The 101,859-nt window shown below is 36.9% G+C and overlaps 1 protein-coding gene across 2 annotated transcripts; it reads right to left on the bottom strand.

The window, feature by feature from the left end:
- Positions 1-1,315: 1,315 nt before the first annotated feature.
- On the bottom strand, positions 1,316-101,476 carry LOC128988383 (zinc finger protein jing-like). 2 transcript variants are annotated; one of them, XM_054409627.1, is made up of 8 exons: positions 101,077-101,476; positions 30,007-30,241; positions 28,454-28,894; positions 25,853-26,032; positions 22,535-22,688; positions 22,001-22,131; positions 17,185-17,252; positions 1,316-4,501 (listed from the first exon to the last, which is right to left on the bottom strand). In XM_054409627.1, the coding sequence occupies exons 1-8, from the start codon at positions 101,409-101,411 to the stop codon at positions 4,342-4,344; spliced, it is 1,704 nt and encodes a 567-aa protein (XP_054265602.1). In that variant the 5' UTR covers positions 101,412-101,476; the 3' UTR covers positions 1,316-4,341. The 2 variants fall into 2 exon arrangements, with proteins under 2 accessions (XP_054265602.1, XP_054265603.1); XM_054409628.1 differs by lacking the exon at positions 101,077-101,476 and adding an exon at positions 39,502-39,660.
- Between the last annotated feature and the right edge of the window lie 383 nt (positions 101,477-101,859).

Below are 101,859 nucleotides of genomic sequence, written 5' to 3'. Positions count from 1 at the left end.
CGGCAATGTCATGGCTATATTTAGCTTATACAACATAACGTTTAAATTGATCAATTTTATTTTACAACTAACCAAGCATAAAAATGTCTTGACAATTTTTCACAAATTTTGAATATTCCTCCTAAATCACATTCAAATTTAAGATTCAGCAATTAAAAATGTATTCGTTTTTAATTGAGAATTAATGGTGCTGTTTATTACTTTTAAATGTATAATTTTGAAGTAAAATAAATCAAAATAAGAGCACTTGGGAATAATTTATTCAAAAAGAATTCAAAGATTTGATACACAACGAGCAATAGGCAATAGATTGGTCTAAAAGAGTGACCTACAACTCTGGTAATATTTTATTGGAGTGGGAATATCTTACTGTTATGAAACAAATTAAAACCTAGGTTTGTCAAGACCCACATATTTAGGCTCTCCCTTTTCTTTGAAGAATTATGTTTCCAAACTAAAACTCCAATTTGAATTAGTTTAGTGATTAACAAAACTTTGGGATTTGAATTTGTACTACTGGATTATTATTATTTCAATAATATATAAATATTACATAAAAAATATGGTGCACAATTTTAATATAGGTAATTAGAAAGGTGGATCTGATAATTGTAAAAATATGATGAGTTCTTTGGTGGGTACAAAACCATATTATTTTCAACAAGGAACGCAATTTACTTTTATAATCTTTTTTGAAGTAACCTACATCTGATTTTTGAAATTCTGACAATAACTTGCAGACCCAAAATCTTAACTGAAAAATAAAATAAAAAACCCAGCATGATTAATAGATTTACTACAGCATTGATTTGGAAATCAAACAGTGGATTAAAACCCCTTTTTTAATTTGAAACACAGTAAAATAAAAATTAAATGGTATGATTATTTTTTCCCCTTTACAGTAGCTGATACAAACAATATTTGTCAGTATCATAAGGTATGAAATATCATGGATTGTATTTAAAACTCGGAACAATAAGCCTAATATAAGTTTAAGAATAAATTTCCCAAATGTGACAAAAGACAATAGGTGAAACTCGCACTTTGAAATTTTGCATAAGATTTAAGACACTGAACACATGTACATTTATTGGTAAAAATGTATATTTGTTAACTAACCCCATTTTTAATTACAGGGGTAAGGCCAAAATATGTATTTGCTTGTAAATTGAACAGCTTTTAAACTAAAACATACTACTCTCAAAGGCTTTTACCAAATATCCCTGACATTTAAAGCACTAAACCCATGGAGTATTTCACCTTTGTAAGACTTAAGCTACAACAGAGCCGGGCGAATAAAAAAGGTAGAGGACAGTTCAATGTCAATCATTTATATTTAACATAGTTATATAAAAGGTTTAAATCATGTATACTATATAATTAACATCATTAAAATAAAAGGATTGAAATCAATCGCACACAATAAATTATACAATAGGGATCGGAAACAGGTGCTGACCGTTATGGAGATTACATAAATTACAAACTAAATTAGAATACAAGTCGTCAGGTGCGGAAACATCCGCAGAGATCAATAGGTAATGACAATGACCAAGAGTGTACAATATTGCATATCGGCTGACATCTGCCCATGGCACTAGAATCACTGAGAACTGGGCAAGCTTCAAGTTTTCCAACAACTGCAAAAGGTGACAGTAAACTAAACTGTTTAGATGTTTTTTTTTTTTTTTTTTTAATATGAAAAATATTATTTAAAGTTTAAAGTTAAACATTTGATTGTTACAAGTTACAAGTAAAAATGATAATGAATGTGAAAGTGAAAACTTGATAGTTGGCCAGTTCTAGAGAGGAGGTACAACACAAACATTGGCAGTGAACGTAAAGTTAGGCAGTACAGTATAATGGCAGTGACAATCTGATCCGGTCTTTCAGTAGCAGCAAGTTCCATAAACAAGTTTCTCCGCAGTAAAATGCTCAGCACGGCAAACATTATCTACACTACAACCTCAATGTTTTATTTAACATTTACTAATATATATTCACAACAGTCAGTTATGTTAGGACTCTCAGTAACAGATTGTAATTTTTATATAAATATATAATCAACAATACCGCACTTATTTGGTATGAGTACAATAACGGACATGCAATTAGAGTGCGCAAACTGTGAACGGTCAAGCATTTTACAATAGACGAAACTTGTTGTGGAACCTCGACGATTTCACAGATTTCACCGATTACAATCTATTATCCGGCGCAAACGAACATACAATCCTTACCTCTAAACATCCTAAGCCTACCAGGAAATGGCTTACTGTAATTCAACCACACGTACATAATTAACCGTATTTTGCTACTATACAGATAAAATAGATACAATTTATCAAATCAGTCCTAAAACAAAACTTACGAATAAATATAATACTAACGTCTCCGTACCGTATTACTTCCTATATGTACATAAGCCTCTTCGATCCGAAAAGTAGAGAATTACTTAGCGAATAGAATCCGATTGAACGATAATTACAACACTAATACGATACGATACAGTCCCATCGTAGATACATACATTACAATACATTGGCAGTGTGAACACCTCAGCTGGTTGTGCTCTCCCGATCTTTCTACTTAGATTACATTACAATACAATACAGTTACTTACGATATTTACAGTCGATGCTTCTCATATCTAAACCGTGTACACCGATTAAATCTACGAGTATTCTGACGAATCCAATTTGAGTAGTCAGTCTTGTCGTCAATTTGATGTTTGGACTTAAACTAAGTTGGCACGGGACAGTCTAACTCTCATGTTTCAAGAGAGGGTTTAATAATTTCACCATCACCGCAAGAAAGAGAAAAATGTTTCCATATGTGAGAACATTGACAACTGACTTTTTAAATGATTTTTAAACTTGTCCACTCGAGTCATAATTTATTCAATAGACTTTTCTGTTTGATTTTTTTAGTCTAAAACGACAATCTTCAACACCCAAGCAAAATACCTGTACAGATTTTATTTTTATTTTAAATCCCTGATGTTGCTAAACACAAATTACTGTGAAAACCCAGACAAATGACAAGACCTAAATGTGCGTATTCATACAAAATTATTCCAGTGAGAAACAAAAACTTTATGTCCAAAATGATGCAGAGTAATGACAACACTAACTGTTTCAATAATTTGTACTATTCTACGACCCTATATGTTCTAATCTAAATTTAAGAAAGTACAATTTACACAGAGCCTATTCGGCATTCATAGTATGGAAGAGTTGACACACTTTAGGATTTATGCTTACAATTTGAGCCTAAGACACTGTAAATATCTAACATGAGATAACTTGACTACTTTGCACTTTACTGGTTCACATGTTTAGTTACGCAATTCACACAATAATGTACCACCGTGCACGATCCATTGTGGCAGTGATGAATATTCAAGGAACAAGGACAATGAAATAAGTATTTAAAGTCAAATACACAGAAAGTTCTAAAATATTCTTATCCCGAAGAGAATTTGAAGTACTGTAATCATAAAAGTACAAAATAAGACGAAAATCAGTTCTTGAATAAATCAACTATATATAATATATAATTTTAAAAACCGACGCTAAATTTCTAACATTAATACTAATACATAAAATGTAAAAATAACAAATTTAAAAATATTAAAAGACACAAATGAACACAACGCGGCACCATTGGATAGACCGACGAGGGATACCAGACAAGTAGTGTTACCTGTCTATCAGCTCTAAAACCTTAAAACTAAATCAAATAAATACAAGTATTTTAGGAAGAGCCTCCAAACTGAAAACGAGTTTGGAAATAAATTAACGTACGATATAAATTCAATTACAATGTGTACAATTAACAAGAGCGACGCTTTTGAAAATGCTCAGCTTACAGTAGGTTCTTCATTAAACACAGCCTAATAAAGGAAATAACTATCACAAGATTAGAAGTACACCAAAGTGCAACACCAGTGTCAAGTTAAAAACATCCCTGTTGTAAATAATTGTTTGTTTAAACATTTTTTTTATGATCCAGCCAACGATTAAACATCTATATTCATATAATTTAGTTAGAGGATGGAAAACCTCATTAAGAAAGACTTCAGAAATAAATTTAACTACTTTATTCTCATACAAAATAAAGAAAAAATGATTTATTTTAATTGGACAGTTTAATCTCCACCAACCCAGCAGGAAAATAAGATTACTTTGTCTACCGTACACTTCGAGCCCCGAATGTAAAGCCCCTAAACAAATTTCCCAATCATCCCAACTTGAAACTGAGCATTTTCAAGAGTTGGTTTAACAACAGATCAGACAAAACTAGATAAGACAATTAGGTAACTAGGAATTACACAGTGTATCATCGCTTAGCAGGGCCGGATGTGTGTTTCCTCTTGTTGTGGCCTGGGCGGGGGTGGAACAGCGGGGGCTGCATCCATGCCTGGGGCTCCTCACACTTGCTCCAACTGACCTGCTGGGTCTGACGAACCTTGGACTCGGGCACCCACTCGTCCCTTACACTGCAACAAACCATTATCCGTTACTGGAGAAACACATGCTCGCACCCTTCCAAACTTTGACTTACAACTTGTGAGTATTCAAGAAACGGCTGAAAGCAATATATCAGTGCAACCTCAATATATAGCAGACCAATATTACCAACTTATTCTCCTTCTGCGATCACTGACATATCCTGGATATCTCCAGCAGTCACAGAAACATTTTCATCGTTTTCTATGATCGTGGCAGGATGCTGAATGTTTCTCGGGGTCACAGAAACATCATCATGGTCTTTTGTTATCATGCAAACGTTATTGTCTTCATCCAAAATCCCCGCGAAAGCGAGAATTTCGCAATTGCACAAGATGCGTTCTGCAATCGTGATAGTAAAAGCTTGGCTCGGCCTCGATTTTCTAACTTGGTGCTCGAAATCTTGAGCTTGTAGGCTAGGCACCACTAAAAAATCAAGCCACTTGCATAACTTGAGCATAGCATTTACTTATGAATCATTTCTAAAACGGTTAGTTTATTTTCAAACCAATTAAGGCCAGGATTTTAGTAATTACTTAACATGAAAATACTGACCCAAATGCTTTTCTGACGATTTGGCTTTTACACATAAATACAATCATTAACTACTATATCTATATCTATAAAGGAGGAAGTATGTATGTACACCCTATGGACTCCGGAACCGCTCGACAGATTGTAATGAAACTTTCAGGCATTATTAAGTGTTATTCAAGGATGATTTGTGTGAAGTTTGATACAGATCAGTCAAAAGGGCTCCGCCCCAGAGGATTTAAAGGGGTCAAATGTCAGACTTTTTGAACTAAAATGTTTACAAAAAAATATAATTTAAAAGCAGAAGTTTACTTTCACCAACTGTTTTGTAGGTTTGAATAGTTTGCTACACACCATAAAGCTTTCTATAGGCTATTCATTAACTTAGGCCTACAAAATTCCTCGGCTACTAAGTTAGCCCACATTGAACTCAAAGCCCTTTCTTTCTAATAAAGATAATTCCTAATTTGTGTTTTGTTTCTATCTAATAAGGTAAGTCTTTGTCTTAATCTTATAATTATGAATTATTTTAAGAATAAATAGATTTGGTTAGTTACAATATAAAATTTATTAATGAAATACAAATATAAGTTGTTGGTCGAATTAGCTACAGGGTAAGTTAACAATGGTGGTAAATTTTCAAAATGGTGGGGTTCCAAAGTGGATGAAAAGATTCTCTAGGCTTAGGCCTATATTGGGTTGGTTTCTTCTTAAGTACTAATTAATATTCAAATAGATGACCTCTTAATCTCAGGGAGGGGTGGTCGTGCCGGTTCGAATGATATATTAGGCTTCTTTAAAATGCAAATAATTTAATTTAGTTATTGTTCTGAAATAAGTTAAGCTAGGTTCATGATGCTATTAGTATAATAATGTTAATGTCCAAAGAAAGATTCCAAATGGTTTCACTGAATTTAATGAAATAAAATAGAATTTGAAGATTAAATTTTGAATAAAAGTTCAATTTAAAGTATGTATATCTTGATGAGTTGAGTTTTGGGCCTAGTAGGCTATACTGATTAAATGTCCAATGAAGATTAAATTTGTCCTTAGTTTAAATAAGATGGATGATGGTTACCAAATTTGGAGTGTCTGTCTTCTTATAAATTGGTACTCTTCAATGCACTTGTCCAATACTTTTGGATGATGAGAGATTTAAATTTTAGGTTTTACTTTGGGATTATGAATTTAAGTTTAAATTAAACACAATTTCCAATAGAATGATGTTCACACTGTGAAGAGTTGACAGGATCTGGGCAGAGGCAATGGTAGAAGCTCAGGAAGTCCATGTCCATTGTTGAAGTGATGTACAGCTGGTTAATTTACATGAATGACACTTGCCACAGTAATTTTGATTTTCTTTGGATAATTTTGAAAAGTGATACTATATTTAAGATGTTATTAATATATTGCAATTTTCTTACAATTATATATTACTCTAAATAAATGATTATTGTTGGTTTTTGATGAGTACTTAATAGGTATGGAGAGAATTTGCATAAATATTATATTGTAACATAAAATAGGATGATGTTTCTGTGGGGTGATGGGATACTATATAACATTGAACAAAATTGGATAAAATAACACATTAACAAGGGGAACAAATTAAATAACTGATAACACATTATCAGGGGCATTAACAGACATGAGAGAAAATATACAAAATAAAAGAGAAATTTATGTTAATGATGAATGAATGACATGTAATATTACAAGTTACATCACCACTGTACATATTTTGTATTGTTCATGATTTGAAATACAGATTTCGACAAAATATGAAATGGAATCATGAATCATCAATATGAATGATACTTAAAGATAGGTATGAATAACATTAAATGATTGATTTTCTGGGTGATAGAACATTGGGTGATAATACAACAAAATTATAATCTAAGTTAACAAATGTGTAGGACAATAACATTAAAATGGGGAAAATAGAATAGAGTGTTCATGGCCTGGCATGGGAAGAAAGGGATATTATGGCTGTTGTTCCATGTTGTTCAATATCAAATAACTTTATTGTTTCTTTGTTATTAAGGAGATTACAGTTTATTAGTAAGTGAGTATTGTTTATAAACTTTATCACCTGGGTATTAGTTTATGGAAAACACAATTTATGGGGTCACGCACTCGCGATTAAGGTCCATGGCACAATTTGGTTGAAGATGATGATGCACAAAAGTCTATTGATGGATGAAACACATGATGAATTTTATTGATATACAATGTCTTCGAAGGTAGGGTCATCATTATCTATCTCGTCGATCACAGCTTCTATTGCTCGGGTTGGTTCCAAATATTTCTTGAGGGCTGATATATGGTAGGGGCCGTATAAAACATCTTCATCTTCTTTAGTCACATGGAATGTGGATTTTCCTAAGATTTTCTTTATAATAAAAGGTCCTTCGTATATTTCGAATAATTTTGCTGTCTCGCCGTATATAGCTCTAGAGAGGTGGTGAGATCGGATTAATACTTTATCATTGATCTTGAGGGTTTGAGGTTTTCGATTTTCATTTAATTTGGATGATCGTTTCAAGCGTTTTTCTTCAAGTCTTCGTCTTGCTAGGAGTAACTTTTGTTCAATGGGAGTATCACTATTGAATGTGTTTTCAGCTAAATAGTTGTCCCAAAACCGCTGGTCTTTGATTCCTAACTGAAGTTCATTAGGTGTATATCCTGTTGATTCGTGATAGAGCTCGTTTAAGCAAGCATTTATTTCTGGTATGAATTTTGCCCATTTTGTATGTTGGCGAGAACAATAGGTTCGCAAACACCTTTTGATTTCCCTTATTGGTCTTTCAGCGAGATTGTAGCAAGGGTGATAGACAGGGCTGAAAATTAGCTCAATATTATGTTCTTCCATTCGTCTGATCCATTCTTCACTTTTGAATTGAGTTCCATTGTCTGATTGTATCCTTTTTGGGTATCCATATGTAGGAAAATGCAAAGTGAAAAGTTTATTTAAAATTATCTTTGTTGTCGCTCGTTGAATGGGGTACAGCTTTATAAATTTTGTGAAAATATCTATGACAATTAGGATATATTTTACATTTGATACACTGGTTGGTAGAGGTCCAATAATGTCTACGGCAACTTGATCATTTTTGCCAGTACAACGCACACCTTTTGCTGTGGCCATCAGCGGAAGGTTGTTAATCTTACACCTTTGACATGTATCGCATGTAGAAAGAAGTTTCCTAATTATTCTGTTCATGTTTCGGAAAATAAAGGTTTCTTGAAGTAGTTGAAAACATTTCTTGGCTCCACAATGTAAGTAGAATAGGTGACATCCCCACACAAGTTTTTCAATCATATAACTTGGTAATGCGATGAGCCATTTATTCTTCAGTCGTTGGTAGAGGGTATCTTGATGTAATCGAAAATTGGCTGATAGTTTTGTTCCGATTTCGGATTCTGGTTGAATCTCTAAAGTGTTAATAATGTGTTGGAGTTTAGGATCTCTTCTTTGGAGTAGGGGAAGGTCTCGTAAAGCGTCTTTTAGATTTTGATCTGGTATTTTGTCTATATAATGGATGGTTAATTCAATGGGGTTGTTGTATGAGATTGCTGGTTTATCGATGGAAATTCGACTAAGAGTATCAGCAGTTATGTTGTCAGTGCCTTTGCAATGTATGATTTTGAAGTTATATTCTTGGAGAATTAATATCCAGCGAGCTAGTCGATTATTTAGTAAGCGACAACTCTTAAGGAAAGTTAAGGCATGGTTATCAGTGATTATTGTTAGATTTGTTCCAAGGACGATATATCTAGCTTTTTGGAGACAGTAGATTATAGCAAGCAATTCTTTCTCAGTGGTGGTGTATCTTTGTTCTGCCGGTTGTAGTGTTCGCGACATGAACATAATTGCAGCCTTATCGCCATTTTCTCTTAACTGATATAGGTGACCACCGATTGCGTAGTCGGATGCATCTGTTTGGAGGTAGAATTCTCTAGTGGGGTCTGGATGGATTAAAGTGTTGGTTTGTAGGAAAAGTTGTTTGATTTTTGAAAATGTTTTATCATCATCTTCTGTCCAAATGAATTTATTTTTCTTAGATGTTAATCTCATTAAAGGTTGTGTTGTAGCAGAAAATTTGTCAATGAATTTGTTATAGTAGTTGATGCTACCGAGGAAAGCTTTTAGTTGTGATCGATTCTTAGGGGTTGGAAAGTTTAATATAGGATCCACTTTACTCTGATCCATTTGTAGCCCTTCATTGGTTAGAGTATATCCTAAAAATGGTACTGAGTTCTGGCAGAATTTAGATTTGCTGAATTTAACTGTCATGTTAGCTTCTTCAAGTTTTTGGAAAATATATTCAAGGTGTTTCATATGGGTTGAGAAATCTGGTGAAATAATACAGATGTCATCGATGTAGATAGCGGTGAAATCTTCAACTTCTGAGTCAAACACTTTATCCAATGCACGGACTAATGCAGCTTGTGACGTAGAAATACCAAAAGGTGTCACGGTGTACTGATAAACTCGACCTCTAAATTGAAATGCTGTGTACTGCCGGGATTCTTCGGTTAAGGGAATCTGCCAGTATGAAGCTGTTAAGTCAATGCTACTTATAAATTTAGCGCTTTTACACTTGCCCAAAATTTCGTTAACACTTCGATTGCATTCAAAATCGGGAGTTATTATTTCATTTGCCCTGCGTGCATCGAGGCACAATCTAATCTCACCAGTCTTTTTGACAACAGGTATTATTGGATTAATAAAGGTACTTTTGCTTCTCTCTATCACATTTAATGCTTCCATTCGATCAATTTCCTTTTGAACTTGGTCTTGATATTGCTGCGGGACAGGGTACGAAGTAGTTTTAAAAATCTTAGGGTTTTCTACACGTAACTCATGTGTATACTTGTTGCATACTCCTGGCTGATCAGAAAAGATATGCTGATATTTATTTAATAAACTGCTTAATGTTTCACGTTCTTCTGCGGTTATGTGCTTATTTGTTGCTAGGGAATTATCTATTTCTTCTTGGGTTAATGTTTCATCTTCGATTGGATCTGTTTTTCTATTTTTGAAGTTATTTATTGTGCTATTAAATTTATTATATATTGGATCATCGTGATATACATCAAACGTTTCATCATTAAAATATTCATTATTTGGCCTATGGCTATCATTAATTATTAAGTGACATATTTGTCCCTCTTGGTTGCACATACAAAACTTCAAAGTAACATTGTGATTATTTATCTGCATATCTATTTCATTTGTGTTGAAATTCAGATCCATTTTAAGATTAGACAAAACATCTACTCCTAATATTATAGGTTTTATTAGATTTGGTACAATAAGATATTCCAATGGCAAGGTGTGTTCTGCAATTGTGGTGGGAACGTAAATAATTCGAGAGACTCGTTTAGATCGCTCATTTGTAGCAGTTTTTATTACTGTGTTATTAACTGGAAATTCTTCAAATGGTGAAATTTTGGATTTGTTTTCATTGAACCAGGATTCTGATATACAAGTTATTGATGAACCAGTATCGACTAATGCGTTTGCTCTAATATTATTAAGTTTGATGCTAATTTCTGGGCAACTTATTTGAGTGAAATTTGGAGATTGATTATTTTCTGAATCATTTTCTAATAAAAAGTTCTTATCGCACATTATACTTTGAGATTGAAGATGATTTATTTCATTACCGAGACTTTCATAAATAGGCGCTGTAATTTTAGAGTTAACTAATGATAATTGACCCCCTCGGTTGTCGCTTACAGCGCCGAACCGTTTTCCTGTATATTTGGTGCAGGATGAGTCTGTGGCTCGTAACTGTGTGATGATTGGTTGTTTGGAGGAGCACTTGGCACGTAGTTATTTTGTCTTATTACTGCGCAGAGCTGAGCTTGTTCTTGGGTTGGGTGGTTTCTGTAGGTCTGTTGGTTGTTGTCACCGTTACGAGGAGGATATTTGTCTCGTTGATATGGTTTGTTTTCATGGTTTCGGTCGTAAGTAGGATGATTGTAGTTAGGACGGTAATTTTGATGATTTGGATAACTTCTGTGTCGGTGATTGTTGTTGTATGAATTGTTGTGATATGAAGGTATCTTGGGTTGGTATGCTCTCTGATTCTCGTAGCGGCCGTTTTGATGATAGATGTTTGGTTGTTGATTTGGAGTTGTCGGTCGGTTGTTGGATGAGCTGTTGTGATTCTGGTTGTTGGTGCGTGTCTTCTTTGGTCCGTCTTTGAGATCTTCACGTTGTAGAAGTCTTTCTAAGGCACGTACGGTGGTGATGTTCTGTACATTGATGCAGTCTTGTACGATGGAGTCAAATCTCTCTGCCATCAGTGTCACGATTTCTTCTTCGGTCAGGCAAGGGCTCATAGATTGGAGTGAAATTACACGTTCTGTAAGGTATTCGCTGCGGCTGAGGGTACCATTTGACCGGTATTTTTCTGATTCAATTTTGGCTCTTAAGCTGCGTTGTACTTCTCTTGACCAGTATTTAGCTTCGAATTCGTTGGAAAATTGTTCCCAGGAACTTAAGTCAGTCTTTACAAGTTGTAGCCATCTTGAGGCGGGCCCTTCGAATGAAGTTTCTAACAGATCTTTGAGATATTCAATCGGGTCATAATTGCTGTTTCGCTCAAGTCCTCTGTCGTAATATCTTTTCAATTTATTAAGATATTCTTTTGGGTTGCCACTTCGGCCGTTGAATTTTGGTATTTGTCGGTCTTTCTCGTCATTTCCGTTGCATATAATTTTGATTGGGCCTTGGAAGTTTTCAAATGTTTTGCTCTGTTTGAGGGTTTCCACTTCTTGTTCACATTTTATTAGATTGTGATTTAAATTTTCTATTTCAGCTTGCTGAGATTCTAAAGTTTTGTTTTGGATGGTGAGTTTTGGGAGAATTTCGTTTTGTATAATAGCCAAATTAGCTTTAGAATTCTTTTCGGATTCTTGCCTGGTTCGTTGAGAAAGTTCTTCAATTTTTTGGTCAAAATTCTGTTCATGCATTACCAATTGTGTTTTGACAGCAGATAGGATGTCATTTTGTCTCTGTTGATTTTTATTATCAGATATTGATTGTTGTTGTGTAAGATTATCTATCACGAATTGACGCATTTGATCTTGTGATTCATCAATTTTTTTTGTGAGTTTCTCGTTGAGTTTAATAATTTCTTCAGCTTGTGTTGTCTGAGTGATCTTAATTGAGTTTATTTCGATCTGGAATTTATTTTGACTTTCACGATTTTCTGAAATTTGAGTTTCTAGCGCGTTTCTGCAAGCTTGAATTTCTAGGCTATTAGCATCAATTTTATCATTGAAGCTTTGAGTGAGTTCAACTTTTAATTCATTGAGTTTGCTGTTAATTTTGCTGTCAATTTTAGCATGAGATTCGTCAATTTTGTTGCTCAATTTAGTGTCTAGTTTAGTCATAAGGGCAATTAAAGTATTAATATCTGATGGTGCAATTAGTGTTGACGTGACAGTTGCTGTTGCACCGACAGTTGCACTAGGGTTGTTCCGTTGCCGTGTTGTTAGGTCTAGGTGACGTTCGTCGGCGTCGGCTATATTCGGTAACGATCGGCTGTGTTCGGGTGCGGGTGTCTGAGTTATTGATCCGCTAATGTGACCTTGGCTATCACCTGGCATTTGGGAAACATTCAGACTTTGTTTACTGGACAGTTCAGTGGCAACATTTGCAAACAGACTTGTAGGAATGGGAATACTAGTGTCTGATTGGTCCATGGACTCGTTGCTTTCTTCCTCTGTGTGTTCTGATGTATGCTGTGGATGTGTTTTTTGTTCTGTGTCCATGCGTGTGATGTCATCAAGATGGCGACCTTCTTCTTCAATCTCGCTCTCGCTGTCAGTCTTGTAGTCGTAATTTGGGTTTAGGTTAGAATTTTTACGGTTGGGTCTTAAATTATAACCTTTCTCGGCCATGATTAATTATTGTACTAGCCTAATTATGTGAATTGTGCGTGATTAGTTAGTGTTTTGTATAACGGCTTTGTGTTGTTATTGTGGTTGGGAATATTAATTACGGGACGTACAATAGGCTATGGGTTCTTACAATCTAGTACAACTTAAGGAGCTTAGATCGAAAATTGCAATATTTTATGACTACCGTAATATATCATTCGAAAGCCGACACGTTGGGCGCCAAATTTGCTACACACCATAAAGCTTTCTATAGGCTATTCATTAACTTAGGCCTACAAAATTCCTCGGCTACTAAGTTAGCCCACATTGAACTCAAAGCCCTTTCTTTCTAATAAAGATAATTCCTAATTTGTGTTTTGTTTCTATCTAATAAGGTAAGTCTTTGTCTTAATCTTATAATTATGAATTATTTTAAGAATAAATAGATTTGGTTAGTTACAATATAAAATTTATTAATGAAATACAAATATAAGTTGTTGGTCGAATTAGCTACAGGGTAAGTTAACAATGGTGGTAAATTTTCAAAATGGTGGGGTTCCAAAGTGGATGAAAAGATTCTCTAGGCTTAGGCCTATATTGGGTTGGTTTCTTCTTAAGTACTAATTAATATTCAAATAGATGACCTCTTAATCTCAGGGAGGGTGGTCGTGCCGGTTCGAATGATATATTAGGCTTCTTTAAAATGCAAATAATTTAATTTAGTTATTGTTCTGAAATAAGTTAAGCTAGGTTCATGATGCTATTAGTATAATAATGTTAATGTCCAAAGAAAGATTCCAAATGGTTTCACTGAATTTAATGAAATAAAATAGAATTTGAAGATTAAATTTTGAATAAAAGTTCAATTTAAAGTATGTATATCTTGATGAGTTGAGTTTTGGGCCTAGTAGGCTATACTGATTAAATGTCCAATGAAGATTAAATTTGTCCTTAGTTTAAATAAGATGGATGATGGTTACCAAATTTGGAGTGTCTGTCTTCTTATAAATTGGTACTCTTCAATGCACTTGTCCAATACTTTTGGATGATGAGAGATTTAAATTTTAGGTTTTACTTTGGGATTATGAATTTAAGTTTAAATTAAACACAATTTCCAATAGAATGATGTTCACACTGTGAAGAGTTGACAGGATCTGGGCAGAGGCAATGGTAGAAGCTCAGGAAGTCCATGTCCATTGTTGAAGTGATGTACAGCTGGTTAATTTACATGAATGACACTTGCCACAGTAATTTTGATTTTCTTTGGATAATTTTGAAAAGTGATACTATATTTAAGATGTTATTAATATATTGCAATTTTCTTACAATTATATATTACTCTAAATAAATGATTATTGTTGGTTTTTGATGAGTACTTAATAGGTATGGAGAGAATTTGCATAAATATTATATTGTAACATAAAATAGGATGATGTTTCTGTGGGGTGATGGGATACTATATAACATTGAACAAAATTGGATAAAATAACACATTAACAAGGGGAACAAATTAAATAACTGATAACACATTATCAGGGGCATTAACAGACATGAGAGAAAATATACAAAATAAAAGAGAAATTTATGTTAATGATGAATGAATGACATGTAATATTACAAGTTACATCACCACTGTACATATTTTGTATTGTTCATGATTTGAAATAGTGCTACACTGTCACGGAAACGTCATCGTCATCTCCCGCGGTCACGGAAACGTCATCGTCGTCTCCCGTGGTTACGGAAACGTCATCGTCATCGAAAATCATGAACATTTCCCGAGGCCGTGAGGACAATCATCATTGGCTTTCGCGGTTACGTAAACGGAAGACGACGATCGCGGCAAAATCATAAAAATTCCCGACTTTGAAATCAAATTTAAGACTAAATCCCGACTTTTCAAGACAATTTTGAAATTCAATACTAATTCCCGACTTTCCCGATTTTCCCGACTACTAGACACCCTGTATTAGGCCTAATCATAAAGAACAAATTACCTTGCAACCCGTTGTCAGTGTCACCACGGAGTTTTTCTCCGGGCGGATTCCTTTTCATGGAAAAATATGATTGTGATATCGCCAGCCGGCAGCTTTTGGAGTAAAAGTACCTCACGACGTGCATCTTTCTAGGAACCGATTGAACATTATTTTGAACAAGCCCGAAGAGTCACGTAGCACGAATTTCGGCTCATTGAGTCCCCGGTGGTGTTGTTTTTGTTTGCTATAAGGATGGACAAGATTGGATTTTTATTTCGAGACGAGACGGGATTTTTTATTTCTCATAAAATTTTGAGAAGATCAAGACTGGATTTCCCTCCTCATACATAACAAGAAATACAAGTTCCACATTTTAACCAGATTTTTTTATATTTTTAAATATCTACTGATTTATGGCAGACTGGTTAAATACAAAAATAATAATAATAGACAAAAATATCTAAATTCTTTTATTAAACAACATTAATAAATACATCAGTACTAAAAAATTATTAATAAGGCCTAACTTATTAAAAATAAATCGTCGGCATAGAAAACATGAAGAAATCAGTTAGTATATAGTTCAACTTTTAAAAATATTAAAATGTATAACTCTAAAACAACATATTACTAGTTACGTATCAAGTAACAATTTTTAGGTCTTGTGTTATTTTTACAATGATTTTGGAGTGACTTATTTTGGCTATGTTTATAGTACTAAAACAAGTCTCATACTGCTTACACTAACAAAACTTCTCATCATTTGCTATGTCAAAAAAAAAAGTTATAAAACAATTGAAGCAATATTTCCATGTAAAGAATTAATAATTAGGCTAAATAAAAACACATTCGCAAAGTTTTTTTTTCAATTTAAATTTGTTTATTTTAAATTTTGCAGTGTTTTTTTATTTAATTTTTTATTTTAAATAAAAAAAAAAATTATTTAAAAAATCTTGTCTTGAAAAAATCTTGAACAAAATAGAATCTCGGCTTGTAGAACAATATTTAAAATTTCTCGAAAATTTCCAGAAATTTCGAGACCCGTCCATCCCTAGTTTGCTATATATTTTTTAAATATGTAAAGTAAGAGTTTTGTTGTTTTTTGTTTGTTACGATTATACATGGTTTTAATACGTTTTTGTATTGATGTTGCAACCTCAGGGTTTAGGGTTAGTGTTTGGAACTCTCTTTAATTACCAATTTCCTTGCTAATCTTTTAATTTGAAACTTTTTTTTATGATAATAAAGTTAGCCTTTGATTTTTTTTACTAAATAATTTTATATTGAATTTGGATAAGATTGTTTTAAAACAAAAGTCTTTACTTGAATCAAGAATATAAATTTTAACAGCTATGAGGCTACTCGATCCACCTCAGAATTAGGCTAATGTTCTCAAATTGTCCAACACCTAAATAGAATTGTTTGTAATAATAAGATGGAGATTACCAAGTTTCTTCCAAGTTTCCACATTTCTTCTTGTTTAAACTATTTGAAATAATTAGACTATTGGTTTAGCTTTTCACTTTTTAATAGAAAATATTATAATATAAAAATCATACGAACTAGTTTTTAAACTTTTACCAGGCTAGTTTATGGTAGAAGAAGGAACTCCAGTTGTTACCTAACACATGTTTTTCAGCAACAATGTATTCAGGTCTTCTAGATCTTGATGTTCACTGTTACTTTTTAGTCACTCAGGCCAATTTATAGTATATGAAATTTAATTTGGGTAAATTACTTTTTGAGATTTTGTTTGGATATATACATAATTATTTTTACTTTAGCTTGTGTTTGAAATAGATTGTAAACATAGTATATTTTAAATAGGCTTTTAGGCTTAATTGACTGGTAGTAGGCTATTTATATATTATTTTAATATACAAAAATTTATGAACTGTTGCAATGTATGTATAAAAAATGTTTGGCCAATGTTTTAACACCCGAAAAAAAACTCTGTGCGTCACCGATCGTGTTGTTTTTGTTTGCTATATATTTTTAAAATACGTAAAGTAAAGCTAAATTTAATTGTATGTACAATTTTATTGATTATATATGGTTTCAATAGGTGTTTATAATGATGTATGTATAAAAACACACTGATTGCCCAAAGTTTTAACACCCGAAAAAAACTCTTGTGTGTCACTGATCGTGTTTTAAAATCAAAGACACTGACGAAGGGTTAAAATAATAGTTGTTAGCGCAGCAACGCGCGCCGGGTAACTGTCAGTTCTATATATAAAAAGGGAGGAAAAAACACTTACAAATTAAGGGGAAACCACCTCAGAAGAACACTGGGTGTTCCATCCATGCTCGTCCTTTTGGCGATTATCTAAAACAAACAATAATCTGTTAAATAATTGAAACATTGGTTGGTCAACAATTAGATACCTCTGCTTCTTTTGATCAGCCCTAAAATAGTCATGTATAATAGTTAATATGGTAAATTCTTATTAACTGATGCAATAAATTAAGTAGGCTACATTTAATTTCTTTATACTGTGACAGTGGTAAATATTCTTAAGTTCTTGGAGTAGGTTTATCCACTCATTAGAAAAATGTTTACTGTGGAATCAATTTTTGAACCTGGTGCTACTGCAGGGACAATTTTCTTTTTACCACCAATACTGATATTTTTATAATTCATACGTTACCAATTTTTATTAATAAAATCAAGTTGCTTCAACCAATATACAGTTTTTCTGTTTGATAACTTCCATATTAATGTAAAAATGTTGAATGGATCTGGAAGTATGAGAATATGTCAAGACTTTGATCTAAACCTAACTGAAAAAATAACACAAATTCATTTGAAAATGTAAAAATGTTCCCTTTTATAAAAAAAAAATACTGCTTTAAACGAAGAGAAATGATTACTAAATGAATGACGTAACAACTTCATGCAACAGCTACCTACTTAGACTATATGGAAGTTTGACAGATTTGATCTGATCCTACTTTTTGTTGGACAAGTATTTTGATTCTGTTAAAACATAACTGATAAGTAAATAGTTTTCTTCTTGTTCATCTGTGTTGTTTCTACACCCATTCTATTCCTTTAAATATTATCTTCTTCATACTGAGCAGATAGATGGTCAAAGCAAATTTCTGGTGGAATTTAATTATTTAAGAAAAAATAAGAGCTGATGCTGGTAATGTATTTAGCCCAAGCTAGATACTTTACCAACATTTTACCCATAAGTAGGTGAAGTCCATACTGGAGACATCCGGGTTGTAGTTAATTTGACGTAATTACATGACTAAGTAACTGATTTAAAATTAACTGGTTGTAAAGGAAGAACTTTGGATTAGCTTCCAATGAAAAAATCAGCAATATGATATTGCAGCAACAAAATGGACAAAGCCTAAACAAAATACTAAATAAGAGAAATTTATCTGAAGGATTGCGTCAGATGACTAAGTAAGATGTAAAAGATCAAACTATTGTAAAAAATGTATCCCTAATATCCAATTAAAATTATTAAGTCACAAAAGTTGATGGAGAATAAAAAAAACATATTTCAATACCATCAAGAGATGTTCTGAATCATCAGATGAGATGGACCAAAATGTACCAATTAGTTTGATGAAATTTGGACAAAATCAAATCTCATGGTATACTCACCAGAGAATATTATCTGCCAAAGACTGTTCCAAAACTACAATATTTATTTTTGTGCTTAAATATCACTTCAAGATAACAACCGCTTCTGCGGTCACTTACTGTTTCACAAAACAGCCTGAAAATCCAAAAAGAATATCTCAAGACATTAAAGACTCCGGACTTATAAAATATTAGGAACTGACGCTTCATAAAGGTAGGAAATTTTGAAAATAAATTAAGAAAAGCCTAGTATACATGGAGTGAATGATGGAATAAATAATAAGAATTAACTCAAGAACGTTCTACAGGCAGTAGAAGAAACCCGTGGTTTCAATAGCTGGTACACTTGAAGGTCTGAAGAATTTGTAACCAAACATAATTACCTAGACATTCACACCAAAACAATTAGTTACAGTCTTCCAACAAAACGCAAACCTTCTTAGGACATCACAAGGTTAATAATTATGAGATAAATCAATATAACAGCTGTGATAAATCTGTGTTTGGTTTTAAATCTTTAGGTTTAAATATTGAAAGAATCAATAAGAAGAAAAATAATTATATACAAAACAAATTCTACATAGCATTCAATCGGTTAAACTTAAATTCACAAACTTGTTATCAAGATAGATAAAAAATTTGAAACAGTTCAAAATATATCTTAGGATTGCCCAAGTATTTTTTGTACATGTTACTTAAGCTATTGATTTTCAAATTCAATTAAATAATTTGTTTTACGATATATTTGTTGTCCTAAGAAAGTTTACAGCACATTCCAAAATGTCTAATCAAATCAACATTTCAATGATGAAAGAAAGAGAAGGGGACTTCGTGCAAGCATCCATTCAATCCATCCGTACAAATCTTCAGGAAGAAACACGGGAGCAAAACCATCACTTCAAATTTAATTTTCTATACATATTGTATCCATAATTAATAAAATATCAGTCAAAAGATCTGCAAAAATGGGTGCACTTCCAATTTAACTTCTAGAAAACAAAAATGAGGAAAAAATACAGGGGTTGCCTACTTTGAATTTAATAAAAAAAAGAGATCATTACCGTATATTAATTAGTATTATTATTTTATTTATTACTGCTCACATAACGTTTTCATTTTCTAAATCAACTGGGAACATTACAAAAATAATTTTAACTTGAAATCTTATAAAAATAATATGTTCTTAACAATGTAATTTAATTAATTCTTATTTCATAATATTTTAAATGTATAACAAAATAAGAAAACTACCTTTCAATCTTTACACTTACCTTAAAATCTTAACACTAACACTTCAATATTTACATCTAACAGTCATGCTTAAGTAAAATTATCCTCAACACACAACCATGTCAAAAAATCATTAAGTTTATCTAAAAATATTTTACTTTCTTCAAATTCTTAGACAATTTTTTTAAACTGTATTATATATCAAATTATTGTATTATATAACTTTGTGACGAACATGCTTTTAATACACCTTAATTATTAATGTTCCCAATAATGAAGATTACAGATTGAAATAGTTTACTTAAATATTTGAGTAGGTAGTAAATTATTATTAGTAAGTTTACCCAGCTAATTGGACACTGAATTGGGTTTGATTGTGAATTCTTTCCAGAAAATCCATAATAATATTGTGCTATATTGTTGCCTATTGAAAGAGACAGGAGCAGTGGAATTTTAATATTTATCTTCCCATTAACAATTAGTTAACCACTATATATCACTAGTAAAATGGCTCAGTTACAATTTATTTATACAAATATTTCTGGCTATCAAAAGATATAAATATTTAAATGGACCTCTGCAGTAGAGGTCCCCTGCTCTTCCTTTACACAAAAACTAATCTTGTACTTTCATTCTATTTAAATAAAGTTAGATCAAGATAATTTCAACAATTCATTTCAATTAGCCAATAATCACAATAAATTAAATATTTGATTATTTAAATTTCTAAAATTTTTATGTAAAAGTGATAATGTTCATTGCCATTCATTGTTCATTTTGAACCCAATAAGAAATTTTCACTTTATGATAAAACTACAAAAATATTACCAACAATCTCTCGGAATACAGTAGAACCCCCCCCCCCTCCTGACTAACCTCGGAATAACAGACTTCTCAGGATATACCATAGGTCCCATTAAAAGCTATACATATCATTAGAGGTGTGCAAGGGAGTCAGAAAATAGTTTTTTGTGACTTTCTTTCTTATGGAAAGAGGGTTTTTTGCTCCTACCGATATCCAACATTTTGGCTGATTCGACCATGACCTCTTGACCAGGTCCCGTTGTGGTCTGATATGGGGGGGGGGTTCTACTGTAATTAAAAGACCAGCTCAACAATTTTAAATTTCTACCTGCTCTTCTTTAAAACCAGCATTTACAAATTTTTATATCCATTGACGGACAATAAACTGTAAAATAAATAATTAATTAATAGTCAATTTAAGTAGTCAGAATTAATAAAAGTACCATTTCAGCAATGCTAACAGCAAAGCATTCTAGCAAAAAATTATTTAACATCATCCAGTTAAACTTATACAAGTGTGTTTAAGTTTCTAAAGTCGGCTATATTGATAATGAGTGGTAATCAAGTCTCAAATATTAAAATATAATCTAGTAAATCTAAACACATCTGAAATATATACATTCATTTTTATATTATTTTAACACTCAACTACAAGAATTTTGGAACAGCAGATTCATTTAACCTTACACTTATCTGACTAAGGAATTAACATGGAACACAAGGGCCTAGGTTTTGAAATTTGTTAGGATACAGTAGAGTCCCGTTAGTCCGAAATGGTTGGGACCGGGCCCATTTCGGATTACCGAATATTTCGGATTAAACGTTTTTTTTTAATTTTTTTGAATTTTTTTTTTGTCTTAGGACGCAGGCACGAGCCCGGGATTGTTTTTCAAATTACTTAAGGCTAGACCTAGTGGCTGCAGCATTATCACTTACAGTAATAAAATCCATGTGTGATTTGGCGGACGAAAATGAAAAATGTTACAGTAATAACAAAAATGGTCAAATATTTAATAATATACTCTACAAAAGAGTCTATCTCGCCCAGCCGCTACAGAATACGTTGACAAGGTACAGGTAACTGTGTTAAAAGTTTAATACAGTAAAAAAAAACTTTAAAAAAATTCAAAAAATTTCAAAAAGTTTCGAAAACTTAAAAAAAAACTTTAAAAAATTTCAAAAAAATTTCAAAATTTTAATTTTTTTATTAACATTTTTTTTAAATATATTTTTTTGGTTTCGGATTAAGCTTTACATGTTTGTTAAGGACAAATAAACTGTCTCAAATGAAAGATCTTAAAAATCAACCGATTATAAAGTATTTTGGTAAAGTTTATACTGGATTTGTAGAAAGCAGGTAGAAATGCCCTATGTTCGAGACACACCACCACACACCACACCACACAGTATAAATATACATAGTAACAGTTGGCCCTACTAACCTTGCTGTGCAGGGTGACACTGTTGGCAGCAGTGTCCTCTACATTGCCAAAGGACAGGTACTTGGAGATGTTGAGAAGAGAGTGCTGCACACCCTCCATCATTCCTGTGTCTATGTAGTCGAACATCCGCGCTGCAAACAAGCCACACAACCATCACCAAACTTGACAAGTTATTAACACTCCAGGTCATACAGAGGAGTGTGAAAGCTGGTAGTCAACATGTTAAGCCACAAAACATGACCGTAGAATATTCTTACATTCTTTAACATTACATATAAAAATCAAACAAGGCGTTATTGTGGTTTCTACAAAAACATCCTGTTGATTTGATACAAAATTTCACAAATCGGCCAACGTTTACCACACTTTTATTTGCAAGAAGTCAGGGGATAAAACAGATGAGTCAAGAGGCAGTAATCAGGGACCTGTCGCACTATAAACAGCTCTAACCCTTGGGTCCATGTTAGCATGTCCCACAAACCAGAGTACATGCAAGGTAAAGGGGAATAATATGGTACGTAGCCAAATCCTCACCAGAGTAAGGTTGTCTCCTGTACCGCAGCTTCTTGCCGTTGCGACGGAACAGTTTGTTGGGTGTTGACTCTAGACTGCGCTTGCTGCTGGACCCGCTACTGCTGCTCTGCTCCGACTGGTTGAAGTGTTGGTTCACATGTCTCTCTAGCATGATCTAAACAACACAAGTGTCTATGTTAGCTGGAGAGTGACGGGGCTTACAGCGGTGGGGAAACGGACTAGCGATTAAACCACTTCTGGATAAACTCAAAAGAAATATCTGGATAATCCACACTCTTATTAATGATTTTAAAGTGAAAAGATCAGAAAACAAATGCACAACATATTCTGGTCATTAACCAAAAAATTATCATGTAAAATTTGTATTTAGTGGTTCGAAAATGCCCATAACTTTAAGGTTTACTGAAACCAACAACTTTTTTTCCAGGTGAAATTGAATTTTAGTACTATAAATGAAACAACAAATTATGGGCGCATTTGAAATATTCAAATTAGTTGTCACTTTTACATTTAAGTTAATATTGGTCACTTAACAAACATTGGTGACATTAAACAGTAGACATAACTGCCTCTCTTGTTTTTACACCTACCAAAATAACAAGAGTTTTCAATATTGTGACTAATTTTACATCCTCAGCACAATATATGCTGATTGAAGTATCAAATTACACTTCCAAGCAATAATGACTGGTAATAAACTATTTACTAAGATAATTTAAAAATTACAATGTAGTTAGTTTAATGTGGCTCATCAATTTCCCCACCACAATTCATATAAATATTGAGGCTGGAAGAAGCCTTTGTAAGAAATATGACTAATGTTAAGCTTAGTATTCCTCACTTACCTTACAAGATCCAAATAGGGAATAGGGAAATATTTGAATCAATGATGCCTTTGGAACCATTTTTGCCATTTTGTTTGTGAGTTGTAATTTTTTCTTAGTTTTTCCATAAAGTAGTGTGTGAAATATTACTTAGAGAAATGAAACTTTCACAGGAAACAACAAGATTTATTTTAAATTATATTCAATGAAACACAGGCACCTTTCATTCAAACACAGAGAAATTAACATACTTACTATCAAGTTGGACAGCATTTGTAATCACCTGAACACTACATGTACAATTAGATATACCCAAACTATTTATGCACTCCAAAAAACCTCAAAGTCAACAGGTGGCCACTGATATCACGCTACCAAATCTTAAGAAACCTTCTACAACAGCTACCATCTAATGGAAAACTCGTGACTGAAAACTATGTTAAACCAAACATCTGAAATAGCTTTTAAAGCGAAATTTTTAAAAGTTATGTAATCATAGGTCTTTTGAAGCAAATTCACATCTTCCTTAAACATACCTACTATTAGATTTAAATTGTAAAAAAGTTCTCATAATAAAACGGTTGTGTGGACAATGAACAGACGTTTTTAATTTAACAAACCTGAATTCTAAAAAAATAACAAAAACCCATGGTTGAGCTTTCTTTTTGTTTTAGTTTTTTTTAGTTACCGTAATACACTGGTATCTGTATAATTGACAAGTGTTTAAATTTATTAAATCACCCCGAGTTTAAAAACTTATGTACTTGTTTTGATACACTTAATCACTATAGAGAGGAAACACAATTAAATGACATTAGGTTTAGACGCCACAATCAACAATGCAGTTATAAAACAAATTGTATTGGGTACAAACACGCTTTAATATTGTGCAACATGTACCCCTTTATAAGTAGTTCTGTACCAGATTGAGCGCACAGTAACAAACAAGTTTTATTTTCAATCTGGTAAGTGCTTTTGTGCAATTGCAAGGTTATTATTATTCTAGGAAATAAAATTGTAACTTAAAATTTTTACAGAAGGTTTTAAAGAAATACAGGGATATTTTGCAAATGAATACAAATAATTTTGAATGCCAAATTGGTTTATGACTTCTTTATGCCCTTTTTCATAGTATCAGTAGCCATCCTGATGGGTGGATCTGAAAATGAATGACTCTTAATGGTAGAGCTTAACTTTCTAGATCCACCCATTGAAACAAAATCTCCCTAATTGAATAAATTCCACTGAGACAAAAATATTGTTTAACAAATATTTAGATGGTACTACTTTATTGATGTATGGGAAAAAACATGAAAGGCTTGTCAAAATGTATTTACTTATTGATTATCTAATGTTTGCAAGGACAGCTAAATAGCATTGCCATTAAAAGTGAAATCGGTCATTAATTAAGTAAAAATAAAAAAATTTCAAAAGCGAAATGAGTTTCAACATAGAACATTCTACACCAGGTCTGTCCATTACTTTAGAATACAAAATATGCTCTACTTCAATTTTGGAATACTAGATAGCATATTAATAAAAGAAGCAATACCTTTCACCTCCGAATACAGTCAAGAGAAAAAGTGACCAATTAGAAGGATCAGAGAGGAAAATGTCTCTGAGAAAAACAACTTCTTAGCTAAATTTTAACCAAGATACAGAAAACAACAAACTCGCTAATTAAAGTAATTATTTTTTTTTTAAATTCAGATTTCTACCATCCTAGAACACTCAACAACATATACAAACAACTTCCAGTTCCGGTAATGATGAAAAGCACACACATACATACCTCCATATTACGTTGTCATCATTTGGGCTATTGGTAATTGGGAATATACTAATACTGTAATATATATTGTTTAAATGGCTTAACTATAATTTATGTTTAAAATTATGCTTTAATAAGATTTTTTGAAGTCTTCGAAACAAAGGTTTTGCTTCTTATCATTAACATTGCATGATAGTATACAATAGTACGTTTTAAACGTGATAAGTAAATAACATAACAAATTAAAACGTTTAATTATGTTTTAAACAGATTTCGCTTTCGAAACACTCTTGAAAGAATTTTGAAGATATGGAATAAATTAATAGACAAAACCTGTAAAAACTGCACAGGTAATACATTTGTGAATAAATTTTACTGCAACTGTGTGTATAAAAAAGAAAATCAAAACTTCAAAAATTTTTTTACTATGATTTTTTGAAAGTTGTTTAAGACTTTCTAAGTTAATTAAAGTACAATAAAGTTTGGTTGACTCCTATTGGGCATGGATTATATTTTTATAATAAAGTGAATGGAGAAAAAAATCATTATTTGATTGAATACCCATCCAAGTCCAACGTACGCTTCGACACAATTAAATTTATAACCCAATACTCAATTTAGACCCAGGAGCTATACTCAAACTTGACTGTACTTTAACAAACTTTCCCTACACTCACTATCCTGGTCTTGTAGCAAATGCTTGGCTCAGAGCTGGGATCGTACCTGTGAGCTGAACCTCTGTCCGCAGCCAGTGACGATGCAGGGGAACGGCTTGTTGCCTCCATGGCTGAGCACATGCCTGCCTAGCCAGCTGGCTGAACATGATGCCTTGTCGTACACCTTGCACCCGCTCCACAGACACTTGAACGACACACAGAGGGTTTGTGTCAACACGTGCTTGGCCTGAACAGAAAATTATAATATGTTAATGTTTACACGAGATTTATTGTTAGGTCTCCCTGGTTTTACAAGACAAAATTCACCAGGTTTTACTAAAAATGCCTAAAAAAGCTTTAAGGACAGTAAATCGGCTCATACTCGTATGCAAATCAGCTCAGGTGGGTCAGGAGGGTTTATATATACACTATAAGTGAGATGCATAACTGGGATTAAAAGTGGAATATATATTTTGGAAATTAACACCAAAAGTAATCCTAACCTAACCTGATCCAACATGCTTCTATTCCAGCTAACTAACACTTTAGTACAGTAGACTTTATCTTATCCGGACTCCTCGGGACCGAGGCCAGGCCGGATGACAGGTTTTCCGGTTAAACCGTCGTCCCCAAAAACTCCTTACAACGGACCATTTAAATGCATACTGTATACACCAATAATGATTATTACGTATTTAGACACGTGATCACTGGTCTCAAATCTTTCCTACGAGAACAATTTTTTCAGTACCGCCCACTTCCTGCCGAAATAGTCCGGTTAAACCAATGTGCTGATAAAAATTGTCCGGTTAAAGAAATGTCATTTCTGCCGAGTGTAGTCCGGTTAAACCGATGTCTGGATAAAAGGTGTCTGGATAAGAGGGAGACTACTGTACTTCAAAATTTCAAGAAAATTACGACCAACTAAATAGATTTATCTGTACTCCAACGCTTATCGCTCTGGTGTAAATAGAAAAAAGTAGAGAAAAAAATATAAGGTTTGGTCAACATTTAGAGAATTATTCTCCTATAACTTAACATGCCCCAGATTGACTTGGTATAAGCCTACTGTCCATAACCCTTGATAGGAAAAGTATAAAAAAGATTTAAGAGGTAAATGATTTTTCCAGCAAATGGAAGTTCTAGACATTACATCACCTCCACTATTATTATAGGTGGTGCAAGTTTTCATGATGGGATCAAGGACAAATTGTTTACCAACAAAGAAAACACAGGCTAAGCCTGAAGCTGCTGGGAATGGTCGGGCAGGCCAAATAGGGGAAATGCCTAACCTGGCAGCCGGCTAAGGGGCATTCAACTGAACTGGTTTTCCAGTGAGAAATGGCAAACCACTTACTTCTCAATGCAATTAACCTTACAAGCAGAAGACCCATGGGTATGTATTCACGAATTCATAAATAATAGAAAGAGAGACTACTTTTTTAAACTTGATTTGTTGAGCCAAGATCTTAAATTGGTAGCAAGGCCTAAAGTAAAATGCAGGTACTGAAAATTTAGTTATTCTTTAGTTTTATAAATCTTAAATTAAGATTTAACATATTCAAAACGTTATGGAAGATTTAGATTATCTTAATGAAAAGAACAAAAGCTTTAAAAGTAGTGAGTGGGAACTGAAAATTGTTGCAATAATTAAAAGTATTTTAGAAAATTACGTTTTCTATTTAGTGATTTACTGAACAACGATGGACCATCATTAAAGCTATTGATCATTAAAATTGGACGAGTTAGAGACGAGCTAAACACCCCAAAATAATATTAAATTTAATTTTTAGAAACCAGCTTTTATTAAAAGATTTATATCTCGGGTTGTTAATACGTCACCAAGATCTTTCTGGTCTCAAATTACTATTAAATCACTACATAAAATCCGACAAATTTAATTTAAGTCATGGACCTTCATTTAACATTAACATCAACTCGTGCAATTTTAATGATTAGAGAATTGTAATGCTCTAATGAAAGTCCTCACTCACATCACTGAATATGTTAAGGCAAGAACGAACTGCAGGCGTTATTAATAACTGGAGATAAAATAAAAATAAACTTTAAAACATTTCTAAGTACGAAACGCCCATAAGAAATGTATGGGGGAGAGTATTCGTTTGAACACATCTTGAAAACAAAAAGATATTTAAAAACGGATTTTGGCATTGGAATCAGCGTGGAAATCTAGTTCATAATGATGTGTCACAACAGTATCATTTCAATAATATATATATCCAAGATGGCAGCCAAAAACACGTTCCCTACGAAATGAAGTACTGACCACCCAATACATATTGGCAGTGGTCCTAAGTCAATTCAATTTCACAACAAATGTTCATAAAAAATGCATATGTGGTATTTTTAAAATACAGTTTCCAATGTTGGGAAAAGCCGCCATTTTTGATCGTGATTTTAGGGGTTTTCCCGTGGACCAATTTTTGGCAACTTTTAGTAAGTCACTCTGCACACCCAACACTACAAAATAAAACCATAAAACGTTTTATTGAAATTTTTTTAATGATCCATGCATCAATTTTTTTAGTTTGCCTGGACTCCTAGGACTTTTAAGTAGAATTTGTCAACATTAACATTTGAACAGCAAAAAAATTAAAAGCTTACATCATTTTAATTGACTAAAAATAAACCTGCAGCATAGGCCTACCTGAAGGTGCTCCAAGAGTGCGGAGGTGGTGCTGAAAGATTCTGTACAATCCGTCCACCTACAGATGACGTCAGAACACATATGTCCTTTCCACCCGTTCCTGGCTGGGAACCGAATGATACTCGGAGTCCTTAGTATAGGAGAAGGCAACGAGGGTTTGTCCGAACACGTCTCACCCGTGCTGATGGACAAAGGCGAGTCGGCGGGAGAGGAGGCGGGTGTAGAACAAGTGTTTGGTTTAGGTAAAACACTATCACTGACACTGACACTGTCTTGGACTTGTGGAGAGCTGGGTTTGCGAAACAACGAGGTAACTGGTGAGGAGGGTTCCGCCGGTTTGTCGGACTGGAAGACGAAGGGTAACCGGGCGACAGGCACGACGGTCCCTGAGAGGTGCACAGCCAGTTTATTAGCATCACAGCTGCTTTTCTTGTGCTGAGCCTGTGAATAGCAACAACTTCGGTAAAACATTGAATATTAACACCATCTATAGTAGAGAGAGTTAATGTTCTAAATTTTCAAATTTTAACAGCTGCAACCTTACTATCATCTATACAGCTGGGTAGCCAAGTGGTTTTAAGTACCCTAACTAACCTAGTAATGAAAAGGTCACCAGTTTGATCCTCAGAAAATTTAGTTTGTTTCTGATAATTGTAAGGTTTCTAATGCATGGTTCTGTATAATAAACGGTTGGTCTTAATCAGTAACAAAGCTAAAATACATGTAGCAGAAATACAATTATTCTATACCTTGTTAATGCCACAGTTCTAAGTGTTCTCAACAAAAGTCAAATTAGGATATGATCTCTTAAACAGGACTTGAAAGAAGGGTGAAAACACAATCTGATGTGACTGTACAAGTTTTTTTTAGGATTGTTGTGAATTTAACTTTGTGAACTCCAAAGAAAACAAGACTTCAGACTTAATTTTTTTTTACTTTCTCCCCCAATACAAAGTTACCTATAACTTATGGAGGAAGAATTGTTGTTGTCAAAATGTCCAAGTTTTGGTTAAGGGTGGATTAGGGGAACCATTTTGGGTCCCCCTAAACCCACAAATGTGGTTTTCGAGGTGATGTCTGTATGTGAGTGGATGTGTAGCCTACAAACCACACCTGTAGTCCGACGTTGATGATATTTAGTATGTGGGTACAGTGGAACCTTGATAACAAGTCACCTTTGATAACAAGTGTCATTTTCAAAACACCTTGGATTTATTTGACCTCTAATCACATGTTATTGCAAACCTCGATATGAAGTCAACCTTGATAACAAGTGTTATTTTATAATCTCTTGAGTCTTGTTATCAAGATTGTTATCTAGAGTCTACTGATCCTGGTCATCGATGTATAATAACTCCCTGGATTGATTGATAAGCTAATTGGAGAAAGTATGCGTCAGATTCCTGATACTACATTTCTAATAATGGTTTATTTGAATCTGAAAAATACCCAAGCATGCAGACATTATAATAATGTTTATTCCTCCAGGCTAGTTAAATTATTCTGTGTACTGTTACGTAATCATAATACAATGCACTGGAAAATTGACTCACCGGAAAGTACTCAGTGATCTTGCCCTGGAAGTATCTAGGCGAGTGAGGGTCGACCCAGGCGCAGGGCCAGTGGGCTGTAGCAGTCTCGGTGGACTGTGTAGGAGGCATCTTGCCAGGGGACTCAGGATCACTCTCGGCAGAGGAAACTGTGCTGTAGGGAGACCCAGGCTCTGTGATGTCACTGGTCCCACTGGAGCTGCCACTGCAGTCTGTGCAACTGAGGGTTGCTACTCCACTGAAACAAAACACAGTACCTCAGACTCTCAACTGTCAACAAACTAATAATAGATCCATGTACTCCACCACTTAATAATCAACACAATTATACCTACATAGGTACTAAAGAGAGCATAACCTTTAAAATCATCTCAGTCATAAGTAAAGGCTGGTATACACGCTACGAAAAATTGTGACTATCTGATTTGACTAATTTAATGCTGAGATAAATCGAGAGATTGCAGTCAGGTCTATAAGCTGCAATCAATTGTAACAATTTCTTGTGAAAATTTCAGTATTCTGCTGTTGACCGCTATCAAACTCAGAAACGAATTTGCCATAACACACTGATTACAATTGGTGCCATACATGTGCGACTCGTTTACACTTTCCAACTTGACATTCCAATTTGTAGAAATTGATGCTGGCCGGTATCAATCATCCAAATCAATTCCAATTTGAGAAATCCCTCCAATATGCTCGCTGTCTACTCTACTTGCTATGATAAATTGGTACAATTTGCTATTTTTAATAAATCGATATGATATATCGTAAGCGTGTATACCGACGGCCTTAAAGTTATCTCAGAGTCAATAGCCAAACAGGTTTGTAGTCAATGGTTACATATTGATGGAAGTTTATTTTATTAAAAAAAAACATAAAAAAACAGGATAATATTTAACAAGAAGAGCTTAAAAATCAATAAAATTAATCTAGCTTGGTATAATGATAACTAGAGGTCGTCCAGTGGTCAAAAACTCGACCAAAAATATGATATGTACAGACTAAGTTGATTATTGAATGTTTTATTGCTGGGGGCCACAGACTAGGATACCTAGCACTTTCAATCAAGCAGGAAATCAATCAAAATTTTGTGGGGATAGTCAATGTGTTTGGTTCTAGTTCGAGCTTAGTTGCACTTAAGCATGTGTGTACCTAAGTGACCTCACCCCACCCGCCGACGAAGAAGAATATAGCTGCCGAAGTTATGATTATGATTATATTTACTTGTTGGAACCAGAGAAGAAGAAAGAAATTGTTTAGAAGATTTTGAGCTAAAGGGTGGCTTCAACGAAGAAATAGTTACAGCCACATGGCACTTCTACGAGATTTGTGACTTGAAAATCCTCAGGAGTTTCCGTCATACTTAGCAACCAGTGACGGACGCACATAAAATAGAAAAAAGGAGCCAATATTGATGTTTTAGCATGGTTTTGTTTTGTCAGTTCATTTTTAGTTGTATTACGCATGCCCAAGCCGTCTTTAGTTGATCAGTTGCTGAACCCTAGTGGCAACCTACAAATTGCCGTCAAGGTTTTGGGCTAAAGAATGGCTTCAACGTAGAAATAGTTACAGCCACATGGCACTCATACGAGCTTTGTGACTTGAAAATTCTCAGGATATTAAGAACTATTTACAGATGTCAAATGGTAGTTTCCGTCATACTTAGCAACCAGAGACGCCTGTGATACCTCACATTGAAAACAGGGCGCCAGAGATTGACATTTCAGCATGGTTTTGTTTTGTCAGTTGATTTTTAGTGGTATTGCGCATACCCGTATTTAGTTGATTAACTTAGTCGCTGAACCCTACATACTCAAGTATTTTTTGAGAAATCTCATTGCCCGGCGATAAAATGGTTGATCGAAAACCAAAATTTCGCCTCGCAACCTACAAATCACCCCCACACACACGGCGATATTTGTGCAATTTGGTCGCTCGTCAACCAGATCGCCGGTTGATAAGCGACCGGGTGTCCTAGTGTGTAGCGGCCTTAACAGTTGAACTTGATAATCAATGACCCAAAAGCCTTTCAGCCTTCCCAGAAGCGAAACTAGTGAAATGGGACGGCAACAGCAGACGACAGGGAATGTCAACAAAGTGCGTGCGCGTGTGTGAGTGAGCGACGCTAGCGCTGCGGCGGACACAAACTGTACTAGACGAGGTTATCGAGCTGACCCGCTGTCTCTGTCAGTGGTGGGGATGGAGGGGAGGTAGCACGTGCAGCACGGCACTACCACACTGAACAGCTTCCGTCCACCGCTCCTCGCTCAGACTCACTATATTTACACTAATTGATCATCCGAGGCAGACACTTCCTGCACTGCCCTTTAACTCGCACACCTCCGCCTTTACGTACATCGTACACCGACGTTTCTTCCTAAATTTAATCATTCACATCGTCATAATTCTTATCATTACAACAGATATTGTAATGTGAACAAATTAAGTTAATTTTTAATTCTTATCTAAAATCACTCTTCTTTGGCCGTTATTCCTGCTTCCCTGTTTTTTCCCATAGACGTTTGTTTAGCACAAATACGCAGCATCGTTATTTGTTTAGAAATGCATTAAAATAGATGACAATTTCATATCATAATTAATTATAAAGCAAATGTCACGAAACACCTTTTCGCTATGTCCTACTAAAATCAAGCTTTATATATTTCAAAGTTAATGAATGTACTAACAAAATCGGCAAGCTTAACGAAACCCCGGGACGTATGGAACCTCGAATCACGCGAAAAGTCCCGATTCCAACAGCGTTATCATAACGTTGCCGGCATTTGTTTGAAATTTGGAACATTAAAGTTATTATGTAAACCAATTAATTTACAGCCACTAAATTAATTAATCGTTCTTTCTCGTCAATAAACGTGTTATTTTCATCCAAACATAGGCCTAAATAACTCTATTATTAGAAGAGGTTGTAAAGCAGTCAAATATTTAATTTTGTCCAGATGTTTATTGCCCATAAAACAGCCAGGCTGAACGAAGACGCAACTAAGGACACATGCCAAGGTCATCCATGGTCGTATGCTATTTTATGTGATGGACTTATATAGGCTATAAAGAGTCAGTTGAAAAGTAATTAAAAAAAACTGTTAAAAATGAGTTATAACTGTTATGCTCGAATGAGATAGAAAGTAAGAACTGTATTTTGTTATAACATTTATCTATTGCAGGCAGTAGCTGATATTCAACAATAACAGAAACCCACAATACAAGAAAGGCTTTCAGCTAGAGGACAGAAGATATTTTGTACTAGGAGACAATACTACCGTCTATTTTCGTCATCCTCTCTATACATAAGTTTTGACGTGTTTACTTCAGAAACTGTTGTACACTCGTGTAAACTATGTGTGTATGGACGAAATCGAAATCTTCGGTGGTGCATCCTTGTTCAAGTTCTTGTCTGCGTGCCCGTGTGTTGACTGTACACTCGTACAGTACACTGGTTGCCTGCTTGGCCATGTTGAGTGTATATACATTAGTACAAACTCTTGTTAGGTGGTAACTCCAATAACAGTCGTACAAACTCTTGTTAGGTGGTAACTCCAATAACATTCGTACAAATTCTTGTTAGGTGGTAACTCCAATAACACTCGTACAAACTCTTGTTAGGTGGTAACTCCAATAACATTCGTACAAATTCTTGTTAGGTGGTAACTCCAATAACATTCGTACAAACTCTTGTTAGGTGGTAACTCCAATAACACTCGTACAAACTCTTGTTAGGTGGTAACTCCAATAACATTCGTACAAACTCTTGTTAGGTGGTAACTCCAATAACATTCGTACAAACTCTTGTTAGGTGGTAACTCCAATAACACTCGTACAAACTCTTGTTAGGTGGTAACTCCAATAACATTCGTACAAACTCTTGTTAGGTGGTAACTCCAATAACATTCGTACAAACTCTTGTTAGGTGGTAACTCCAATAACATTCGTACAAACTCTTGTTAGGTGGTAACTCCAATAACAGTCGTACAAACTCTTGTTAGGTGGTAACTCCAATAACATTCGTACAAACTCTTGTTAGGTGGTAACTCCAATAACATTCGTACAAACTCTTGTTAGGTGGTAACTCCAATAACATTCGTACAAACTCTTGTTAGGTGGTAACTCCAATAACAGTCGTACAAACTCTTGTTAGGTGGTAACTCCAATAACATTCGTATAAACTCTTGTTAGGTGGTAACTCCAATAACAGTCGTACAAACTCTTGTTAGGTGGTAACTCCAATAACATTCGTACAAACTCTTGTTAGGTGGTAACTCCAATAACAGTCGTACAAACTCTTGTTAGGTGGTAACTCCAATAACAGTCGTACAAACTCTTGTTAGGTGGTAACTCCAATAACATTCGTACAAACTCTTGTTAGGTGGTAACTCCAATAACATTCGTACAAACTCTTGTTAGGTGGTAACTCCAATAACAGTCGTACAAACTCTTGTTAGGTGGTAACTCCAATAACATTCGTACAAACTCTTGTTAGGTGGTAACTCCAATAACAGTCGTACAAACTCTTTTTAGGTGGTAACTCCAATAACATTCGTACAAACTCTTATTGGGTGGTAACTCCAATAACATTCGTACAAACTCTGCTTGGAGGAAACTGTACACTCGTACAAACTATGTCTGCCTGGTCGTGCTGATAGGTCTTGTTTGACGGCGCTATTAAACTTTATGGAAGGGCCCGGCTTATCAGATACTTGTTTAAAGCCTGCTGTTCTTATCTAAAGAAAATTAAATCACCGACTCGCCTAACTCCAAGTGGCCGTTCGTTGGTTTGTTGATCTGTTGCTTCTCATTTTTGTGACGAGAGCTCCTAGTGAATGTTTCATGTGATTGACGAAACTGAATACCTCAATATCGTATCCAATGAGACGTTCTGAGACGGGACAGTGTACAAGACGCAGTACTTGTTACTATTAAACTCATCTAGCAAATGGTTCTGTTCGTAAAACTGTAGAACTTGGGTAGCTGTATATGAGCAATAATCGACTGGTAATCAAAAGGTGGCCAATTCGATAATGAGAAAAGACATTAGCTGTTTAAATTATTGGAATTGGACGCAGCTGTCCTTGATCATGGGGCTTTATGGTCATGGCTTAGAAAACAACTGATCAGAGTTAGTCACAGGCTACACCGGTTTTCACACAGGTCACCTCATATTACTGTATAGTATCATTGAGTATACATAGTATATTACACTCATATTCAAGTTAAAATACACCACGTTGTGTTTCTGTTTCATATAACGATGACAACACGTGGAATCATAATCATTTCGATTGTTCAATTTTGCGTATTGCAGTAATATTCTTCTTTTTGCATTAGCATTCGATTAGTAAACAACCGTGAACTGTAATTACTGTATTTGTATGTCCGACAGAACATAGCTAGTTATACTCACCATTTATACTATAGCAACATTTTGTCAGTTTTTTTCATGTCTGTGCAACTTGGACGCTTTATTTCAATAAATCAACTTATGGTGTACCACTCTATTGTTGTGTTTACAGTGAAAGGTTACATTTTAAGATTGTCAAGATGTGTTGTATGAGATCGCCTCTTGTGCTCTCTGCAGGAATAGAATAGATCAAATCTGCTGAATCGTCATTCTTACGAAAACTAAACCCATTGAAAGAGTAGGCCTATGCCATACAAAAAAAAACATTAGAACTCTACTGTACTGCAGGAAAAATAAATGAAATGAGGTCACTTGGTACAACACATGGCCTTATCAATCCCTTTGAATGTTATTTGAACTGTTCCCCGGCCTGTGTGAGGTTGGGTGTCCGGAAAGATGGGGACGAGGAAACTTAGGGACACGGAAACTTGGGGACAAATCGGGTTTTGAGCCGAGGGGGAGGCAATCGGAGGCTGACTAAGCTCTGAGAACGACTCTTTAAATCGACTCGTTCTTTATTTTTATTGTACCTAGGTCTAGTCGTAACTACGACTTGTATTTATATCTAGTTCTATCTCCCCTTACATTTTTCACCTTGTTTAAATGGTTACTTTTGTAGAGCTTAGGGACAACAGATTTAGTACATTGAAGTGTTTTTGTAGGGTTATTTTATTAATCACGGAGTAAACTCGAATTGTAAATGATTATTCAAGCATACATTTTTAAATAAAAAATACACTTGAATATTTCTAAAACAGTAGCTTCAACTTCGTGAGGATGTTATAGCCTCCAATTTATGTTATACGACCGTGAACATAGACGAATTTCTCTCGTTTGTATTACAACAATAATACAATATAATTCAGGAACAACCCGTGACTAACTATTACTGAGAAAGATTAAAGAAATACCTGTTGTAAAATGTAGTCGTAGGCATCTGGTACAAAGTATTCCACCTTTTGTTTAATCTAAGCAAACCCATTAACATTCAGTACTTGGAAAGGTAATGGAAATATGAGTGAACAGAATACAGCGATGTCCCGTTAATCCCCTCGCACGTTTCTCCGAATCGACTACATTTGCAATTTCTTAAATTTTCCTTTCAAACAGGCCAATTATTGGGGTGTCAGGTCACTCGGGTCAGTTAACTTTTGTGTAGTTGCGAGAGTGTGATTGGCCTCCAATTCCCAACCTAAATATTGTTTTGGTTTTACGTGGCAATCGCAAAAGAGGAACTCTAAGGATCAGCTGTTGATAAAACTATTTTTTTTTGTGAACTCTTAAAAGTGGTAGTAATTTAGGCCTAATTTATTCCTTCTTCGTCAGTATATACTGATTGAAATATTTATATAAAAAAATATCCAAACACTGATTTGTATGATATTGGACACGTTTTCTTTAATTCTTTACTGCAAACGTCACTTACCAAATACCAATAATGTGACGATATAATATTTCGTCTGAAAACAAATGCCGATCTGTTTAGAAACGTGTTCTTCCTACAAACTTGCACTTGTATCTTTAAGTTATAAGTTATTCACAATCAGTGACGTGTTTTGGAATCGCTTCCAGGACAATTAATTTAGTGACAAATTTTACACGTTCGTTATCGGTACAGGTTTTTGAAAAAAAAAAGTATTTATGGTTCAAAGTACCAGTACAATCGGTACATAACTAACTCATGTCATAGACTCGCGGGCAAGAATAACTCTTAGTAGGGTCAAAGGAATCCGAATCAGTGTGAATCAATAGTACTAAGTCTTAACAAAGTAATACATTTTGATAAATTTTTGGTCAATTGACAATAACTTGTTAATCTAAATAAGGTGAACTAATGATCTCAGGATGAAACTATCAAATTAATTTAACCAGCAACAATTATATTTTAAGATAAAAAAACATCGAACAGTAGGCCTACATTTAAAACATTGTTTATGCCAAAACCATGAGTAACAACGAATTCTGTTAGTTGGCAGCCTAACATGCAAGGTATGATGTTGGATAAGGCAAAAGGATGTAGGCATATAGTTATAACGCCAAGAATAGGAATAATCTTCTTACCGTATGTCTTTCGCTGTGCGATCCGGTAGTGCCGCGAGGCGCGAAACTAAATTAAAATACCCCCGCCGCAGCTAACCTGCAAACTAAGCTAATTTCCATTTACCCGGCTTGAGTTCTACTAAAATATTCCATGAAAATTGTCAGATTTATTTCCTATTTAATTAACATTAATTTTAGTAAGTACTTAGGTTTGCTGCTACGGAGTATTTGCTACACTTTTATGTATAACGTCGTCGCCGTATGACTTATAACAACACCATCAACGTTACAGCTTCTTTGGCATAGTTATATTTATTTTACAATTTACTGTTTGTGAATATGACCGTAGACAGTTTTGTATGTGTACGCAAGAGTTACGAGACATCCGTTAATATATTAAGGTGATTATTAAAATAACTACAAACTGACAAATCAGTTGTAGTCTAGGTATTCCGTATTTCATTTACTATGTGATTTACTGTCTATCAGTGATATAGTCAGTAGATAGATTTCGTGGGAACTAGATAATGACAGGATTATGCCAGGTTGCTTCATCCTCAAAATTGAAAAAAAAATCAAACTAATTATCGCTATTCCAACGCATTATGTGCTTAAACAAATAACATTTGAAACGATTATTTTGTTGTTTAAGAGTTCCTTCCTAATAAACAGTATCATCGCATTTTAGGCTACTTAAAATACTTCTTATTTTTTTTAGGTTTACTGTTTGGAAATATTCAAATTATGATTTTGAAGTCAATCCCGTTACTGTAGCTCTCTGTGAATTGAAACAGGAGAACGATTCGTTCTAAAAGAGTCGTTTCAGAGCCTAGTTCAGCTAATCTCTCCCTCCCCCCGGTCGAACCCCTATTTGGCCCTAACTTTCCGTGTCCCTAACTTTCCTTGTCCCCATCTTTCCTAAACTCGTGAGGTTGTTGTAGCGGCCCGGACCCAGAGGGGTAGATTGTAGCCGAGGGTAGCGAATATCACGGGAGGGTAGATGTAAGGGCGCCATCGCGGCCATATGTCGACCCACGTGAGCCAAGCAAAAAATACAACAACAAAACAGAAAAACGCTTTGTTTCTGTTCCTATGTGCATAAATTACAATCAATGTTTTCAAAGAAACATGCTTCGCGAGTCAATGCCAAAGACGAATCAATTGTCACGGAACTGAGGGGAAACGAACATTCTTGGTACGTTGTGCACTGTTATTGTGTGCTTTTGGCACACTGGAAACAACATTGACATGTTGATGTAGATAGCACAACGCGTGGCTTATAGGCCCATTGGAAACGGATACCGTACTGATTTAATGATCTATTTACTCCCTCTATGGATAAATCCTTTGAGGATTCGTGAGTGGGTGTTTGCAATTTGAAATGTATGATTTTGCGGCATAATTAAGTGAAATATGTTTCTACTTTTTTAGTCCATTCATTTGGCATAGTTACAAAGTTAGTGGCCAAGCTGTGCAGTATCAAGTACAGTGACATATTCATGGAAGTCCTATAGTGTATTGTTTAAACCCTCTTCACAAATTGGAGGAATTTATTTGAAAACAAAACCTACAAACATAAAATACCCCAAAACATGTTGATGTTAAAATTGTCAAACCCACGGACGAATGCACTTAAAAACAATAACAGTGGCAAGTATCATTGTCAACAATTTCAAGTTGACCAGGGTCCGGCCAAGCACGCGATCATAAATACTGATGCATGCAAATCATAGGGTTCACAGCCTAGCTTATAGCGGCCAGCCAACATTTTCTGCCCGGGTAGTAGTATGGGTTGGATACGCTGGGTGAGAGTAGGTACGCTTCTATAGGCCTACGCTTCTTCTAAAGGGTCATCTATGTTTAGACCTTTTACCTCGTTGGGGTTGGAGGTCTAATCAACAACCTCGACTTCTCCTTATGAACTTTCCAAAAACACGATTCGATTAAAACTATGAAAAATCCGTCCGAGTAATATCATGGGTTAGATTCGCTAAGCAAGAGTAGATAAGCTAGGGCCATCTGGGATGGTTAAGTTCGTCTACCTGGTTAATGGTTTGATCACATGACTCCCGACTTCTCCAGAAATTCCAAAAGTTCGACTCGACTCCAACTACTAAATGGCAACTGTAGTACAACACAGTTCGAATTTCCCACTCGAAGAACACAAACACGCCAAACAAAGACACGACGATGTTGGACTGACAACTGAGTACTGTACTGACTGACGACGACGACACTCACTGAATGTGAATTGTGAACATTGAACAGCGGGTGTGAGCGGGGAGATATACCCCTCTGTCCCCTCCACTCCACTTACCACTTCCCCTCCGCCGCCGCCGCGCCGCTGACATAACAAACATTCTCACCTCCACCTACCTAGAGCAGACGACACTCACGACAGTACACCAGTCACCAGTCTGAAGACTGAGCAAACTTGTATCGAAAAAGTATTATTAGATCTGAGATCTAGGAGAACTAGGATATGTTTGAGAAACAATGAATTGTCTCCATTTGGTAGATTAAATTAGCCTACACAAGCACGAAAACTCGTAGTAGGCATATGTAAGAGATGGATTTGGTGCGAATACTGTAAATGTCTATTGCACTATTGGCCATCCATAAATAATACAGTCGAAAAGATGTGATACTGTAGATCTGGGATGTAAAGTAACATGTCATTTTATATCCAGATATATATTGAGTGAACACGAAATCTTAGCACCATCTTGAAGCAAAAAGATTATGTTATGGACTAGGAAAACCCCATCAGTCAATCTGATTGCTTGTGAAGTCAACTAAGTAATAAATAAGTATATTTGTGATAAGAAATCAAAAACGTTCGTTGTCTTTTACAAAGGTAATTCATAAATAAAACTTTATACACATGACAAATGAAACTGCATTTTTGTAGCCTAGGGCCTACGAATAAAACTTCCAAGAATAAGTAAAATGACATCCACCCAGCAAGATATAAATAAGACAATATATTAGCTTACAACTCTTTGGAGCAATATTGAACGCCAACGCGAAACGCGATGGCCTGAATGTCAACAATCAACAAAAACTTCACCATTCGCAACTCACGAATTTGTTCATAACTTACGCCTATGTCACTGGGTCTTTTGGAATGTGCTATGAAAATTAGATTTCATATTATTGGTGAATAAGTGTAAAATAATTAAATACTACAAGTTTAAATGCAACTTAAAGGGCAACTACTATCCGGATGTTCCAAGAATCTACATTTATTTATTTCTACAATGTTTAATATATAGGTCGAATAGGACACAATTAGTTCAATCCTCTAGATATCATTGCAGTGTTTCTTACACTCATCAAACGTAGTAATTCGTATCCCTCCTTTTATTTCAGATTACGAAACACTTACAATCAGACCACTTAACACACTCACTTGAGTCCGCAAGTGTTCCGAAACCCCAAATTTGCCAAAAACAAAAAGCCAATCAAGGTTTGAGTGTGGGGAGGAAGGGAAGACATTCAAGATGGCGGCTCACGCGAGCTACGAGCTACGCGCCCCGGCAGCAAAATGCGTTCCCTGTGCTAATGCTAAACACCTACAGGAACAGAGTACCAGAGTGCGCAGCTGAATAAAACATAAATAAACGTAACAATCCACTCGGCACCAAGGGTATTGTATCGATAAACTCATAACTACCACTTATTCGATAGTGATAAGTAATCGTAGGACTAGTTTGATGAAACACCCTACTATGTTAAACAAAATGTGGATTAGTCGTAGCCTTAACGATAGACAGGCGTAGATGAACGATATACTGAACGCACCTCTACAGTAATTGCTGAGACTCAACACAAAACTTGAGAAACCACTTCACAACCAAATGTGATTTTTAATGATTGTAGCCATGTGATGTTCATACATCGACCCTATCGACAGTGACTAGTGGTTGTAACGTCACGATAGGTAACTATATACTGAACGTATACGTAGATAGTTGTAGCTATTCAATACTGTACAAATCTTGAGATACCACTTCATAATCAAAAGTGATTATATTATGTTCATACATGTATGGTGAGGCAGCCTTTCTATAGATAAGAGTAGATAAACGATATACAGGACTTATACGTCGGCAGTGATGGCTGTTCAATACTGACTATTATAGAGACTATTCAACTATTATAGAGACGCATATTGACTATTCAATACTGTACAAATCTTGAGATACCACTTCATAACCAAAAGTGATAATTAATTACTAAAATGTTGCTCGAATTCGAGCAATTGCAAAGTATTACAGGCGTTATATATATTTTAAAACAAATAACAGTCACAATTTCCGATGACTTTAAAGTGTCAACTCAAAGATGTAATCAAATAACTCCAGTTATCAAAACTGGAAACGAACTCACTGGGAAAACGAACGCTCACTCCACTCCTGTTATCGAAACTGAAAACGAATTCACTCTGAAATTGAATGCTCTTGTGTATATCATGTGTGTTTACTACGAACGGCTGTAATTAATACAAATTATTCATCTGTTTAAGTAAACAGAATCTTTTCCTTATAAGAATAACATTGGGATTTTGATGGCCTGTGGGGCAAATCCCGAGGACTTTTATTACAGGAATTGGTGAAAGGGGGCATCTACAAAAAAAAAACTTCATTTTGACACATCACTTGTAAAAATCCGTCCATTGTCAACAGAGGAGTAGTGTTTCGTAGAAATCGCCTTCACGTATTATATATAAGGATGGTAGCCATATGATGTTCATACATCCATGATGACCCCAATACCATATGGTCACAGCCATATGGTGTAGTGATGTAGTGGTCGTAGACTTTCGATAAATATTAAAGAGTATATAAAATATATATGAAGATATACCAGTATACGACGGCAGTGATGACTATTCAACACAATTCTTGAGATACCACTAATAACCGATAGTTTTGGTGATTGCAGGCAGGCTTACAAAGTTATAACTACAACAATAGTAAATCATGACTGATAACCATCAAACATGCGGATACGAATGTCACATTTGAACGGAAAGAATCAGACCCGACAAAATTTGATCAATATATATCAAGAACAAGTTTACTTTCCCTTCTTTGCAGATCTTTTCCATTCAAGACCAGCAACCACAACTTTTAACTCTGCATCTACTTCTATCATCTACTTGGCGATAGTCACATCCTGCACCCTGCAGATTGAAGGTACGCTCGATCACTCTATGACTGTGTTTAATTGAAGAAGAGTGCTGCAGCGGTGGGAGGAGGGAGAGAGTAATCTCTATTATCATATTCTCCATGTCATTGAACCTAGCGCGGCCTCGGCATGTAAACGCTACGCTAAACGCACTGTTGTAGCCACTACACTACACGTGTCTGTACAGTGTACAGCATTGACTGCGTGACCTACTAATCTGGTACACACTGTGCTGCTGAGAAACAACCGACATTTGACAAAAATCTACATTCAATTACGATTCATTAGGCTTATGCGAAAGGAATGTTGACGTTGAGTGAAACACGTTGTACTCGTCTCATAATTACCTAATGACGCAAACAAAATCTTTCAACATTCTCGGAATGTGAAGAGATGCTGAGCGAATCTCCATTTGCCTCAATTGATTTCCACCCAAATGTTTCCTTAAAAATGTTACATCAATTCAATTTTTTAATAAAATTTATGTTTTGTTTTTAAAGTATAATGTTTTGAGGGTCTTGCCGAAACATTTAACCAGATGGTACATCAATCTTATTTAAAGCGCCTACATGCCATTGACGATGTTGTTTCCATTGATCAGCTCCAGAGGGGATGACGACCCCTATGACTCATCGCTCACCCCAGTGGCCGAGTTACAACCCTTCCCCCAGCACGCAGCACGCGCGTCAGTGTTTCATGTCACCGACTTGTTTGTTTCAATCAACGTCACGAGCGTGTGCTACGAGAAAAGAGCATCGGAGATAGTGATCTGCATGCTTAAATACTGACTGTTGGGGAGGATAAGACGAAATTGATTGGTTTTGAAAACTCGTATCTGCCATCGGCTCAACATACAGAGGTTTTAACCGTACTTAGTAGTAATCAGGTATCTCGGTTAGTTTCAAAGTAAAACCCAAGAACAGTTCAAATACAGTGCATTTAACTTGATTTGTACATTCTGCAAACTTCAAAGCCGCTTTTAGATTTGGGTTTTTTTATTAGAATACAACTATCGAAGACTACTACAATATAATTATCATCACTTGGTGCCTAGGTACAGGTACAAGTAGGAACAACGCGACTGTATGCAGGGTGATCACTCGGCACGACGATGGATGACTACTACAGTATAATTGTCATCACTTGGTGCCCAGGTACATAGTGGTTTGTATTCATTGGTACAGGTACAGGTAGGAACAACGCGGCTGTAGGCAGGGTGATCACTCGGCACGACGATGGACGAGGACGACGCTCTGTCACGCTTTCTCTATAACACGCGACACAAAGAGACACGGCTGGATATGGCTGTTGGTGAAGACAGAAGAGTTACTTGTTGTGACGATGTTGAAAGACGCCAATTGATGGTTAAAGAAACAAAGCTTTAAATCTAAAGATAAGTTTACGTTTTTGATAAATACTTGCATAGGGCCTATACGGTTTTATGGGCACCATTGCTATTTAAAATCATATAAAAGTACTGCATATAATTACAAGGTAAATCTGACAAAACCCCACAAATTTATAGACTTTAAGTTACCTAGAATCAAATCTGTCACTTTACCATTGAAATAAAAAAAATACCAGCAAGGTTATTTACACACACAGAAAAAACATGCCAAGGAGGGTGTGGAAGATCGTAAAATTGTTTGGTTTTCTTACGCAATTAAAAATTACAAGACTCGCAAAGCACACTTAGTTATCTACCATTCAACCCAATTTAAACATTTTCCTGATAACACAATTCTCTCACTTATCTCAAAGTGGAGTGTTTAAAAAATATTTCAGCAATCACTTATCCTAAATTCGGCGAACCCCCAAACTGTCACGTCAAAATCAAACACTCTAAACGAGCCACAATCTACAATATCTACATGTCATTTCCGCTATGGAAAGGAATCAGTCAATTAGAACCATCAACATTGCTCAAACGGGACGAGCGATAAATATATCTCGGCCTTGACCGGCAAAACTAACTGGAATAGGGACTAGCGAGATTGGAGGCGGACGAGGAAAATACATAACACGTGATAAAGGATGACACAGGCAGTGGGTGGGGGAAGGGGTTGATCACGTGAAACGCGACGGAGCAGTGTTGCCACATGTAGGGATTTCATCCGGGTTTCGGGGATTTAAACGTTTTCAAGGACCTTTTCGTGTAGTTAGATTTTATGGTATTTCAGAGATTTTACCTTGAGGTTACACATGTTTTTGGGAAATATGGTGAGCTGATGTTGCAAAAGTGGGTATTTTACAAGAATAATAATATGGGGTTTCGGTACTTGCAGGGATTTATTCGGGTAGTTTGATAGGTTTTACAGGGTTGTCCGACTTGGACAGGTGTGCTATTTTGTAGTCACCTACCTAACACTACCTTCAAGTCAAATTATTGAAAAAATCAAGGAATACGAACATAAATTGCACGCTATGAATCAACCCCTTTATGTAAAAAGTTATATGTATCCTTTATTTCCTGTAATACAATGAAGTTAAGTAATACGGCCCAATTTAGTTTCTAAATTAAATTATAGGTGTGAAATAATTTTTAAGCCATTTTCAAAGAACCAACCAGTATGCTCTTTTGCATAATGACCCCGTTGCAAGGCACAGGTATAGTTTCTAGTCTAATATATCATCGACTGACTTCGATTATCTACCATGAAAACATTAATGTACCTCGTTGATATTTACTAAAAATCGCCTTGCATGAAGTTATAGGTTATTTACCTAACTATTATCACGAATTGGGCTGTATTTTTCGTATCCCCAAGACTACTTAAAACAGAAAAGGTTGATAGTAGTGTCTGAACGTGAATATACTCAATATTTAATTTCGCTTTAATAAACCATTAACAAATATGTAAAATGTACTTCCTAAACTGTCTGTGTTAGGAAAAAAAGTATTGGACTATAAACCGATGTTTAAGTATAGGAATGGTATATTTATTACACAGCTATAGGTAGAATAGGGATATTAAGCAATCTCATCATGGATACGGGGTTGGCAGCACTGGGCGGGGGAGAGAAATGATACTGTGGCAGGGCAGATGAAATTAAAACACAATACAATGTGGGTTTTAAACTGAAATTATTATATTTTAATTTGAATGTTTTATAGAAATTGATAGGGTCTATAAATGTGTTACTATGAAAAATAAAATTAAGTTAATCCAGCGCAGATGTTACTTTCACGGCGGCAAAATCGATAAAAGGGCGTGAGAGGGAAACGGCGCGGCGCGGCGGCTAGGCGTAAAACACAATACAATGTGGGTTTTAAACTGAAATTATTATATTTTAATTTGAATGTTTTATAGAAATTGATAGGGTCTATAAATGTGTTACTATGAAAAATAAAATTAAGTTAATCCAGCGCAGATGTTACTTTCACGGCGGCAAAATCGATAAAAGGGCGTGAGAGGGAAACGGCGCGGCGCGGCGGCTAGGCGTACCCTCGTACTAGCAAATAATTAATTCACACAGTCAAGACTGGAATATCCTCACGGAAGCAGCAAAATAGTTGCAAAGTGGTTTCAACTACTGTATAACTGTGTCAATTAAACAGTATGTCTAATTCTATATAATGTATTTTGTAACCCCAAACATTTGATATGGTTACCGGGGATAATTAACAGCTACGCCCCTTATATATTACAGAGTCGGATAAGGGCGGTCGTCAAAAACCCCAGTTTTCTTAGAGGATGCGAAAGGCTGTTTTATAGACCGTTTCTAACTCTTGTTTACAAAAAAACAATGAGTTACTATAATATTGGGTCCTTTAACCCGCAACCAAACTTACAATACTTACTGCTTTTATAAATCATTAGAAATGAAAATTGAAAACTCTGAATTTATTTGGACAGGTAAATCAGCACTTTCATACACGGATGCAGGATAAAAGCATACCATTGAAACACTTTGTACCGATTTCGCAAACTTGTTGGCTCATACCATCCTGGGTAGCCTGAGAAAAAGTCCTGAGAAAAAGATCCTGAGAAAAGTCAGTAGCTTTTTGATGGTTCGAAACTGGACCCAGCTGTTCCTGATCATTGGGCTTTAAATAAATGATCCTGGCTAATGAAACAGCTGATCTTAGTCAGTAACAAAGTTACACAGATCATCTCACACCATTCTACACTCATCCTTCACTCATATTTGGGTTAAAATACACACCTAAGTGGCGTCCCCATCTTAATGATTGATAATTGATACGAGCGATATTGTCGTCGCGCAGTTGCCGTCGAGATAGCGTCCGAAAAAGTCAATGCCATACGTGACGACAAATGCGTCGTGTTGATGCCGTCCCGCAAACGCCGGGTGCATGTCATAAGTAGCGTTTTCCGGATGTATTTGCCGTTGCGGCACTTTAATTTCAAGATGGACACCATCCTCATCCAGAAGGTTGTAAGCTGTATTATCGGATAAAGAGAGTATTGTCATTGACTATTTAATTGCCTGTTACTATAATCACTCGACTTAACGTCGTACAGAAAATTCTATTTTTCAACTGTATAGATACATTTTTCTGTGTCAAACGATGAACGCTCCAAAAAGGTCTTCCAGTTGTTCTGCCAGTAGTCTAGCGGCAATGGCAAATGCGTACGGCTTGACGCTAGAGCTCCATATGACAGGGTCCTCCCGTCACTAGCACCGTCTGAGCGTATCCATGCTCTTCGATCGGGGAGGGGTGGATTAAAAAATAATCTTGGATTCAAACTCAGGAATGTCCGCATGCAACTGTTTATCACAACTTCTGGGGTCCCTTTTCCCTACAAATCAAATTCTGACGACGATGTAAAATTCAAACAAAACAAAATAATTATAAACCGACTTAAACGGTTAATTGGTGTCCCAAATGTCCAGGTAACACCATAGAGTCGCAGCATGGCGGATCAAAGATATGGAACGTGGTAACGAGAGGAAAGTGACATCATTAACATTCCTGTAACTACTGTAGATAGACATTACCTGGGGGGTCAGTGGGTTGTTGACCGTCGTCTCCCGGGCCAGACTGCTTCTGACTATTTCTGAACCCCGACATTTGGTCCGTCTATAGTCTTTCTCTCCTGCGGTGTAACATTGTCTCATAACTGTTGCATTATCTGCAATTGGCTATTATCTGGTGTATATTTGGTACAGGAAATGTATACAGTTCTGTAAATATATCTACAAGGAAGATCAGTTAAGTAATCAAATCCATCAAACCAAATCAGGTAGTGAGTGATAGAATGCCAGCCAAATTCAGTGAAGTCTATCCTCAGGCTTAAGTAATGTAAGTGGAAGTGTTAGTCAAACGAAGTGGGGATCATCGATACAGCCAAAGTTAATGTTAGGATTAGTCATACTGCATTACAGTGAGAGTAAGTGGAGATATGTTTTAATTCGGGGGGGATAAAGGGGGCATTCGTATTTCAGGTACTGTAAGTATGTGGAGTTATCACGATTTTAAATTAGTTTTTAGGTTATTATAATACGTATCAAAATTGAGTAGTTTAGATTGATAGGCTATTGGTCAGAATTTATTATGTATCTGATGTTTGCAGGTATAGTAATGGCGTAATATATTGTTGGAATATAGGTTATGATGTATAGTTTAATATTGGGTGGGTTTGGGGAGTTATGTTATGATTTAGTTTAACATTGAGTTACATTTTGGTTACATAATGTACCCGTGTTATGTAAAAACTAATTATACGCAGATTCATACCAAAACTCCCACACGAATACAACTATTGAACAAAAAATTGTATTTTCTATAAATATGTGTAAACAACATCTAAACACCCTCAATCCTCTATAAGGCTTTAACTGCATATTATGTCACATTATATAAAATTGTGACCCAATTTGTTCTTCCCAAACCCATCAACGTCATAAACGAAGCCATTACTCGCACGTCAAAACGTAGAGGGCAATAAATGTGGTAATTATTCACATAACACCTTCCGATCGCCCCGAGCTCTGACCCACACACCTGCATACCACCACACACCTGCAACACACACAAACACATCGCATGCAAAACAATGCGACCCGCATGGCTGTGGATCACAAGACTGTGTGGAGTGGAGTGTAAATTAGCGATAATGAGTGTGGGGACCGGTTTCTTGTCGGACATTGGAACTTTAACCTCGACAACGGTGCCCGCCGCGCCGCTCTACACATTATACTGTATACACTGTTCAAGGTCGTGCGACACAGTATACATTCAGTGTATAGTCAATGGCAGTACACGTCTCCAGTCGCCGCACCAACTGCACTACAACTTTGATATTATCATTTGAGAATGCATGTTCAGCTGTTTCATTCATTGGCCAGGATTATTTGTTTAAAGCCCAATGATCAGGAGGACACTTGGGTCCAGTTTCGAACCATCAAAAAGCTACCGACTTTTCTCATGATACGGCAACCCTGTTGATTGGCGAGCACTATACTATAGCTAAGTAAATAATGTGTACTCAGCTGTCCAGCCACGTTGACCAATCGTCTACAACCTACGTGTGTCATTCTGTTTAGTACATTTGGTTAACAATTCATTTATTTTCCTTGAATTAGAATTGCGAATGAATATTTCAATTAGTAAAACGTATGAAACACGTTTCACCTTGTGCTGTACAGTGTATGGTGTTGACTCACGTGTGTATGTGTTGTATTGTGTGTACTTTATATAGATTCATCTTAAAAATAGAAGGCCTCGAGTAGTATGCCTACTGCTTTAGTCTATGGCATAACAGAAACTGTTCGTTTTTAGATTTTTAGATTATTCATACGGATATATCTGCTGCAAAGTAATTTAAATCCAAATCTTTAAAAATGGTAATGACTTAATTCAAGTCAATGAAGAAGACAGCGTCCGTATCATTCACATTGACGAAAGCCGACAAAGGTAAGATAACTACAAGACCATGACGAGGCTCGCTTTCCTTCCTTGCCTTGAACCTCGTCGCCCACGGGTCCCCGGTATTGGGTGTTCTGGGGTCGACCGGTCGCCGGAAGTGGGCGCGGGGGCCGCGACGCAGACAAGAATTTCGCATTGGGCTACAACGATCAATCGATTCGCCGATACTTCTGACAAAAACTACAATCACTCTTCCTGGCAAACCATTGCCACGACCACGAGCACGAGCTGATAGGATAACAGAATACTACACAATCTAATAACTTCCTAGGACTCTAGCGAATGGCTTTCAATGGACGAGTTGCTCATACTGAGAAGCACCTTTTTGCCTGCGAGGTTTTTCATTTGTGTTATCTATATGTGTGTATTCTAGCCGACGATGTAAAGAACTACTAGCTTATTAGGCATCTGAACCACAGGATCACACCATGATCATAGCCGTTGGTAGCTGATGGGAGTTTAGCCCATACCTCCAGCAAAGAAGTCCCGCCATCTAACAATGTTCATAACATTTCTAAATAAAACTCTTGTAATTTTTAATCAAAACGTGAATTTTTAAATTGTATAATGTGTTGAAAAAATTGCAATGCTGTCGAGCCAAGGACGAGGAATAAGTAATTCGAAAGCAAAACAAAATCTATATAGGCTAAGCCAGTGAATATGGCACAAAACAAAATCATGTAATACACTTCTTTCGGTAAAATTTAAAACTTTTACTTTGGCATAAATCCCAAATTTTTTCTACCAACATTCCTTATGACTATAGTTTGTTTTGTTCCCAATTGAGGTATATCAATTCGTATTTTTTGTTCCCTAATTTCAGGCCTAACTTAACCCAACATTACTGGTGGTAACCTAAGTTGTAAGTTACCTAATAAAACCTATAGTTTGTTTATAATAAGTTGAAAACAAATATAACACTACTATTTCAAATATGATAAAAAGATTTATTTCTTATGTAATTTTTTTTAAACTAAATGTGAATAATTAAATGAAAGGATAAAAAAAAATATTTTTGTGTTGTTTTAGTATTGAAATTAACCATTCATATTTCTTGTTCACTAGTCAAAATCAAGGTTATTATTATTCCATGATGAAGATATACAACATAATCACACGAATTCATCACTCAACTGCGGGTTTCCAGTGCGTTTTGCCGCTCCTAGACTTCAACCGGTGCGAAATAAGCTAGTATTTACCGCGTGAAAAATCGCCCGTGTGGCCATAGCCTAGAGGTATATTTTTTAAAACAACCAAACCGATATCTCAAATAAATAATAAAGAGAAAATATTCAGGGTCGACAGAATGTTTTCCGCTTCGGTCACACTGTGGTCCACCACCTGTGAGGTGTGTTATCTCCAGAGTTTGAGCGAGATATCAGTGTTGTGTTAACATTGTAATAGTCCTCTTATCACCAACTTCACAACCGCAGCCATAGCCCCTAGGCCGCACTATGCAAAACAAGACATCATTCCTCCAGGTGACCACAAGACGTAAGATACGGTTTCGTAAACATCTGTCACCTTGACAACAATGAGTAATTGACATCGCACGACAGAAATATAATTAAATTCCATGTACGTTACGTATACTGTGGAAGTTACATGATTATAAATAATAATGGACATTTATGTCTTAATTAATTCTTGTGCCTCGGTTTTCATCTGACAATGTCACCACAGATTCTTCTAAAACTTATTTGTCCATAATTTTTCCCAAAACCAAAGTGTGTGTTGGATATTGGGAATACAGATTTTACACAGATAACTGTTTCACGAAGTTAAAATACACTAAGACAAAAGCAGTGTCCTCTACACTAGCAAACATTGTTGAAATTTGCAAACACAGAGCGATGCCTCAACAGAACGCTGAACTGTTATTAATTTCGTAAATGCAAAAGGTGTGTTATTTTTTTCAATTTTTTACTAGTGAGTGTTGTCTTTACAGAAGATAAATTACTTATAATTCCACTTCGTTGTGAATATAGTACAGTGTGTAGGCTTGTAAAATAGATAGGCTTCGAAGGAAAAGAAAGATAATATATTTTACGACATCTCCTGAGTAGTCCATTGAGCCACCAGAGTATACCGGATTTCCCCCGTACATTCTGTGGCCGGAGGTGGAGGTATGCGGCGCCGGAAGGAGGCGGACCTCCCATTAGTGGCCGAGCTGTCAAATTGCAGCTCAGGCTTATGATACAGGCTATGATACACGCGCGACGCCACAACGCCGTGCCGCCGCGCCGCTACAGACTTGCAAAGCTCAAGTGTTGATGACGTCAAACGATATATAGTGATACTGTAGAACAAACCATAAGGCTCTTCATACTGCCCCCAGTACACTCTCGACGAGTAATTCTCGCGAGAGCTTATGCGAGGCAACCGTGAACACTCTCGCTTTGTCTCGCAGTCGAAATGGAGGTAAACTTCGATGTGGAAGTAGAACTCGCCACACTCGTGCAGTCTCGGGCCCTTTTACTCATGTCAAAAAACCTACACCAGACAGAGCACCGGCGACGCGAGGCGAGGCGACCAGAGTCAAGGCGAGAGAAGACGAGCGCACCGAGTACACTCTTGTGCCCCCAGTACACTCTCGCCAAGACGTTCGCCAAGGCACCTCGCCGAGGCGCTCGCCGAGTAATTCGGGCGAGAGCTTATGCGAGGTAACCGTGTACACTCTCGCTTTGTCTCGCAGTCGAAATGGAGGCAAACTTCGATGTGGAAGTAGCAACATTAACCTTGTTTTGTGCATATGCTTATTTTAATTATGTTTACGCGTATCACAAGAAAAGTCAGCAAGCCATGGACCAGAAGGAGATGGTAAATGAAGGCATACCCCTAAAAGTACCCATTAATGATTCTTTCTTTTTCTTCCATTCGGTTACTGGACGGTTAAGTTTTACGCCCAAACGGAACCAAGCATCTATTAGTTTACGTTTGTCCTTGTGGTGTACGTGTTATGGGTCCCACAATAACGACTCACCATGTTAGGCTTCTAAAAAGTCAAGAGCTGTGACATTTGACCAATACATGTTTACTTTTAACGCAAAATGCAAGCACAAACTAACCTCGCATAGCTGAACTAACCACGAGACAAGGCGAGAGTGAACTGGGGCGCCTTGCGCTCGCCACTCGCTCAGTCTCGGGTCCTTTGACTCGTGTCAAAAAACCGACTCCAGATGGAGCGCCGGCGAGCACGAGGCGAGGCGAGGCGAGGCGACCCGAGTCAAGGCGAGAGAAGACGAGCGCATCGAGTACACTCTCGCACTCGCCAACGCTCGCCTTACCTCGGCGAGAGTGTACTGGGGGCATTGCACTCGCCAACGCTCGCCTTGACTCGGCGAGGTGTACTGGGGGCATACAAATCGAGCCTGCCAAGTGCAAGGGGTGAAAATGTCGGACCATCTCAGTGGCAAGGAACAACCCAACTACGTACAACGGCTGTGGAATACATATAATCTTCTAAGTGCAAAGAGACAACCAGTTGTATGGATAAGAGGTACAGGTTATAGTTTATGGAACATGCCAAGTGCACAGCTACAATGGACAAGGCATATGGTTCAGGGTGTGTCCAAGCTGCGACCATCGATGTGGAGTGGATAGACTATATTACTACATCGATGGCTGCGGCAGCCGTAGAACGGTATATTATATAGCATCTACCAAGTGCAAATCTAACATGACCTTAGAAAGGATAGCACCAACAAAGTGCAAAACTACCAAGAACTTAGGAAGGATAGCACCAACCAAGTGCAAAGCTACCAAGAACTTAGGAAGGATAAGATCAACCAAGTGCAAAGCTACCAAGAACTTAGAAAGGATAAGATCAACCAAGTGCAAAGCTACCAAGAACTTAGGAAGGATAAGATCAACCAAGTGCAAAGCTACCAAGAACTTAGAAAGGATACGACCAACCAAGTGCAAAGCTACGAAAGAACATGGTCTAGCCATCTGGTGCTATACTGTCCCCCCCCGCGGCTTCACAGCTGTCAGCTTGTAAACAATGTACAATTACAGTGTAATACGTAATTCACTGACACTGGACCCCCAACTTGGACAGCTCACAGCTCGCCTACTGATGCTAATGTACGCTAATGTGATCCGTGTGCAAATCATCGCGTTAGGAACATTATTACCATGTAGAAAATGCGTACCTAAATAAAACACAGACACGTTCGAGTGTTGGATAGCACGGGAGGGCAATCGGGAGATAAGCATCGAGGAAATATCGTGCACCACAACTTCATCAAATATAACATTTGGCTTCTGTAAACTCTATAGTCCCCAGTATGCAGAGGATTAGTAACTCAAGCTAATTGCCATCGGCTAACCATGGAACATTGGTAAGTTTTGCTCAAAGTCTTCATCCATCTTAGAGTAAGTAAGGTTTGAATAAGTAATAAAGAAAGACAAATTACAACAAAACCTCAAAGAACGACGTTCATTTTCCACAAAAAGGAACACCCATACCAATATCTTCTCGATGTGGATTCAAAATGGCTTTTTTAATTCACCCTTTACTTGATTTTGAAATGAATATTGAGTGCAAACAGGAGAATCCACTATAAACGACTAACAAATTTGTGTTCATTGCGTCAACTCTTAACGAAAAGGTGGTTTGGGATCTTTGACTCAGGGTAACAAAATCTTTGCAAATTATTTATTCGCTTCAAAGTACTTGCGGTTCCATGCCAGTAAAGAAGAGAGCTTAGGCCTATAACAAATTGAAGTATCCACATTTGATGACGTAATTTCTAAACTACCGAAAAGAATGAGGATGAGGTTCGGTGTTAACACTTTCGGTTCCCTAATCCCTACAATCAGACAGTTTATCCAAAGTGATCACAGTCGACTGACAATGACAGAGAAGATCTGTTATCGTTATCAGCCCCACTAGGTCGGTGTACGGCCTTCAACCACACCGTTGCCACTGCGTCGTGCTATTGAACTAATGGCACTGGCCGCCGCCGCCACAACCTTGGCAATGCGAATTTGGCAACGGCTCTGTGCCGACCTACCTCAACAGCACGTTCACCTCTCTATCGCTCTCATGCAGCCCGCCACTGCCATCTCTCGCTCTCTCTCACTCTCGTTTATACCTCTGTTGTGATTGCACAACCGTGACCCGCTGTCCGCTGTTGTGTTGTTGTGATGATAACAGCACTCTGACTGTGACAAGTGCAGCAAGATAACACTCCTTCACACATTGATAATCCTTTGCTGAGGCTGAGGACAATTTCTTATAGATTAGCTAAGGACTTAGGGCGAGTTTCCATCCGATATGAAAGTTGGACGTATTCTTGTTGTTCTTTATTACTGCTATTTCATCAACTTGAAACTACAGTACATATTTTAACCTAAGTCCCCGATATATTTATACAAAGCCACTACATAACAAAAGCAGCTTGTAACATCAAGATTTTTAAATCGATATTGCCCTATTGCCCAAATCGTCAGAAAAGTAAACATGTTTAGTTCAACTTGCACAGCTATTGCGAAATGTGATCTATGACAAGGTATGTTAGATACAACTATAGTAAACAACTAAAATTTCACGAAACGAAAGTTTGATACAAGCTCTGCACATGTAAAGAAATGTGGTAAAATGGTTGGCGTTAGTTAACGTGGGCCGAACATAGATTGTTTGCCAGCTCTTCGACAATGCATTCGGGTTATTTACAGATATTGTATCTTCTTAAATAAACTACAGATGTCACTGTCTTCTCTGGCCAAAATGAATAACGTTTTTGAGTTCTCATTTTATCCATCCGCTTCACACTCCAATTTTGTAATTGCGATAAAACACTTTACCTATTTTATGTCCATTTAAACTTCACTACTTTAATTGCAATGTAATCATTAATAATTTTCAACCATTTTACTACACTCATAATTCTTAAGGTTTATTGCCCATAAATGTAATCGCCCCGGTCTTTTAACAAGGAGTGTAGTTTTACGGGCACTTCGCCATACTTTACAGGCCTACGATCGCTAGAAACGTATTCAGTTTCACACTTACTTTTATGGCAGAAATCTACATTACACTATGGCATTTAAACGTTAGAATTTAGAACAAAGGTGTTGGATATAAAATGAGTAGACGAAAAGGAATTCCAAACCTGGATTTTGAAGTGGTGCAAACGTTTCACTGAGTATACATTGTTTTTGTTCAACATTAGGCTATAGCGATTTGCACTTAAATTAATCAATCAATCTCTTTTGAACAACCACTAAGTTTTTTCATGTTTAAAATACGTTATAATTATCTAAAGATTATCTACGTTATAATATGTTATAATTATCTAATTATCTACGTTTAGGGTTACGTTAGGCTAGGTTTGGTTAAGTCATTAACACTTCAGTTGTGTATAGTTAAAATTACTCGTATGATGGCAGTCTCTTTACTTCAGCCTCCTTATCTTCCCAAAACCCTCACTGAGTTACTGTTTCTGCCGTTCTACCGTCTGACTCCCACCACTAGACGAAAGAACAAATTTAATTATAAAATTAAAAGTGTGCACACTGTTCATTATTTGATTGCCATGTTGCTGGTATAGATGCGTATCTCTAGAGAACAATGAAGGCGTAAACACGCACGGGAGTGGCTGAGCGGTGTCACTGACCAGCGCAACACGGACGCGGGCCGGATGTGAGCGGCAGCCGCCGGAACTGCACTTCTGCGGTAATTGCCAACCAACACATGACTTGAGCCGACGATGCGTGTTCAGCCGATGAGTTCTTGGCAAGAATCGAGTATTTGGATATTCGTTTGGTTGGGTCGTTTCGTTTAGGTTTCCACAGAACGATTAGGGTTATGTTTTGTCGGCTTGAGTTACTAGGGCGATTGAGATCGGTTCAGTTTCAGTTGGTTCAAGTTTGATAAGGTTAGCTAACATTGATAAAACATTTAAAGTGATAAAGTTATGATCCCTGCCTGTGTTGGTTGAGGTGAGGTAAGTTCTGCACTTTGCGATTACACCTAAGTACCGTTTGGTTGGTTTGGGTTGGGTAAGATTTGGGAAAAGTTCAGAGGGCAATCCCACAAATAATAAACACGGGTTAAAGTTGTGTACATAATAGATCAAGTGAATGTTTTTGTTTAGCTAGGTCGCATTTTAGGTTATTTTTTACTTGGTTTGGGTTTGTTATTAATCAATCAATTATCAATGACAAGGTTCTGTAGTCGACAACAGCAAAATACAACACGACAAGCGCCATACGTAATCAATCTTCACATTTGTATGTTACTGTAACATCCAAGTCAATGGGTATATCCACTACACCAGCTAGTGTAACAATCTTGTAGTAAAACTTAACACGTTAGTACAGTTTACACAGTAGTGCTGGTGTTAGTATTCACGACATTCAGCGTTGTCGATGGTAGGTGAGATATCGCGAAAGTGACTCCTCGGACCAGATTTATTTGTTTACGCGGAGGCTGAGGACGCGGCGTTGGTCGTGGTCAATGACCAAATAACAAGCCTTCCCTCGACCAGACAAAGACTACGCCATCTGCCCAGTGTGAGGGAGACGAGCAATTCTGTTATACCGTCTCATACTGCAACAATGGTTGGATGATGCTCGCCTTCAATCCGCAGGTTGATGGTTCGATTCCAAGCTGAGACAAGTCTGGGGATGAAATTTGGCCTATCCAACAAAGGGTCGGTGATAGTAAAGAATTAGACCCAAAAACTGCCAATGGCGTAAACAGTCACGAAACATGTAATAGAATAAATAAATTTAAAGAAGAAATGCAGAGTAGGAAAAGTTATGTGTAGTTCCAACAACATTTCCTAAAATAATAGTTCTATCACCAGGACATTATTTCCTACAAGTACAAGGAGCCTACAACAGGCAAGCTTACAAGGCAAGGCTGTATAGGGGGACATTTATACGGCTCAAAAGTAAAGGCACTGTAATAACATCGCATTTGTACCAGCGTCGTGCATTCCTTTGACAGATAATCTTCGATAACATAAAAACTATTTGTTAAATCTTCATTTTAAACAAAATATTGTATTATTTTTCCATACACCTACAAATATTACGAAACACTAAAATATATGTCCTTACATAAATCAAGAGATGTAAATTTCAAGTAAACTCATGTCATTGTCCGCATTAACCCTCTCCCCTTCCAAAACTCAATTTCTAACCAATCAAGATATAAATAAGTGAATCTGTGCGATACACGGCCACAGCGACGGTGATTGCTGTGTATGTATGTGGTGGTAAGGGGGGGGGGGGGGTTACACACACACATGCAAGACTCCCGCTAATTGTTTGGCGAGGGGAGGTTTTTGGCGCGACGCGAGTCCTGTAATAACCAGAGGACAAATACCTAAATGGAACTGTCATTTTGTCATGGCTTGCCACGAACACCGCAACTGACAGTTTATCTGTAGACTATAGGTAATCGAGTTGAATCAATGTGTTTATCGGTTAATCTCACTTCATTTTACCATAGATGACTCCCTTATAGGCGACGACTGTTTCGGAAATGCTAGAGTTAGTCGCATTGTCAACTTAACGCTAAATATAGATACACTTACTAGATATTGAGTTAAAGAAAATCAAACATGAAACACGAATCGTGCCAGGCTTCCGATTATACCACATTATGGTTGAGTAACGAGAGTGAAATTAAAATGTCGTACAAAGAAATAATCGCAAGTCCTGTAGTATCAAGAGCTGTTGTTTTTAGTTGAAAATGTTTTCTAACCAATATTTTTTTTCGTTTGAACACAACCAACTACCAATGTTATACTGTATTTAGAGATGTTTAATTTCTAACCCACTTTGCCTTGTCCTTCGAATTAAACAAGACGGCAAACTGACTGTTTAAATTTTGAGGGTCATTGAGTTTCGTCAATCACATCGTAAACTCTAGTCTGTGAACAAATATTTGGACCCTTTCGGGCCCGTTGTAGAAGAATATCGCACATAGTAGTTTTATCCTACAATACAATGTGATAGTTCACCTACTATCAAGAGCACAATCGTAGATGAGCCGATTCTTGATTGACAGATGTGAGCTGCCGCGCTCCCAGATCTATTGTCAATACCATCACAGCACACAACAGCTGTACAATAATTACGTAACATCATTGTCTGTTTACTGAAGTCAATATCACATATAAGTTATATAGACCTGGTGTAGCCATTGGTAACATAGTTTGTTGATGCTATGCGAGGCTAGGATGGGGACGAAAACCTGATCTTTCGTTGGGCTTATCCCAACTCCGCGCAGTGGTCCCCTCCGATCCTTCGCGGCACATGTCCAACTCCGCGCAGTGGTCACCTCGGATCCTTCGCGGCACATGTCTAACTCCGCGCGGTGGTCAATTTTGGCTCTCACAGCCCTGACGACTGAGAGTTTGAATTTTTTATAAATGTTCATAATTTAGAACTGTATGAAACCCCAGTAACTAATAAAAAAAGTTAACCAGTACATACGAGAACACTTTTGTTTAATTTAAATTTACCTATCCTTAAAACCTAACCTGTCACATGAATAAAGTAGCTATGAACAAATAAATGCGTATAATTGTGTAATATTACTTTTGTGACACCCGGTATAAATGACACTATTATATAGAAGTTGATTGTGCGATAAATAAATTTAAATTTTACGGCTTATCTGCAGACTACTATAAACCATACTAAAATTATACTCAGATATACAGAAAGTGTTAGAGGCGTTAGGGAAATAACACAATGTCATGAATAGATCTGGTCTGAGCGAGAATTAACTTCTGTAACCATATAGCGACAGAGGGTGGGTGTGGGGGAATGCTAGAAGAAAAGTGTCAAACATATTAGAGGAAAAAAATGTATTAACAAAATTAATATCGTAGTCCAATATACAGTAACTTACTTGATGTATTCACCGTTTACAGTATAATGCTGCATTCAGTGCTAATCGAGAGAAGTCGTTTCGATACCAGAGTTTACATATTATTTAATCGGTTCGCAAACAGCCAAAAGTAGCTTAAAGCCCTAATAAGAGACGGAAACAACAGTCAAAAGAAAAAAACTTAAAAATCAGAATGTACGAGACAGTTGTGATTGTAATGGTTATAGGATCACAGTGTTTGCACAGTAGGGTTTGTATGTCACATTCGTATAATCCAGCGGCTCAACAGCTGATTAATGACCGGCCAGTCGGAAGGGTGGACCCGGGCAGTACCGGCCTGTCCGGCCTGTATTACCTGTTATCCCTACTGGACACTGGACAGTTCCGACCCGTAACGGAATGTTTTAAACGTCTTTAAATCCCTTCACCATTTGTTAGGGCTTAGATGAATATGATGGTTGACGTGTTTTACTTGAATGGATAAATCTAACAAAAAACCACTAAGTGGTAACACTTCCCCCGCCAAGTCAGCAACCCAAAAAAGACAATAAATCACCACTTTTCCGCCAAGTAAAACAATGTAATGTATGTAAGTTTGGCAACTTGGCGGCAGACTTTTGCTTGTTTTTTTTTTTTCATTAAAGTTACGTTGGTGGATAATTTCACAAATCAACTTCTCTAATTAATTAGTCCAACTAAGTATAATAATTTCGAGGTAATCAGTAAATATAAAACCATCACTATTATGATTTTATGAAATGTGACACAAATAAGGTCAAATTTTGTAAAATAAGCTCTCATCTAGCAATGTACTATTGGGAGAGATACTTGCTCAATGAAACTAATTTTATGGTATTTTTTAAAGTGATCAAGCAAAAGTCTGCCGCCAAGTGGCCAAACTTACATACATTACATTGTTTTACTTGGCGGAAAAGTGGTGATTTATTGTCTTTTTTGGGTTGCTGACTTGGCGGGGGAAGTGTTACCACTTAGTGGTTTTTTGTTAGATTGTATTTATTTTTGTAGAAAATTAACAGTTAAAATAAAAATCCTCTTTTCTCTTATATAGACCAGGGCACAACTACACATAAAATGCATTGGTGTTACATAAGTGTTCCGATAATTAAACCCGTATATCTAAAGACTAGTGTAAATTGAGCCCTTATTAGAGAAGTAAAAATGTAATCAAACAGATTAGGTTTGTTAGAAATAGCATAAGGCAAAACAAATATTGAAAAACTCATTTTTATCCTAAATTTACATATCACTTTTTACATTCACTTTTTTGCTTGTTTAACATACGTAGACGAATTTTCCCGATTGTTTTATTTGTTTTAGTGTATCAAAACATAAAACTAACCTTATTTAGTTAAATAAATTTTGGCAATATTATGAAGAAACAATGTTAAAACTAACCTTAGTACTAGTACTAAGTTTCAAGTTCCTAGGTTTCATATGTTTTGATAAGTAGTATTAAACTGTTAAAAATGACGAGCTGCTGTACCAGTGTACCATCGGTACACTGCATTTTTCAATGGAAAGTATCGGGGAATATCACTGCTCTAAGTAATTTTATATAGTAAGTAGCTCAAATCATTCGGTATACCTGAAAAAAATACTTTATAAAAGTTTTAAAATAATTTTTCAGCTGATCCTATGAATTTCTCTAACATTTTAAATTAATTGAGATTTAATCGCAGCTGATCCTTCTTTTGTTTTGATTTTAATCCCATGTTATTTAAATGGGCCAAAATCGTACTTTGAGGGCTTGCCAAGGGTTTATGGGTCAACGCACCGACTTGTGACCCTCAAAAGGCACATCTACACGCTAAGGGCTTTCAAACAACATAAAAAACATTAAAATTGAGCCAGTGGTTTGGGCTGTAGGTCCGTCAACATTTAAGGAGAAGAAGGAGAACACGGAAAATTTGTGAATTTTCAAACTAGTTTTTCTTGGCTCAAACACAACCTTTTTTTAAATTCTTTTTTTTATTTTGCCAAGAATGATTGCCCCTATCCAGTGGATGAACAATTATTTTAATAGCTTTTGTTTCTTCAGAGCTATAGACGAGTAAAAAAGCCACTTTGTCACGTCATGTATATATACACTGCAGCAGCTGTGTACCGCTGGGGGACTTGGCGGGGCGGAACGCTGCCGCGTTCCTTAATGTGTTTAGATGGCGGGAGGGGGCAAATACAGTTGATCTAGTCGCTAATAACCTTACTAAACAAATCTATACAATCTACAATCTGGTACTGTTTTATGCTATGCCAATGTCTTAAACAATGGACAATAAACGAATATGGGTCTCAATAAAATCATCATTCTTCTTTATTTACCGTGGACGAAATCCGGTGAAATGTGTAGGGTTTCAACGCCAGTTATTTTCAGAATAAATTAGGTAAACGAAACTTGAATTTACAATGGGAAAACCACAAAATGTAATTAGAGGATTGGAATAACAAGTACAGTGCACCCAATATCAAAATATCGGATTTAGTATACACCACCAAATACATCAATTTGACCAAGATGTTTAACCAGTAGTGTTATTCAACTGTCAACCGTCCCAAATTACAAGTAGCCTAGTAACAAAAAAAAACTATGAAATAAAAAACAATTCCACGTGGAATGATCAGCAAAGAGTGTAATTCAATAATCAGTTGTAAAATCTACGTGGAATGATCAGCAAAGAGTGTAATTCAATAATCAGTTGTAAAATCTACGTGGAATGATCAGCAAAGAGTGTAAATCAATAATCAGTTGTAAAATCTACGTGGAATGATCAGCAAAGAGTGTAATTCAATAATCAGTTGTAATAATCCACGTGGAATGATCAGCAAAAAGGTAATTCAATATTCAGTTGTAAAATCTACGTGGAATGATCAGCAAAGAGGTAATTCAATAATCAGTTGTAACAATCCACGTGGAAGTGGCGTGTAAATAATATGTACAGCAATTTGCACAAAACGTTGTATAATCACCTGATCTACAGTTGTATTTAACCACGTGTGTTAGCTCACGTTTGACGCGTTAGTGAGATCAGCTGTGCACGTTTTTGCGGTAAACAACAACGACTGACTGTGCGAATTGGTGAAAATGAACCAAAACTGTTACGGTTAAAAGGTAAATTTTACATGAGTAGTAAAATAATCCAGGACGAAAATAGCACAAAAATGACGCGTAAACTGTTTTAAAATATCTTTTAATACCCCCCAATCCTAATGGAATGCTAGACGAGTCCGGGATAATATTTTTTTTTAGCTTTCCACACATTTGCATCTTACAGAAACCACACTAACCTATCAAATTGGTAAAACCTAAGACTACATACATACAGTAATTATAAATGTTCCAAAACTAAAAATTCTGGGCGCTTAAGTTCAATTATTTGAAAGTTGGTCTTTCAACAAATTAATAAACCATAAGATTGGCAAACCCATAGAATAGCGTAGCAAAAATGTTAAAGAAATTTAGGACCAATGGATATATTGTGTGCATACTGCTATTTGAACGAGCAACAAGAAAAATTTTCTGGTTTACTTCGTTCCGATAATATGAAATTACAGATTCTTTTAAACTCTAAGTAAAAAGTATCACCCGATGTTGTCACCGTTCTAATAAACCGATTTAAAACATATTTCTACTGAACCATCTTGAAAACTCAAACTTTTCATCCGTACCTGCCTTGCAGAACCAAAACAAATGCCCTAACAAAGATTTTGCCCTAACTGTACCTTTGGAGCACCAGTAAAATCGGTCGGCAAAAAATAAGCCATACAAAGCCTACAAAACGAACCCGCCCCAAGGGCTTCCCCCCCCCCCCGCGCGGCCAAAGGACTTATTTTTTACCTAGCCACCCTCCCTCCCTCACCAACCCCTCTTCCGACCATTTAATTTTTTCCTCCTTCACTTAACTTACCTTCAATCAAAGGATCCCGGGAGTACAAACCCGCCGGCGCGGCGTCGTCGTTGCTACAGCGCCACAGCGGCTGCCATGGAAACTACTCAACACCGTCTTGTATGGGACAGTCACCAAGAAAGTGTACATGTATATGTGAAAGTCACTATATGATTTTTTGTTGCCCTCTAAAAAACCTTGTGTGTAAAAAAATCATTAAAATTCAAAGGGAAGGAGTATAACAAAGATATACCATACTACGAACGCGATACCACATTTTTTATACATCAAGTATATGCATAAAATTGTACATTATGTTTGCAATTGGGAGTATTGTTATAATAGTTTTGTAAATTGGAGATTCTTAATCTTGATCATAAATAAATCAATATTTGAAAGTTAAGAAACACGAATCACGGGATTCTTCTTATTTCACCAAGCTCTGTAGGGATCCAAATAATTATCGTTTTTCCTGCGAAATACGTCTTACAAAGTGATTTATTTACTTCCATAAAACGTCAAATGTGAAGAAAAATCATCACTGACGTTTTGGCCTACAAGTACGGTGACTTCAGGGTGACTTGACTTCCGTACAGTCGATCAAATTATACACCGGAATGTTTAATGGAGTCTTGCAAATAATAGCGGTTTTACAACTCCGCTGCTATATTCCAAGCAGTTTCTACAGTTTAAAACTACTAAAAAAACGCCATCGCGACTCTCTTCACCGGTCGTTTAAGTCTAAGAAAACAAGTAATTGTGAACAATAAAACTGTACAGAGCAGCACCAATAACATTTCTTGCCGAAGACAGAAACTATTCATTTCACGTCTCACTTGTTTAACGATGGCTAACGGTACAAATACAACATTACTGTAAACCTACAACAAACTTCGATTGGTTATGGAACATATAGCTGGGTAGCTGAGTGGTTATGATGATTGTCTAGTAATCAGAAAATTGCTATTTTGATCCTAAAATACCCCCGCCGCAGCAAACCTGCAGACTAAGCGAATTTCCATTTGCCTGATTGGATTTACACTAAAATGTCTACTTAAGAATATAAAACTTATTTCCTATTTAAATAGAATTAGTTTAACAAGTACTTAGGTTTGCTGCATCAGGGAGGGCAAAACTGTTTTTTTATGTTAATAGTTACTGTAGCAATAAATAAAAACATTTTCCAAATTTGATCAAAATATGTTCATAAGCAAACTACAACAGTTTACTTCAACAGTTTAGTTCTCCATAAGAATAACATGGGAATTTTAAATTTACATTTTTTTTTATTTTCTCCGTAACCATTAGGCGCATAATAACACTTCAATATACTAAATTATTTGTTTTTAAGCTCTACAAAATGGTCTGGAAAGAAATTGCTAAATTTTATGTTTTTTGGGTCAAATATGGGAAAACCCTCTTTTTACCCCATAAAACCCCCCGTAAACCCCCGTTCCCATAGTCCGATCATGCTGGTTCGCGAACTGGTTCAAGTTTATCCCGCCTTACACCTTCAAACAAAATTTTATCAAAATCGGACAAAAATTACTCAAGTTATCGTGCGGATGGAGACATATACGGTATAGCCTATATGTATATAGATATATATATAGATATATAAAAATTTGAACGAATGGTGTTTTTGGCCTCTGGGGACATCGAAATGAAAAAGTAAATCGGTCCCGGGCCTAGGTCTTACCATGAGACCAACGGTAATAGCTACTTCCCTATAGGGAAATTCGCTAACAGTAGATCAAGAACACCAGCCGAGTCATCTTACTTAAAAAATGTCCCTGGTGTAGTTCTATTATCCAATAAATGCTGGCAACACCACAAATACAAACGTTATCTGTTAATTGAAAGTTCCTTTTAAACCTACCAGTGTTATGGGTTAATTACTATGAGTAGGTACCGTATCACACTTTCTGATCAAAAATAACATAATTTCCAACTACCTAACCTTACTCACGTTTTCACCGATTTCAAATAAAATTTGTATATTTTCCGAAACCAAATAATTTTTCAAAACTTGACGTTGTATCAAAATCTTCACCACATCCTAGTAGATGAAGTAAGTTAGTCAACGATTAGATGACAAGCAAGTTCTATACATCACCGCCACGTGGTGAATTATCCAATGACGTATACGATACAATGGGAATTTTCATCAACTATTCACGGTGCTATGAAACGTTGGGGAAGGGTTTTCCTCGATGAAAAGAACATCCATATTCTCAACACAACCTGAGGAAAACCCAGTTTACAAAGGTGTAAATGGAAAAACTTAGAAATGATTATTAACTGATACTAAAGTACACATTTATCAATGACAACTGCGAGTAAGTATGGTGTAGTATAGCATTAAACAACCGTGCGGTGTGTATCATACAAGACAGATAGACATTTTATCGGTACAGTATTACCATAAATTAATATTTTCCATGGTAGATATGTATAATTCTTGTCCAAGATATGCGGTTGCATTTGGACGTATAATATTTTATTTCAGGTCACTTTAACAACTGATTAAACTATTACGTCAAAATAAATGGAAATACTTGTTAACTTATACAAAAACAAGCGGGAGACGATAGAATGATAAGTCCGCATATACTGTGTGCTACATGACTGGCCAAAGACAATAGAATTACTGACTTATTTAAGAAATCATTTTCGATCTAACCATTTTCACTCAATGCCAAGAGGTCATAAACCATAGGTTAAGCAAATATTTAAGTGGATTTAATTATTCGTGTAGTTTTAGCGAATTTCCCATATAGAGAATAAGCTATTACCGTAGTACTCATGGGTAAGACCTGGACCCGGGACCGATTTACTTTTTCGTTTTGAGGTCCCTAGAGACCAAAAACACCATCCCTTCAAATAGGGAGAATAAATAAACTGTGTTAGTTTGCTTGTTTATGAACATATTTTGATTAAATTTGGAAAATGCATTAATTTCATACTAAACTATTAACATTTTACAGAAAACACATTTTACCCTCTCTGTTGCAGCAAACCTAAGTACTCGTTAAACTAATGCTATTTAAATAGGGAATAAATGTAAATCCAATTAGGCAAATGGAAATTCGCTTAGTCTGCAGGTTTGCTGCGGCGGAGGTATTTTTTTATTACGTATCTTGTGCAATCTGGCGACCGCAACAGTAGCTGACTTGCAAGCAATTATACCACATTAACCATAACACGTGTCTGGAATGCGGTAATGCATTACCACAATCACAATCAACCGTCAGTTATTACTTTTCAATTGGTATTTGCTACCTTGCAAATATGAACAAGGTATGGGAAAGGTACAAGAAAAACTGACTCATTAATGTTTTCTACAACGTATCCAAGTGAAGTCGTTATTGGCATTACCAACAACAATATGTAGAATATCTGCGTTTGCATAGGTTGACTCATAAAACACTGATCCATGACGTGTTAAAAATAAAACACTTATCAATCATTTAAATGTGTTAATGACACAATACAACATTAAAATACTGTACGTCACGTTAAATCATACGCAATCACAAACAAAAATGAAGACCTTACTTTTGAACTTGATCGATAGTGCCCCCTCCCTCCCACAGAGTTTGTTAACTTAAGAAGGCAACTATTTTTCCAACCATACACAAAATACTTGTCTACGTTATAAATAAAACTAAGGATAACTTTAGAGTGTGTTTATAGAAACTCCCGGTAAGATGTTTAAGCCTACTACGTTCACATTCCAAATCATTACACTAACTTTAATGAAGCCATCCTAACCAAAAAGAACGAGTTCAGTTTATAAACTATTGCTTGTCCTCTAGTATTAACAATCAAAGAGTTCAAGCACAAGTAAGTTACTATTTTTGTCCAAAAAATACAACTACAGTATTCGACTTGAGGTGGTCCGGACAAGGACCAAACAGCTTTTAAACGTCAATGGTAAACCATTCCATCGCATTGATGATTAAACAAGTAATTTATCAAGCAATTTTGACTTCAAATTTCACTACATGGATAAAACTTTCAACATATTTGCCTTAGTAATGAACATCTTTTTAGTAAGTGGAAATATTATGTGTCTTGGTAATTATTCAATTGGAATTAATTACAGCTTAAGAATTTATTTTGGAAAGGCTAGGCATATACATACATTTTGAGTGTGGGTTTGATGGTTTCCAATTGCTTGATATAAACAAAGTACTGTATTATAATATTGCAAGTTTAAGCGTACTCCTGGTTGGTATTTTTACTAGTATCTTTTGCGACCCTGATCCTTGTGTTGAAAACCAAATCCATCTTAATGGTGTTTTAACACTTTTTCGTGAAATAAGTTGGGAATTTCCATATTAAATACCTCGACCGTAAACATTATCAAACCATGATTGAGGATTTACGCAACCAAGTATCCATCGTGCTGCGTCATCTTAAATTAATAACTTCTTGATATTTTCAGGTAATTTTAAGACAACCAACCGAGTACAAGAAGTCACACATGCCTCATTGATATGTTTAAATGCCGTTTCCATGTTTCAGTACGGTCGGGTGAGTAACTGAGGCAGTAACGGGCAATGGAGGCTTTATCAGCTGTTATCAGTCCCACTTGAACTCAGCGACACCCGTTATCAGTTATCACAACCGACTGATAATAAAGTTACTCAATGTCTATATACGAGGACGACGCGGGCCTGATCTGGCGTGATCGTGATCCTCTACTATATACATCGCACACTTCGATTGTATTTAAAAGATACAGTAATGACATGAACATTAGTTGTTTGTGATGGTTTTCTCTAGAGATCCAAAGACTGTATAAAGACAGTCGCGTCGCGGGTAGAGATGTAACGAATATTCGGTTACTATTCGGTATTCGGTCTATTCGGTCAATTTTTCAGTATTCGGTATTAGTTCGGTATTAGGCCGAATACTAGTTAACATTCGGCCCAATACCGAATACTCATTTAGATATAATTAGTATACTTTGTGCAAAAAATAATACCTTAATCAATTATTTTGAAAATATTTTTATTATTTTAAGAACCAACATCAATTTTCAGTAGTTGAACTGATTCAATAGGTTGAGCTATTGATTTTTAATCATATAAAAACGTTATGAAAATAATTTTTATGTTGGTTGTTCACCTTGCGTTAGCTTGAAACTCATCCGATTTGAATAACTAATAGCTTAAATGAAAGCTGGTATTTTACTAAAGGTTCTTAGACTAAAATATATAGGATTATATAATTATAACTGGTGAAGGTTCATCTTAAATTAAAATTTCGTTAACGTAAACTGAGACCTCAATCATGAAAATCGGTCGGGTAGAAGAGCTAAACAAACTTGGAAAAGAAAATAAACAATTGTTTTAAATATATAAGATTGTGATATTGATTGTGTGAAATTATGGTGCAATGCCCCTCCCTGTCAGTATAACACAGAGACAATTAGTCACATTGACTAGTCTATGAGTCATAGCATAGCTAAACCTAAACATAAAAGAACTACAACTGGGGCAGAATATTCGGTCGCCGAATATTCGGCGCTTCGGCCTAAGACCTCACCGAATACTCGGTATTCGGTATTCGGCCAAAAGTACCATTCGTTACATATCTAATAAATACTATATCGTGCTGCAGTACGATTTGTCTGTTTATTAGCAATTACAGTATAGCACACGTATTTATGGGATAAATTATTGTTAACTATAGCATGAAATACGGAACCTAATAGTTACTCTGCAATCTCAAATCCTTAGATATATTATGACAAGTAAAGAATATTGGAAGAGCTTGTCAGTGATACCCGCGACGCGACTGTATTATATACTGTACTACCATGAAATGACTCGTGCGTTTCATAACTTTTCTCATGCTAAATTGAAAAGGTATGTAATGTAAATATAGTGTAAAATATATAACATTTTATGTTCCTATCAACATTAACTATGGTAAGACATTTTCATTGTTACGTTTTTCTAACTAGAGCCTAGGATAATGAACTAAATACAAAATATTTTTCCAATCAAAACGTGTTAACTATTGAGAAACGATTTGATTTCCAAGTACAAGTTATGCTCAATTTATATGTTCATAAACATTTATAAACTACATAATAAAAAACTATAAGGAAAGATAGACCTATTAAGATATATTAGAAGAAGACAAAAGGTTACATTACACAACAAAACAGACTATATAACTACTATAAGTGTACGGGTACGTGTTACTCACGGCAGGTCCATTGACAACTGTGTCAGGACATCATCCTACTGTACATCGCCAGTGGTGGTGGTGCTATTTCTGTACTCTACTGGAGGCTCTTATCATTAGACACATGCTGATCATACTCTGCTCTCGTCACTGGCCCACAACATCAGACAGTACCATTAGCATTACCGTAATGTTAAGAATTGTGTGACTTCTGAGTTGCATCCGCTGCATCACAACCACGAATCTACAAGGTTGACGAGCACGTTAGATTGAATTGAGCTTATAATCTGAGGCAAGTAGTGGAAACATGTCTGACCGGCTAAATGATTTGCTCAAAGGGTTTCTTTCCAAGGCCCTGTTTCAAATAACTACCATGCAAGATACTCTCAATCGTACAATTTTATACTTCACCCCATTACGCACTGTAGATACACGACTACAGTAATGATGTATAGGTCAAAACGTAGGGGGTCTAAAGAATAATGACTAAACCAAAATGGGTGGAGCAATGGCCAAAATGCCTTCATGTACTGTTTATAAAGCGTCAAAGGTACAGTTTTGTTTGCACTCATTTAAATTTGATAATGTTTTGCCCACAGCGATCTTCTTCAATAGCAAATGCATTGTAGTTCCAGTTAGACCTATTTAAACGTTCTGCAACACAAACAAATGTAAATAGCATTCTCGTGATTTAAATACTCAACACTCAGATTGTAGTTTAATCAAGACGTTATCGCTATCGCAGTACTGTTATCGCAATACACGCACAATAACCTGTCAACAACGTAGCAGTGTCGAGCCATTAGCCCCACAGCTGATTGGCAGCCCCTATGTTCCACCCTAGCAGCAGCCCCTTGATTGAGGGGGGGGGGGGGGGTGTTGGAGTGCCTCTTTCCGACGTATTTGTAATCGGGTCGCTTAATCTTAATCTGCAACCAGATGGTCGGTTGATTCGAGAAATTAATATGGGGAAAGATGGCTGCAGGGACGGAAACGCTCGACTCAGTTCCCACACGTGCGTGGGATGACTTGGAAGTTAACTTGGGTATTGTTCTTTAACTTATCATATTATTGTAGAATATGAATCTCGTTTTGTTGTGATGTCAGCGCACTCTAAACATTGCCAACATTAAACAAACGATAAACTTGCTTTAATTTTTACAAAAGAATGAAAGTGTACTTTCACTATTCAAAGTAAATAGATCTACACAACTACAGTTTAAATAATGTATGCATTTAAACCAACAATGTCTAAGCAAAATGCATGTTAACGTGTACATGAGCAACTATAGTCGTTCTACACATTACTTGATCACCCAGACACCCACGCCAACAAGGCAAAACGCACGCAATGTACTGTAAAGTATGTACCACCAGGAACCGCTTTTTTAGTTCAGCAAGCCTCGACCAGGAACTTTCTCTGCCATAACCTACGTACCTAGGACATCTCAAGCACTTCTAGCTGGTAATTGGTCATAAACTGTAGCCTACGCGCCTGCCATAAACATTACTGTACACGCGCTACAGAGCCATTGGAAATCAATTTGGATTGGTTGGATTGAAAAAAAAAATCGTGTAGATTTTATAATATTTAGTAGGAGTTCTCTATTTAAGACCAAACAAACTCTCCTTGCTTGAGATACCTGACCTACTTAGTGTTATAGGTAGTTAAAGGCATCGGGCCTAGGTAGGCAACTCAAGTTAGTGAACGGCGGGTTTGAACCATGTTTGAACAGGGACCTGGTCTCGCATCAACTGAGCGAAGATTACCTTAACTGAGCGAAAGCCCTCGAAGGGCCCCCAAAAATGTTCCTTAACTGAGCGAAGCCCGGTCCAGGTATATGCGAGTTGTCGGGACAAGGAATGGTCTAGTTTATGTAGAATCATATCCCACCCGCATACCAGGGGTGGTCAACCACCTGGCTCCGGCGCGCAGTACACCGTGGTATGTAGTGTAAGCTCTCAGGTGTGCATATTTTGGAATTTCCATGCAACCTAAACTAACCTAACCTAACCTATCCTAACCTAACCTAACCTAACCTATCCTAACCTAACCTAACCTAACCTGACAGCAGTGACTAAATATACACGAATTCATATTTTCGCTCAGTTAAGGAACGTCTCTGGTGGTCCCCTGAAGTGCTTCGCTCAGTTAAGGACACCCCGGCTACCTGACTCAGGTAATTTCGCTCAGTTAAGGCCCGACCAGGGACCTTCATGCAATCGCCCCTCCTCTCCTTTTGTTACAATTTCCATGTACGGTGAGAACGTTTAAAATTATGTTAACCTTGTTCGTCTTTTATGTCATCAATACAATTTAGGTTTTTATGGATGTCGCCAGTGGAATTTTTTACTTGAGTCTTTTGAATGAAAGTCCATAAAAGATTTTCTTATAGCTAAAGCTAGAGAGATTATAAAGCTAGAGAAACATATATTTACAAACAACTACGAATTTCAAAAACTACAAGAAAGATACACGCATTATGCTAATGTCATACACACATTCTTTTGTTAGTTTTACAGTACGTTTGCTATTCTGAACGGGGCTTAGTTCACAACACATGTAAATTGTTTGATCCAAAGGTAGCAGTCGAACATGTATACTGCCTCCTAACCTTTTCTTTACGTGCATAATAGAGTGACACCATACAGAGTATGTATTATTATTTACTAAATTTTAAAGCATAGATTTTGAATTGCAACATCGTGCTGTGAAATTGGATGAAAACAATACTTGTCCTTTGTGTGAAACCATGTAAATTACCGGCACCCAGCCATTAAAATGGAACGGCCAACTTTTGAAGTATAGGACAAGATTCGTTCTGTTTAACAACCTCAACCAAGTTAAATTTGTTTAACTTGTAACATGATACGAATGGAAAACAGGCAAAGTGCATCTTTGTCCAAATACATCCATAAATAATTAACACTTAATAAATAAATAAATAATGCGATTCTTTGCCAGCCAATTCCTACAACAATACTTCGGTATCTATAATATGCGATCTACAATAATCATTTATGGTTAATTAATGCAGATAGACTAATCAGCAAATTCCGAAGCTAAAATACGTTGACTAAAATATGTGATAAGCTAACTTTAAAAACGTGCATTTCTTAAAAAGAATTTCAAACTAAAATAATATAAATTCTTTGCAAAAAATCAGTACCCGAAACTGTCCAAAACAAATTTATCATTCCGTATCATACATTCCATACAAGTCAAACATTGCACAGGATCTTCATTTTGGCATTTAAAGCACGCTTTTCTACATTGTATGAATTCTTGACCATTGAAAACCATTCTTAAAGATCTAACTCGAACAGTACATTGGAAAAATGTTGATAAAATTGAAACATCCTATAATCTTCCATAGAAATCCACATACTTGTTTGAAGTTTTTAGTTTGATAAAATAACTGGAAAACGAAAGCATAGGCAATCGAAAGCTAATTTGTTAATGTCGTAATTCACGTGTAAAAACAAAGCAGGTGAAAAATCTCGGAAACAAACTTAACAAAGCAAAATCCAAATTGTTGATTGGAAGGATTGGAGTTAGAACCCCTTGGTTTGAAACCCCGCGCACCATCAACTTACCAAAGGCAAGTGTCAAAGTAAATTTAAAGAGATTTAGCTTAATTTTACTCCTGACGAGTAGGCCAAGCTGTGCTGGCTAGGGCCGCAGATGTCCGCTAAGGTCAACCACCCGTCGTCATAGTTCCATGGTCCGAGCCCGGTTGTCCTTGTATTGACTATTGCGGTCTTCCCTGAATTTCCTTTCCTCAGTCCTTACAAAAATGCTATTCGCGCCAAGCACAAAGTAATTCTTATGAATAAGAATAATACAGTACGTAATCAAAAAATATTAAGGTTTTATATCAACACATGAGAGTGTAGAAAAACATTTTTTTCACGAGACGAATTATTGGAAGAAGAATTAATTGAAGAAATGCGATTTTGTGGCTTTTAATACAGAAGTGCTTTGTTTATTTTCGTACATTGTCGTAAAAGCCTTCGCATCATCTTCAGTTTCCTATAACAGTAAACCTTTAGCACTAGGCCTTCTTTTCAAACGTCTTGCTATTTCTTCTGTGGTCTTAATTTCGTTATATAAGTTTGCCCTTCCACATGAACCTCGCCCGAGCGTGGAGCGAGCAAAGCAAGGAGTTTTAGCGGGTTCAGTTAAAGAAAAAGAAGCGACCTGAGACGCGAACCAAGTTTCACCAAGTCACTCATTAAGAACCAAGTTTCACACAGTCCGATTTTGCAGTAATAAAAACATTTCCACCTATCTTTCTCTAGCCAGCCATGCTTTTGCTATTATTATTTTCACCCATTCTTTATACTCGAAATGATAAACCAAACAAAACCATCACATACAGTTCACTCAACAGCATAATGAACGTGGTACAGTATCTAATGCGATAGTTCAACTGTTCAACGTCTCAATGACGAATCGCTGTTGATAAAACCAGAAGTGCAGTGCAATCACACGAGAGATGACGAGAGCGGTAAACAAAGAAAGAGATATGAGTAGGCTGGGAATCCTCCTAGGCTGGGAGAGTGAGAGAGTGTAGCGGCGAGGAGGAGTGGAGGGGTGGGGAGGGAGGAGAGAGGAGAGGAGAGGAGAGGTCAAGGCCGTGAGTCCGTCTGTTCTGTTCTGTTATGCCAGCCCCAGCACCTGACTGCCGCGAACGGGGCCTTCAGACTACGTTCGAGGTTTAGTTGGAAGCTTACAGTAGTAACTACTGTAGTATGGATTTAAAGTGAATATATTTTAATACAGAAAGTCTCTCTCGTAGGAAATCTAATGTAAGTTAACCAAATGTTCGTAAACCACGTTTCTGGTTTAGTTGAGAGCGTAAATCGCACGGGTTCGAATTAGGAAACAGAAAGTTCTCCTTCCCTAAGTAATCTAAATTTGTTAAAATTTGTGTTTAATCCTACTTATAGTGGTTAAGTCAATTCAAAGAAGATTTTTAAAAATGAGTTTTGTTTAAGTTGGCCCAAAGAATGTATTATACAAACGTAAATATAGTTTGTCTTATCGTTTTATTGTATTTGAGCCACCTTTGGTTTTAGTTTGCTATCGACTTTTATACATGCATTATTGTCAACGTTCGTGGACAATAAATAATTTGATTGTGAGTTTGAGCCACTGAGTCCCGAGTCATTGAATTATAAAATAATACGCATTATGCGAATGGTGTTTCCTATACAAATAAAATCCTCTCCCGAAAGATCTTTGCATTTTTCTAGACATTGTTAGCACCGAACTACCGGGACCGGGGCGCGGCCCATCTGAATGGAGAGAGTACTCCATCCTTTTCTCCCTGAGATCCCTATTTGTTTCCAGACATTCGGACATATAAAACTTAAAGCCTAGTCCACACTTGGAGACTGAGTCTGCCGACAGTCTGTCAACTACAGTTTCGGATAAATGTCCGATGTCTTTTGCGCCCACACAAGCCAGCCAGTGTTTCTCTGTTTGTTGGTATGGCGACTGAGGATGTTTACGGGCTTCATATTTCTGAACCATGTGGCTAATGAACCGAGGAAAAGACAATGATGGACCTGACATTTTCTCGAGCAAGGTTCGTACTACGGTCCCAATCTTCTATCGGACCTTCGATAAGAAGATGGTGCAGGATTTAGGAACTTCACTACGTTGACTCCTACACATTTTGAAGGTTTGCTAGGCTTTGTTGTGCCTAAGATTCAATCTTGAAGATATGAACGATTCGATAAAATGCCATATAGCTTTGAGAGCTTCAAACTACAAGGTCAGAATACTTCAAACGTTCAAACAATGCTTACAACCACCGCACAACCGGGTCAAATACAAACAAAGAAAGGCTCAAATGTAAATATTTTACTGAATTTCATGTAGTAAGAATGCATATACAATATAATATTTTTGTTCAATAATACAATCAAATCTATGAGCCAAGAATATATTTTTCTTTCTTTCAATTACCTGAATTCAATAATAATTACGAAAGCATGGCATTGGCAAGTTTAAAACTGTTAGCTGAATATAAAAACGTATAAGTACATAAGTACTGTAATACAGTATGAAACCCGCTAGCGTGTTTTCAGCGGTTTGAGAAGAGATTCGGAGTTCTCATGGTTCTCAAATGACACTCCGCCCTCCCACCACAAGTAACAATTCGAGGTGGATCAGGACCTAGCTGGTTGAGTACATTCACCTTACACTGATAACAAGTTATTAGTACGTATTCGTGTACGGTATTCATAGTTTGAACTTCTTGACTATATTCGGCCAGAGACGAAAAAAAGGTAGGCCTAATGTCTTCATAAAATAGATTATTTCCAGCCAAAGTAAAGGTGAAAGCAAAATGTACTTAATTAACCTGTAGGTAGTAGGTACTCTATTTTTAAATGCAGTAAAGTATTAACCGCATCCAACAAGTAATAAAGTGATGAAAAGTATGTTCAGTTGACGTTCTTTGAGCATATCATTACAGCAGCAAAGTTGAAAGATTATAAGTAGAAAATTTTACCAATTGCATCGAATTTAAATCAGCACTGCACCATCTTTGTACCGCCATCTGTGTATCTATAACTAGAATAGTCTGGGAAAACACCAATGGTGGAGATTGGAACAGCAAATTTAACAAATTGGCCACCCTTTAGCCAGCATCCACCCACCAAAAGAGGTTTCTTGCAAGACTTAAACAGGGAAAAAATTCTACAGTACAGTATGCATTTTACAGTACAGTACAGTAGCCAACTGTATACATACCTTTCTCTGTAAAAAGACAACAGTTCAGTTGGGATTGGAAGTCTAAATTCCACTAAATGCACACCCTCCTTATAAAGCTTCGGAAAGGCCCAAAGGATAAAAATATTTCAATCGAGATTCCACTAATCGGAAAGCTTTGACAACGCCTAAAGAGTGAGACTGTTTGGATCCTAAATTTAAGCAACTATGGAGTAGAACCGTGTAGGCTTTGGTACATGATCAATTAGTCTATTGTTTCCCAAATTACACCAACCTCCGAAAACTAAGATCGCTTATTTACTAAGATCGCTCCGAGAACACTCAAGTAAAAAACAATTGAACAAAACAATTAATCAACCATTATTTTGATTCTTAGTTAGGTTTGGTAACACAGGAAAACGAAAGGAACTCAATCGTTAATTCCACCCTAAACCAATTTTTACCACGGCTAAGCCAATTGAAAACTGTTCGAAAAACACTGAACCATTTGCGCAACTGCTCTTTTATCTAAAGGTCCGACAATTCAAACATCGCAGATTTTTACCATCGCTGCTAATTGCATAACCATCCCCGGGTAGATGCCGAAAACCCACCATTAGTGGATTCCAAAGTCGGTCCAGTGGTCCAGAACAAAATGAAAAGCGCGAGCCGCCAAAAGACTGGTAGGTGATTTACACAGTCTGGGCGGCCGTCTGGACATTTAAACCATGTTGGCGGGACCAAACCCAAGGTCGCCGCCGTGTTTCATGAATGGACCAGTGACCCCGCATAGTACCTACCATCGATGGTACCTACAATCTAAGCCGCGGGTGTCACGGCACAAAGGAAGTGGACAGAGCGGTGTGGCACTCCAGGAGACGATCCATAGAGAAGAGAGGAGAGAGGGTATTGTGTAAAGGGGGGGGGGCAAGAGGATGGAATATTGTGGAGAGAGGAGACAAGAGGATGTGGTATTGTGGAGAGAGGAGACAAGAGGATGTGGTATTGTGGAGACAAGAGGGTGTGGTATTGTGGAGAGTGGAGACAAGAGGATGTGGTATTGTGGAGAGAGGAGACAAGAGGATGTGGTATTGTGGAGAGAGGAGACAAGAGGATGTGGTATTGTGGAGAGAGGAGACAAGAGGATGTGGTATTGTGGAGAGAGGAGACAAGAGGATGTGGTATTGTGGAGACAAGAGGGTGTGGTATTGTGGAGAGAGGAGACAAGAGGATGTGGTATTGTGGAGAGAGGAGACAAGAGGATGTGGTATTGTGGAGAGAGGAGACAAGAGGATGTAGTATTGTGGAGAGAGGAGACAAGAGGATGTGGTATTGTGGAGAGAGGAGACAAGAGGATGTGGTATTGTGGAGACAAGAGGGTGTGGTATTGTGGAGACAAGAGGGTGTGGTATTGTGGAGAGAGGAGACAAGAGGATGTGGTATTGTGGAGAGAGGAGACAAGAGGATGTGGTATTGTGGAGAGAGGAGACAAGAGGATGTGGTATTGTGGAGACAAGAGGGTGTGGTATTGTGGAGAGAGGAGACAAGAGGATGTGGTATTGTGGAGACAAGAGGGTGTGGTATTGTGGAGAGAGGAGACAAGAGGATGTGGTATTGTGGAGACAAGAGGGTGTGGTATTGTGGAGAGAGGAGACAAGAGGATGTGGTATTGTGGAGAGAGGAGACAAGAGGATGTGGTATTGTGGAGACAAGAGGGTGTGGTATTGTGGAGAGAGGAGACAAGAGGATGTGGTATTGTGGAGAGAGGAGACAAGAGGATGTGGTATTGTGGAGAGAGGAGACAAGAGGATGTGGTATTGTGGAGACAAGAGGGTGTGGTATTGTGGAGAGTGGAGACAAGAGGATGTGGTATTGTGGAGAGTGGAGACAAGAGGGTGTGGTATAGTGGAGAGAGAAGACAAGAGGATGTGGTATTGTGGAGAGAGGAGACAAGAGGATGTGGTATTGTGGAGAGAGGAGACAAGAGGATGTGGTATTGTGGAGACAAGAGGGTGTGGTATTGTGGAGAGTGGAGACAAGAGGATGTGGTATTGTGGAGAGTGGAGACAAGAGGGTGTGGTATTGTGGAGAGTGGAGACAAGAGGGTGTGGTATTGTGGAGAGTGGAGACAAGAGGGTGTGGTATTGTGGAGACAAGAGGGTGTGGTATTGTGGAGAGTGGAGTCAAGAGGATGGTCTGATAAAAATTAAATGTAGCTAGTTGAGATCTAATTATACCGCTGTAAATCCAATTCCTATCGGACAATGCCTTATTTGCAAGTTGCAAGTGCACAGCGTTAAAAATATAGTAGTTATTTTATAAATCAAGTGACCAGCACTATTGTTTTTAAAATATTTAAGTGCGATGTTCAAACTATATTTGGTATTTTAAAATGACTAAAATAATACTCTAACTTGTCACAAAATTAAGGATTGCGATTATCTAACTTTTGAAATAATGAAGCAGTAAAACTTACCACAGAATACGTTACAAAAGTAGTTAAACAGCAACCAACCTGTAAACAAAGGTAACAAAGGTTAGTTTAAGTATTCTTACACAACCATAATTTTCATGACAGTTGACCTTTTAGAATTATTTTTAACGAGCAATAGTCGAATATAAACTAAAACTCATATGAACAGGCTACAAGAATCGGAGAGAAATCTTAAAGGCCGCTACACACTAGGACACCCGGTCGCTTATCAACTGGCATTTATATTTGAAAAGAATCAAAGAATATTGACAGCGGTTTCAAATAAACCAACAAGTTGGGTTCTATGATGTTCAATATCATTAGAAAGTTGCAAGGTTTAACAACAGAGTGCAGCGCTATTTTTTTGTTCTCCCTGTTGCTAAGCACGGGCACAGCTGCTAGTTGTTATAGTACAGAGTCTTGTGTAATTTTCTTGCCAATGACGAAGAGAGACAATCGATTCCGTAAGATAAGGTGGACTGGACCACTGGACCGACCCAGAGCAGCCCCGCTGAGCTGAAAGATGGTAACTGCAAACACCTACCATTCGTAATCCTCCAGCCTTCATTCTGCACGTTTAAAGACACTGTATCCAATAAACAATACATGCCAGAGAACCCAAATTAAATTATTCACTGGTATTTTCTATTTACACTTCATTAGCTTCGGTAAGCCAAGACTTAAAATTAGAACTAATATGTCATTCAATATTATTACAATCAACCTTAAAGTAATACGCAAGGGATGAAATAGAAAAAAGATCCTGGTGAAAAAATTTAATTCAACAGAGGTTTATTATAGACCTTGAAAATAACAAATTTTCAGTTAAAGATGAAATGTAGGTTATAAAGTTGTTAAAGTTAAACGGACAACCTTCAAACTATTTTTAAATTATTTATTTAAATATTCGGTTGCAATACAATTTTTGATAAGGCCTATCTTTATAAAAGCTTGAAATTGATATCGAGAACTAACTGGTAGTCTATAGCAGCTCTCCAAACAAATCTTCCTTTTAAAATGCCAAACAAAATCAGCAAGACAGTCCACTCGCGGACTGCTCATCCGTCACCCCTTATTGTTTCTAATTGGTTATTTCCGGTTCCGGTCAGTCACGTGACGCGTGTTCCGCGTGTCCGCCGGAAGTCAGTGCCACGCCACGCCATCACCCTTCTTCTTCCCCTGAATCTCGATACACAGGTAATGAGTTGAGCTTTCGTCGCGTCGCCCCTCGCACAGTTTTGAAAGCCATTATGTAAATCGACCGTTTACCAAGTTGTGTCTTAATTACAACTGACAACTTGGTGAACACGTCGTTTACATTTATAGCCGTTTATTACTGGCGATACACGCGTGTAAAACTTCCTGATTAAGCCATTTGTTAACAATGTTTGATTTTGTTAATCATTGTCCACCCCTGTCTAGAAATAACAGTGAGGTTAGGTTAACTAGTACTGTATGTTTGGTTATGTACTGTAGTTGGGTAGATACGTGGTTAGTTTCCCTGCACAGTCCCCTTCGAAGTGGCGACGTCGCATGTAGCTGTTTTATTTGAAGGCAGCTAATGGTATTTTCCATAGTGAAATGCCCGTAAAGGTTTCGAATGATGGCGTCAATGTACCGTGCCTATCAGTGCTGTTCACAGAGATATTGTTGAATAATGTTAAACAAGTTAGTGACTACTGCTCAACAGTTATTATTTATACCAATAGTGAACAAATCAAAACAAACCTATAACCGATTGAGATGTCCACTGATTCAACACGCTTAGTCATGTTATCAAAATAAAAATAAACACCTTCAAACTGCCAAACAAAGACAGCATCCCCGAATATAAAACAAGTGCTCGTGCTAATTGGTTTCTTTGAACAATGGGCAATCACGTGTCAATAAAGGGGCTTGGGCTACAATGGAGTTCTGCAGTCTGCTGCGCCTCTAACCCATTTATTGGACCCCGTACAGCGCGGAGCGGGGCGACGAAAAATCAATAAGGGCGAGAAGCTCTGAGGGCGTCCTACAGGAGATGGATGGCTTCTGTGTACACTACACTGTAGATGGTGTAGACGGCTTGGCTACTGACCGGACATATCTGTTTCAAACCACGACGTTAAAAATAATTATATATATAAAAGGCAAAGCCCTCACTGACTCACTCACTCACTCACTCATCACTAATTCTCCCACTTCCCATTTAACTAGGAGGCTGAAATTTGGTACACTGATTCTTTAGGCATTAAATAGGAAAACTAAGTTGTTTTTATCCTGATCGGACTCTTGGGCTCCGCCCCAGTGGCTCTGGAGTTTCCCATGTTAACCGTATGATTTTTCATATTTAAAAGGAATAAATGAATCTTAACAGCTGTTTCAATTAAACAAGCTGGTTCTATTTTATGATGTTCAATAGCATTTTAGTTACAAGGATTACCAGCAGGGTGCAGCACTATTATTTTTTTAATTCATGACAACAGCTAATTTGCAACCAAAAGGTGAGTGAGCGTAGCGAACGAACTTCAACCTGGAGGCGAGTTAGCGTAGCAAACGAGCTAACCTGAAGGCAAGTGAGCGCAGCGAACGAGCTCCAACCTAAAGATGAGTGAGCGTATAGCGAACGAACTTCAACCAGGACGTGTGAGCGCAGCGAGCGAGCTCCAACCTAAAGGTGAGTGAGCGTAGCGAACGAACTTCAACCAGGACGTGATTGAGCCATGCGAACGAGCTCACGTATGAAGTTAAACGGGGCAAAGCCCGCGGGTACAGCTAGTCATCTATATAGCGTCGAAATACAATAAGTCTCATTAATCTAAACAGCCATTTGACAGCAAATGTGTCAAAGCTATGTTTCGAATGTGTTGTAAAAACTATGCAGGTTTGAAGCACAGTTTACAGCGCAGTAGTTTATTGAACTCTTATGTACAACCGCTTTAACACTGTCTTCCTTCATGTTAGACTTCTCTAACACATCATAAAACACACAGATTGTATCATAACAACCTATAAAATCATTCATGAAAAAATCACGAGACAATCAAAACCAAGCTTCGGGGTTATCTGGATGAGAAGTCTAATTTTGTAGTATGCAAAGTTTAAAGCCTACGTTTGGTCTACACGTTTTTGCATTGGCATGGCAAAATACTGTAAAGCAGCGGCTACACTTACCCGATTCGGTCCGGTTCGGTCCGGTCCTCCAAAATGCGGAACAATGCTTCCCATGTTTTTAAATGGAGGCGGCTACACTTACCCGATTCGGTCCGGTACGGTCCGGTTCGGCGCGGAACAATCGTCCAGGGAGCATTCATCCGCATTTTGGCGGAAGCATTCGGGGCGGACCGGACCGAATCGGACAAGTGTAGCCACCTAATCCCGAAATTCGGATGAGGATCGGGTGGTTCCGTGAGCACTCGGCTACGAAAGTGATGAATTACATTTGGAAAAATAATTATTTGTAGGACATAGGCCTAAGAATTTAGGCAATAATGTTCATATATTGCCTCGATCATGGAAGACGATAATTATGTCTACACGACCGCGAAAAATAGTCAGAATTTTGTCGCAATATCGGGAGACGATTACAATGTCTACACGGCCGCGACGGATTTTAGGAAGTTTACCGCGATTGCATGCAAATACAACCACCATTTTTTTTTATTTTTCATTTTTTGGCACCCCCAAAAAAGTCAATTGCCACACGCTCTAGGCAAGTGCCTATTCGGTAAACCGGCCCTAGTTAAACACCTTCTGTATTGCTGTACTTGTGCCCCGTGCTCGTGTGTGTCCTCCAAAATATTGTACAAGTGTAGCTACCTCTTCCGGCCGGACCGAAACGATTCGTACAAGTGTAGCCACCCCTCACAAATTCGTGCCGGACCGAACCGAACCGGACCGGACCGAATCGGGCAAGTGTAGCCGCTGCTTAATTGCTTATCCATCTATAAAAAGAATACAAAGAACAACCATAGCAAATTTGTTATTTGCCATTTCAACAAAATAAAGCATATTATTTTGTTTTTACAATTTGTAAAACATATTACATGATCTCCTTTTATGATTAATAGTCTAATACATTTTTCTCAGGCACAAGAAATTCTACTACTACTACTGCTAACAGGTGTTTGAGAAATTGTAGCAACCCAACTGCTGTTTAATGTCTATTCAAAATTATCAAAAGAAGGAAGTACAATAAGAAACACTTCCCTTTCGATGATTCAAGAGGTTGATTAGAAAAACTGTTTTCCCGAGAGTCTCCGTCAATCCCCTTGTAACTTCCTTTTGACTCTATAACTTGATACAGACAATCTGGGATTTCTGAACAGTCATCGAAATGAATGCCTACATATATGTAAATGTTAAATATATAGAGCTTGTACTGTAAATAAATAGCAGATTAACAATTAATTGGTACTCCATCCAACATAATATAGAACTTATATATTGTGTTATCTTTGGTGTAAACAAGTGTGGTTGTGAAGGAAATAATTTTTTCTATTGAAAATACAATCAGAATGATTAATTTTAATTTATATTTCTTTACCCAAGTAATATGATATTTTTGTCACACATTGACAGTACCTGAGCACACAGCTCGTGCCTGAGTAAAATGATTATAGACTATTAATTTTAAAAGGAGATCATGTAATATGTTTTACAAATTGTAAAAACAAAATAATATGCTACTTTACTTTGTTGAAATGGTAAATAACAAATTTGCTATGATTGTTCTTTGTATTCTTTTTATAGATGGATAAGCAATTACAGTATTTTGCCATGCCAATGCAAAAACGTGTAGACCAAACGTAGGCTTTAAACTTCGCATATTGGTTAAAATTAAGTTGACGGGTTTAAAAATGTAAACTCATTGAAAATACCGAGCGACGAACAACAACAGCCTACTGTACTGCGGTCGCAGGTTGCAAACGAACAAGATTCAAACGCGCGCCTCGCGGCATCGGACGAGTTCATTCCAAGCCTACTGCACCAGCCTCCCCTCACCACAACCAGCCACTTTGACGCTAATTCTAGCGCCGCGGCCGCTCAACTCAACCTCGCTGCACACCAGAGCCAACTATCTCTTGTATACTTGCTACAAAAGAGCTACAGTACAATATTGATTTTAGAACTTTTTACACGTATTCTATTCTGTTTTACAATCTGTATCATCATAGAACCATACGAGGCATCACAAGGTGGGGCTTTAGGCCTACAATTAAAATCTTCGAGCTGCTTTCAAAATGCCTCTTTCGGGATCCCAGGCAAAATTGTCAAATCGATCAAAAAGATCACTTTAGTGCCATATAAAAATTAGCAGAGTTTAATTTTTCTTGTGTCTCCATAGTTTTGCCTGCATGCGGTAGCGGTCACAAACAGATTCAACTGCAGGCCACAATGCATGCACGAGTAAGGGCCAAGGTCAAACCTTGGTGAGATATGCCGCATTAACATTTAACAGTCAAATGCCACACTTTCAATAGCACATTCGCATTGTACTGGTACATAAGTACATACACCAACCCCAGCTATGCGCTTTGCAATTACCAAGTCTATTGTCTACTGAAGGTTTCTAGGAAACCAGCGTTATCGTTTGTATCATGTTAACAAGTACCTATAGTATAAATGCATATATACATGTACAAACCATTAGGCGCATAATAACGCCTCAATATACTGAATTATTTGTTTTTTGAAGCTCTACAAAATGGTTTGGAAATAAATTGCTAAATTTTAAGTTTTTAGGGTTAAAAATGGAAAAAAAAAACAATTTCCCCCATAAAACCCCCTATAATCCCTTGTTCCCATAGTCCAATCATGCTGGTTCGCGATCTCGTTCGAATAAACGTAGGTTTGTACACGTTTGCACCAAATTTCATCAAAATTGGATGATTTTTGCTCGAGTTATCGCGCTAACGGACACACACACACACACACACACATATATATATATATATATATATATATTTATATATATGAATTTGAACGGATGGTGTTTTTGGACTCTAGGGACCTCAAAACGAAAAAGTAAATCGGTCCCGGGTCCAGGTCTTACCATGAGTACTACGGTAATAGCTTATTCCCTATAGGGTATATTTGCTAAAAGGAGGCAAGGTGTGTGTGAAGCAGTTTTTAACTTAATAATTAGTAGCCAAGCACTAAACCCACCTATCTTATCTAGTCAATTGTTACAACTCGACAGAAGGTCGTAACAATACCAGGGTCAAAACGATAAAAAATACTATTGACATAGATATAGACAAAATAACTCACATACTACTCGTATTGAAACACATTTTCTAGAATTTACTAATTAAATGACTCAGTAGGCTACAAAAGAAAATTTAAAACAGCAGCTCTGTTCAACACGAAGGCGAAGGGCGGTTATGATCAAATCAAGTCATGTAAAAAGTAGTGACGGATTTGTCTGTAACTAGGCCTACATACTTCAAAGTAAGGCCGGACGCACACAGATCAAGCATTTCACCTGAAGCAAGTGTTTCGAGGCAAAATGTTTCGCTGGGTACGAGCTCCACATGTATTTCAATGGTACGCCGCACACTGATCAAGCAAACGTTGCGAGGCGCCTCGCAACGCCTTGAAACATTTGAGCAGTTGCTCGACGAATGGATCCCATACAGCACAATGTTTGATGTTTCAAGGAGCAAAACGTTCTGCGCATGCGCCAAATCCTTTCTAGCTAGTAAAGCTTAGAGGCTTTCAAAATTCAATTGGCCGCTTGTTGTTAAAAAAATAACTCTTTCTTTGGAAAATGAATTTTGAAGTTGCGTTAAAACTTAACAATTATATTTTAAATTTCTATTAAACAATATTGTTGTTTAATTTTCCTTGCTACCATTTTGGTAGTCATACAGCCCATGCAAAGTAGTAAAATAATTAAGAAATTACCAAGGTTACTCAGTTCATTAATCATTATTTATATCACCATCACGACACTATCTAATAATAATTTCTTACTGTATTTAAAACCCTTCCTATAAAATAGTATAGCAATTATTCGACAATGATTGTAAAATTTCCCTGGATCTGATTTAATTTCTGACAGGAAAACTGTCTATCAACAGATTGATTGGGTGAACCCAAGGTTGTCTTTCTATTTAGTCCAGCATTTTGCAAAAACTGACATTCAGCAATAGTTGAATTCCTCGTCACATATGTTAAAACAATACTGTAGTATAAGACCAGTAAACATAATATGTATTTCTAATATTTATTTTTCTTAATTTTGCTTGAAACCAAATGCTGAATCATGCTTGAACCTTCCGCACACTGGAGAAGCAAATAAACAAAACGCTTCAAGCAAATCGTTGTGCAACATTTTGCTCCAGGTGAAATGCTGGATCAGTGTGCGTCCAGCCTAAGATCGTAATAAACGCTTTCTTTTTTTAGCCAACTTGTATGCTTTGAGGTAGCAAAAATGTCAACTAAACCAACGAAACCAAAGTGTAAATGTTTCGATTTTCTCCGTCGTGTGCGCTGTCCGCGGCGCATGTCAAGGTCATGTCCTCACCTCCGTAATATCCGCACTGTTGCCACTCCGCCACTTCCGCTCTCTAACCCAACACGAAATTCGAACTTTCAAACCCTATCTACCACAAAATGTGGCATTTGCGCAGATTTCTTCCCCACTCTGTCTATTCCTAGTCTAGACTATAGAACACATTATACAGTATCCACATAATAGCATGCGCTCGACCAGTCGCACTTTTTCAGTGGGAGATGTGATAAATTTCCTGTTATGGATTAACTGGCAACTGATTAGTATCGCACTGATCGCATTTCTTCCGTTGGCACCTCCTCTCTCGAAATAAAATTGAAAGTGCATTCGAATTTTTCGTTCAAATCAGAGATACTTCAAAATGTGGCATTTCCCTGGTTTCTGCCTCATTCGGACTAAAACTTTCCGTTTGTTTAAGACTGGTAGCATTTTTGTGTACTTCTTGGTATGCCGCTCCAAAACTTAAAATGAAAGTCAATTTTATACGAAAGCTTGGTCAACAGATACACGACGAAATGAGGCATTTCCCTTGGTCTGCTCGTTTGTCTCGGACTGGTCGCATTTTTTGTCCCGTACTCGGGGGACTGGTTTGTCCCGGACCCTCGCCAGACCATTGTAGGGACACGTGCGTCCCACGTCCCACGACCGTCCCATCACCGACAGCCATCAGCTCATCAGCTGTGAAGATGGCAGGATCAATACTAACACAACGGTGGCGCTGCCTGCCGATCTCTGTCCAAAACTCGACACTTCGCGCGATTACCCGCCTACTGTGGCAAACCAAACTGTTAATTATAGCAAAGATTACATATTTTTTTAGCATATGTAATCTTTGATTATAGTAATGGAAAACAATTATTTGTTTACATTACGTTAAATAATGAATTCAACCAGAATCCCTTCCGATTTATAAAGTAAAATATGACATAGTGTTTAAAATGTGACATATTCTAACAATCCAGCTATGCACGATTGATATTTACGACTATACACTATAAGTATTAGAAGCTGAAAATAAACAATTTTAATTTATTTTACTAGTTTTTAGATTTAATTTAACTATAATGTCAGTCAATAAGCGTGACATAATCTAAAAAATGCACAGGTAAATAGCTCGTTGAATTTATTGTTTACCTGTAATGGGCTCAGCGTTTCAAACAAATGTCCAGAGAACTATTACGGTCACAGTCAAAAATTATTTACCTTCCATGAACATACAGCGTTAATGTAGACAATATCCCAGAAAGTTAACAGTCTTATTAAATCCAGCGTAATCTAAGAAAATAACAGGAAAAATAATTACCATCTAGCATACATAAACTTTGTACCAACCAAGCAAACTCTCTGAAATAAATGTTATATCACAGCAAACTCGTGTTTCCAAGTTATTTCAAGATTCACTTTGCTTTTGATAACCATTTCCGTTTTTAACAATGAAAAGCTGCTTTGGTATATTGATACAACCCACGAATACTAAAAATTACCGGTATGGATCATAAACATAAACAAATGACGTCGTCGGCCCGAATCCTATACTAATAGCAGCATTTAACTATGTTTTAGCAGTTCCATTTAAGCAATGTTAGTCCTAAATAATGTTTATTTTCGGGCCAAAAACGTATTTTGTTTATGTTTATGATCCATAACGGTATTTTTCCAGTATTCGTGATACAACCTGAACGCTGCACATATTATACGATGCAACGTAGGACGAACGCCTTTGTAAATGGCTAATCCCCTACGTTATAGCAGCATTACACCATGTTGAATAAACATGCATGAACATGCCACACTCATTGCAATACAAAAATCAATCTGCTACATAGCCTTTGAGACCATGATGGAAGGATAAAACATGTGTGGATACTCCCGTCATAGGCTGAAGTCACCCAGATTGCAAACAACATTTCACTATTATACCTCCGCCGCAGCAAACCTGCCGACTAAGCGAATTTTGATTTGTCTGAATTGATTTTCAATTAAATCTAACTTACTTAAATAACATTAGAGTTATTGAGCACCTAGGTTTGCTGCTATAAGGAAACTAGGCTATGTAGATAGATAAGTATAAAATATATATGTCTCTATTACCAATAAACGTACGAAAACACTTTGCTAACTAATTTGTTTTTTAAACTCTTTAAAAAGGTCTAGAAAGAATTTGGGAAATTTTGTGTTTTCAGGGTCAAACATGAGAAAACCATATTTGTATCCCGTTAAACCCCGTATAGAATGCAAGTGCAATACTGTATGGAGAGAGGCCTATGAAACTACAGTTGCATTCAATTATTGCACATAGTTAAGTTTGCTGTAGATGTAGAGTACAGTTAATCAAAGGTCAAGAGTATTTATCATATCTTAGTATAAGATGCAATCACCACTATCAGAGAATGTCAAGGTCTGGTTTGAAATTACTTAAATCAATCACAAGTTGTAGTTTTGACCTTAAAACGTTAGCTGGGAATTTTCAGTTGTTTGATATGCACATTGATCAATTCGATCTCGCCACGCATCAAAAATTATTCCTACTTTGCTGTAATGCAACTGTTTTCGAACAGATGAAATAGCCTAGATAGATTTTTTTAGACAAATTAAAATATATTCTGAGACAGAAATTCATAAAAATGAAATGTTAATAAACATATCCGCTTAGTAGAAGAAAAATTCAAGCCTAATCCATACGGAAAGCATTGTTTACTAAGAAATCGGTGCCTTGAATTGCATACATACTCAGAGTATAGATAGGTACTTTTTATGTTGTAATACAGGGTTATTACAAATGACGTTCCTGATTTTGATTATAAATATTACTGGGTTAATTTTTTTCAAGACTATTTTAGTTGGTACCATTGGAAAGAAAAACTCATTAAGTTTCATTTAAAAAAAACATTGGTTTGGGTGCATATCAGCTGTTTGTCAAGTCAATTGTTGTATTGTTGTGTAATGGTCGAATTTGAAGGCAGGAAAGCTTTTTGCCAGTTGGAATATTACATTAACCAATCTGTTATAAGCGTGCAACGACACTTTAGAACCAGGTTTAACGATGATCCTCCTAGTAACCACTAAAATATAATATATATTGGCAAGTGACACTTGAAATTTAAGAGAAATGGCTGCATTTGAATGTTACTTGTAGTAGGGCTGAACTTAACAATGTGCTGCCTGAGATATGGAACGAGCTCGGTGGTCCGAATAATGACGCACCCCTGAACTGGCCTACAAGATCTCCGGACATCACCCCCTGTATTTTTGTCTTGTGGGGATACATCAAAGATAAGGCGTACACACCACCATTATCAGATAGCATACTGAGATCCAGCAACGGATTACCAATGTTATCGAAACAATAGATAAAGACACACTTTTTAAAGTCTAGCAAGAGCTTGACTACATTATTGACATCTGTCGTACCACAAGGGGTTCCCGTATCAAGCATTTACAGTTCTGTGTATCTGTGTCGAAACTTGTTGAGTTTTTCAAAAGTTGTAACCATTTTATTACTTGTATAACATAACAAGTAAAACTATATTAAATGCATGTATGAAATCATGAACATCATTTGTGATAACCCTGTATAACATACTGCCACAACAATAGTTTTTCTGTGTATACTGTTTACTTTCTTAAACACATCTTTATCGTGTACTCAAACGTACACATGAAGACTTAAGATTTTATGGATGAGTAGGCAGGTACATCTATTGCAGCAACTAGCCACTAAGTGTTGAACACAATGTTTACAGGCGATGTCGAGTGTTGAGAGGTTCTGCGCGTGTTTTAGCTGGAGATTACCAAACACCCTGTATCTAGGTCACACACAGTGGTGGAGACTACACCTGGATATCCAGTTATAGCGAGATAGCGAGCAACTCAACACATCGATGGTCGATAGTCAATGTTAAAACGTGTAGCCTACTAGAGATGAATAAGAGAGTAGGTGAAAAGAATGAATACAAGAGGTGGACCAAACAACTTGGGCAGCGGAGTAGGCTTACATAGTTTATCGGCTAGTATTAGCGAATTTCCCATATAGGGAATAAGCTACAGTGCAGTTTGATGGTTCATGAACATATTTTGATCAAGTTTGAAAAATGCATTTATTTCATACTAAACTACATAGGCCTATTACAATTTTTAAAAAACACACTTTTTAACCCTCCCTGCTGAAGCAAACCTAACTCGTTAAACTATTAAATCTATTAATGTTATTTAAATAGGGAATAAATGTAGACTAATTTTTGAAGTATAAATCCAATCTATCAAATGGAAATTCGCGCAGTCTGCAGGTTTGCTGTGCCAGGGGTATTCAGTATTGTCAGCGGTTCAATCGTAAGACAAAAATTAGCTTTTTGATGGTGTTCAGTTGCCTTTGATGATAATTCGGCTAAATGGGCATGCCGAAGGAAATAATTGGTCTCTTGACCAAAGAAATAACTCGGTCTACACAACGTGTTTCATTCGAATCTACATTCACTTATATTGTGTTCGTGTTCATGAACTTAAGTAGTGGCCTTAAATGTCAAGAGCTGTAACGGGTTGATCACTTTGGACGAATAGGGAAGAATCAGATGACATGGTTCCAGGAGAAAACTGTAAACAGGTATGACCACACAACTTGCATTTCAGAAGTCAAGTTGTAGTTTAATTGAAAAAGAAACTTTCTCCTTTCATACCTAAACGCGTCATGAAAAACATCTGTAAACGCATACGACCACCCAACCTCCAAAATTACGTTTGCTACTTCCTGGCCGAAAGACACACAAAAGAGCCAAGAAAAGAAGTAACGGGGTAACCACATCGGATGCATAATTAGAGTCGTAGTCAGGGTACAGTGTAATGCTAGGTTGGGGTGGCAGGTGTGGTATGTCCAGGTGCTATAGAGGCAGCTGGCGCGCCTGCGCAGACCCTCATCCGACCAGTGACTGAAGACTGCGACTGCGTACACCGCGGCCGAGCAGCGCGCATCGCCACAGCTGCGCCGCGACCCATGGGGGCTACCGGCCACACGACTACGATATTTGTGATAATTAACACTGACAAAAACTGTGTAGCGAGAAACCGGTGCCGGCGACATTGTTAGGCCCGTGGGGTAAAAACTGGACGTGAACCCTTAATTCATTGCATTGTGCCTCCGGGATTGATACAATGACTATTGGTAGGGTTACCTTACCTTTATACGTCAATCTACTATTACGATAAATGAGGAGATTCGGAGGATTATTGTTCAAATTTTAAATCGCATAATATCGTCAAAACACATAGGCCAAGAACCATTTAATCACGTTGAGGTGCATGAACATGAAATATAAATTTGGTCAAATAATCGCGTGGCCGTTGATTGAAATCGCTGACATAGGCAGTCGGCCAATATTATCTGCAACATGTTAAATAGTGGAATAAAAAATTGGGGGTTTTCGATTTTTGTATAAAAAAGTAGAATGAACTATAGGGAGAACCGCGCGCAAGGATTGTATGTTACAACTTCGGCTGAAACCATGTATTTAAGTTTTGTTTTTGAACGATTTTACGACGATTGAAAATGGAAAAGCGTAGGCCCAGAGTATCACGAATGCAGTACTGTATTCCTGATAGTGGTTTGACGACGACAGAATGCGCGAAATCCATAGTCGTCGACAGAAATTATACATCATACTAAATTTTAGGCTAGGAAAATGCGTCATAAAGATTACGATGTCCTTTAATCAAAAGGAATAAATATAAAAAGACATTATTAACCAGGCTTTGTGTATACATGATAGAAATTCCAAAATGATCTTTCGATTACATTGAGATAGTAAAACAATGCCAGTACGACATTGTAACACTATTTTAAAATTTTTATGTGACTATAAAAATAATTCGCGTACATTCGCACTCGACGACCATAAAAATAACCTTGAATGCAATGTTGTTGGGTAATGTTTGTCAATAAAAATTATGCTTAGATACTGAATACCACACAATAATAGTGATAATCATTCAGCTAAAAAAAAACGTTGTTGAATACAGTAGCCTATCACAATAGTGCAAAACATCTCATCTATATAGCTTATCTATTGTGACAATGGGTACAATACCTAGCCAACTGCGATTATTTCAACATTTCTCATCCTATTGTAAGATCTTATGACACAGAACGTGTTTTCACGTCTACAGTATGTTTGCTTTATTAATGTGAGGGACAATCTTACCTGTGCTTTAATTTTGGGTTATATGAAAGGTCAAGCAATAGTTTACCCATCTGTTAGTTAAATTATCAAAGGGTGTCGACAACTTCAGCAAATAGTTTATTTTCTCCGCTCCAGATCGTCACGAGATCAAAAGCTATTGTTGCAGGACTGCAGCGTGGGAACACCGAGCGCTTCAGTCGGACTGTAGGATCCTCTGCATCTGCCTCCGCTCCACACCGCGAGCCCCGACGCCGTATGTGTACAGGAAACAGCATCATTGTGCTCAAGGATAAGCTATTCAAGCGGAATTGCGTAATCAAGGACGAGACAGTTGACGTTGACGCCTAGCGACAAGTGACGAAACTAGGAAACCCGGAGTCGAAGATAATACAGTAGTTATTGGTATTGTAGTTCAGATTTCCTGTGGTCTCTAAACACTTAGTAGATCGTCACTTTGGTAAAGTCATTTATTATTGAACTTAAATGCATTTATGGTTGCAAGGTGTGTATTCAAACTTTTAAAACAATCGACGAACAAAGTAAAGAACTAAAGCACTAGAGTACCCGTCCTTTGTACGGGATTGGCGTATTAGGCTAGTATAAAATGCTTATTGCAGTTACTTATGCTTTGCGTTTGCAATGGGAGAGGACACTTCTTTACGGTATACTATATTATAGCCCATCTACCATAGCCATAATGTTCTACCACTGCACCTTAATAGAAAAAAGGAAAGTTCTCACTGTGTATTACAGCTTTTTGTTGCTGCTTGGTTCAAATTTCGTTGTCATAAACGCAGAAAAATAAGTGATGCACCCTGTTGGTAAACCTTATAACCTTTTAATGCTATTGAATATCATAGAACCAACTTGTGTAGTTGAAAAAGCTGACACAATTCTTTAATTCCTTAAATATGAATACTCGTAAGGTTAAGATGGGAAACTCTAGAGCCACTGGGGCAAAGCCCGAAAGGATTTTTGAGACGATAATATATGTCTATTAAACCGGGAATGTAAGCTATCATCATACCAAATTTCAACCCAATCCGATCAGTATTTAATGCGTGATTGAACTTCAAAGAAACAAAACACAAACTTTATCATTTAGTATGAAAACTCCAGCTGATACCATATAAACTACAACCATCGCTCTCTCTATAGAGATCGATGACTACAACATACGAGGTCACTACCAATCCTATTTGAACCAAAATACAGTATGAATAGAAGATAGAAGGCAATAGAAATGAGTGGAATTAATAAAAGAGTGTGCTATGGGATGAGTTGGATGACTGACAGCGTTGTTACTTTAGTTGCAAACACACCAACAGTGCGTAATTGAAGATCACATGAGTTAAGATAGAATGTTAAATGGCTGATAGGGTAGTTTTAAAAACTTTTAGTACGCTTAACAGTGTTTTAGACCTTTTTAAATGTCCAGTGGGCATTAACATTATTTATCCCAAGGATTCATAAGTATCGTAAAACAATAATACTGAAAACCTATGTATATTGAAGATAATACTTTTGAAACAGTGATAACCGGAAGGGGAAGACTATATTAGTTGAAATCACAGGCATGAAACCCATTAGTGTCCACTATGTTGGCAAACGGCCAAGATTTACTACATCGAGTGAAGTTATTTTGTAACGGTTTTTGTAGGAAAAGGTGGAATGCAAATGAATTTGGGCTGCTAACTTTGATATGCATTGCGTTACATGTCAATCAACGATACCTTAAGTGTTGGCATTGTTTATCGAGAGCATAAAAACATATTGACTTTCCTAAAAATAATTTAAACCCAAAATTAAAATTCATGGCCTCGACATTTTCTTCCTCCTTATTCTTTTCTTCGGAGAATTTTGAAAATCCTCAGTGGTTGAATTTTTGGACTTGCCTTTTAGTTTCAATATGTAGGACAGGCTAGTAGGGTAAATCTGTATAGTATCATTGACTTTATATCCACACTGTGTAGATATAAAGTCAATGATAGTATATGTTGTTCATTATGCCTTCTAGACAGCTAGAGATAACGCTAACCGTAAAAACCCCTTCAGTAAAATAATTGAATATGTACTACTTGCGTTGATAGATAATCAATGGTACAATTATCTTGTATTAGATTTTCTTTAAATCAAAATCATATTCACGAAGCTAAATGAAGGTGCTTCAACTCGTCAGAGGTCGCGGCTCTTCCAAGACTTGCAATGATACCAACAACTACTCCCCAGGTGCATTGTTACTATTTACTACAGTAGTTGCTAAGGCTTGATCACACTATCCTTGACGCTAGTTGCAGTGTGCGGAACACCTCCATTTAGGTCACAGCTAGGAGGCTAGGAGAAAGGCGGTGACGTAGCCACTGCAAGGCCGATGTCGTTGCATCAACTGCAGCATTGCAGCTGCACTCAACCTTCGCCGTCTATGCATTCACACTCAACTACAACTACAGCGCCGAGGTTGCAGCATATGAAACGCGGACGGTTGAAAATAGAATAACGGAACCTCCTGTGTTTCCCAGGCTTTCGACACGAGATTGGGAGTAATCCCTAAGAGGGTTTTGAGACATTTGGAAACGTTTGGATACTTCTTTTAGCTATCAATAGATATCTAATAATGTAACGCCGTGATTAGAGGTACGGAACTCACTCTAGCTCTTTAACTATCAACCTAAACCAAAATATTATAGGAATATCAGTGAAGGAGGAAAATGGCCGAGGGCCTTCTGGAGAACTTCCTTTGATCAAAGCCGGAAGATAAATAACATTCCACGAAAACCCCGCGCGTATACACAAGGACAAAAGGAATCCATTTATAAGCTGATACTGTATTTGCTTTTGCAGCACACGATCACAATGATAGAAAACATCCTTCGTCAGCACATAATCTACCGTGGTCAGCAGTCAACTCCTTCGTTGAAGTGCCAGCACAGTATCGCAGACAATTACAGCATATCGCCGAGCGCGATCGCGTTATCTAAGCATTACGACAAATCGAGAGCTGGAAGATAAACTAGACCAATGTTGCAACGTCTAGTCTCGAACAGTACTATTCTGTAGTTGCGCAACACTGACGTCGAACGTGGGCACTTGGCAGGCTCGAAACGAGAAATCAGGGGAGAATCTCAGGGGTATGTGTTCGATTTGTAATGTCACTTTTTATCACATAGAATAGTGATAACTAAAAAAGTTGTCTTTGGATTCAGCGAGTAGGTTTTACCGTAGACGTATCAAAAGATATTACCTACCTATCCATGATTAAACGTTGTTTGTCCTAAGACGCTAGGCACGAGCCCGGGATTATTTTTCACATTACTTCAGGCTAGACCTAGGCGTTCGCAAATTGTTAAATGAGTACCGTATCGATTTGTTATAAAATCCAACCTTGTTACATGTGTTTATATTACAGTACTGTACCAAGCTATGTTACTGTATTTAAAATACTTGAAGTAATATTAGAGATAATTAGTATAGAATAAATTATTTCAAGATGGTGATGTAAAAGAGTCTTGTATTGAGAACAATGTTTTTATAATCACAATAGTAAAAACATCAGGAATAATAAAAATTTTAAATAACATATGATTGTTGAGGAATGCAAATAGAAAATATATAACACTGTACAAAACGTATTTTCCCACTTAGTTTTCGTTACCATATTATAGTTGATTAGCCTAGATTCAAAAAAATGCTATATGCGAGTAATTTACAATGCGTCCTCTCGGTCAGGATTCAGGATTGGTTACAACATAGTATACTCGACAAAAACCAGCCATTATCATCAGTGTACTAGCTCAGTTTTTCTGCTAGTGGGTCCTTGGTTCTTATTCCAAAACTAGATAAAGGAATCTACATGACATGAATGTGAATAGGATACAACATGGTTATAGGACTGCTAAATATAAATCAGTCAGAGGTTTTATGATGAGTTTGTTGCGTCCTAAGATAACCTGTAAAACAGTTCTTAGATATAAAGATAGAACACAATCTACATATCAATAGGCAAGCATGTTTCTTTAAAACCTTTTTTCTCAGCTCGTGTGCATCGCAGGGAAAATCTACGCATACCGTTGGAAAGATATTTTCCTGTAGAGGTGCAGAATCCCTTTAAAAAATAATATAAGCTCAAATATAAGCACAAAAAATCGATTTAAAATTTAAAAGAATTAACATGATGGGCTTTATGGGTTGCCATGCTGGACACAAATAAAAAACTAGGTAAATAGCCTAAACAGAAAATCAAAACAAATGTAAGAAATTACAATCACAATAGTAGGTAGTGCCTGTACCTACATTAGATATTTTTGGTCGAGTTTTCGACCACTGGACGACGACCTCTAGTAGGCTATTGATCAAATACGCATCATACTTTATACATTATTTCATAATCGAAACTTGGAAGAAAATTGTTCACAGGTCAAAGTGCACAACAACACAAACAGTGCCTACTAAATATTGAATGCTTATTCATTATGCGACGGGCAGACATCCAAAGGCGTGTTTAGTGTTTACCTTGCCCTACGGCCTCGGGAGCTTGGCAACATAGCGCGGTCGTCCCCTTCCTATTCCGCTGTACACGCTCACGGCTACACAGCTAGGTCTACTCACTCATCTATTGTAAACTCCGAATTAGCCTATAGCCTAGTTGACAAATAGGCAGTTTTCTTTTTAACATAAATATGACAATTTTCTAAGTGATTTGCATGACAAATAATGAATAGTCGTCAAACATCACAATTATCTTAAGCTAATTACCTATATGATGCATTATAAAATCTGAAGCTGGTTCTAGTATGTACACTAAGTTGATGCAGGCTAACTTAAATATGTTGGGCCTATCTCTTAACTTTAGGTACCGGAAAATAGGTATTTAACTCAATATGAATACAAATATTATATGGGTAAACTTATTTAATATTTGTATATAGCACTCTAACTTCCGGACTACGCCAAATAAACTTTGTTTGAAAAAATAGATCAGATATCACATCCATCAAAATAAAAGCTCCCTCTACATAAACCAGGAAGACACCACACTTTAAAAACTTAGGCCTTTTGAAATTGCCTTCACCTTTTCAATTTCATTGGGACCCTTAACTTAATAGATTTATCTAATAAATACCGGTACCACCGGTATTTATTAGATAAATCTATTAAGGCTCTGGTACTCTCAAATTAATTCATCATTTAGTTAAGGTCTAAAATAGTTTCAAAATATGTTTCTCTCCAGTCAGTTAGGTTTAAACGTTATTGATGGAAGTGTGTTTTGATGTTTCCTAAATTTCTTTTCATTCAATCAATCAATTTTCTTTATTGAGATTCCTTTAAGAAATACAATTGGTAGTGTCATATAGGCTACACAGATTGTCATTTGAATTTTCATCTCGCTTAACAATTTTGAATGGTTGATCTATTAGCCAATCTTTGAGTTTGCTCTTCAAGTCTTGATTTCTTAAGATCTTCAAGTGGTTGGGCAGGCTATTGACGACCTTTCATCCCATGTAGGAAGGCTTCCTGCTGTATTGGGTTGTATGGTGAGCTGGGAGAGGGTAGTCTGTAGCTCTTGAGTGTTGTGCGAGTGAGAATCTTTTCCTCTTGTAAGCTCACTCCGTTCAGTACAGTATAGTTATACCCGGTTCAAACAGCCGTGGCACCTGACAGATTAGGAGAACCCGTGGAAACCCTTGGAGTCTCCTAATCCCTCAGGTGCCACGGCTGTTTGAACCGGGTATAATCACTGCAAGGATGTATAGTGCTATCACAGTCATGATTTTCAGTGATTCATAAGCTTCCCTGCAGCCTTCTGTAGGGCTGAGATCAGCTAGTGTTCTTATAGCTTTTATCTGAAGTCACAGTATTCTTGTAAGGTTCTGATCTGTGGTTCCACCCCAGTCCACTAATCCATATCTTATGTGGGACTCTACTAAGGCATAGTATGCAGTCTTAGTTGCTTCCTGTCCGCTACGCATTACATAAATTCCTGATCCTATTTTTTTGTTCATTAACATTAAAACTAAAAACTAAATAGTAGAAAGATATGTTTACTGTAGAAAGATATAATACTGTATGCTTATTCTCATCCTTCATGTGCTTCCCTCCAGTATGTGGTAGGTTTACCGAAGCTCACACTTTAATAATTATACTTAAACTATATAGGCCTAAGTTAGGATACCCACAGAGAAATAATTTAAGTAGGCCACATGGACATCCTAAACAGAATCCAAACACGTTTCCTCAGACTGCTAGGTCTTAAACTTGGATTCCCCTTCCTGCAAGCACTAGTGACAGCCCTGGCCCTGCAGTTTGATATACAACCTGTTCCAGTGAGAGACCACATCATCTTCCTGTATAAACTGGTAAATGTGATCATCGATTGTCCTGAGCTATTAAACGATATCAACCTCACCTTTCCCAGGGGCACTCAATCCGGATCTGTCTTCACAAGGAGATACCAGCCGACCAACTACGCTCGTAACCATGGCATCTCTAGACTCCTGAGAACCAGCGAAGATGTGTCTTCTTGTCTCGACTTTTCCGGGCCATCACCAGCTTCATTCAAGCGAGACGTCCGGAGGCTACTCCTCTAAAGTGACCTCACTACAATGTTCACGGAACGGTGTCGTGTTTTGTTTATTGGTGGCGCCTTTAAAGGGCCACAACCACATTGTGGGGCGGGGGAGTGTTTTGATTTTTCCTGCTGTTGCATCAGAGTCTATCTTTGTTATCTTCTATAAATTTTATCACTGTTGCCTACTTTACATCTAGTTATCATTCATTATCACTGTTATCTATTTCTAGTCTGTTATTGCTATCACCATTACTCAGTTCCATATTGCATCCATCACCACTGCCGGTATTGTTGCCAATTATTATTGTTAGGCTTACCGTACCTAGTTATAACTTCGACTATTTATCACCAAGCATGAAATAGGCCTATATAGGGGCCTATTGATATTGTTATCTATAGTTATAGTGTATTAATCGCCAAGCATGTTACTTAATTAATATGATTACCGGTAGGCCTACCTACTCTTCATAGTTATTATAAACAACCGCATGTCATTTTCATTGAAAATTCATCTTTGCATGTATCACTGTTATTATTATTAGGCCTATTACCATAACATGGTGATGTAAGTTATCTGCACAATATTTAGGCCTAACTTGTCAATAAAGCTTCTTGTCGCATGTATCACAATGTAAAATTGGTGTTTGCCGTCAACATAAATAAATAAATAGGCTACTGTAGCCTAAATAAAAAAGGCCAACCCTACAAAAATAAGAAATAAATAACAACTAAGTTAGCTGAAATCGCTACCCTATAACTTAACTAACTTTTAACAGATTTCTCATCCTTATAGAACAGCTAAAGACAATTTTATTGTTAGACCTGTAGTTTCTGTACGGTGTAGGCCTACTGTAGAGGTAAGTTACACGTTTGCGCCCAATGTCACCGTAAGTGACATTCGAACTAACTTTCGACACGAAAAACAAAACGAGCTACGAAATTTACAATGGGATGCCAAGTTACAACTTAAGTACTCGGCTTACATTAATACATGTGGTCATCTAATGATCATGATTGACAAACGGCTAACTTACAAAGGTCTAACTAAGGATTTTAAGGGCTTAATCTAACTTACATGGACATTGAATGATTATTTATACTGTCATAACTTAAGTTATGATATGTACTTAATTATGAGATTCATTACATAGCCTACATTATTAAGCCTATTTTTTAAACATAATAGACCTAAAGATACATAAAAAGCCTTTACCTATATCAATAGGCTAAGTAGGCCTATATTGCCATAAGTTAGTGCAGCCCGCAGCCTTCCAACACCTAACTTATTAACTTAGGTACTAACCTTAAAGAAGGTTCAAACATGTTTTAAATATTTAGCAAAGTTACCTTAGTTGATTGGTTTAACTGATCAAGTCTTGAGACGCTTGGAACCAAGAATTAAATTAAGTTTATGAAGGAGCACATTGGTTGTAGAGGTCTATGCAGCTTCAGAGAGAGATTGATAGGCCTAACTTAATTTACGTTTAACTTATTTAAAGTAAAATTAAGCAGTAAAACTTACGATTGGGACATCAAATTTGGGCTACAAACAATAATTAGGCTACAAAATTACTAGCCTTTTAACTTCAAAGTTTAACATTCGTTTTGGCTGCACTCTAGAACAGTTTCATTTCATAATCAGCTGGTAACTTAACTTAGTTATATCATTGACAATTGGATACAACAGTTGCTATAGCTCATAACAAGTCATTCTATCAGTTTGACTTGGTAAAAACCATCGTGTAGTCGGCAGAAATCAGTAATTTTAGATCAGCGCAATCTGTAGGTGGCTCACATCAACTAAGACAAATTTGATTAAAAACCTGGCTACAACTTTAACATGGGGATAGAATGTTTTAAGGTTCTATCATTGACTATTGGATAATAGTCAAAGGTTGTGTAAACTTACTTAAATTAATGTAGGACGCAAGTATTTTTCTAGTATTCGTGGTAGTCTAGTACGTAAACTAAAGTGCAACCGAAACATCATAATATAAACTCATTAATGAAGAAAACTAAACGGGAAGATCCACTACAAGTTACACCTGGGCTCGTCTTTGAGCCGATGTTCATCTGCTCAATAATAAACTAAGGTAAAGCTAGGCTGCATATTTTTACAAAATGATGACTGAAAACATACCTGTCTGAGCTTTCTGAACTGTCGTAGCGATCTACACAACGTTTCTTTCTGCAATTATGACCATTTTCATCGTGTATCGATTTCAGTGAGGACGAAAATTCCTCGGTGTCTGAACCCATCACACGGCCATCCATTCCGGGGCAGCTTCTCAACTGCACGCCATTTAACTGGAATTTTGAACACAAGGCGTCACTCTCACAAACAAAATACGTAGACTTAACACTATCTTCTGTATTATTGCTGTCCTCACTCGCACTTCCTAATAAAACGTCGTTTTCATTTACAACTAAATTTTTACATACAGGCAACCCATCAACTAACGCACAGTCCGCCATCTTATAACACACTATGCATGCACTTCACTCAGACTCAGCTCAGCCCACTCTGGCTCTGTGGCGGCAGTCGGCACTGGCTGGCACTACCACCACTACTAGTGGAAGTGGGCAGTCAGTGGCACTAGTCGACAATCGTGTTTCCCCTCTCGTCCCTCTCTCCTCTTCCTCTGTTCTTTCTCATTCTCCCTGTTTCTCTACTCGCCGCTATTTTCTGACGTCACAGTGGCGGGGGGAAAGAAATGCGTGACGTCCTTAGCGTTTAAATTTTTCATCTTTTAGCGAATTTCCCATAATAGGGGGGAATAAGCTATTACCGTTGGTCTCATGGTCTGGACACGGGGCCGTTTACTTTTTGATTTTTGGACTCTGTAACGTCAAAAACACCATCCCCTCAAGTTCATTTAAATTGGCCGTTCGTTAGCACGATAGCAATAATCAACCGATCATG

The sequence above is a fragment of the Macrosteles quadrilineatus genome, unplaced genomic scaffold (genome assembly GCF_028750875.1).
Source record: "Macrosteles quadrilineatus isolate MER2022 unplaced genomic scaffold, UCM_ALF_1.0 Scaffold_3__2_contigs__length_128488019, whole genome shotgun sequence".
In the NCBI taxonomy this organism is placed as follows: domain Eukaryota; kingdom Metazoa; phylum Arthropoda; class Insecta; order Hemiptera; family Cicadellidae; genus Macrosteles; species Macrosteles quadrilineatus.
This window is presented reverse-complemented; position numbering and strand designations above follow the sequence as displayed.

Coding starts and splice junctions, on each gene's coding strand:
- LOC128988383 (XM_054409627.1), bottom strand. CDS start 101,411: ATGGCGGACTGTGCGTTAGTTGATGGGTTGCCTGTATGTAAAAATTTA. Junction 17,253..22,000: donor GTGTCACCCTGCACAGCAAG/GTTAGTAGGGCC, acceptor TGTTTGTTTTAG/ATAATCGCCAAAAGGACGAG. Junction 4,502..17,184: donor AGGTGGTTTCCCCTTAATTT/GTAAGTGTTTTT, acceptor GGTTTGTTGCAG/TGTAAGGGACGAGTGGGTGC.